Source organism: Salarias fasciatus (assembly GCF_902148845.1).
Source record: "Salarias fasciatus chromosome 7 unlocalized genomic scaffold, fSalaFa1.1 super_scaffold_4, whole genome shotgun sequence".
In the NCBI taxonomy this organism is placed as follows: Eukaryota; Metazoa; Chordata; class Actinopteri; order Blenniiformes; family Blenniidae; genus Salarias; species Salarias fasciatus.
In genome coordinates, this window is record NW_021941229.1 from 16,919,014 (window position 1) to 17,020,079 (window position 101,066).

Sequence of the window (101,066 nt, forward strand, 5' to 3'; positions counted from 1 at the left end):
AATGTTTGTAGAATTGTTTTTTTTTTTAATAATTTCTTTCATACAAATTTCATAGAAGGTCGTTTTCAATGATCCAAAAACTCAAGTGAAATGTTCCATTTGAAATAAAAGTTGAAATTTATTTATGAAAATGTTTTACTAAGATAGTTCTCTAAGATATCTAAATGGTCTTACAGACTAAATGTTATTGTAGTTGTCAGTTATGTAACAGTAAATGTTGCCATTCCATCACCCGTAAGATGGGCATTGTTTTGAAAAGATCCCTCTCTTCCTCATTGGGTCTCTCGCTCCCTCCACCGACTGAAATCTAATCCACATCTCATTGTCAAGCAGCGTCTTCAGTTGCTAACATGAGTTGAAGAGTCGTAACTCAGAAACCTCCTGATTATATAGACTCCCTCGTGATGGAGAGCAGAGAGCGCAGGGTGAATGTGAAATAGAGAGGGAAGCGTCTGGAACGGAACAAAATGCTGGATGTCATTCAGACGACAATGAAAGGAGCCCTGGTGAAGAAGCGGACCCTAATGATTCAAAAGCTCAAAGAAAGATAATGGCATCAGAAGTGGCAGTGCACCAGTGAAACCGGGAGATGATGAGATTGTGTTAGAAGTGTCTGTCTATCCTCTCCTCCACTTGCTCTGCCAGCAGTGAAGCTACAAAAGTTAAACTCGCCCTTAAACTCGCGTATAACTAAATCATTCTGAAACCATCATGTGAAGTCAAGCTTTTTATGTCGTAAATATCTGGCATGGGGGCGTCGGCGGTGGGTTTTTCCCCGCAGAGGCCGTGACTCAACGCTAAAGAAAATCCTGGGGATCTCAGCGGGCTTGTCTGTGCTGCACATCCACAGCAGATGGGTTTGTGTGACATGCTGTACTTGGATGATGCCATCATGGGGAAAGACGCTCCACCCATCAGAGGCGCCGTGTAGGCCTGCCGTTCCTGATGAGGTTTCACTATCTGTTGCTTCAACACTTTTTTTTTTTTTTTTTTTTTTAACCCTTTAATAAAATGTGTATTTGCATCACAAATAAGTAAATTGAAAGCATACTGTATTTTGAAACTCAAAGAATACATCCACTTTAGTGTGTTCAGGATGTTACATTGTTGTTTCTGCTTTCTCATTTATAGCATGTATTTCGATTTTGAAATGTCAAAATGAAGAATTTCTACAGTATTTGCATTTGTGAATGATTAGAGTCAGTACTACTTGTAAACTATAAAAAGTCTGTGAAAGTGATGAAAATGTTTTCAAAGTGCTGTTGGTCCTTCTTCACCACCACATAGTATTAGATAATACTGATGAGCACTGTAGCTGTTATTCATTCATTTATATAGGTTGGTTTCAAAGCAGCTGAAAGTGTCCAACAATGAACTTGTCATATAAATTGTTACTCAACTAATTTCTTTTTATTTGCATTCTGCATCCAGACACACTGGCTTTGCCTGGAATGGCTTGTGAAATCAGAAGAAGAGATCTGTAGTATTTTTGGAGATGTGGGGCTCCAGGTATGGTGGAGTCTCTGCTCAAAAACACCAATATAATTTTATTTCTAACATCTTAATACTTGTACAAAATAAGTAATCCCTCCCCTGTCACTTTATTGTATTCCATGTCACTGCATGTTTGTAACATTTGTGTTTAATTTCTGTACCAGCTTGTATTTTGCATTTTGGGTTAACGAAGTGGCAGATTTGTCCACAAAGCAATGGACTCTTATTATGAAAGTCTCCATGGTTCCTGATGAGGGTTTATTTTATTTTATTTTATTTTATTTTATTTTATTTTATTTTATTTTATTTTATTCACCCGGAGCTGCAGGGGACCAGTCTGCAGACATCACCTCATTAAATGTATTAGCAGAATATATTCACATTTGATGCATGTCACAGTGCCCGGGGTGCTCTGCAAACAAGTGGCCTGAAACTCTGAAGCGGAGTACAGTGAGTACAGTCCCGCTAAATGCTGGATCATATCTGCAACACCTTTAAGGGTGTGATTTCCACAAGATGCTCTACTAGTTTTCTCATATGACCAGTGGCACAAAATCTGATCGCACCGAGTTTACAATCTGTTTCGCCGCGTTGCCTTTTATTCTAACTCCTCAGTGGGAAACCGAGTCGCTGCCAGCCGAGCCGCAGGAAGCGCACATGCTGTATCAATTGATAGAAAGAACAACAACAACAAGAACAAAAATTTAAAAAAAGACGTCTTGATTAACATCCATTCGATCCGCTCCTATAATATTGGCTTTCTCCTGTCATGTGTGAAAGTGATGACAGAGTGGGAGAGAGGAGAAGAAGGAGGGGGGATATCATGAGCCACATTATGTAAATAAGGTGCAGGAGCATGTGCCAGTTAAACCGCAGTGCCGTGCGGAGGGAGATGAGGCGCAGGCTCTGGACGGCAGGCGCCGGGGCCGTCGGTAGATGGCGGTAACCCAAGAAACCTGATCCACCGGGCTCTCGGGCACTCCGTCTCAGTTTGCAGCACTCGCATTGAAGGCAGAGGAGCCGAACAGTTTGAAGGACATCAAAAAGAAACAGGAGCGCACACGGCGGGTCCTCTCGAGTTTTTGCGCGCAGCCCTCCCGAGCCGGAGACGCACCGCTTTGTCTCAGAGGAAGACGGGAAAACTCACAACACCATGGAAGACAAATCTAATTCGTTCTCCAGCAACAAGGAGGAGAAGGCGGATGGGAATAATGTTTTTCAGAGGCAAGACTCGATACAGAAAAATAACACGGGGAGCCAGAACATGAAGGACCATGGCAACTCAGTGGGCTTCAAGGGGGAGCGGGAAGAGGCCATGGTCGGTTTTGACGATCTGGAGGGGGCGTCCAGGCAATATGGTTTTATGCAGAGGCAATTTGGGGCCATGATGCAGCCCGGAGTCAATAAGTTCTCCTTGCGTATGTTCGGCAGTCAGAAAGCCGTGGAGAAAGAGCAAGAAAGGGTTCAAACGGCCGGATACTGGATCATTCACCCATATAGCGATTTTAGGTAAGGGCTGAAATAGACACCTGCTCAACACCCTCCTCCCTCCCTTTTCATCCACCCCTCTCGTCACCCCGGGGTCTGCGAGCTATACCCTACACTTTCACACATAACGCTCTGTCATCGGCGCACGCACGCACGCACGCACAGACACACACAGCCTGCCCCAAAGCGCATACGCTAATCTACCTCTGTATTTAGGCAATCAAGCTTTGGCCGGCTGAGGAGTCTCCTCTCTCTCTCAATCTCTCTCTCTCTCTCTCTCTCTCTCTCTCTCGAAACGTGCTCCGCCAGCGCGCGTCTCATTGCGGCATTTCTGTTATCATGTTAGAAAGGCGCGCATTAAGGCTAAAGGTGTGTGAGAGAGATGTCCTTGGAAAAAGGATGGTGAATGTCATGATTTGGAGACACACACGGACGTACACACACACACTCTCTCTCTCTCTCTCTCTCTCTCTCTCTCTCACACACACACACGCACACACCAGCCTCAGTCTTTCTGCCCAGCAGCACAGTGTCAGGTCCTCATTGCGACATATTCCGCTCGTGCAAGGGGGGCGACGGTACCTGGACACAACGTGACAATGCCATTGCACCATCACGGTTGTAAACATTTCGTTGTAGGCGGCGGGGAGGAGACGGGCCTGCGTGCAAAAAAAAAAAAAAAATGCACAGAATGCGGTAAAATCATGCAGGGAAGCGATAAAGGAGAAAATGGCCGTGTTTTGACTGGATTCGTGCAAACTGATCTTGTAGTATAATCACAGAGTTAAAGGCACTTTGATGAGCCAGAAATGTGAGGGATGCACTGTTTTTTTTTTTGAGGCAGTCCTGATGTGGAAATGTGAAGGAATGTGTGTTTCACATGAGCTGCAGAAGGTGCATGCCACCCTTCCTTTCCTGGTATCGACTAAATGATTAACTGTCTGATGATTATTGGCTTTTGTTTATTATCTTGCTCGTGAATCTCACAAGCTGCACATCTGGCAGCTTATTGCCCCAGCAGAGTGAGCCCCCCCCCTACAAAGTGAGACCCCTATGTTTTCTGGCAGGAGTTGTAGACAATAAGTCAGTTGGATTGGCTGCTTGTAATTTGGTCTGACACAGTGGTAAACAAATGAGTTCAGGTACGGGCAGGACTGGTCGCTCACCAGCAGCGTGTTTACAGTTCACCACCTAACCAATTAAGCATCTCATCTGGCCTCGTCTCTGCACCAGTGTCCCCTGGCACAGCTTGATGGTGACAATCATCCCTGTTTTCCGTTGTAGCTACATGTTACGTGCCAGGGCACGTTGCTCCCCCCCCCCCCCCCCCCCCACTGCCTCCATCACCGGAGCTGTCCATGGTGCTGAACTTAGTGCAGGCCTGAGGATGCAGCACTCCCATTTCTCCGGGCTTCCTCCTGCTGCTGATTTCAGAGCTGCGGGAGCCTGCAAGCTGATTTCTCAGCCAGAGAAGCTGGTTCACTGCAAGGCACAAGTCTCAACCTGTGAAGCTCTGCTTTGTCTGTATTGACTGCATGCATCTTTTCAAGGCTATACGAGACTGTATACTTATACACAGTGCATTCTGTGTATCTGTTTGAACCTATCCTAGTCTCACCCACACACAAAGAGAGAGACATATCTGCGTGATCATGTGCGCACGCAGATGTACAATGATGGTGGGCAAGGATTAGCACAACACAACAGTCAATGAGCTTAGCGGAGTCTGAAAACAATTATGTAAGAAGATTGACCCCTTCTAAAAGATGGCCAAAGGGGAGGACCTGGACAATTCAGTGAAATGCATACCCTTTTTTTTCCTGGTTATTAGATAATGTGGAAATGAAGTAGTTTTAATACCTTCATGCTGCACATTTAGTATATTTGATATACTTAGTAACCGAATAGATGCTCTGAGATTAAATATATTATGGAGGCTCCAGATAGGGAGTATACAGCATGTGTGCTTGCTCAAGCAGCACGGGGCCTTTTGTTTTTTGGAGTATTGCGAACATATTTCATTGTACAGATGAGTGGATGCCCCTTAAGGTTTATTTCTCCTGACATTTTGCAAAGGGTGCTTTTTTTTTCCCCCAGAAAAAAAGTTCTTGTCCTCTAGCTTCTGTTAAGACACGACCCTCCCATGCCATCAAGATTGCCTACTGGCTTGAATGTGCAGCTGTGAGGTTTTATATCCCGGGTCTTAAGCTAACTGTCATGCCGGTGCATTAATGATGGCGGATGCAACGCTACTGTCTTTAAATCCCCTTGTACTGTGGCTTAAAAGTAACTTTCTTCCTGTCCTGCTTCTATCACCTGCCACATGTACTTGTTACTCTGGATGTCTTCATCAGTAAAGATGTAATTGCTTTATTAAACATTTGCTTTCACGATAATTTCAGCAAAAGAGAAAGGCACAAACACATTGCATAGTCTTTTTAATGAAAAGTCTTACGTAAGTACAGTCTGTGAATGACACCACTATTCACACAAGCTCTATATTGCTTTGTGGGAGTGTTTGAAATTCAATATCCAACATATTCTTTGTACACAGTGGCTGCTTAAAGATTGATGGCAGGTTAGTAATATTCATTATTCATAGATTTTTAGAGAGGCCTCATCCATAGCCTCATACACCTCTGGTTATACAAAGAAGAGGCCTTTGTCATGGTCTAAAAGACTCTCAGTGATGTTTTCTGTCACAGTCTGTTTTGAAGAGGTTGTCTACAGAGGGTTGCCTTCTTAGTCATTTCAAAGCAACGCCTCATCATAGTTAAAATGCCATGTTGCTGTTCTTGCGCACCATAAAACTTTATTGTCATTTCAACGAGCCATCGATGCAGAAAATTATGGGCATTTCGGTTTCTAATAGTCTTTCTTGATCATTGACCATACTTAATTTCCCCACACTTTCAACATTCAGCTGCTCAGTATTGTAATACATTATTTCCTCGGTGACAGTTTAGAGAAAGAAATGTAATTATTGTTCTTTTCCTATCTTTTTTTTATGGGAACTACTGCTTCTTCAATATTCAAGGATGGTTTGAAACCATTCCACCCATTTTAACCAATCTGAATAAACTTTTGGTTTTCTATCAGTGCTCTTATAATTAACTTCACCTCTCACTGCCGGCGTTGACGTCTCCTTGTTTGACCTGCAGTGTATGTTTTCACATTGTTTACACCGTCGTGTCAACTCCTGTTGCCTGGTGTACCTGTTACGGTGCTCATTGGAGAGGGCCGAGTTGTGCTGAGTAAGATTGTGTGGGGTTTCCTCCGTTGCTTGGCAGGAGTGTTCTGGCATTGATTATGACGGATCACTTGTTGTAGGGAGAAAACCTACAAGGCAAAATGTGCTGGCTTGATTTGAAGCAAGATGGTTCCCACACTGATTCCCCAAACGCCACAGAGTTGTGAGAGGTCTGCAACTTGGCTTTTATTAGCTTTTATAGCTTTTAGCTCCTGCAGAAACATGCACTTTAGCCGAGGAAGTGTTTGCGGAGAACCTACTGGTATTTAATCAATGACATCAGCTTTTTGCCATGCTTGATTCCACATTTACAGACTGAAGCTCATCAGAGTATGAGGAATGTTGGCCCAGATCTCATATCATTTGAATTTGAATGCAGAACATAATCTGAGGGCGTACATGGGAGTGAACTTTATGTTTATGGCATTCTCAAGACACTGTTGATAGATTTGTTGATGCCAAAAAAAATTGAGTTTATAAGGTGACCAAATAAATTGCCAGTATTGAAGCTGCATTTTGTGATTTTCACTCCATCTATGGTTTAGCTCGGGCTCCATATATTCTGGTCTGTGATTGGCCTTAAACCAGAAAATCTTGTGTTGCATTCAAATTATAAATGGCGTACGAAGATTTCTTGTGCTCTTCAGTGTGGTCAGTACATTCGTTCTATCATATCCTTATATCATAAACATTTTGTGTTTTTGCATTTTGAACTCCCACTACCTTAACTTAATGTTTTATTCATGAGATAAGTGGGTGTCGTTTTGGTCATGTACAGTATAAATACCGCCTACATGAATAATGATAGAAATATGCTGGAGATGTGGGCTGTCAGATGTGGAAGCTCCTTCCGAGCACAGTTTCTTTTTGGCTGCATCAGTGTGCTTGGAAAACATTTGCATTGTGGAAAAAAAAACAAAACCAAAAAATCAAATCGAAAAGAAAAATAAACTGTTGTTTCTTTCAAGGTCTTTCCAGAAGGAAAAAAAATAGAGAAAAGTTTTAGCCTCCCCTTTCTAATAATTAGAAGAATGTTAACTAAAAACTGAGTTTTAGAAAGTTATTTGCATTTCACTGCAGCCTTATTTTTTTTATGCCATTCTTATTATTCTATTCAGAAATCCAATTTGCTGTAGTTCCTGGTCTCTTTAGGTTAGAATAAGTCTTTTCTGAATTTCTCGAGCAATTAGAGAGATTAGTCATAATGTATTCAAGTTCTTATTAAACATTTACATGTTAACAGGAGAGTTGGTGGAGCACACACACATTACTGTACACACCTTATAGCACGTGGAAAGGTCATCTCCAGTCAGTAATGCAGCTGAGGAAAGTGTGCTTGCAGAGTTGATTTTGGAGTTTTGTTGTATTAGCTGAGGTGAACTAAAAATGCTGCTGTTTGGCTCTGGTGCTCATTATCATTGTTGTGTAAGTATGCCTCCATTATGCGCGCTTGAAAGGGATGAAAGCATCACGAAACTCCCAAGTGCATCATGTGCTGTGCTTAAGCGTCCACTTCACAGGCCCCGGTTCAATGCCTGCAGGTGTAAAAATACCTTTGGTGAATATTACAAACAGCCTAGAAGATCGCCGTTTCGTTGAGGTGAGGACAATTATCGGACACATGATCTGTGGATATTTATAAAGCCAAGGCCTTGGCTTAATTTATTCAAACAGATCCATTACTGGGTAGCCGGTCTGCCAGCCAGACAGGCAGCCTGCCAGCCAGCCAGCCAGTCCATTTCCACCTTCAGACAACAACCACGGACGGGCAGCAAGGCGGAGCAGCGGCAGGCAGTCAGGCAGCAGCGATGGCGTCAGCGGAGAGTTTTTAGAATGAGATAGGATTCCTGAAAGCATCTATTTTCATTCATGGTTGCTCGGCCTTTGCTGGGGCCCAGGACACTTTGTTAGAAGGAGAGGAGTGCTGATGAATCACGTCTGGCTCTCTTCACCACTAAACAGGGGATTGGGACTTCAACATAGCCAGGATAGATAAGAATCTCTCTCTACATGGGCCTGATTGGGCATTAATTGACATCTTTAACTATTGGGCAAATCTGTTTTGAAATTTCTCAACAATTATTGGAAAGTTGCAATAAGAGTTATGACAGTCATGTCACCTAGAAGATAATTATTCTCCTTTCAACTGCATTATTGTCATGACATTGAAAATGTGTGGGTATGACAGACAAATCATGCATAAACATTGCTTAAATTCTTTTCCTGTCCGAGGTGAAATGAAAAAACTGACCATCTTCTGTACATCTATGTTGTGATCCTTCCAATCAAATATTTCCCGACGTTAAAGTGAAACAGCAAACCTGTTTAACTGAAGTCATCTAGCTGTCGTATTTTTTCACTTCCTGCTTTGCTGACTTGTGTGTGTTGCTCTGCAGGTTCTACTGGGACTTGATAATGCTCATCATGATGATGGGGAATCTAATCATCATTCCTGTGGGAATAACCTTCTTCTCAGAGCAGACTACCACCACCTGGCTGGTCTTCAATGTGGCTTCGGACACCATCTTCCTGGTGGACCTGGTCATGAACTTCAGAACGGGGATTGTCAATGAGGAGAGCTCCGAGATCATCCTCGATCCCAAGGTCATCAAGATGAATTACCTGAAGAGCTGGTTCGTCGTGGACTTCCTCTCCTCCATTCCAGTGGATTATATCTTTTTAATAGTGGAGAAAGGCTTTGACTCTGAGGTTTATAAAACAGCCCGTGCTCTGCGAATCGTCCGCTTCACCAAGATCCTCAGTCTTCTGCGCCTGTTGAGATTGTCCCGGCTCATCAGATACATACATCAGTGGGAGGAGGTGTGTATATGTTTTGTCTGTGCACATACGTCACCAGGAAAAAAAAAAAGTACTGATATAAGGCCATCCTGGAAGAGTTATGTCATATATTTTGTTGATTTATTTATTTATTTATTTTTTTCCAGTGCTGTGTGGTGACACTCACTCTGGCTTGGGTGCTTTTCCCAGCAGTGTGGTAACAACCTTGAAAGGTTATTGCACACATGTAATTGTGCCCGTATAAATCTAAATGGTGCCGTCAGTCACTGCTGGTCACAAACCTCAGCTGTGGATAACAAGTGGTGATATCAGTTTCAGCTCACTGATGGGTGAAATTAATTCCAAATCTGAAATCATAAGTAATTTCCTCAGTTTCCAGTGGTTTTCTATCAAGAGGTTTCATGCACTCAGGGCACAATATGTATAATGCAGTTTATTTTTCCATCAAGAGGACAAAAGTTTATGTTTACAACAAGAAAATTAGATTGGAGGCTAAATGTTAGAGGGCTTTTGTGGGTTGTGTGTAAATACCACAGTTATGCTCCGCTGGACCTCAGTGAGGCTGATAGATTATTACCTCCTACTGAGTCAGACTGTTTAACCGAGCTCAAGTGTTCTCCCTCCGCCGTTAATGACTTTGTTACACTGCCTGATCGAACGATTTTGCACGACTGAACCATTCCAGCTGCAGGACGCGTTCTGCATATCGCGGCCGACACGCTGACGCTGCTTCACTTCAGCTTTAAATGTAAACAGCTAAACAGGAACGCTGTCATTTTTAATGAACCCATTCGCTCTTATCCCAAATGTCCTTGCGCCGCAGCTCCCCGTCCCTCCCTCGCTGTTATCGCCGCTGTTATCCCTCGCTGTTTACTACTGACTGAAGCAAATTATGTTGGTGTCAGGACACAGCCTGAGCTCAGATTCTTCGGAGTGTACATCCTGTATGCTACAAACACCGTATTGACAGCAGCAGGAGAGAGAGAGAGAGAGGAAAAAAAAAAGGTAATGTGGCTCACATGTAGGTAACCAAGTGGGATCGTCAGTGTTATGCTGCAAACATAAGCTTATGTAAACATATCAATAGCAACAGTCATGAACAGTATTGAGTCAGAACTTGGTACAATTGAGCAGCTCGTCTGATTCCCAGCCCCCACGTCATGGATCAGTGAGCATTTATGGAGCAGGAAAAGATCATCTTTGCGCATATAAGTACCAATGACTTTCATAGTGTTTATGGTAGCTTGTTTATTGTGTTGGCAGTGAGAGAGTTCAACACGCTTTATATTATTCTCTCTGTATAATGTGGTATATGAAAAACAAAGGAATTATTCACATTATTCAAACCAGACTATGCCAAATAGACGTTTGGATTCGGATTTGGAGCTCTGTATATATGATTTTTTAACCGGTCTCATTATCTCGGTGTGTGAACTGGTATGCGTGGGTCGATAATGAAATTCAGACAGAGCGGTTCTGTTATATTGCTTTCTGGTTTCCAGTGCTTTGTGCCGCGTGAGGATGATACAGTCTGGGCCAAGTTAGACCCACAAGTATCCAACGCTGCAAAAGATAATGAAAATTTGCAGTCAGTATACAGGCAGGCGGTGCAGGCAGTGCAGGCTATGGGGATGTGTCATCCTGCTGGATGCAACCGCAGAGCTTACAGCCCTCAACTACTCTCAGTTCGTCTCTCTCACGTCATTCCTCTTTGCCACCAATCATCTCTCTGCTTATCAAACTCTGGCGCCTTTGTCCTCTTTGGTTCTGCCTCTCTCACCCCTCGTTCACGCTCGCGTTTTCTCACCCTCCCTCTCTCTCTCTCTCTCTCGCCATCTCGCTCGCCTTCGAGCAGTCTCTTCTTCCTTTAGATGTTGTTGTGTGCAGTGTCAGCATGGCTAAAAACACAGAATTGGCAGAATACAAATTGAATCTAGTTATTTTTAGTGTCGCCACATTAGATAGACACGCTGAATAATAAAACAACGGCGAATCAGACGCATCCACGGGAAATGTGAAAGGAAAAGAAAAGGCAGAGTGGAAAAATTCCAAGCTGTCGTAACATGTTAGGTGTAGGATGCAGGATTAGAGCTTTAATGGAGGGACAAATGCAGTCCCCTGCATCATAATGGGTCTCGAGCGCTGAACCGTCATTCCATCAGCCCAGGGACGGACGGAGTTAGTTACACAGGCAGTCACTTTCTCCAATAAGTCATCTTCCAGCCTGTGTGTGTCCATCCATCATTCCTTCATCTGTTGTGTGCTCCCTGCCCCCATCTTCACTTTCTCACCCTCTCTTCCCGCCATCTGTGAGGAAGAAGGACTGATTTCATCAGTACCGACTGAACAGTTCATACAGTTTGTTAACTAAAGGCTGAACATGATGCCCATATTCCTGCAAACTTCTCTTTTACCCTCACAGGACCGGAAAGTTTTGTGATTAAAAACTTAGATTTCCTTTGCTAAAGGTGCTGGTTCGCTACAGGAATCTATTAGAGCAGACCTGAGCATCGTGCGACTCGGGGCTACATGTGGTCAGTGACAGATTAGGACTCTAATGGAAATTAGTCTGCATGGCACATGGAACTGATTTGCTTTCATTTAGAAAGGTGAGGCCGTATTTTCATAGTACATGTTTCGCACGCAGCTTTGAGATTTGAATGATTATTAACCTGCAAAACCACACCGGGAAATACAAGGACTTGACCAATGATACTGTCATCGAGCGGAGCTTGCAGTTCGAGTCTCGTACAGGAGTCAGAGTTTTAATTTCTGCAAAATGTTTGGCCACCGTAGAGAACGAGCCCTTCTTTTTCTGGTTAGAGACTTAATTTAAAACCCTGCGCCTGTTCATTTTGAACATTTCTTCTCAAAAGTGAATAGTAAACAAACATGTCTTTAACAGTAATCTCCTTTTCTGCAGATTTGTCCTCCCTCTGCACCTCCCTTAAGCTCTCAACTGCCCCCCAGGGGGGAAGCCCACCTCCCCTCTTTGAGAGCTAATGTATTAGAGGCAGCGGTGCCAGGAAATGCGCAGGTGACTATGGTCAGAGTAAAACAGCTGAATCGCTTCAGTCTTACTTCCCACAGAGGAACTGACGCATCAAATTCAAGCAACTCACTTAATTGTCACTCAGTGGAAAGTAGACGGCTCCTTTTGCTTTTGCCAGTTAGTTAGGAAGAGATATCGTATGCAGCAAACACCCGTTTTCACGAGATTTATGGCATCAGGGGGAAATGTGTGGCATCGGGGTGTGTAGTGGAGGAAGTATGCACGCTGAAGTCCAGGCCTCACTGGATGTTTATGCTCCAGGATGACTCTGTTTGTTCGGGTGGTTATCTGCGAGTTTGTTAAATTGTTCATTCATGTGTTTGTTCATCCATAATTACAGCAATATGCAGTGCTTAGGGAAATTGCAGCATGCAGTGTGAAGGTCATGCAGCGAGGTAAATTGGGCCTGTATTCAAATATGACAATTTCAAGAAGCACAGACGAAACCGAGGCCCAGTTTTATATGTTCTGCGTCAGAACCTTGACTAAACTTTCACCTAATTTTTCATGTGACACAACTTCAAATTGTGCTTGTTGCACCAATTAATGTTTACGTGATCTTTAATGACTCAGTTGTGATAATTTTCATGTTTTTTTTTTAGTTTTCCAGTCACAGAAAATGGCTGTTAAAGCACAGAAAATGCTCGCCTCTGTCATGTTAATTCACACACCCTGTTCAGCAGCAGACAGGCACAGATAGCATCTCAGTGCTGAAGTGAGGCATTCAATCCTCTTTGTTCACTCATACTCTATTATGTGTAAAATCCCAAGTGTTTTTTTTTTTTTTTTTTTTTGTCCCATGTACCTTCAGTATAAAGCAGTATTTCCCAACCTGAGCTCCCGTCCAGCATTTGGGTTGACGATGATGTTTTTTGGCAGGTTAGAGACACAAAAAGTTGTCTTCAGCATTTCTTACAGGCTAACTGGGGACTCCAAGGAACAGAGGCTGATAACCAGGGAGATGAAAATGGTTCATTTGCAAACACTGTTTCATTTCCCCAAATGTAAAAGTTTCAGTTTTGGAATCGGAATGGAATCGAACTTTTCTGGCTCTCAGTTCTAGAAAACTGGTTTCCATCCAAATTGGTTGGTGACATTTTTGAGTCATGAATCCAGCTGCTGGCAACATTTTGTCCATTTTTGGATCTGTGAAATCTGTTGGCACCAAGTAAGCATTTTACTTTTGTAGTTTTATTGAAAAGTTTTGGGAGGCACCAGAGAGACGCTTTACACTTTGTTGTGAATAAGGAGTGATTTTCAGACTCAGCGGAGTATTTAGAAAAGGAAAATCGAGATTCTCCCTTCAGGTGTTGGTGTGAGCCACTGAGTGAAGTGGAAGGAGAGAGAATGACTTTAATTATATGTCAGTGTTGAGTTTATATGCTGCAATGAAGAAAAAAAAACACACATTAGGTGGGAGGTCAGAACATGACACCCTGTTTCCCCAGTGAAACACAGGCAAGAGCTGAGTATTTAACAATTCATAAAAATAATGAGAACAGTTTCAGGGGCATTTTCTGCACTTTCATATTTAATTTCAGACATTTTTAGATCTTTCAAGGGCATTTTTGCCCCCTTGCTCCTGTTCATTTCCGTCCCAGCTCCCCTTATGTTTCTCTTGTTATTTCATGCCCGCACAGATTTCGAGTTAATTATTCCAGTGACCTCAGAGTCGCAACACAATTCTTTCAACCTGTGCTTTTACTTTTGGGTGCTGAGGTTGTGGATCATAACAATAACCTGGAACATTCATCCACAGCATCAGTCAGGAAGGACTTCTGTTTAATGTATTTAGTGAGAATTTGCAGATGTTAGACTAAGGGTGGAAGCATTGTCAAACAGCTGTAGAAATTCCCCAGAGCTCTCAGTGCCACATCTGGCGCGTCACGGGGACCAGGCCTCTCGCCAGATCCCAGGCCGAGCAGGAGGGCTCAGGTTGGGCTTGTGGCAGCACACCAGCTCCCCCGGGGCGGCTCGACCCCTTCCTGAGGCCCGAGGCAGGGTTTGTCTTTTACTGCAGCAGAGGTCCAATCTGGATCACATAAATATAACGCATATACGAAATCCAATCCTGCATTTTAATGTCGCACATCAGTGTAAGTATTAGCAATAAAAAAACATGATTTCTGCTCAGGATTATTTGTCTGGTGTACATATTAACTGTTAAACCTGAGCAGAAGCCCCTTTTGTATATTTTTTTTTATATGTTTTTTTGTATTTTGTAAGATAATACTTTCACATGTTTATGTGTGTTTGCTGTAACAGCGCCAGCATGCTGTGTGACACACTGTAACCTCAGAAAGGCATAATGATTAGAATTAGTAAAATAAGTACTTGGTGATACATACAATGCGTTTTGACACCGATACCACTTGTGACACTAAACATGTTGCCTTAGCTCGTGTTTCAGAGGTGACTGAATTCTGATACAGCTGTAACCCAGTAATTATTTAGCAGAAACATACGACAGTCGCCAGACATGTGATAATATTACTAATTCCTCTCTGTTGCTCTTGTTTCGACCTCTTCCTCTTAATGTGATTATTTCTTCTTCTCTTTTTTTTTTTTCGTGCTCAGATACCCTCAACATCTGAAGTGACAAAAATATACAGTTTGTGCGTCATTGATGGATTTTTTTCTTTCTTTCTCTATTCTTTCATCCCCCCCCTCTTTCACTTTCTTGTGATGCATGTGAAAGGAGGCTCCTGGTGATGAAACTGTGTCATCATGTCATCTCCAGAGTTGAGCTCGCAGCTTAAAGACGCCCCGAAGCGTCCCTTTTTTTTCTGATTCCTCTGCCAATCATGTGTACAGAATGCGTTCCTGATTGGGCGGGGGCGGTAAGTTCCCTTAATCAGTGATGTTGATTTATTTTCTTATAACTAGCTTGCAGTGAGGAGTAAAGCCCTGTGCGTAGCAGGCACTTAGCAGCCGCTTGCAGGAAGTGGAGCTTTACCGAATGAGCAACTCCACTTTGTGTTGGAGTCACAGAGTTGTGGTGCAAGTGTGACAGAGTTGCACACTCAGGAAGAGAAAACGTCCTTTTTCCTGGCTGTTGTTAGTGAATGGCTTTATATGCAAACGCAGCTGACGCCGGCTCCGTGCTGCTCTGTCTGTTTAGCCGGCGTACCGTTCGAGTTACAGCTGACTGCAGAACATGATGCAAGTGATCGGTTTAATTAGAGGACGCCTGTAGGGATCTGTCCTCCTGAGCGAAGGTGCACGATTCACAGTCAAGTAAAATGATCTGAAAGGGGGAAATTGTGAGCCAACTGACCCGGGTATCCAGTTCACCAAGATGGTGACTTGTTACACTGAATAACCAGTCAAATATCTTTCTTTTTTGAACTTCAGCATGTCAAAAAACAAAATATGATCATCAATTTGCCTGTATTTTCACACATTTTTTTTTTTTAGATTTTTGTTGAATTAAGGTGCCAAATTAAAGCAACAGCTCATTTATATTGCCTGCATCTGTTGTTAACAAGTTCCTTTTTTTGTGACAAGTCTACAGTTCATAACTCAGCAGTTATCAGTGATCCGTGCATTGGTCACTGTTGAATAATTCTCACTATACTGAAACATTTTCGAAGAATATCCAGTTGTATTTTTAAAGTAAGGCCATGATCTGATGTGGAAACAGGCCTCGTCATGTGCCCTCCAACTTGCCACCTCAGCAGCAGATACTTTGGTGCCAAAGGGGATTAGCGGGCCTCTGTTTACAGAGGCTTTTGGACCTGGTTCACCTGTCCCAGAATAGGCTATGCCAAGTGCTCCATGCCTTAAGGCCACCGCCTCGGTCTCATGCAAGGACACAGGTGCGTAATCGCTCGCACACAGACACACACACAAACACGCAGGAGGTGTGCTGAATCATGAAGTGCTGAATCATGTGTGAGGTTGAAAGCGAGAGCAGAACGAAAGAGAGGAAACAAAGGGAGGGAGACAGTGTGGGCGTTTCAGTTTGCCATTTTGTCTGTGCGTCGCGTCGCAGAAACAGTAACTGTATGGGCAATTTATAAGTAATAGTTGTGGTTGTGTTGGCAAACTTTCGTCTTTTTATCACCTTAAGCATGAATAAATCTATAAAAGAAAACATACAATTCATTATTCACAGCGAGGAGCAAATGGCATTTATAGGAGGAGAGTTAAAGCGAGCCTGGCCTCATTACCATGTTCTCTCAAATGGCATTTAGTTGTAGGACACACATACAGTAGCGTGGAGCGGGAACGTGGAGAGCTGCAGGACTGTGTTCTGTGAAAGAGCCTCGCCGGAGCAGAGCCGCTGGTTGATGACTCCACACAACTGCTTCCTGCTATGTGATGCGATTTGATGTGGTGTGATGTGATGGGATGTGAGAGGCTGTGGATTGTTGTGGGACTGTGTCATGACTGTGTGTGTGTGTGTGTGTTTGCATCTACATAGTTCTTACCCTGTAGCCTCGAGGTGTTAAATTGCAGCTTGGCAGCCCAGCGGGGCATTTATATTACCAAAAATATAATCCCATGTCTCAGCAGGGAAATATTCAACCACTAGTATCATAAATGGGTTAACTGCTGCAAAGACAAATAATGAGAACATCCAGACGACTGTTGAGAATCCGAATCAGATATTTAGATGAATTAAGTAAGTTTGACTTCTGAGCTGGTGAGAGTTAAATCAGATTTCAATTCGCTGTTCCACAAAGCATCCACTGCAAAGCCTGAACAATAGGTTGTTTATTTTGAATGTCCCAAGAAGAAGAAGAAGGACGGGGTGCACTGCTTTTTCAGAGTGTGCAATTATTTACTTTCACTTCAGGGGATGTTGAGGACACTGAAAGGGACAACAAGACATTTGCACTATTCCAGATAAATTCTGTGCCTGCAGATGCGCATGTTATTTATCAAACTGTGGCAGCAGGCTGGAAGCCGCTCGTACATCATGAGTGGCAAAAAAAAAAGAGGAGACAGAAGTCAGGTTGACAGCGATGCTGCAATCACAGGAGGGTGAAGGTCTGGATGGGCGTTCCTTCACCCCCGAGGAGAGGCTGGAAATGTTGCAGCTGTGATAAACTTGATGCTCCGGTGATTGACCACCACTTTTTGTCATGTCCGCTCGGTGCGGTGATGCGAGGCTCTTTAGGGAGGCATCAATCACGCTGGTGCTGCTTACATTCTCGCTTGGTGCTCCGATCAAAACTTCCACTGAAGCTCTGTCACTCCCTGAGATCTTCGTAAAGTTACTTTCACACTGTCTCTATGTCAAAATCAATAAACAAATCTCTCTGTTGAATCTTATTATTATGTTTCTAAAACCTGCTTTATGACTCTGTGAGTTATTTATGGACTTTAGAGTTATGGACTCTGTGTTGAAACTAATTCAGCTACAACTCTGTTTGTTGCTGCAGAGCCACTGATTTATCGCCACTCGAGCATTTTGTTTACTTTTATGTCGTCAGTTGTAAATTCTCTTATGAATGAAATCACACTCAGGCTGCCTGTAGCTGTTTTGATTTTCTGGATTGCCAAAAAATGTGCGGCATTTATATTATGGGGTAATAACAGTAGTGTAAACAGCATTATAGTTTTTTCCTAAACTCATTTTAAGATTGTTCTTTGTGATTAGATGGTCGTACTGCAGGAGCCCTGAAGGGAGATGCAATAAATGGTTTATAGACTCAGAGGTCTTTTCCTCTGCTGTGTGGTAGTTTAGAATTTTTTAAATATTATTAAAAAAAAACTCTACAAGTTACGGTTATGAGAAGTACTGTCAGTAGCACCAGAATTCAAATGTAACAACAAAGCGAAGCTGCTGTGATCTTTGTGTTTGGCTTTAAATCTTGCACCTTGGATGATGTATTTACGACGTAAAAACAAATTAGCAAATGCAACAAGAATTAACGATGCGTGTGAATCCAAGCATTGTCTCGATAATACTGACTAATAACCACATTTAGATAAACATGGTGCAGATGTCACTAAAGCATGTGTGCAAGCAAATTTTTTTTTTCTTGCCCAGTGTTACTAAGCACTTGGCCACGGAACAGTGAATTCGCTGCTCCCTCCTCTTCACTTTTGCATTTTTCATCAGTCTTGAGGCTGCGCCGTGGTGCTCCTGCATGCTATGTTACATCTGGTTCAGCAAGTCGTTAAGCATCAGCTCATTTCTGGAAAACGGCCAGCAGATTAGCATTTCATATAAACAATCTCGATGTTGGCATTGTTTATTCTGATTCCAGTTTTTGATAACACAGCTTTGTGAAGTCATTTTTAGGTCTAAATCAGATTTGCCTCTTTGGATAAGGGTTCTATTGTTGGAGGATCTTACCAACGTTTGCATTGTTTTGGTTTTCTGTGATATCTACAGATTTAGGAGCCGCGCTATGTACAAAGAACTGCAGATCATTTGCGGTGAAGCAGACCTTTATTGTGTGGGAGTCACAGCGTGAGGGAGGTTAAAGAGACATTTCACCTGTTTTTATATGGAACAATCTGCCTGTTACAGGGCTGACGTTTCATGAGGAAGTGTGGCTCTTCCTGTTGAAGGCTCCGCCACTGTTGTGGTCATTTTGTTTTCAGTAAATAAAAGTTTAAATTGAGTAAACTTGGATTTGAGAGTGCATTGGCAGGCAACAACATATACACACTTAGTCACTTGAGTAGACTTTCCCTTTATGTGTTTTACTACTTTTTACTTTCTCTTCCACATATGAACACATATATTTATGCGCTATACTTTAAACAGGCTCGAAAAACAGTGAAATGATCGAAGCAGCAATCATTTATCTACAGTATAAAGCTGCAGAAGTTAGCAATGAATACCAACACTTCATGTTGTGTTTTGAAATGGAAAAGTTCTTCAAAAATCAAAATTTTGAATAATATATAGTTAGCTTATTGCATTTTCATTTTTTCTTTTCGGGTAGTGTGTAACTGTGCTACCTGTTGAGTCAGTTTAAACTGGTGCTTCCATTCTGATAGTGTTGGCAGTGACAGGGCTGCAGTGTGCTTCCATGGATACATGTGGATGTATAAAAGTGCATATGTGTTTCCTGATCACTATCATAATCACCAAACCTCTTTTCCTTGAGCCACGTCTGATTATTAGCATTGATTTTAGATCATCTAATGAATTTGTGTAATATTGTAAATGTGTCATATGTCATTCTTTTGGTGCTGCAGCTGCCAGTTCAACTTGTGCAAAACACGTCTCCCTCTGCTCATCTTCCTTTATTCACCTCCTCTCTCTCTCTCTCTCTCTCTCTCTCTCTCTCTCTCTCTCTCTCACATACTCTTGGCTCCACACAAGTAAGTGGAGTTGCATAAAACAGCCTAATGGACTCCTCCAGTCCAATTTTGTCAAGCAAACAAAAAATGAAGGACAATGCTTCCTCCCTCTCATGTTGTCTGTGCTCTTGTCCTCTCTGTTTTAAGGCACGGCGCTCTGACGATGAACATAATGTGCCTTGAATTGTATTCCTGCTCGGCTCACTAAGGGAAACTCACTCTTGGCCCACGGGGCGGAAAATCCCAGACTCCGCCGCCTGGAAGAGCAAGTTTCTCTCCTCGTTCCCCGCAGATTTAACCCATTTCCCCTTGCCAAGTCACTCAGTGCTCCTTCTGTTGCTAGTTGGTGTTGTTAACCGCTATAGAGAGTGTTAATTGCTTGACCATATGGTTTGTAGTAGAGAGTTAATTGTTGGACCCGTGATGTTAAAGCGGAGAGGAGTTTATAGCTTTAAACGCTCTGTGTCGGAGCTGAGCTCTATTTCCGTCTTTAATTCTATCAGTGCCAGGAGACAAATGTTTCCACAACACTGCAGAGTCACAGTTAATGTAAAATATTTCAGATGATCAGAATTCTTTCAGCAATTTAAATAGTAAAAAAACGTTTTTTTCCACATTGATGTGAAGCCATTGTTCACCTGTGAAGCAAACTTAAGCAGACTGACTGAACTGAAGCGATGCGAGATAGCTGGTGCTGCTGCTGCTGTCGTACGCTCTGCTATCGTGTGACTCGCGCACATCATTATACACACGCAGCTTAGGTTTCTGCGAGTCTGCCGTTAACAACACTGGCTTTGCAGGTCATTTCGTCTCCTACTGCCACTGGAAGCTGATGCATGACATTTAAAATGCTGGATCCTCCTCCACAGGGAGTACCTCTCTCTCTCTCGCTCACTGTTTTCCCCTCTATTACTGTCACTGTCAGTCTGTCTTGCAGTTCGGCCCTTCATTTGATGTAAGATGCACAGTAAATACAGAAAGATGCTGACAAAGAGAGGAAGGCACTGAAGAAAAGGAGAGAGAGGGCTGTACAGGAGACTGATTTTAAGCCCTGTAAGAAAACAAAAGAGAGGGATTTTTTTTTAATTGTATGTATGTATCTGTCATAGACGATAAAGAGAAGTAAATTTTATGCTACGCAGATGGCTGAATTTGATTTTTTTTTTTTTTTTCTTTTCTGTGACGTTTCATAGCTGTAAACGATACACGCCGTGCCCTCCAACCACTGCCATCTCCTGTTATTGAGCCTGGGGTATAACTGTTTCAGCAGCTCCACAGCAGTCAAACAAAATCTCCATCTGTGGCTCTGCGGCTTATTTTAAGCTTAATTTTTTTTTGTTTTCAAACTCATGTCATCGCCGGTTTACTTAACAGCGTTTCTTTCTCTGATTTTAATAACCCCTCCAGAGTTTGTTCTTTAACAAAAGCAGTCAGCAAAAGTGGCTTTGATCGTCTGTCCATCCCCGTGGGATATCCCCCCGCGTAGACGAGTTCCCCTCCGCTCGGTGCTCAGTACAGTAAGCAGACAGATGACAGATATCGTCTTGGGAGGGGGCTAAAGAGATAAGTGTGGAGATTAGGCTAATCTCAGTTATTTTTGTTGGCTGGGATGTTGGCGGTGGTTACTATGTGTTTGTGCGTGTGTGTGCGTGCGTGTGTGTGTGTGTGTATGTGTGTGGTGTGCAGGGGTTTGCACTGGGATCCGTCTAAAGGTGGACATTGTTCCTGGAGGACATCAGCTTGCATTTATTTCCATTCGTTGCTGAAATTTAGATGAATGGAGAAGAATCTCTGTTAAAATTTGAATTTCTGAGCAGAAGTTTTGTCTCAAAATAAATAAAACAGTTTGTAAAACTATCAATAATTTAATCCACACAAATTTTTCAAACTGAATTCATTGTAATTTTAATGGTGATTATTCTGGATAATGATGAAATAGCACTGAGCATGAAGCGTTGGGGGCCTCACGGTGGTGCGGTGGTGCAGTGGTTCAGCGCTCCCGCCTCACAGGGGGGCTCGTTATCCTGCGCTATAAAACCCACTGCAGCGATGGAAGACGTCCGTCCAGTCTTCGGATGTTGAATGGATGGGACCATAAAGGGCTCGACAGAAGATCCCTGAAATGGTTCAGCGATGATTAAAATTGTTGCAGCTAATGGTCTGTCAATCACCTAATTGAATAATTGACCGGTCACTGCAGGCCTAGCAGGGATCGACTGCCTCTGCACGTGGTACTTAACGATCCTGTGGTTATTTAGAGGAGCTTCCCCCATTTGTGGCAGACATTCTGTAATGATGCCTTGTGCTAATTAATTAATTAGTAACTACTGGAGCATTCAGGCTCCTTCATCTTTCACTTCCAGAGAGTTAATGTTGTGGTGGATGAATTTTAGTGAAGCGCCCTTCGTCCATCTGTCACCATGACAGCCACACTCATCTGCAGAAATCTGCTTGTTTACACGAATCTCCAAACAAGCATTTCAGTTCTCGAGTATGGTATAGTGTTCCACCACAATGTGTGCGTTATTATGGACGGCCACAGTGTTGATAGGATTACGTGGCTTATCAGCTGTGGTGGCGATGCTGCAGCGAACACAGGAAGAGGTGTACGAGACCAGATAATACGCTGTATTTCCACTATGACTCCAACAGCTGATTATAAAATCTTACAAACCTTTGTTGGTGTGAATGATGTGTTTTTCTACATTGTTAGCGACATCCGATTTTGAGTTTGAGCGTCAGAGGACACAGTGGATGAATCTGAAATCATACCACAGGGAAGGGTGTGTCTTGGCGGTCCGCTGGAGTAGGAAGGGTCCCATCTTGCTGATGTTTACTTGAGCACAGCAGGTCACCCTTTGCAATCCATTCAAATCCCTCCTGCTCTCACATGGGCACTAATCTTCCATGACTGCCTTCTTAGCGCGGCCACAACTCCGGCTAAAACACCCCCCCTCTTCTTGTTCTCTCCTCTGTCACATGTGCAAAAAACACATCTGCGCGTTTACTTTCTTTCTTTCTTCCATGTTGCTGCAATTAAGTTATTTGCTGAAGAAGCACAGTGTGTCTGTTTCTATGGGTAATTTTATGTAATGCCACATGTTCTCCATAAATATATAGGGGCAATACAAGACAGCACATCATAACAGGGTGAAAACAACAGTTATATAGTTTCGCTTTGTGAATTCTGATGCATGAAAGAGGTCACTTGTAGGTCAAAGCTGTGTTTTTGCTGCCCCAAGTGGCCAAAAACCCCAGTTAGTACAGGCTGCCTTCAACCACAAAGTTCGTGGTAATATTTAGAGATAATTCAAAGAATGTATAAAATGTGCTGTTTATACCAACTTCTGACAAATTTCATGTGCAATTTTTAAAATGTTAAATGATTTATATGATGTATTTGGATTTTCCTGCCAGTTTGTTGTTAGTTTTATGAGTGAATTTCAGCTTTTTTTTACAGAACAAGTGCTGATTAGATTTCCCAATTCGCGCTTGCAAAGTGTCCAAAAATTCCCATGGTGAAGTCGCTTTTTCATTGGGTGCTCTTGTGTTTTTCGATGCTCAGTCCACACCTGCCGAATTTATTTCCCAGCAGTTTTCTCGAAGCACTGCGCTACGCGTGCACAGGTGTCACTGTTTGGACTATAAGTACTGCTTGTGCTGGGAGAGTTGAGCGTACATGATTTATTAGGGCCGAGCTGATGTTATTTTGTTACCACTGCTCAGGTTACAGGTACAAATCAATAGAACATTCATCCATAAATACACTTACTTGTTCTCCTGGTGCACTCAGCCTTCCCCACACTGATAGGCTTTTATGAGCCTCTCAAGAAATTTCTGTTAAAAATATGCATAAATTAATGCCACACATTATAACTGCATGTATTAATCCCTAAAATAATGCCGCATGTGTGTGATTACATTAAAAAAGAAGGCTTAACACACTGTTTTGGTGAAAGTACATTCAAGCATTAACAGAAGGAGTCTAGGATTCTTATGTAACGTTTCAAATTGTGTCCAAAGCCAATGGGAGTACAGTATTCCCCAACAATCCACCAATGAAGCCCTTGCAAAAAAAAAAAAAAAAACCCATCATAAATGTGATCCCCGTGGCTGTGTGAGCCCCCCTGCCCCAAAGGATGCTGCCTCTGCCAATGCTGCTCTGAATAGTAGAGCGCAGATTAAGGCAGTGCAGAAGTGTTGAGGTTATCACGCTCGCAAGACCAAAATAGACGCAGAGCGGGTGAGACGGCGGGCAAAGCAGCGAGGCTCGCCGTACAGTTAGATGTGCTTAGTGCAAGAACAGGAGAATAATGCTGACGGACACAGAAGTGATGGGAAAAGGAGCAGATGAGCGGCGGGCGTTCTCGTGGGGAAGGGCTGCTTGGGAAGGAAAGGGTATTTTTTTTTCCACTCATGATTGACACGTTACCGAGGGACGGGTTTTCCAGTTAAGTGAATCCAGTGATTGGGAGTACAGTGGCGAGTGGCCCAGGGTTCCTCGCGCGTCCGTCAACACCACGGGCCGCAGCGCGTGTTTCGCCTCATCGTTTTTTTACACATCTGCATGTGACGTGTTCAAACCTTCAGCAGATTGTATTTGATGCTCAAGAATTTGCATCTGCTGAGGTCAGGAGGGCACATTCAAACATATGCAAATGAAATGTGCTCCAGGATTCGTATCAAAGCCGAAGCAGAGAAAGGAAGAAAGAAAAAAAAAAAACATTTGGAGCTTCACAGCAAAATAAATAGACAGATGCATTATTGGATATGCGAATGAATAAATGAATTAGATCAACTTTTGCAGGTTTTCTTGGTGATTTTTTTGTTATGATTGACTTTAGATTAAAGGTGATAGTGGGTCGCAGCGCAGGGTGGCTCTCGGTGTGTGTTTCACTCTCCGTTGGCCCACTTTCTCCACAATTCTGCTGTTTCCAGCTCATTTGTGTGTGAATCTGATTTATGTCACTTGCCGGAGAAAAAAAAAACACGAAACATATTTCACTTTGTGTGAGAAACTGTGCAGACTGGGGAGCGTGGCAGGATTCTGTGTGGGATAAGTCCGCGTGTTAGAAATGTTTTGTTTTTCTCACAGCTAAATCAATATCCGGAAGGACAACTGAGGATGCGATTGTGTTTTGTAATCTTTCGTCTATTGTCTACCCACCGATAGATCAGAGATAAGATGCAGTCGTGCGAAGTGATTGGGAATCATGTCTTAACTCAGTATCGAGGGTTTTCTACTGAATATGTTTACTTTATGTGCATTTCAGTGATACTGCTGTCATTCTTTACTTAAGCTGCATTTAAGTAGCAGCGGAGTGGATGAGTGCTGCTGCAACAATTACTTAATAAAAGCAGGATTAGCTTATCAAGGATCTGATTACTCTTCCTTGGAGAGCACGCTTTGCCGGGCACACACAGTACCAGCACTGACGAAATAATGCCCCCTTCTTTAAAGTGTTATTTTATTAATAGATCACTGCTTGTTTTCTGCCCGTTTAAAGATCCGATTGATCAGTACCTGCCTTTTAATTAAGTCTCTGGGTACAAATTACTGTTGGGCCTCATTACCTAAATGTGTTCGCTAAAGATTCAGCAGAGTTGTTAATGTGGACTGCATTGCCACAGTTTTTACACCACTCTGACATGACGGAGCGGGCTTGTTCTCTTCCTCTTCTTGTGGAGTCTCGTCTATTCTCGTCTGTATTATAAACAGATCTGCAGACTGATTAGCTTCTCAGAGCATACAGTTTGTTGCCCCAAGCTCCGAAATAATGCCAACTCCATTTATGTTTATTTATTGCTGAACTATACTTACATCAACATGATTACACAGTGCACAATATAGTCACATGAATTAGCATTACTTCCAGCGTGCTGCTCATCTTTGAAGGTGAGTATAGCTTTGGAAATAGAATTCCGCTTTGAGTGTTGCACATTTATGCTGCTTTACATTTTTTTTTTTTCTGGTAGACTGAATGTCTCGCAGCTAAAAAAACTTTATTGTCGGAGTTTAGTAAAAGGAAGACATCAGAGGAAAGCCCCAGACTTGCCCTGTCCCGGGGATTTCTCATTACATGATAATATGATTTTTCAAATCCAAGTTCAACTGTAATTTTGTGATTAAGGAAAACCAACAGAGATCCAAAAGGAGATTTACAAGACGATGTTAAGCAGGAGAATTCCAGATTTTCCTGGAAGCAGTTTTGTCATCCCTCAATGTAATAGCCAGTGGTGGATTTAATCCCCTCAAATTAGTCCCATGCTAATCCCCACTAACCTCAAACAGAGGTCACTCATGTCCAATTTGAAGATGCATAAAGAACACTTTGTAATTGCATGTTCGAGGCCCACAGCTTGATGATGAGTAATTCTCCTGCATGCTCTTTTTTTTTCTTTTTAATGCACATCCGATTCAAAATGTCAGCCTGAAGTATACATCAACCTGACAGTCTGCAGTCACGTAAAGCTCATGTGAAGTTCACATGAAACGCATGTCGGATCGCATGCATGATTTCCAGCGAGGCACACGGGCTTTCTATTATGTAAAATATTGAAAACAATAATTTGACTTCTGGTTGCTGTATTATAACTGCTTCTCTTCTAGGAATATCTTTGTTTATGTAATCATTTAATACCTGACAGGTTGTTTTTGTGTGTGTGTGTGTGTGTGTGTGTGTGTGTGTGTGTGTGTGGTGTGTGTGTGTGTGTGTGTGTGTGTGTGTGTGTGTGTGTGTGTGTGTGTGTGTGTGCTCAGTGATAGTTTTGAATGGATGCACAAATGTGAATATGCGGCTTGCTGCTGGGACGCGGCCAGCATCCGACTTTGTGCCGCTATCATATCACATCTTGGCTGTTTGTCTCTGCTGTATTAGTGGATTATGCTGACCTATGCCCCGGTCCACAGTCAAATTTAAGCTTGATGCACTTAATTCTGAGCTTATATTTTGCCGATGCCAGCTGAGAGCATTGGCAGCGCTTTTGGCTCTCTTTCAGGGCCACCTTGCCAGTGGTCTCGCAGTGTATGAAAAGTTTATAGTGGCCGTACATAAAGTCAGATCATTAAAGAGGACAGGGAATTGGTCTTTTGACTGGATAGTAGAAAAGAAGCTGATATTTCACAGAAAAGGTGCAGGATCAGACAAGCCAGGTCACGGTCACAAAATCAAATCAATACTGACACAGGAAGAGCTCAGTTCAGACCACAGTGCTGCACAAATAGTCTTGGATGACAGCACAGAAGTTAAGCTGGATGGATCCTGCAGCTTTGACCATGCGGAGAGGTGATCACATTGTGAGAGATTTGTTCAGTAAATCTGATGTGGAAAACATCTCCAACTCACTTCTAAAGTGCAGTAAATGAGACTCGTGCATCAAATCTATAAAAAAAAAAAGCTCCCGCCCGTCCATCTTTTGTTCCATTCATGCAGTTCAGGATCACAGGGGAGCCGAGTTAATCCCGGCTGACTGGTTGAAGGCAGATTACACAGCCTGCAGATCACCAGTCCATTACAGAGCAAACGCAGACAGAGGCAAACACATACACACTCACATTCACACCTGTGGGCAGTTTTCTAGTCACCAATAACCTGGAGTATCCTGCGAAAATGCATGGACGCCCAGGGAAAACATGCAAACTCCATAAAGAGGCCACATGAGGCTAGAGCGCTAAACGCTGTGTAATTGAGAGCATTTCTATCTTAAACAAGTGATGTGCGTTTTTTGAATGCTGCAACTTGTAAAGAAAAAAAAAAACAGAAACATGTTGAAGCAGTTGAATTGATCTACAGAAAATCAGCATTGACAAACTTATTAACATTTTCCAGCTCTGTAGCCCTGAGTGCGGAGCGCCTCTCATCGAACCCTGGCCGTAGCAAGAAGGCCGGCCGACTTAATAACTGGTCTGCAGTGCAAGATGCAATGACCTGATGACAGATGTAGTAGAAACAGGTACAGTTTAATCGTGTTTTTACATCTAGAACTGAATCTACTGAAAGAAGGCAGCCTGCTGTCTCCACATCAGTGATCAGAGCTCATCTATGATCCTAATATCCACATATTTGGATGTGAAATAATTTGACGTCTAGAAGCTTCTCTTCTGACAAAAACCCTGAACAATCTTCTGTTTGGATTCAATCTTCTTTCTGTGGTTTTATGTATCATTTGTTTGAGTCTTACTAGCTAATTATTAACATGAAAGGGTCAGACACACTTAATTACTGGATCTTGTGTAGTCAAGTACAAATGCACTGAGGTTCATGGTATCATGACTAATTAGAGATGTGACGATGAAAAATGTAAATCATGACATAATGATGATCACTGTCATGGTTGTCAGGGGATTTGTCACCATGTTCCAACACACACACATTTCCTTCATTGTTTTATTAGACACTGGCCCTTTAGTTACTTCAAACACACACACTCAAGCACGCACACACACACACACACACACACATTTTATTACATTAGTAATAAAATTAAGTGAAATTAAAAATTCAACAGGAAAACAAACACCAGCCTGAAGTAAAATAAGCCAGGAAAAGGTTGTAAAATAGTAAATGACGTTGAATAAAACAGCTGAATTTAAAACAACGGGAATGTAAAACATAAAAAGTGAAATAATAATGTAAAAACTCTTGTGCTATGTGCAGAAATGTTAGGTTTAACTGTATTTATTATAGATTTTTTAAGTAAACAAAATCCAGGTAAAATAGGAAGAAAACATAAATAGGATTAAGTAATATAGCTTCAATGCATGAATTATATTTTAGGTTTTGTTTCTCTTTCACAGTAGGTTTTGTTGTGCAGTAGGATTCTGTATCAAAGTGAGGGTTTTAGATTTAAACCAAAAGAAAGATGTCGGTTCTCATTTATTTGACCCCTTGACATGAAATCTTTTGTCCTTCTGCAAGACCAAAAGTCCTTGTAGAGTACATCATCTCTGTAGTGCTGGATTAGGGCAGACTCTGGCTGATACAGGAGGCTGTAAGTCTTTTATCGATATTTAAAGCTGTAGATCGCAGTTTTAACCATTAGACTGTACACCTCACTTTACAGTTTCGTCCTGATCTGTAAACAGAATCAGGAGATCTTGTTTTTTGTTGAATAATTTGTGCCGTACAGTGTTTATCCTGGATACCTGACCGCTGATCCACACCTGGAGCCTCATTCAGTCACTGCACTATTAATAAACCACTACCTTGGCGCTCCGAGCTGCCACTAGTAGACTTTTCAAAGCCGTGCTCCAGAAATCCAAACCCAAACAAACCCCACACACTGCGTTAATGACTTTCTACATCTTTTTGTATTTCGCCTCCCTGACTCAGCATGACCCAGAGGTCACAGAGACTTTACAGCAAACTAAAGCAGCTCCTGGATCTGCTACCTTTACTTCTACCACTTTGTCGGGTTGTGCTTAATGAAAGTGCAGCCAATCGATCGCACATTATTCATAATTCAGAGATGGGCTCAAAATGTTGCTTCCTGTTAGCAAGATCTCCAGGACTGTGTGCCTTTACTTACATTGCTATCTCCCTGCCTCTGTTGACCTTTGCCCTCTGTCTGTTGATCTGTCCTGTTATGTCATCAGGCTGCGACGAATGTAAATATACACTCGCGCATGTGAAGGGGAAAGTGAGCGTCGCGCCAAATTAAGAGTACAGATGCAGGCAGCCGGAGATACCGGGCGCTTTGAGAGCGCCGTCCTGTAAGCGAGTGGCTAATTTTAGCGTTTGAGGGCAGAGCGCTGTATCCCCCCGTGGATGAGACGAACCCCAGAGGGATCTGAGCATGAGCTCGGGCTCTTGTTCTCGCCTCTGTTCTGTGTGTGGACACTGTCCTTTGTGCAGGAAAAAAAAAAAAAAAAAAAAGGTTACAGGACAGTCACAATGGACCGGGGTGGGGAGAGGAGGATTCAAAGAGCTTTTAAAACACCTGGGGTTGGGTGGGAGTGTAACGTTGCATACAAATGGAAAGACTGACTCAGAAATGTGGCAGCGTGAAGCCCGTATTCCAGCTTGATTTTGATGAAATAAAACTGAAAAATCTGAAAATTATCAGTATATCCCAGAATTCAAAAGAACAGGAAGTTGAATAATCATAATAAATGCTCTCAATTTCCATTCTTCTCACATAAATTCTAGATTTTTAAAGGTAGCAGGTGTTATTTATTCAGTTTCCTGTTCTTTACCATTACAGAAACAAAGGTTGGTCTCTTGTTTTTTTTTCATTTTTCTTACTTTTTGTAAAAATCATATAATTATATTGGTGAACCAATTAAACTGCAATCACACTCACTGATGAGGATATCGGGTAATTTGCGATTAATGTAAAGTCGTTAACCTAAAATAGATAGTAATTACCTGAGGAATATAATATCTCAATTCAACAATCTGGGAAATGGGGCGGATTTATTATGCAAAACGGACCAATCACCAGTTGTGTTTTTCCACACTTTTTTTTTTTTTTTTTTTTTTTTTTTTTTAGAAGGAGGAATTGAGCTTCAGTGTGAGAGAGATTAAGGAATAAGCAACCTGGAAATAAGTAATGGGGTTCGCATGCTAATGAGAAGCGCTAAATTAGAGCCACGACCAACCAGGCGTGAGTCAATTCTCCTCGACCAGATCGGACGTAAATGAAACCGCCTCTCGCTGCGCATGTGCTTACTCACCCCCGCTGATGACTTTCTATTCTCAAACTTTCCTCTTCTGAATTAAAGAGCCACACCAGGTGTAACACTTGTCTGAGCACATGGTGCAGGAACACACACACACACACACACACACACACACACACACACACACACACACACACACCAGCTAATTATTCCAGAGGTCCGCCCTCCCTCTTCCTCATTCATCTCACTCGCTCTGTATTACCGACTCTGAGCTGCATGCGTGTTTCCTCCACTGGTCAGTTTGTTTTGGAAAGCAGCCATGTTGAATTATGCACAACTCAACATCTGTGAGTGCAGAGATGCACACACACACACACACACACACACACACACACACACACACACACACACACACACACACACACACACACACACACAACAGGCTCACCATGCCCTCAGCTTCAAAGGTGACTTTGTACTTTTGTGAGCGTTTTAAGTGTCTTTTTACTCTTTTTTTTTATGCCTTTTTTTGTTGTTGCTCTGAAATACCAGCACATTTGATATTGTAAATGTACTAAAGATGTAAATTCAGACCATTGTCTCGTTCAGTTAAAACCGAACTTGTACTTGGTGTGTTACCGGAGTCTGGGCGGACGTCGAGGAAGTCTAACTGAACTCTCCCTCTTTTTCTCCTTCTGTGTTTCTCTCCGGCAGATTTTCCATATGACCTATGACCTGGCTAGTGCTGTGGTAAGAATATTTAATTTGATAGGGATGATGCTGCTCCTGTGCCACTGGGATGGCTGTCTACAGTATCTGGTGCCTCTCCTCCAAGACTTCCCCCCTGACTGCTGGGTGTCCCTAAATGGTATGGTTGTAAGTATTGCTCTTTTTTTCTCCTTCCTTTGTTATTTTTGGAGTCGGGATTGTATATCTAATGCGGTCTTCCAGTTGAACGTTTGCTGAGCTCGACTTTCCGAGCTTGTCGTTACAAATGAGGAAACACTTGCTTGTCAAACTTCCCATTGAGCCCATGTGCGGTGTACAGTGATTAAAGTCGCAGATTTACCACTACAAGACATGGCTGGATCAGGAAACAATGGATTGTAAATCTCTGAAGTTTATTTCTATCCATGCAACTGTTAATTCTGGCTGATTTTTTCTTTTCTTTTGGTAGATTCAATCAGTTGTAACCAAATTGAAGAAGAGTATTTTCTTTCTCTCCGGTCGTTTCTCAAACATTTCTCACCGAGGTTCACCGACGGCGTCATAACGTTCGCTTTTATCCAGTCCTCCCCGCCACGGACATGACATCTGATAGGCGCCTTCCTTCCACCCGTGGTGGAGTCTCCCTCTTGTCCTCCTTCCATCAGCTGTGCATGAGACGAGCCGATGAATACGCCAGAGGATCATGTGTTCGCAGTGTTATTGTTGACCACGGAAAGACATGCGACGGCACTAGGAAACACTTAAGAATGCTTAAAAACTGAAGCGTGAAGTGTTTCCATCTGAGGCTGACAAGATGTGTATAGAGAGGATGCCCTGTTTGTAGTTTATGAGTGTGTCTGTTACTTATTTTAGCAATCTGATTTTGTGACAAGTTTTGTCCCAAAAAATTTTGACTTGCAGAGTTTGTTTCAAAGTAAAAGCTTGTCTGTAGCTAAACACAAAGAATCTATTTTTGCTGTCTATAACTGACATGTAAACATCCTGGACTTGTGTTGTCTGTTTTTTTTAAATCCAGAGATATTGCCTTAAATTTTATTTCAGTAAGTCGATAATTTTGATGTGAAATTCACAGAAGTAGGTGTTGTACTAAAGTGATCAAATTAAACTTGATATTACCATTGGAAGAAAACTACTCAAGGAAAAAACACTTTATTAGTGCTTTTTTTTTTCTTTTTCTACATGTGTAGAAATGGTTCCCACTTAATAAATGGCAGGACCTGCTGAAATACTGTAAATCAAGCTCAGTAAGAGTTTCCCCGCTGCCATCCAGTGTGAACCTCACTGTGACGCTGTGACAGCTCTCCTCTGTGAGCTATCATTAGAACACAATTAATGATCATGATGGGGAAAAAAATGCACTGAAATCTGAGTCTGTTGGGTAAAAGATGAGAGTGGGCTTGTTGGTGAGCTTCAGCGAGCTACACTGTAGCGTAAATACGCAGAGACTGTGAATTTATGTAGATTATTAATAAAACAGCGATGCTGTTTAAACTGCATGTTTTTAATTACCGCATTTAAAAGCACCGTGTGACAATTTTCTCTGCAGTTTTCACAAAAAATAGAAACAAATCCGACAGAAGCAGCTGCATAAAGTAAAGTTTGTTTTTTTTTTTTGTTAGATTTGCGTTTGCATGTTGATACCGAGGCCCACGTTAGTTGCTACAGTTCCAACTTCTCACAAATCATATTAACTAATCAGTCATAACATTGTTTACTATTATTATTACTTGTGAGTTTTCCTACCTGATCTCGGATAATAATGAAGGTATTTTATACCGTACTGTGAGAAAACCATGAAGACGGCTTCTGCTTGTTGTCCACTTCCCTCGACCTCCTCGGGTTTGATTTTTTTTTTTTTTCTTCCAAGCTATGTTTTACTGTATTTGTAATCCTTCCTTTCTTCTTCTTGATTCGGGGTCAAGCGGACTGCGGTCGCTCCTCTCGGAGTGATGTGATAGTGTGGAAGTGTGCACAAGCCTCCTGGGTCACGCTGATTGTAAATGCTCGCCTGTAGAAGTCTTCTGCCCGCGACGAACATCCCTGCGCTCCACATGCACACTGACTGCTCAGAGGCATCGGGCCCGAGGTGCAAATGTCAGCCTTCCTCAACATCACAACTTTGTATTCCACTCCCTATTTTTGCTGGGAGGCGATGAGTTGCCCAAGCGAGTTCGATACCAGCGAACATGTGTTATTCATCCAAACAGACATTATCCATCTCTGTTTGCAACACACAAATTTGCATCATTTAATTTCAGTTCAGTTCGTGCACAAAATTAGACAAACACAGAATTTTTTTTTAATGTTACTTTGATCACGATCTCATTCATATTTGAATGAAACTTAATTATGAACAGCTCGTTGCATTTGTACTGCGTGACGGCTGCTCTTGTTCACAGCGAATCGGAAACGTTTCCTTTTCTTGTATGCAAATCAATATGAAAGGGAAGTGGTGTAAAAGGTTAATTTGCAGCCCCCTGTGTGGCAGGATCATTTGCGCCGCAGAAAGCTTGAGCCACAGACTGCGAAGGGCCTGTGAAGCAAAGCAGACTGAAATGTGTGCTAGAGATGATGATAATTAATCTAAAACTCTTTCTCTTTGTTAGAATGAAACAGTTAAACAAATATCATCAATCAGGCCTCATTAAGCTATGTGATCCAACTATATTACATCATTTAGTTTATTTTACTATGAAGATAAATGTAAATTATGTGCAATCAAGATGTTAATTTGAAGCGGCACTTGTGTTATAATGTCACATGAATGAGAAGTCACGGTTTTGCATGGGATCAAATGTTCGATGGGGGGAAAAATGTCAACAAAGGTCATCTTCCTTGGGGCGTTCTTACTTTTTGATATCAGCCAACGGAGCCGTCTCCGAAAACGAGCAGACATTCAGAACAATGGGAGCGCATAATCATTACACGAATTTATTTCATGCAAATGTTCCCGTTGTTTTTGTGCTAATTTGTCTCTGTTTTTGTGATGACTCACGGCATTCATCAAACCGAAATATGCAGAGACTTGTTTTCACAAAATGCTCCATAATAGCTGTAAATCATGCGGCTTCTTAACGTCCTCCAGGAGACATATTGGAAGTAGGGGGAAAGAAAAATGTATAAGTGACTGAAAGCATACGGCAGTGTGGAGGATCGGTTCATGAGCGGAGAGCACAGTGTTACTGCCTGTGATGTGCTAGAATGAGCAATTCATGGAGTCGTCCCGGTGGATGGCTGCAGCGGCGGAGGCCTGTGCGCTCACTCCGGTCTGGCAAATCCAAAGTGATAAGCCCGGCCCACATGTGGGATCCCTCTTCTCACACCATCACAGTGCATTAACATTCATAAGCACACACAAAAACACACACACGCACAAAATCTTGATAAGATATCATTTCTTGGGCTTGCTGCAGTGTATAAATACATCGCGTGTCCGTCCGACGTTGCCTTCACATGTTGCGCCGGCGAGCCGCGTCCGCTTTAAATTTGGATTGCGCCACTTTTTTTTTTTTTTTTTTTTTGTTCTCCCGTTGTCTCTGTACTTTGTGTCTCCAGCTGTGAGGAGAAGAGTGAGGCCAACGAGGACTGCAGATACTGCTGAGTGGCGCAGTACAGGGTGTAGGGCCGTTATCTTCTTGACTAATGGCCTGAGAGTAGCTTCTTACTCTTTAGAGGCTGCATTTACTTAATCACCAGACGAGATAGTGCTGCTATCGCTGTGTTGGCTCAGGTTAGCGGGTGATGGGCCGCTGCGTTTGTCCACATGTACCACACGAGGACATGTGTTTAGGAAGCATGTGTGTTTTAACGAACGTGTGCTTGCTGTTCTCAGCCGGCCTCGCATCAGGAGAGAGACGACTGAGCCGTACCCTGCCGAGTATTTATGTCTCAGAGACGATTAGAGGCAGACAGATACTGTAGGTAGACACGCTCTATAACAGAAGAAGGAAAAAAAAAAAAAGAAGAAGTCCAGTCTCCCTTCAGCATCAGTCACCCTTCTTTGCTCCTTTTATCCCAGGACCACCCACTATATTTCCATCTATTTCATCCCAGCCCCCCTGAATGAGTCACTGCCAACAGCCGGGCTCAGACCGAAGTTTATGAATTAATCAGACCTTTTGTCTGTCCTTCTTCACATGGCACTTCCCTCAACAAGAATGCACGGCTGTCAGTAAAATGTAATCCTCTTGCGAACAGCTTTTTTTTCTCTATGGTTCTAGTTTGTCGTTTGGAGCCGAGTGGCCTTCCGGTGGTTAATTAAAACTATTGTGTGTTATTTTTATTTTTTTTTAAGGAACTGTGGTCTTGTCTGATAGTAGGACGGTTTAATCTCACCATCGTCAGTTTTCCTCGGTTGAAAAAAAAGGACACTTGGAAAAAAAGAGATTTACTGCAGAACCATACAGACACAAGATGACGTTTGTACTTAGTGCTTTAGTAATTTCAAGGACTGCAAAGGGATCAAGCTTTCAGTTACAGCTGTAACTTTCTGCTTTCTCTGTGAAAGGCTGAAAGATGTTCACGGCCAGGAGGAAAACAGAATAGAATGTTGCAGAGGCACAAGCCTGGATGTGGTAAACAACACAGAGCGAGCATAAATAACTGATCAGCCGGTGATGATAAGGATCTATTTTAATAATCAAATGACAGTTTTTTATTCTTTTTGTGTGTGATGCGAACTCAAGGTGATCTACATGTTCTCGGGGAGGTGGTTGTTTATCATCTGTTTCTGTGTTTTTGTTTGTTGAATCTATTTTTGATGACTACCTTTAATATTTTAAGGCATCGATTGGATTTTAGGGAAAGTATTAGCCCTGTTAATGCAGTTATGGTGCCATTTTTGCTCACAAGCCGGCACAAGCAGTATGTCATCTTTCAGAAATGTATTGTGCTGGCTACTACTATCACTTATCATCTGTTATATCTGTTACAGCATTTTATTTTCAGTAATTTCTTCCACCACAGACTATGCATCAAATCATCCATTTATGCTGCTTTGGCCAACTCAGGGTGAAGGAGGACTGCAGCAGATTCCAGTACAGATTCTGGATTGAATAGAACAATTTACAGTCACCAATTATTAGTTTCAGTTACATATTTTAGGAAGGAAGGAAACCACACACTTTTGTTTGCACAGCTGATGATTAAGAAATGAAAATGAACTATTGGTACCGTACTGAACTGCACTGCTGAAAAACCACCCAGAGAGAAGAGAAATAATCTTATGGGGAGAAAACTGCTAAAACCCGCATCCTTCTTCAGGATCACTGGAAGTGATAAGCAAAAATACCACATAGTGGAAGACCTCCTCCTGCCAGCTCTGAGTTTAGTGACCATGCATGCCTGCAAACCCCCAACTTCCTCACTTGTGTTCAAGCACTGCTGTGCCTTCTGTGCACTCCCAGGGAGAACAGCTTGTAGTTTGATTATGTAATTGGAAAAATGAATATTGTGCATCACATTTTTTTTTCCCCATGCAGGGACAGCTTGTCGGGTTTTAGAGATTTATATGACTGAGTAATTAAAGTCATCAGTTAATGTGGATGTTCTGCTCATTCAGTTACTTTCCTTCTAGATGTGGATATAAGCACACAAGGAGAGGATACACTGAAAAAAAGAGAAATTTAAAATGAGAAACCGCTTGTTGAACCAAAATTTTGAGCGTTGAAGACTGTGGAAGAAAATATAATTCACACATGCACAATCTCACATTTAATATATGCTGCAGTGAAACACAAGGAAAGCGAATGAATCATTGTGTATCTGAATACACATGAGAAATAAGTCAGATTTGGAGATTAGCTCCATGAGCACACTGGTGTTGTTGAGGGGTCAAGTGCTTTTATTTATTTTAGAGAGGTGCTTTGCATCCTGTTCGCCTCACAGTTCGTCAGTACCAACAACATCCAACGCCTCTGGGTGACTCTCAGCGCTGGTGAATCATCCGTAGCCTTCTCGGTCACATAACCAGTCACATCTTGTGTGAGGGAACTGTTTGAGACACGATTTTGTGACTAACACGTCAAAATGATGGAGAGTTGTTATCTGTACAGGCTCTCTCTCTCTCTCTCTCTCTCTCTCTCTCTCTCTCTCTCTCTCTCTCTCTCTCTCTCTCAAACACATGGCTCACTCAAATTAGACAAACTTTTAGAATTGCTGATATGTTCACAATAGTGCGGAATGGGATTTGTTTTAATGTGAATTGTGTGAGTTGGCTTTGCTCTGCTACAGAGCTGCTAAAAGATGAATATGCAGCCTCTGATGTGACTTGTTTTGCTGCATCCAGAGCTTAATTATATTTGGGGGGGGGAATAGCTGGATGAATTGAATGCATCTGCTGTGTTAGCCACATTTATTAAAATCTGGGGGGATTGCAAAGTTCACAAAAAAAACTACTCTGGAACTGGGAACTTTCTGGAGGAAGTGCGTCAATCCAGCAGTGACTCACTCTTCTCACGGAAAGCTTTTACGACATGTAGCAACCAAAACAACCAGGCAGTCTGGATGAGTTAAAGCTCTCAGCTCTGCTTTTTCTTCCACATTTCTGTTTTGTTTATTGGAGACTTCTGATAAAATGCACAAACATTATTACAGCAAAGCTAATTCATAAATGCTGGTTATATCCCCGTCGAATGAAGCTGCACTGAAAGTTTTGCAAATGATGATAGTTGTAGAAACAATTACAAACTGCAGAAATATTGTTCAAAGGAAATTAAGCTTCAGTTGCTGCTGCAGTTTTGTCCCCTGCTCACATATCCCACAGTAATCCTCCACAACAGGCTGTGTCTCTGGCATCCTTTGTGCTGCATAAAAGCCTTTCCTTCTATGTTGAACAAATACTATACGAGTCACAGAGATTTGAGAAAACAGCTGGAATTCTTTTAGAAAATCTGCTTTGCTTTGATGTAAATTTAATTCAGCACTAAGGTCCGTAATCCGAAAATCCAGGAATATGGATGGACACTTAAACAGATGGATTTTTTTCCTCTTCTTTCCCGATAGCTGTAGAAGACACAACTTGTGAGTTCGCCATCATTACATATTCCTACAAGTGTCGCTGCAGGATAAAGTCAGCGCCTCTTTGGGCTTGTCAGATTTGTATCTGCAGTTTTTTGCAAAATGTTCCCATGAATACATGAATAGATAGAATAGAAATCTGATAAATAATAACTGATAAATAATGGGAGCTTCACTGACTAGATGAGCTTTTCACCACATAAACAGCCTTATCTGTCTCTGTTAAATTCCAACTGCAAAATCAACCAATTAGTTTTTTGGGGGAAACTTCTTCAGTGAATTAATCCATTGGTAGATAACCACACAGAGAAGGTCGAAGGTCGTGCTCTGGCACCCACGGTGCAGGTTTTCTGGACTATGGGAGGGAACCAATGCACACACAGGCAGAACATGCAAACTCCTAACAGGCATTCGAACCAGGATCTTCTTCAGAATGGTTCTGTATCAATCAATCACCATATCTAAACTGTATAGATGCATTTACTGTAACACTTTGCACAGAGGGTTCAGTTTCTGACATTTTATTTGAAAATCTGCACCGAAGTCCCCCGCATGTTCTCAATATGAGCAAACATCAGATTATGAAATGACATCTGAACACCGCAGCACACTCTGATGCAGATCCCCGAGCCCTGTTTTGACCCACACGGCGATGCCCCGCAGGCATTTCCTCCTGGATCAGCTTATCTGTGTGCACCAAACACGTGCGAACGGCAAACAGCGAAAGGTGAAGTGAGTCACTCCAGTTTGTGTGATAACATCTGGCAAAAACTAGATTTCTCTGCTCCCTCGTGCTTTGAAAAAATGTCAACACAAACACTGCGTGGTGTTGCTCGGTAAACAGCCGCCCACCTCCTCAGCCGCACGCATGTGAAATGACATGTAAAGCTCCTGGATTCGCACATGGCATTTCATCATTTCAGTCGCCCGCAGTGGATGCTCGGTGTGTGAAAAGATAGAAAACAACAGCTGCGGGAATTCAGCGGCGGCTGCCTGATATTTCAGACGCCGTTTTTGGTAATGACTCCAGTAATGTTTACTGTAGAGTATGTCGGCTCTCTACGTTTCTCTTTTTAATCAAAACTCGGTATTCCTTCGAATTGGACTTCATTTGTTATTAAACTGGCAAGTGTAATAATCGCACATCTTCTAATCAAGTCTCTGGAACAAACAGCTAATCAGGATGGAGATGTGAATTGATGAGTCATCCAAGGCAAATGATTAGCTGTAAATTTACTCATTTAGTAAAATGCCAGCCGATGAACAACACGGAGTCGTGCAGAAGGGGGGGGGGGAACGGCATGACAAAACGAGTTACAGCGGACATGATGGGCTCTGGAATCACGTGGAACTACGCCCGCTGATGGAAACGACAGAGATTAACTGTATTTTCCAGAGGCTTTTATATGTCGTTCATTAGCTGTTCTGTTGTGGGTGCGAGGAGGAGCGCTTCGTCAGCGCTTCTCGTTTGCAGAGGGTGGAGCCACTGGAGGAGTCGGCATCTTGGCTGTGGAGATGAGGCTCGTACTGTGGAGCTGTCGCGTTTGTCTCCAGATCGGAGCTCTCTGGGTTTCACAGATGTAGACCCTCAATGGGCTCCCTCTGTTGCAGACTGCGGTTTTTACACATCCCCAGGGAAAAGACGCACATTTGACATATAGTGTATTAATGAGGAGTCTAAATCCTGCGGCTCCGACTCTCAGACACGACTACAGCTGAGACCAGTATAAGTCGCATTAAGACTTAGAAAATCTGAAATGCAACCAGAAAGCCATTCAAGCCTTTTGTACTGAGATGCTAAATGATTAAAAAAAATGTTTTTTACTTTACTGAAACCATGTAGTTTGAGAAAAATAATCAAAATTTGTAAGAAATTCTACATCAGTTATTAATTTGTGTGAGGCATTAGCTTTTTTTTGTAGTTTGGATAGATGAAGGACTAAAAAAAACTCAGAGGGAAGTGATTCTTAATGACATTTCTAATGGACCTTCCTTCAATAAAGTGTGAAAAAAAATTGCCTTAAAGCCAAGATATGGAATGAATTAATTAGGAATTTAACCTCTTATGAAGCACTTCGCATACTGGTGATGCTCAGACCTTTGGGCTGTGTCACTCCAAATGGATGCTACACTTTTTAAAGTACAAGGAAGAGAAACAACGGTTCAAATCCTCGGATTTCCAGCCCTCGCTTGCCTCGCTGTGAATATTTCAGAGCGTTTGAGATGCTGTGCCACAATAAGACAAGCACCCTGAGGTCAGTCTAAGAAAGATATACTGCCTGTTTGTCCCCTGAGGTTTTGTGTAGGATGTTTTCTTTTAGATCCAATATCAACCACGAGCAGGATGAACCCTGTAAATCTGCAGAAAGAATTCATAAATCTGACATGACCACAAGGGATCGTGAAAAAAAGTCCTTTAATGTATCGATGCCCCCTGGCACGTCTTGTCATAATCTATTTATGTTGCGTAATGCATCAGCTTTGCAAAAAGTATCGTGGAACATGATCTTTTTCAAAGGTGATCTGAAGTTTGCTGCTGTTCTAGATGCTTATTTCTCAGTCGCCGTTGACCGATCAGATTCTCTTCAAACAGCCCTGCTTGAATAATGAAGACTCAACATCAAAATGTCTGCTGCTAAATCCTGCTCGACACAAAACCGAGCATCCAAGCTTGAGATATTATTGGACAATTGAAATCACAGACCATGCACGATTAGAGTAACCTGGAACCTGGAATCGGTCACTTAGAGCCGTACCTCTGAGAGTCAGACGGCGCTGCGCTCTTCTCTCTGCACACTGCGATAAAAGACGTCCTGGGCTTGATGGGAAACCATGACTTCTGTAAACAATGCAAGTGTCTGGTTTTGTTGTTTTTTTTTTTTTGGTCCTTTTGAGAGCTGCTTTGGTCAACAGAGAAATGAATGGAGCTGGGCAGGTCCCGGCAGACGGAGAGCAGAGAGGGGGGGTAAAAAGGTAGAAGGCTCGGTCACTCAGTGAGGGCATTAGGGCTCTGAGGCATGAAGAGGACGCCGGCTGAATGTTTGGTTGAGGTTCAGCGATCCATCAAAGGAAAGCCTGGCCTCTCCATCCTGCCTGCTGGAGGAGAGCCTCTCCTCCACACCTTGCCTCGCAGTAACTCCCCCCCAACCCCTCTCTTCTGTCTCTCCCTCTCTTCCCCCCCCCCCCCCCCCCCCCCCCCCCCCCCCCCCCGTCCTCTCCGCAGAACGTTTCCTGGGGTAAGCAGTACTCTTACGCCCTCTTCAAAGCCATGAGCCACATGCTGTGCATCGGGTACGGCGCCAGGGCGCCCGTCAGCATGTCTGACCTGTGGATCACTATGCTGAGCATGATTGTCGGCGCCACGTGCTACGCTATGTTTGTGGGCCACGCTACGGCTCTAATCCAGTCGCTGGACTCCTCGCGCAGGCAGTACCAAGAAAAGGTAAGAATCTCAACGGTGGAAAATACAAGAATAAAGTTAAGTTTTTGTAATACAATTGGTGATCGTTTCACAAAAGGAAAATCCAAGGTATGACGTACAAATCATGGCTGTTTCAAAGTGAGTAATGCTAATTAGCAGTGGGATGGTTTTCATTTCAAGTTTTTCTTCTTTCTGACTGAACAAAGTCCTGCACACTGAAGGCAGCCTTAAATAAATTAGGTCCTCTCTCAGCGGCTGTGCGGACCTGTGGGTTGAGCTCTCACAGATCAGAATATCCGGAGCGATGAGTAGGAAAGAGGATTTTCTCTCTCGCTGGCCCCCCCTCCCTGAGGTTGAAGAGGTCTGTGTCATGACCAGCCACCTTATAGTCTGCTGCACGCTGCCAGTAAACATGTTTTATTCTTTCCTTGCATTTCAGTCACTATTACATCATTATATGTTTTTTTTTTTTTTTTTTTTTTTTTTTTTTCACATGATTATCCAGCATTTGAACCGAGCCACCATCTGTGATCCCGCTGAGGGGCCTGGGCAATTCCCAGAACACCCGGCTGTGACTGATGTGCTTTGCATTGGCACGCAAGAAGCCTAGTTTAACTCCCAAACTTTTGCCCGCGATCATGCGGCAGAATTCGATGTACACACACATTATAAAGCAGGAGATTAGAGTCCTCGGCGGTATATCTGGATCCTCCTCCGAACACGTTTGTGATTAAAACGAAGAGCTGACCTTTAACTTATGTGGTAACAAAAAAATGATGTAAGCGTGGACACGCAGATTTAAAAAGAGCACATATAGAGTGTTCTGATGTAAATGGCTGGTCAAATAAATAGTATTTCACATGATGCCGGGACAATGAGTCCAAGCCGATTACTGGGAATTATTAATGACTGTGTTATATTTACAACCTGAGCTCACCTCACAGCTTAAACATTTACCAGAATTTGCCATACTCGACTAAAGCTCAAACATGTATAAGTTACGCAACATTGTTTACATTTTTGAGGAAGGCTTTCATTTATTGCGTAACATATGAAAGCTATAACACTACAAACATGTGCAGTTATGTATCAGTATCATAACGCAGTGCAGACGCATCCCAAAATATTAGGGAGTGTAATTATAAAGTTGTTTTTTTCCCACTATTTAATTTGCACTGTAAAACATGTTTATATATCACACATAAAGTGAAATACTCCAAGCTTTGCTGTTAAACTTTTGCCATGTCAAAAAAGTACAGTATGTTAATATGTTGTTATTAGTGGTGGAATTCAATGAAAAATGCTTCCATTACTAGTAAATGCATTTAATCAAATGTCAGTATTTGTTACTGAAGAAGAGATTTTGAATTCAAATTGATTTAGCTGTAATATTAAAACCAGAAACGGACTTACATACAGTATGTTTCTACCACAAAATCTGTTTATGTTTTACTTTTATGAAAGTTTCAGTTCAGTGAGGAGGATTGAAACACGTTTTGAAAACAAATATCCAAATATCTTTGGTATATGGAGAGATGGTCACAGAGAAGAAGATAACATTCTACTTTTTATTTAGTTTTCTGAAAATTGTCCTGGTTTAATGATCAGAAACCAATATTTCTTAAATGCTCATGTGAAACAAATAGAAACAACAAATCCTCACAGTTGACAACCAGCGATTAAAATTATAATTCTGTGATTAATCAGTCAACAGTCAAATGTTTAAGCTCAACAGAAAATGATATAATGCAAGATAAAAAGTGACGAAAAGTGAATTGCAAAATCGTTAAGTTTATTCGGGGACATAGATACACACACATACGCACACACACACACACGCACACACACAAAAACAACACTACTTTGATGCACAAAGTACAAATGATTTATCCTGCACGGGGGAGGTTGTTGTCGTAATTCTTATCGGAGCAGAGTCACCTTGGCTATAACGGGACATGCTAAAATACCAGTTCATTAATTTACACCTTGTTTATGGAAGCATTTAGCTGTTTTCAATTTGCGTATGATGGCCTGACCTTGCCGGCTGCTTTCACGGTCAATCCCATGTCGAGACAACAGCCTTCGTGCTTTTGCTGCAGGACTGTTTTGCACAACACTTTAAACTTTTCATTGCGATTGTTGTGCATGGATTGCATATGTTTTGCACAAGTGCCACAGCCAGTCATTTTTATGCATTTTTATCCAGAAACACAAACGCAACTGTAATCACGTGATTGATCATAAACCGTCGCATGCCTAACAGGGTTCATGACAGCAGGTCGCCCACAGCGAACAAGAGCACCATTCGAAGTCGCTGTTTGAAATGGTGACATGCCTCTTTCCCAGTGTGTGATGTACATCTGCTCCACAGCAAATGTGCTTAATCTACATCCCATTTCATCCCCTCAACGTCCCTGCAGGCATTGAACTGACAGCTCTGAGGGCCGCGGATGCCATGTTCGTGGTAACGGAGCCCCAGTGTGCAGCCAAGCCGAGGCCGGGCCGACTTGCTGCATGGCTGTGCATATCAGTGGAGCAGGCTGCGGAGCAGCGGGGATGGCTTCAGGGTGCTGGGCCTCCAGTCATTTCATCTATCACTGCCACAGCTGGAAGGGGAGCAGAGCGGTGTGGATATGAGGCTACAATTATCTATGAGCAGAGGATGTTTTGACAAGGGGTTGATGAGGAAAAGGGAACTGAATTATATGATTGGAAAAAAAGAAGAAAAACTCGAACTTTGATCGACCATCATAGCATTTGGGAAGGCTCTGGTCTCCACTGTCAGTCTAATCTCCCCTTGAAATGCGTTGTTGATCAAAACACAGTGAAGAAGTTGCAGAGCCAGTTGAATTCATTATAAAATGGGATGAACTGACTGCTTCCCTCATGGGTTTAAACCTGGGGTCCCATGAATACATTGAGGCTTTGGTGCACTCAAGTGTAAAAGACTGTTTCTGCTTTTTTTTTTTTTTTCCCCGTATTTTTGATGTTTGCGTTACACAAGTTTCTGAATTTAAAGGAATGGCTTGAGACTTTGCACAATACGCTTTTTTGACAGACGATTAGGGGATTAGGCGACAGTCAGCAGCTGTTAGTTTAGTGCTGAAAACAGGGTGAAACAGCAAGCCTGGCTCGACCGTTTTAGCTCTCCATTTCTAAAATGATTCGTAGATGTAACTCCCCTCGTGTCCTGCTGACAGTTCTAATAATTTCCTTGCTTTTTCGTTTTTTCCATTACATTTCATACCATGCAAAAATGCTTATGAGATGGAAATACGATGCCATTTGAATCCACCGTCCTCTGGATGACACGTGTGTGTAAAATCAATTTCTGCTGCATCAAAATCCATTTGAGCCCATATGAAGAACGTAAATGTTTCCATCCTGTCACTCTAATTGTTATCCCTTTGTAAATCGCCCTTCTTATCTCAGGACGTTCTGATAAAATAGGAGTTTCATTAGATTACGCCAAGAATGTATACAGTAGGTAAACACATAATTCTATGGGAATATTTGATTTTGCAGACAAGGAAGTACTCCAGTGCCGAACTATATCAACTAAATGAACTAAATATGACATCGACAAGAGGAGAAGTGAGTTCATTTTGTGTCCACTCTGAGCCTTTTCTTATAAAGAGAAAAGGACAGAGAGAAAAACGCAGATGACGCTGCGCCAGTGATAAAAATTGCTCTATTAAAATCTACCTGAATTAGCCAATAAAAGTGCAAATGAAGGGTTGTGTTAAAATGAAAGTGAGTCATTGCATTGTTGTGACATTAAACTTGACATGAAATTTAGTCGGAGGCCACACAACGTCACTTGCTGCCCCACCTTCACGGCACCTGGGTTCAAAAGGCCTTGCGAGAAGCCACTGCGGGCACTCTTCAACTTCTACCGTGTGAACTCAAAATAAATCAATTTCCCGCAAACAAAACCCTCGGTCCCTTATCGCCCTCCCACAGCTGGGAGGGGAATCAATGAAGGAGCCATTGTGACTCCAGTGTCTTTTTCTCTCGCTGACAAATTCTCTTTTTGTGGGTCCGCTCGCACGGCGCTGGTCAAAGAGCCGGCCGCCGGGACCGGGCCGGCCCACCTCGCAGCTGCTGCTGCCGCTCACCCACTCGCTCTACTACGATTACCAGAGGCGGCGAGAGACTCGGCTTGTTTTCAGGTGTCAGAACAGAGAGCTGAATGGGAAGATTGTTTTCGCCACCCTGCCTGTGGAAACACTGAGAAAAAAAGAAAGAAACAGATCAAAGTAAAGCAAACATTTCTCTTCTTTCTGTAGTTCAGTGTGTTCGTCCTTCTTGGTTACTGGCTGCATCGCATGAAAATCTTCCATAAAGCGATGCCGGCTCAGTAAAAATATTCACCATCTGCCTAGGTTGCTGATGAGGACATAAAATATATTTTTTTCCTTTTTTATTATCACCTATTAAACATGAAACTTTCAGCGCTTACTTATAAACTGCTCCATTACAAAGCAATTCTGAATAACCTTAACACCACAATATTAGTTTTAGTTTGTTTTATAGAAAAAACCATGAACTTTAAAAATATAAAACAATTCAGGTATGTTGTCATAGATTTTTGCGACAGCCATTCGCTTTATTCATCGTTTTCAGCACTGCCTGACTCATGCAAGGTCATTTAGAAATAACTCAAAGCTTTCAAAATGCCCTTGATCTTTCCAATGAACTGTGTTATCGTTATAATTATCGTTAAATCATCAGTGCAGCCGATGTATGGTACATTATGTTTGGGTGGAACTTTATTTGGATTTCAAGACGCGATAACAGGCAATTAAAGTGGAAAAAGTCCACTAAAGTTGGACAATCTGTTTAAACTCAACTAGAATTTCTTCACACGTTCGACTCCTGTGCCTGGAGAGAAAGACGATCACAGTCACACTCGGGCATTTTAGAGTCACCAATTAACAAACCCATGTATTTGGATTGAGTACCAGTCTAAAGCCAAAACATGCCCAGAGATAACATGCAGCCTGCACCCAAAGGACCCCAAGCCCGGAATCACACTGTGTCTGAGGCTAAACTCTCCTCCACTTTGCGAGGTTAAAAATAATAATGATAATCCTTATTTATGTAGCGGCTCTCGTGGGCAAAGTGCAACTCAAAGTGCTTTCAAATAAAATGTGAAAGAAAATCATTAAAAGGTTATTTAAAGGTCAACATTAAAATGCTTATAGAAGATAAATCTGCAGTTCAAGATTAGGATGGTATTAAAACCTTAATGCTAAAACCAATGGCAAGAAAATTAGTCTTAAACCATTCTTAAAAATGCCTGAATTTTCTTCTGTCGTTTGTACCAAAAGACTCCAGCATTAAAGAAAAAAAAAAAAGCTGCTTCACCAAATCTCAAAAGGTCAAAGGTCTCCATCTAGTGTTTTGATGAGATGCCGGAGAACAGTACTTTATCATTCTACATATTGTAAATATCCTGGTGAAATTCTCGGGTTACTTCGTGACCGTCTAATTTCTCGTCGGTGTAAATGTGAGCGTGCCTGACTGTCCGCCTCTGCGTTCGGCCTGTGACGGACCGGCGGCCTGTACCCAGCTGTCGGCTGGGATCGGCTCCAGCCCTCCATGACCCTGGATTTGATAAAGTCGTAGGAGAAGGGAGAAAGGTCTTGATCTTTTGTAAAATGCTTTAAAATGACTGTGTAGCTATGAAAGCGAATCAGCTCCATCCCGGCACCACCGCTGGTTATATAAAGCACGGTAGAAGATGAATGAATCAATTATGTATTCATATTACTTAGTTTCTTCAATATAAAATGAGTACAACAAAATCCTACGGAGAAATTATGAAAATAATTACCACCTCAGTTACGCAGTCTGTTTGTTTTCATCGTCTATCTCTTCAGGTTATCAGGTATACCGTGCTCGTTCCTGTTAGATCATGGCTCGCTTGCCCATTAGGGCTTGGTTTCGTGCATGGGTGAGATAATCGGAACTGCTACCTTGGCCTGACATACCCCCGGGCCTTTACTTGTTCCTACTTTCCTTCACCACCTGCCTCCCTCGCTCTCCCTCTCCCTCGCGCGGAACCAGGACATGGCCCTGTGACTGTGCGAGAGCACGGCTTGTCCTCAATACCGACGCAGATACGCACTCTGCGCGGTTCTGCGCAGCTTTGCTGTTTTTCAAAGGTGTACTTGAAAACAGCACTTTTTTTTTTCTTTTTTTTTTTTTCCCTCTGCGCTCATTGTGGGATTGCTTGAAAGAACGGACACGTCCTCGCCTGAACTGATCCATCTGCTTTCTTTCGCCCCGTCTAGTACAAGCAAGTGGAGCAATACATGTCCTTCCACAAGCTTCCGGCGGACATGCGGCAGAAAATCCACGACTACTACGAACACCGCTACCAAGGCAAGATCTTCGATGAGGACAACATCCTGAGCGAACTCAACGACCCGCTCAAAGAGGTGAGACGGCTACTTTCTCTGGACCCGCACTTATTCAGAAGCTTTGTCTCAGGAACATAAACATATTCAGACTTCCCGTTTGAGGGCTTTGATGTTATTTTTAGAACAAGTGAAAAATAACATTAAAAAGTGCCTGACAGGTACGTGCCACGTAGTTTTTTAAAATTTTTTTTGAAGTATTTATTCCCTGAAGATAGGCAATGACTCTTCATTTGGCAACTCTGAGAGCGTAGCAGCTGAAACCGAGACACCAGCACCTGTCGACGCACCCCTCAAGGTCGAGCGAATGGATTCTCCTCAACGTCCTGAGCGAACTAGAGTCAGTGTTCAACAAGACGTGAAAATATTCAGCGTGAAAACATCTCCTGTGAATCACTTTGACCCGTGCTAAATACTGAAAGTGTAAAGGTACGCAACAACACAGCAAGTGTACCTTTTTCACGCGCCGTGCGAAGTTTGGCGTCAAGTAAGAGAGCAAGTTTTGAGTTCTTGGCTGACCTCCTGGTATCAGCGCATTACACGGGTAATTATGCTCAGTGATATTGAGAGTGCAGAGGAATAAAAAGCAAAGCAAGCGTAGAAAATCACGACCATCTCTCATGTAGCCCCATTAAGTCACCTTGCACGGCGGAGCGCCGCGGCGCACGGAGCCGCCGCGACGCTCCCACGCTCGCACAAAAGAAGGTACAGGGATTTAAAGCCGCTAAACTTATAAGACAGAAAATCCTACAGGCTTACTTCTGTGTGTACTGCGGGCAAAAGTTAGGAATCTGCAGCCAGACAGCGTCGCACCACTAGACCTCTTCCCGTGAGAGTGTCAGGTAAAAGCAAACTGAGTCACACTAGCACAAAAAAAAAGGGACACTAAAACAGATAAATGGCTTGAAGATGTGTCAGCAGTCTCTTCTTCCCAAAGAATAAGCAGGTTAAATCACAGAATCGGGTCACCTGAAGGGTTGAAAGAGTAAGGAACATGTCATCACAGTAACAGTAGTATAAAGAATGTAGCTGTGGGGAAAAATGTATTGTTTTTATAAAGAATATAAACCATGATATAATAACTTAAGATCAGCTAGCTATCCAGGGCCGATCTCGCTGGATAGAGCCGAGGTGGCGACCTGGTGGCGACTCGATTCTCCACGAAAATTTCTGAGGTCTTCTGTTCTTCCTAAATCCCTCCTTTAAAAACGAAGTCACTACGATTCTGCTTTCTGAAAGAACCTGCCTCCCCCAACCTCAATTTGTACAAGATTAGACTAAAAGCAACGGTACAGTATAAAAACCATAGTAAATTTCAGCCTAATCAATTAGCTACAGCTAAATGTGTCAGCGTGACACGACTAATGGTGCTCCCTCTGTTGTCGCAGAGGGGGCATATTTTATCCACTGTGGTTACTCTGCTGGCTGCTGCTGCAAAGTGGTCATAAGTTTTGTTTTTAGAGATAAAGCCAGGGGATTGAGAGCTTTTTTTGTCCTTCAGTCAGGAATCAGTTAATGCAGCTGTAAAGCTGACTAACGTCAGTAGGGGCCAGATGTATTTCGGGCAGACAGACTCACAGTGAGATACCTGAGTCAGGCTGATTGCCCCTGAGTGCCGGCTCCTTCTAAAACAGAAAAAGCTCACAGGTCAATTTGGGATCAGAATCAACTCCACTCCGCAGCTCTCAGACAAGCTAAGAATCCAAAATCAGCTAAAGTACTCTTAAAACTGATTTTGGTGTGTCATCTATCATGAGTCTTGCGTAAGTTTATCAAACAGACATGTAAGAATGTCAGCAGCCTGTGACATGAAAGTCCTGCTTTAGTAGATTAAACAAAGCTAAAATTAACTTTATTTTAAATGTCTACTGTGATGCCAAAATCGTGAAATTTATCTTCCCCGGAGCCCCCTGCAGGCTGCTCTTCCTCCCGATGCACTCCGTAGAAATCACCTTGTAGCCTTCCAGTGAATCTGAACCTGCTTCAGACAGGTAATCCATCACAATGAACCATTCGATGCCGTTATGCAGCTGTTTGGAGGGAGTGCTTAAAAAAAAAAACTTAACCTTTGTTGTTGCATTCAAGGACTCTGCAATGGCAAGCAATTGATTTGTAGTTGGTAAAAAGCATTTCATTAATCAGCTTCTGCGATAGATTTGTTTTTGGTACAAAGAACACAAGGAAACAAACACTTTGGAAAGGGAGTAACGGGTTGTTTCAGGAAAAATACTGCCGAACACACATGCATACACAATTAATGCTTTTTAATGGGACTCTTTTTTTTTGTTTGTTTAGGAGCAAGATTTTTAAAATATTTTTCTCTCATTTTTTTTCTTTAGTGCGTAACTAATTTCTCCTCCAACAGCAATGTTGAAATGCACAGCTTATTTCTGGGAGCCTGTTTCTGTCATGTGATATTCTTAGACAACGGCCTTTATCTGATCGTGACATTATCTTCATGCATGTATACGCATTTATCAGATTTCTTCAGTTTTATTCACATCGATGAAAAACGGAGCTGCAGAAGACAGAAGTGACTTATTCACAGCATGAGTGGAGCAGAAAGACAAATATAACATGCAGCAGTTAAAAGTTGATGAAGAGCTTCGCCTGGAGTGAAGAGGAGATAAATTTATTGTTTAAAGGATGTTAACAATAAAGCCATACGTGTCACTATCTTGACGGTCAGATGTTTGAGAAAAAAAAACATCGATGTTCGCTCTCCAAAACAAGAATCCACTACATGATTTCCAAAGAAGCCTCTGTTTTTACTGAAACAGTGCTTCACCCAGTGGACAAATTATAAACAACGTTTCCTTATGTTGAGATAAAAAGGAAAAAAAAACAAACTAGTTAATGTCGTCTGTGTCATTTACACGTTGCAAGGTCATCCGCAAACCGGATTTAACGTCCACAAGGGCCAAATGTTTGGCTCGAAACCGACTTTCAAATTGCAGTAACTCAGAACAGTATTGTTAGATACAGGCATTTGGCAGCGAGCGAGGTAAAATATGCAAACAGCGGCCTCTTTATGACCGAGTAGCCAGACAGCTCTATCTGTTCCCTCCCCTCCCCCTCTTCCTTTACCTCCGTCTCCCTGCCTCTTATTCTCTGCCAACAAATCTTTAAATAGGCATAGCCAAAGATTGTTTCCCCATGAGGAATCCTGGCTGGGCATGAAAACTGCTTACTACCTAATTCATTAGTTCTGGTGCATGATTAAGGTCAGAACCCCCCGTGGCATCGGTGACACCGGCATCTGAGGTTGAACTCTTTGCATCGCGTTTCATTGCGGCCTGCGCGCGTCACAGAGATTGCTTGTCTTTTTTTTAATGTCCCGTTGTCACTGGAGGAGAGCTATCCCTCATGCGGGGTCAAAAACACACCACCGCAAATGCCAAGTGCCCCCGCTCTCCATCTGCACAGCAACAGAGATGTGTGGGTAAACAGACAACAAGCTCCTAATCTCCTGCTGGGTCCGAGGGGACAGGATGAGACCGGAGAGATGGCCTGCAGCCGGCACCAGAGGGCAAACTCATCAGGATCCGACATGTCTGCCAAAAAGTTTCTTCTCAGGAGAGATGGGAAGTGCTTTAGAAGTATTAGGGATAAAGAAGCAATATGCATCCAATTCATAGGTTTATGTTGATGTTTTCTCCAAACTCACTGATGCTCATTTTTTCAGGTTTCAGGTGGAAATAAGTTCATTTTTTGTGATTTTTTTTTTTCTCCCCTTCAACAGGAAATCGTGAACTTCAACTGCCGTAAGCTTGTGGCGACCATGCCCCTGTTTGCCAACGCCGACCCCAACTTCGTGACGGGGATGCTGAGCAAGCTGAAGTTTGAGGTCTTTCAACCCAACGACTACATCATCAGAGAAGGCACCGTCGGGAAGAAGATGTACTTCATTCAGCATGGCGTCGCCAGCGTGATCACCAAGTTCAACAAGGAGATGAAGCTGACTGACGGATCCTACTTTGGGGGTAAGAACAACAGAACAGAGATTGGAAATTAAATTTGTTTAGTGTTGATTTACATCCTTTTATCGATTCAACATCAAAATAAAAGCATGAATTCCATATGTTCGTGCTGGCATGCTGCCACAAAAACATTCCTCACAGTCATGATCATACATTTATAAGGTAAGACGTGGGACTCGCCCAGGGCTTTGTGTTTGAAGCCGTTTGAAGTGAAGTTATTGTAAATGTAGACTCTCATTAACCAGTGTTGGACGTTAGTCAGCTTCTGCGGTTACATAACCACTCATCTGGTTGCTGGAGTGGGCCAAGGCGTGGATCAGGCATCCCTGAGGACACACAGAGGTCACCCTCTCCCCCGTCACACACAAATGCACATGCATGAACTCTTCTCTCCCTCCATACGTCCCCGCTGCGCTTGGCGCAGACTGAAAGCAGCAGCTATGGACGTTTCTTCTGAGTCACATCAGGAGCGATTCCCTCTCTCCCCGTCCTCTGCTGTGCTCTCGCTCTCTGTCTTCCGCTGCTGTTCTCGGCACAGGTCCCGTTCTCTTTCAGAAGCATTACGGGTATCATTAATTTTTAAAAAGTCAAATGTAATTTCATTGCACGTTGTTTACTCCCGCAAAAATCTGCAGGCAGACACCGTCGTGTCTGTGTGAAAGGAAAGCAAAGTTTCCTATTTTAGAGGTTCTTGCATATTTTATCTCCCGAGTTCATCCCCACTATGGATGGAGGCTGAGGAGTCTAAGAATACCTTCGCTTTGGTGTGTCTGTTGCATGCAGCTCATGTCTCACAGGCGAGCTGAGGAAGGCAGCGAATCCAAAAAGAAATGAGTCGTCTTTTTTTTTTTTTTTTTTTCCTGCCTGTTCAGGATCGCTGTCGTACATCCTCTCATCATGCCACTCCATTTGCAAAGCTATCTGCTTTAAATATCCACAGGAGGAAGGCATCCGAGGTTCAGTGTGGAGGGACTGCAGCAGTTGCACAGCGGCTGCACTTCCTGTTTGTTGAGACGTCCTCCGGGTTATTGCGACAGAGAGCAGGTTGAAACGTCAAACGTCTTTGTTCCCTCGACCAATGAGAAACTATACCAAAAGATTTAAGTTTGCAGAAAGAAGGAGATGACACTGGTTATTATATCCACTTTTTTTGCTTGACAGGTCAAAATAAAGAAAGGAATAGTTGATATTACCTCATAAAGATTTTCATCATTAATTTACCTCAATACTATATTTTTCACTCCATAATTTCATTGTATTTTCAGAGTAAATACCTTAAGATAGTTAAAAAAAAAAAATGTTTAGCATCCAGCTACATTCTGTATAGTTTTAGCTACAAAAGCATAAATTGCTAAAAAAAAAAAAAGTAATTTTTTTAGAATAGTAGTCTGTCTTAAACATAAATAAACAGGCAACATATATCTCGTATTGCTTGAAACGGATTCAGTCCGCTATTAAATTGTTTATCTATTTATCATGTAAGTGACCATATATGGTCATATCCATTTTTTCAGTCTCGTTTCTATAAAGCTCATCATTATAATTAAATAACAGCTACAATCGACATCGACCGTCTGAAAATGCTGTGAAGCATTTTTGCAGGACGTTGGTACCTTGTGTTCAGGATGAGATGCCCTGATAATGAGAGCTCATTTTGACATCCTGGAAGGATCGTCACAGTAATTGTTATTTTGCACATGGTCCCGACCTTGTGCATTGAAATGCATTAATATCCAAAGTTAGCTTTTTTTTCTTCAATCAATTGGAATCTCTTTCACAACCAGACGTGCAGCTCAGGTCAGCTGATTTGACTCAGAGAGGGAACCCCAACCGGGCTCGACGGAGAGAATATAGAGTTGATGACGTGTCGTATTAGTGCAAAAATACCTGGGGACTAAAAGAGAGGAGAGCAGTGGGTATGCACTTAATGCATTAAGAAGTTTCAGCAGCAGCTTAATCTGAAAACAGCATAACTAAGGTGTATAATGCAATTATATTTGAAAAATGTTTCAATTACTTGGGAAAAACTCTCAACGTTTAACCCTGAAGACTGACCCCTAGTGGCAATATTTATGAAGCTGGAAACGCTTCTCTAATGTGCGTCGGGATTTTAGATGGCCATCTTCAACTATTTAAGTATTACAGCTTGCTTCTGTTGGGCTTCCACGCTGTGCAGAGGTTTAGACAAAAAAACAGCACAGTCCACATTTATTTTGAAATAGAGAGAGGTCATGAGGGCATTTAGAAGTGGAAAAATATGGGGGAAGATTTCCAGTGAAACCATTTAATTAAATTCCGTAGAACTTGCATGAACAATACAGAACACACAGGACATGTTTTCATCAAAGGGACTGTTTAATCCTTTAATTACATGACGTGTGTGGGTGCTGTATTTGTCCAAAAAATAAAGGAAGCCCTGCTCGTTTGGCTGTGTTCTGCTGCTGCCCGCCACCTGCTGTTGCCTTCTGCCCCGCTGGTATTTTCACCAATTTGTACGGCATTAGTAGATGAGCCCTGAGTCGGGAGCAGCTGGCTGTGCCGGGCACCTCGCTCTTTCTCCTGTTTCCCGTATGATTCACGCTCGCCTCGCAACCAGGCCGACCCGTGCCTCGCATGGAGAATCAGTGAGGGGGACTGAGGCGGCAACGCAGAGCAGCGGAGAGGGGAACAATACCGAGCACTGCCACAGGAAACTATTTAGCATAGCAATGAACAGGACATCCAGGAGGACAGCGGGTCACAAAACACCTCCAGCCATGGTCAGCGGCGCACCTGCATGCTAACCAGGGATCGTAGTAATCAACCTTGGACCCGAGTGGAAAACATTACACGTCGGGATCTCACACTTCTGCAGCAAAGACACTAAAGCTGAGGGTCTTACGGGTCTATTGTAGGAGGACAGTGGCAATTCAGTGTCTTCTTAGTCCCACTTTTATAGGGAGTGCATAAGATGGGGGAACCTGGGGGAGACGGTTGCCGTGAGAGTACGTGTCACATGGAGTGATGGCAAATTATCCACAATGCCCCGGGGGTCGACTGTGATGCTTTGTGACAAGGCAACAGACACGTGTCAAAAAGCATCACAGGAGGTGTTAACAGGCCTCTGACTTCCACGCAACATCAAGACTCTCCAGGTGACAGGGATCATATTTCCAGAGAGTTTTTTAAAAAAAAAAACCTCTGTTCAAGCTTTTACATCAAACAAGTCCATGAAATATTAAATATTGTAAAGATATAGTTCACTTTCAAAATGTGAGGAGATATTTGACTATGTGAAAGCATCTATGAGGGGTAACTGAATTCTAACCAGTACTTCATTCTTTTTGTTATGATTCCTTCTTGAAATTTTAAGGGGAAAAAAAGTGTTCAGTCAGTCTTTGTGACTCTCACTGTAAAGTGGATGGCTGGAAAATAAAGTCCATGTTCTTTGACTGCCAGCAACCACAGAAAAGGTCACACAATCTTGAGGGATTCACTGATCCTCACCAGCATTTAGGCCTGGCGTTGTTATCAAGTCAACCGAAAGAAGATGGAGTATAGCTGAACATTCTGATGGACGTATGTACAGCCCGTATGTAAAGACAGTCTGAAAATTCTTTATTTTTCTCTCTCATGGGTGGTTTTCATGCACTGAAACAGTGATAAATAGTGTTGAGTGCAGCCTGGTGGATTGAATAGGGTGCAGCATTAATGAATACCTGATACTCCAGAAAAACTCAGTTCAATGGGTGTATATGAATAGGTTTTTGGCTACATGCCTGAATGGAAGTCTGCAGCGAGCATGGATTCAATGAATATTCATGCTTTATTCAGAAGCTGAATAAATACTGCATGATTATTTTTTTAAGCTCTTACAGGTTTTGAAAGAAGTGGCTGAAAATAGGGTGGAAAACATGACATAAGATAGTTTTTAAGGTGTGTTACATCAAATGACAAACTTCGATTAGCCCATGTTATTGAGAATACACTTGTTAACCCAGTTTTCTTGAAATGTCCAAAATGGTAATTCGGTTACTAGTGGGAGAGATTACAAAGAAAAACTTAATTAAAAGAGTTATAAGATTTGTGTACTTGTACTTGTGTTAATAATAATAAAAAAGAACAATTATTGTTCTCCTGGTGAAATTAAATTATGCCATTGTGTGGGTACGCCGAGGGCTTGATTGGCACTATGATGTTTGAGTTACTTTTTAGCAGAGCGCTCGTCATTTGCGTTGATTCCTTTCTGCCTCCCACTGGTAGAACAGGCAGTTCTTGTAAAATATTCACTCTTATGTTCATGTCACTGCAGACAAGATTTGGCATACATATTCCTCACAACCTCAAGTCCCAAGACTGTTTATGATCTGAGGAAAAATTCAAACTCCGATAGAGCAGAAATGGAGAGATTTTCACCCACAACGCTGATTGTTACAGTACCCCTGAGGATCTTTGCAGCATAACCATTCAGTCTGAGTCCAGATTTAATTCCAGGTCACGTGTTTATAACCATTCAGAAACACACGGTAACACTGAAGAACGGCCAAAAATAGAAAGTTGAAGTTATCTGAGACAAAGAAACAGTTCTGCAGCCACAAAGCAAAATCAATCCAGATGGACTGAATACATTAATCGTCAGGTTTTTTTCCTCTTTTCTGACGTGAATACAACAATATGAAACCATTTGTGGAGATGCGACAAATAACTTAATCATGTTTTGACTTTTTTGTGATGTATTGTTCCCACTGAATCGAAGAGGGAGCCCAAATTTTACTGTCAGCATGTGAACTGTTTTATGGTTCTGTGTGTATGTGTGTGTGTGTGTGTGTGTGTGTGTGTGTGTGTGTGTCGTATCTCTTTGAAATGGCGAATCTACCAACTCAGAATTTTACTCCCCGTTTAAACTGTACACCATCAATCCAAATTTAGCTCCATGACAGGGAGCAATTAGGGGGGGATCAGTTATTTTCAAGTCGCCCACTCAACCTTTCTGAGACCCGAGCCACTTGCTGTTCTGTCTCAAGTAACACGTTAACACGTTCACCTCTGCAACGCCGCCGCCTGTCATTGGAAACACAGCATGTTTTTATTAACACGGCTCAGCGTTCCCATCAGTCTCCTCTTCTCCCCGTCGTCGGTGAGGTTATATGTAACACTACATGGGTCTTTCTGTCGCTTCCTTCTTCGCTCGGTGTGTCTTCTCGTGTTGACAGAGGTACGGCTGGAAGGGAAGCTTTTTTTCCATTTTACCAGCACTAACACCTTATTCACACCCACAGTTTGAGAGTGTTGCTCGCACATCTCGCACGCTCTGTGCTCTATTTTCATGACGGCTCACGGCAGAGCCAAGAAAGATCACACCATAACAAGTTAACATTTAGCGATTTAACGAAGAAGGAAATTGCGCTTTAGACTGGACAGGAGTGCAGATGTGGGCGGAGGTTGAGCCGCTTCAGGAGATGAAAACGAAACGAGAAGAAACGGAGGAGGGATCAAACAATCAATGAACAGGGAGGCGATGTTTGGAGAGAATTGTACTTTTTTTCTGCCCGCGTTAGATCAGATGCCGCTGAATGTCAGATGTCTCATCACATCTCACCTCCCAGCCGCGCGTTTTCATTTTGTTGCTGCCAGCTGAATAAATGCGGGGAATCTGAGTTGGTGTTTGCATTGTTTTCCTACATCTGCTGACACGGGGCCGCTTCTGGACTGCAGAGAGAAATGTTTACCCTGTTGTCTTTTACTTCAGTAGCAGCATTGATACCAGGAGTTCTCCCTCTACACTGATACTAATAAGTGCAAACCTATTAGCGTTTACATTTTGATTTTTATTTGGACTATTTTGGGTGGATTTTTTGTTTTTAACTGTCAAACAGGCTTTAATGTTTGATGGTTTGAGGCTTACATTTTAAAGTTCCCAGTGTCCTGCATTTGCTTTAAAATGAGCATGTTTTTCAGCGTTGTGTCCGCACTCTTAATTATACAGATTCAACACGAACTAGAAAGAAGTTGCCTTCCATGTAATTATCAGATTTAAAGGGGCCTGCAGGGTTAATTTTGATGCATGCTTTATGCTATTATTCACTTCACTTCCTGTCATGTCAGAGGCAGGAGTGCCGCGACGCTTTGAAATCCCTGTTTAGTTATACGTTACATCGGAGAAGTAAGGCGTCGCGTTGATGCTGTTACGCCTGACAGCTTTTTTTTTTTTTTCTCTCTCTCTTTCTTTAAAGCACAACTGAGTCCTGTATTGTATGGGCTTATTAGAACCCTTTAGAGGATGATGAATTATCTTGGCATAATGCAAGTGACAGTCCTGCTGATGGGCCTCTCATTTTATTTACATTCACATTAGCCTCCTGTACTCAAGGTTCATCTATATGATAATATGTGCTGTAATTACTGGGATGATTTCCCCTATGACCCCCCCCCGCTCAGTCATTCTGCATTTTACTTCTGTTTGTTCATTTGTCGTTTTTTTTAAAAAAAACTCTATTTTCCTCTGTCTCTCTCTCTCTCTTGTCCACACAGAGATCTGTCTGCTCACCAAGGGCAGACGGACGGCGAGCGTGCGCGCAGACACCTACTGCCGGCTCTTCTCCCTCTCCGTCGACCACTTTAATGAGGTGCTAGAGGAGTACCCCATGATGCGGCGCGCCTTCGAAACCGTCGCCATCGACCGACTGGACCGCATCGGTAAGGCCTTCCTTACATCTGTCTGTCCTGTCCGATTGGTCGACTCTCTTGCCTGTCATTGTGCCTTGTCTTTTATCAGTATTTGTTGGCCTCCTTTCTTCATAAAAGCATTGTGTCTGCCATCTTGTGCTGCATGACCTGTATGCTATCTTCTTCTTCCTTTTATTGTTTTTTTTTTTTAAACGTTTGTCTCTTTGTCTTTAACAAAAAAAAAAAAAAAAAAAATCTTCTAGAAATTTGTGTTGTAACCAGCATTAATCCTTCTAAAGAACCAAAGTAGCGTTTTGTGGTTGGATTAACTGGAAGGCAGTGCATGCCGCTGTCCGGGAGGGAGTCAGGTCGCCCCCTCGTTGGCTTGGTGTTGACCCCCCCACTGGATGTCAGCGAGTGGATGGAAGCTAACCTCACATGCATGTGTGTCTGGCCCTCTTTCCACTCATCTGCACTCCTGGATATGAGCAGCACCCCGCAACGTATCAGAGTTCTCAAAATCACCCAGGCACAAACCCCTTTGAAACAAAAAAAAAATAAAAGAAACCCACTAAGTGACAGGGCCAGGTGACAGGAAAGCTTTTAAAATCCTCACGTGCTTAAGGTGCAGCTTTTCTGGCTAAGAGTCTGTGTAGTTTTTATTCAGCTTTTCCCCATGTCATCAATATTTACTTGTCTGATAAGGAAATGCTTGTTACATGAATTTAACAGTTTGTTGTTGATTTAGAAAAAAAAAAAAAAATCCAATCTGACTTGGCGCAGATTAAAAAGGGGCACATGTATGGAACACAAACAGGGCATCAATTGGCTCCTTTGACCCTATTCTTCCACATTCTCTCACTTCTCTGTGTGCACATGTTCTGTTTTAATACTTTTCTGTGACCGCTATTTACAAACAAGCTTTTTAAAAGAAAAAATGTAGAGTAACAGTCAGGAACGCCGTCTGTGCAGAGAATGAGGTTTCACAGTGTGACCCGGCCTCAAGTTGGGTCATATTATTAGTCGCTCCAAGATCATTTCGAATATTACAATGACATCTTTAATCTATGTCTATCTAACCAAATTAATTCAAAATATCTCAAGGGCAACTTTCTAAAGCTCATTAGATCTGTTACAATTTCTTATGTAACATTATAGGATTATTTGAGCTTGGCTTGAAATAATGCAATAATGTTTCTTCTTTTTTTTTTTAAGATGCATCATTTATTAAGTTCATTTTCCACAGGCACAAGGCTTACATAGATATTTATTTGATCAAGTGTAGCCTCTTCATATAATTAAATTTTTTATTTTTGCGTCGTGGGTATAAGCTCTCTTATCTGATTGGCTGTCGTCTATTGGCATTTCAACGATCTGTTTGAAAACGAAATGCCTTCCTTCCATGGTCTGTAACGCAGAAACAGAAAAGGCTACAATGACGTTTATCACGAAAATGGTCTTTCACAGGAAGAAAGAGATCTCATCTGGTTTTATACACAGTTATATCTATTAGTCATATTATTATCATTCAATACGACTGCTGCACTGACAACTCAAGCAGCTTCTTAATACTAATCTCACTTCATAAATATGAAGGCAGCTTCTTGTCTACTTGCTATTTATGCTTGTCAGTGGTTCAATTTATGGAAGAGGCCATGACATTTTGCTCGATAGTTTCCATATTATGCTAATAAGATAAGTATAACAAACTAAAGTTGAATTTGCATAATAACAATGAGCCAGTTTTGTGTCGTATCAGTGGCTCAGCTTGCAGTCTGTATCTACATTTCTGTCAGTTATTGTGCTTTTCTTTCTTTTTTTTTTTCCTTTTCTTTTTTGTCGTGGCTTTGTATTTGTGTATTAGTTTGCCTGAGACAGGCGCGTCAATATTTGCAAATTGCTTTGTAACCCAAATGTTGACTCAACGCTGAAACGCCGTAGTGTCCAAATCAATCAGGATCCAACAAGTGTGTGTTACCACTGAGACATTTTCTCCCCACAATTACGTTCCTATGCAGTTTTATCTCATGTGAAGGTGGAGGAGTGTTGTTGCTTCAAAGACTGAATCGGATCTTGTTCCAATAAATCAAGTCAGAAAAAATAGATTTGTCTCTTTTTCGTAGGAGTAAATGAAAGTTAGTCACAGTGCAGTTGATGTAAAAGACCCCATGAAATGATCGTTCTGCCTGCACTGACAGGCTTTCAAAACCCGATCTCACTTTGCTACGACAAGCTAAACTGCATCATTTCAATTTTCAGGATGTTCTAAACCTAAAATAACTTTTGTTTTTTGTTTTTTTCCTGGCGTAATACTGTCATGGTCGTCAGTGATGTCTCAAATCATTCTCGATATAGTTTCTGTGCCCCATCAAGTGCGACAAATGAGCATTCGCCACTCCAGTCTGGCCCTCACTGATGCTGGGATTCTGCTCCAGCAGCTTCTGTACCTCTTTGCTGGACTCGGGGAACGATATCCGAGTCGTTCGGTCAAGAATTCTCAGTTGTCTCACGCCACTTCTGCACGACATTTGTGTGTCTGCCTGACAGTTGCCACTGCAACCACAACTTGATCTTGCGAACGTGTGTCGTGCAACATGCATGTGAACACAAACTTTACAAGAACGTCACACAAGCTGGCAACAAGTCCTTCCCAAAATAACGCCGGGAGTTTGTGTGACATCCTTGCAACATTTGTGCCGTGTACCTGAAGTACCGATTCACTGTCATGAATGGGGAAAAAACAGCTTCTAACTCTTGTATTTTCCTGAATTTCTATGCCTCCAAATAGTTGTCGCAGCACAGTGACACAGCAGCTTTTCTAATGCTGCGTTGCATAGAAACACATCATGCAGGTTTGCGTTGTGTTTCCACTGCACCAGCAGCAGTCACTGGGGCTTCAGGAATCGTCTTGAAAAGACGGAAATGTGGGACTTTATGACTGAGACATTGTTTCATGGGGTCTTGAAGGAAGAAGAAATGATCTTTTTTCACTATTTTACAAAAAAAAGAAAAATTTGGCCATGTTTACATTTAAAAAAAAAAATCTACTATGAAATGAAACAAGACACAAACCCTCATCTCTCACCTTTATGTCTTCCTACATTGTGTATAGTCAGGGGTCTCGAACCCCGGTCCTGGAAAGCCCCCGTCCTGCACGTTTTATTCCCTTCCTGCTTCAACACACCTGAAGCTGGTGACCTTCTTCAGCTCCCAGAGAGGAGCATTCAGGTGTGACAAGCATAAAACCTGCAGGACAGGAGCTCTCCAGGACCAGGGGCGGGGGCTGCTGCTGTATTGTAAAATCATTAAGTATCTGTAATTCAGTTGCATATGAACGTAATTGTTTTGGTTTTTTTTTTTTCCTTTTTTAATTCTAACGGACGGGCTAGTACAGTAAATTAAAACAATCCGAACAGATTTAATATGTAATTTAGTCGTTTTGTTTCACTGTGCCCTTCACAACATACTATATGCCCTTTAACCTCGACAGTCCTGATCTGCATTGGCCCTTTTTATGAGAACTGTCAGCCGAGTTGGCTTCTCACTGTAACTAAGTCTCGCAAAAAAAAAAAAAAAAAAAGCTGCCCACTCCGATTGAGTGATTTACATTTGATCCGTCCTTTCAGGCTAACCATGAAGGGGGTTTTGTCTCATACGAGGGAAGATACTTTGTCATGATCCGTGCTGGTTGTATCGTTTTCTATATATTTATGAAATGCATTTGGTTACATGCTTGTCTTGCTATTAAAAAAAAAAAAAAAAAGGAAAGAAAAAAAAGTAACCATGCTTTGAAACCAATAACGTGTTGCACATTTGACATTATCTTTTATCTATCTAAAAATTATTTGACCAGGAGTCCGTCTTGAGACGAGCTCATCTCGTTTTCAAGAGTGTCCTGGCCGACGAGTAGGCATCAGGTAAACACTTTATTCCAATTCCAGTATTCGAACAGGGGCAAAGTGAGGCTTGCTAAATGGATCCGGTCTCAAATTCATCCTCCAAGAGTTTGACCTCTTGCTGAAGGTTACATTAACTGTTTTAAATCCTGCATCAGTGACACATACCTCAAGTCACCCACACAAGTCCCGGCAGATATTTTGATGGACGATAAATATATTGAAAAAAAAAAAAAAAAAAAATACGGAGACAATCAAGGAAACAAAGAGATCTCATTCAGTGTTACATGTCATCTTTATTTTCCAACAGATTTCTTTTCTCCTAATAATCGACTGGATTATGAACACATACTCAGTCTTATCGACGTGACATTTTTATTTAATCTTTGAATCCTCTGTTCAAAGTGTTTTCACAAATGAAATCATGTCTGCAGATTAGTAAAAGCCTTTACTAATGCAATGCCACATACCGTTTTTGTACCATGCCAAGGTTTCATTTCATTATTTATTCATGTTTTCACCAAAGAGAGGGTTTGTTTCTGATTGTCTTACTTGGAACAACAATCCTGTCTCATAATTTAAAAAAAAAAAAAAAAAAAAAAGTGTTGTATATGGGTATTAACACATCTTCAGTCATGACATTTGGCTTAAACTTTGATTAAGATTATTTGATTTTAAGACATAAAGAGCAAAGAAAAAAAATCCCACTGTAGTTATTGTATCACATTTCATCTTCTGTAATAATTTGCTAATCATATCTAAAAGGGATGCCTGTGTGAAACAGTCCAGTTTATTCTTACTTCAGGTTTTGAGTGAAGTCAGACTGAAGGACATGTAATGTCTCTGTGAAGCCATGACTGCATCTGAACTTGTCTCTCAAAAGTTGTGTGTTTTATTCTTTTTCTAACTGTAGTCTTCATTTTATGTATGATGTTTGTTACGTTGTCATGGTATAGTTTGTTTTTTTTTATGTTTCTGTCCATGTGGATTTTGCTTTCAGACAGTTTTGTAGTGATTGTGTTTCGATTTTGATAAGGAATGAAGATTCATCACACGTTTAGTCTTTGTAAAATCTTTTGTGTTTTATTTTCAAATTCACATATTTTGGTGGTCAAAGTGAATGTTTCTTACATTTTGTTTTGTATCATGTTTTTGTTGTTATTTCTGTTTTAAATACAGTACATTTTTTTTGCAGCTTTTGTATTCAAGTTTTAATTTAGATTTAATAACAGCATAATGTTCAAAACTCTGAAAGCTCGGTGCAAAGAAAAAAACAGCGCTGCTTATGTTGTTGATGATTAGAATAGTGAAAGCTGTATTAATTATTAACAGTCCACCCAGTTTGGCAGAACTTGAGTCTGTTCGTCTCTCAGTCTGTAATGAGTCAGGACTGCAGAGATTTGCTGTGTGAAAAACTAGAAAGTCAAGCTGCTTTCCAGTTGCCTCCAAATTTCATATAACTTCCTTGAAAAAAAAACAACAAAAAACTAAGTTATAGCTTTTTTGTGGTTCTACCTGTTTTCTGAGCAGAAACTTCCACATGTTTTCAAAAATAACCATAAAGTTATGTTTATGCCAGTGGCTCCCATACTGGGGCACTGATTGGGGCTCTCAAATATCTTGTTTTGAGTGTGCACATTGACCTCCGCAGCTCCTTCACTGAGTATCTGTCCTGGTAGCTTCTGCCGCTGCAGTCACAGCACAACTGTTGTAAAATTATGCATTTCTCAAAATAACTCTGATGCAAATGCACAGCTGACGTAGACTAATATATTCATTGATAAGCGTGCAAATGTAAGTAAGTGCTCCGAGTTGAAATATACAGTGACGTGCACACTACAGGCAGATCAGTGCTCCCTGCTGGGGCAATTTCCCTTTTAGAATTGACAAGTTCCTATGCATTGCTTAATGACTGTTGCCCTGAAATCTTTGTGTCTAAACTACTTTTTTGATGTATTTCAATGTTGTCTCAGACCCAACAGCCACTCTGACCCTGACCGGCTCAGTCTGAAAAGATAATCCGCATTTGTTATCCTTCCAATCTACAGAATTTAACCCTGTCACCTTTAAAAATGCAATGCGAGCAGCCTTGTAAGTTGCCGGTAGTCTCCTAGTCAGTGCGTGGTGTTTGTTTTAGCTCTTAACTACCCGACCCCGTAGTGAGTGTTCGAGTCAAAGCGAGCGAAACGCTGCACAAAAAAAACCCACTTCGATCCGCCTTCGGCCGCTACAGCGGCAAAAAGTCCCGTCTTACATAGCTGAACGCGCTTCTTACTGGCAGCCTTGAGAGCCGAGAGCCGTCCAGCAAACGCTGCTAAATGGTAAACTTGGTGGAGAAATCTTCTGCCCCTCAAGGACGGAGCTTAATGATTGATTGACTGCGGCTAAAGCCTTCGGCACGCTAAAAGTCCACTCTGTCTTCTTTACCGACGACGCTTCACAGCCTGTCGATGCACAAGGTCAACAGCAGTCGCAGGAAACGCATCCTTTAAGGACAATCGGACACAGTCATTCAAAGCAAACATGTTAAATAGATCTCTATTATTCCCATTATCGTCTGATGTGGTAATTCTTTCAACAAGAGACCAGTTTCGGGACATGTTTCAAGCCTTTAGCAGCGCTCAGCATTTTACCACAGTTTTTGCTCCCGAGCTCCCAAAGTCACACAAGTGGCTGGAGTTTAAAAAGCCATCTGTCAAGCCTTCATTATCACGGTCTATGAATTGTGACGAACTGGGAGAGTTTTCCTGTGGGCTCAAAATGCCCTTTATCACAGAAAACAAGAGTTCTTTTAGAAGAAAAAAAAAGCTTGTTTACTCTATTGGAAGAAATCTGTCTGGCTGTTATTGGAGATGGAAAAAGCTTAACAAGTATTTTAGAATTCCCAGAAAATGCTAGTATATTAAAAGAAAAAGGGGCATTCTGTGGTAAAATTTGGTGATATCTGTGTGTATGTGTACCACCTGTATCTAGTTATGCAAAGATATAGTAGTTTGCTGTATATACATATGTTTTTGTTCTACTTTGTGGAACAGAGACAGGTTATTCTAAATATCCTCGTGATGTGCTTTAGCTGATTTAAATCCATGGTGGCTTCAACCAATCTTGTAGATCTTAGAATTTTTTGTCTTTTGTTGTAAAAAAGAAATAATAATAAGAAAAAAAAATACTGTCCAGTACTGTGATGTGTGGGTTCAACTCATCAGTATTCCTCTGTGTTTCACCGTCCACGTCAGCACCTCTCATAGTCAACGCTATCACGTCACACTTTCACTAATCTTCGTCTCCTTATGTGCCCTTCACTCCTCTCAAACTGTATATCTCCCATAGTCATTCCCATTCAATGTCCTTCACACTTTTTATTCAGTATGACAGTTCTTAGTGGATATGAAAAGATGCAGCTTGTATCGTTGGAATTAAAGGAAAGTATTTAGAAATGTGTTAAAATGAGATATTTAAGAAGGGCGAGGAGCAAATGCGGTAAATTCTTGTTAAAATATACAAGCTGCATCTTTATTGTTTTAAATCCTGCCCTTTTTCCTGTGGTGTAACCAAAGTCTGCCATGGCTGTATGTGTTCACCTCTTCTGACTGCGCCCCAACAGGGAAGAAGAACTCATTGCTGCTGCAGAAGTTCCAGAAGGACCTGAACGCCGGCGTTTTCAACACGCAGGAGAACGAGATATTGAAGCAGATTATCCGCCAGGACAGGGAGATGGTGATGATGGTGGACCGCAAGCAGTCAGTCACCGGGATGAACTCAACTCCCATGTCAGGAAACTCAATCATTAACTCGCCCGCCCAGCCGCCCTTCTCCACTGCCTTTGGCACCAATCAGCTGCAGCAGTCCTCAGTTCCCATGACCTACAGTGCTTCGGCTATCGCCAACGCCTCCGCCGCCCGCATGCTGCCGGCGGCCGCCGCCGCCGCCGCCGCGGCCCAGGGGATGTACCCGGCCCCCAGCATGTCCCACGGCAACCTCAATTCCTCCTCGACCAACCCACAGACCCCGCTGCAGCAGCAGGGGGCGATCATGTCGCCCTGCTCCTTCACGGCCGCCATATGCAGCCCGCCCGTGCAAACCCCTTTAGCTAACCGGAGCTTCCAGTACGGCTCGCCCACGGCCTCCCAGCTGTCGCTCATCCAGCAGCCCATCGCCCAGCCGTCCCTACCCGCACAGCAGCAGCAGCAGCTCGCTCAGCAGCCCGCCGGGGCGGCTGCAGCTGCAGCCTCTGCATCGCAGCAGCCGCAGCAACAGCAGCAGCCGCAGTCGCAGCAGCAGCAGCAGCAGCAGCAGCAGCCATCGCCTCAGCAGCAGCAGCAGCAGCAGCAGGTCCCTTCGCCTCAGCGAGGAGACATCCACAAGAGCACGCAGGCCCTGCAGTCGGGCAGCTTGAGTAGAGATGTCCGACACCTATCGGCCTCCCAACCGTCACTGCCACACGACACGTCCCTGGGGCCCAGAGCGCACCCGGCCTCGGGAGACTCTCTGGCCTCCATCGTGCCGCCGACGGCAGCGGCGGCGATCCAGGGAATGGGTCTACAGAGCGGCCTCCGCACTACGGTGCCCCAGCGGGTCAATTTGTTCCGTCAGATGTCGTCGGGAGCCCTGCCCCCGGTGCGTTCGGCCGCGGCGGCCGCGGCCGCTGCGGCAGCGGTGGCGGCGGCGTCATCATCATCATCGTCCTCAGCTCAGCACAGGGAATCCCCCGGATCGAGGAGAGATTCTGTCCTGAGCAGTACAGAGACTGAACAAGACAAAATGCGTTTTGCATCAAATTTATGATCCCATTTTTATCTTTTCTTTTTTTTTAACTCAAATGTTTCACTTCATTTTTGAGAATGGAGATCAAACTAAAAGAGGTAAAAATGAGGAACTTCAGCATTTTTTTTTGTTTTGTTTCTCTATGATTATCTTCTAAAGTAACCTCATAGAAATCCTGTGTATATAAGCCCTTGTATTATATTTTAGACAATTTTGTCTCCCTAAACTTAAGAATGTATATTATACGGATTATACAGATACATCTCACATCTCTTTTCTTTGACGGACCATATATATATATATATATATATATATATGACTGAATGATACATTGATCATTGATACATGAGTGTGTGTGGGTGTGTGAGGTGTGTGTATGCATGTGACCACGTGTGTAAAAATCCACCTACAATATTGGCAATGGCAATTTAAAGCTGTAGTATAAACGAGTCTTCCTTTCTGAGAAATATAAAGAATTATATATAGTGTATGATGGATTTTTTTTTTATTTTAATTTTTTGTTCTTTCAATTTTTGTTTTGTTTTTTTAAAACTGGAATGCTTTATAAATTCTGATAATGACTTTTTTTTTGTTTTCTTTAGATTTTTTTTTTTTTTTTTTTTTTTTTTACCTGTGGAAGAGAAACATTATCTTCTCCTATTAAGCAGCTTTAGGCACCACTGTGGAGCAACAAATGCAAGCAACTCTGACCAATAATCTCAAAAAGCACACACTCATGGAAGCAATCTCACACACCAATTTACTGAAACCTCATTCCAGCAATCAAAACAATATAACTGTAACTAAGTATTATGTTGCTCTCTACAATGAAAATACAATCTGCTGAGTCACTATATCTCCACAGAGGCTCGCATACAAACCATGACAGTGTTATGGGTCCAAAGGGAATAGACAATACAAATGCTGCTTTCTTTGTTTATTTAAGGAAAATGAAGTGTGGAGACAGAGATGGATGGATGCTATTGTTCTTTTGTTTTATTTTGTTTTGGGTTTTTTTTCTATTTCTGGTTTCAGATGGCTGAGATGTTGCGTAATGTTGCTTAAAAATTCTGTGTATATTTATAATATTTATAAACTAAAGATTATCACCATTATGCAATAGACTGTGACATAAAGATTACCTATATGTGTGCTGTAAATAGTTTTGTAGATCTAGTATTTACAGATACTGTGTGGTGCATTCTCTATCATAACAATGTCTTACTTCTATCAGGAACCTGGATATCATCTATATGCGACAACGGTTAAGTGACAAATATATATGTTTCATAAGAGATAAACCTTAATGCAACGCAGAGAAATGTCTGATCGAAGGACATTTAGAATCCCCTGTCTTTTCTTTCTTTCTGTCTGCATACCTACAGTATACAAACAAACAGTATATAATTCAACAAATACTTTGATTTCAGTGTCATCTTTTTGAAACAAATGCATTTTTTTTTTTTTTTTTTATCACTTCATACCCCAAAAACAGTCTCATTTTTCGGATGATTTTCACAAAATGTATTGCCTGAAATCAGGCATTTATCACATTTGTTCATCATGCCTTTTTTCTAACTGAGCACATTTTGAAATCAACACACCCTTCAGCTGTTCTGTACGCTGTCATATCACAATGACTGTAGCTGACCTGCCTGGCACATCAGAACTCACTCTTTAGGTTGAAGGTATCCTGGCACTCGTGCGCGCAGCAGAACATTTTTCTGCAGAGAGTTTTGTGCCGCCGCCGCCGCCGCCGCCGCTGCTGCTGCTGCTGCAGGTGAGACGAGGAAACTGCTGGTTTGCATTAAGGTTTCTGTCTCATGTAAATCCATCGTTTGGGCTTAGGTACTCTAAACTGACATTGAGGCCGAGAGGTAAACGAAGACAGAATAACGTGACTCTATTTAAAATGAATGAAATTTTATATTGCAAAAAAAATAAATAAGATTTGATAACTCTGCTAAAATAAGCCAGCCTGTACACATGCAGGAGTCACAGTTTTCACGACACCAAATATCAGCGAGTTCAAAGTGTCTGAGCCCTGAAAGGTACCATTTTCTTTAAAGACGACGAGTCCTTCGCTGCAGATTGTGTCGATGGTGTACCAATACAGTCAACCCACCAATGTCATGGAAGCATGCGCTGTCACAAATACTGAAAAAGGAAAAAAAAAAAAAAAAAAAAAAAAAGATACTATCTCAAAAATGTTGACGTTAAATGTAATGTTAGATTATGTTTTGTTCATTGTCTGTCTGCCTAGATGTTATCTGTGTGTGAACAGAAGCATTGACTCTTCACATGGACATTCAGAAGTATTTGTGCCTAAACTATAGCCATGTTCCATCCTTTGTTACGAGTGTGAGCTGGGTGTGTACGGTGAGAGGGTGGGAGTGTGGGTGAGCGTGGGGGGGGGGGGCACTTCTGCACACAACTGCGCATTCATTCTTACTATACTCTATGTGTTCTATGTCTCAGTGTTTTTAGACAAGAAAGGAGTAAGCAATGGTGACGGCCAAATGTCTCAAGTTTAACCAATTGGTAATTTTACTTGCAACGTGAACTTCTAGAGGCAGGTTTTCATTTTCTAACACTCTCAGTCAAGCTATATAGAATATTTAATGAGGTTGTGTACAGTTTAAAAAAAAAAAAGAAGTGCAATCTTTAGACTTGCAGTAATATAACGCTCAATGAGACATTGTACAAATCTGGAGCACCTTTATACCTTTCTTTGTAGCTAGCCACTGATGCTTGGGTTGAATATTGATGTGTGGAAGGAAACTGGCCAAAGCAAAACATTCTAAGTCATTGTCTTTGTTTTAAATTGCACTTTCTGATTTACTACTACTAATAATAATAATAATTAAAAAAAAAAAAAAAGATATAGATTCTTTCAGCTAGGTTAGAAGTTGAATGAACTAGTAAGGGAGCAATATCTCCAAGACTCGGCGCTGCCCCGATCCTGTTTGAGGTTGTAAATGAGGGGGGAGATGTTCTATTTACAACGAGGAGCGCTTAATCGTGAATATGCCATAGTGTATAGGAACTAGTACACAGTCGAGATGGATAGCAGCACTGTTGGTTTGTGCTGTTTTTGATACTTGCCTTTGGAGGGAGAGCTTCCCAACTATGTGCTTTTTTCACTATACCAATCGCAACTAACATACTGGAATGGGCATTAATGATGATGTATAACACAAACTAATGAGCTTACATATTAGCAGTATAGAGACTCTCAACAAACCAGCACATATATTTGTATATTTCTTTTTTCTTTGTTTTTTTTTTTTTTTTCGGTTTCGTTTTGTTTCGTTGGTTTGGGGAAAAAAAGAGATGCAAAAAGAACTGATAATGCCCAGTGAAGACAAACCAAATGCTCGTTTGGTTTTCGAAGACTTACAGGTTTCATATGTTTACCGATGATGCGCGACGTGGAAAGAGGGGCAGAAGATGAGCCGATGAGCTGCTCGGTCCTCCTAAACTCCACTCACAAGGTCATTGTTCAGCTCATTCATGTAATCCAAGGCTTAGAGAAAACGAACTGTCAGTTGGTAACTTAATACGGATGAAAGAAAGGTAAATGTAAACTTTCTTACAACAATATGCAGACAAACAGTGTTTGTCAAAAAATCTTTTTGATTTTTTTTTTTTTGTTTATTTTGTTTGTAAATAATAAACCTTGAAAATATAGAAAATAAACGACATATTGTCATTTAAAACATGTGTTTGTGTGTTTAACTCATTTACAGTTTGTCCCAGTGATGGAGGAGGCCAGAGAGTATTCAGGAATAATGTTCATCAGCTTTAACAGGCAGGGAGGAAAGAATACAACCTGCTTTGTGGCCAGCAGGGATTTACTTTTGTTATCTACAAATCCACATTAAGAAATCATCCAAAAGACAGATTTAGGGGTATGAATATTTAAATATTCACAGCTTTTTAGGTTTAAGAACAAATGGATGTACATTAAAAGGAATAAGAAAACAGGTTAGATCAGGGATGATAATCTAATTTAAGTTCCACAAACAACATTCACCACAGATTGAGTCAATCTCAGTGAAATAAATACATTTGGGGGATTTTTGTTCATATTTTTTCCTCACGTGCAAGGAATGCATTTTGAAACACTACAATTTCCCAAAAAACTCTGATTATCTCAGGAAAAAATAAATTCAGTCTCAAGATAAAACCATTTCTTATAAGTTCTATTATGCAAAACCCAGTGAAAAGTACAAAAACCCTCAGAGACCTAAATTTGCTCTCACAGTACAGCTTTAGAATAGAACACAACCGAGTGCAATACAAAAGATGATACTTTATTCATCCCAGAGGGCATTTCCTTACACTGTTGCTCCACACAGAATAGAATATTAGCAGAATAGGATATTAAAATATGAAATTAGAAAGAAAATTATCTGAAGTAATTGAATAACATGTGCACAGCTGCCTCCACTGGTGTGTGAATGGATGGATGTGATTACCAGTGTAATGCTTTGGACCTTCCTGTAAAGGGCTTTGGTGTTCTTAATCCAGTTCAGTTTGTTGTCAGTCGGTACCCCCAGTTACTTATACTCCTCAGCGATCTTCACACTGCCCCCCCCCCAGAGGGAAACGGAAGTCTGTGGTGTCGAGAGTGAAGAGAAAGAGAGAGAGGACAGTCCCCTGAGGGACCCTGGGACTGCAGCCTGCCAGTCAGGCGGTCAGCAATCCATGACATGGGGGGGGGCATCCACCTGTATCGACATCAACTTCTCCCCCAGCAGAGCTGGTCTGATGGTGTTGGAGGAACTGGAGACGTCAAAGATCGTGACTCTCACAGTGCCGACCGGTCTGTCCAGGTGGGTGTAGATGCAGCTGAGTAGGAAGTTGATGGCGTCCTCTGCTTGGACTGGTTGGTGAACTGATGGGGGTCCAGGTGAGACTTGCTGGAAGATTTGCTCAGATCCACAAAAAAAAAAAAAAAGAAAAAAAGAAAAAAGAATCCCCTTCACACAGTAAAGCCTGTTTTCATGCTCATAGTATAAAATACAAGTGGAGCATGGCTCATATTGCAAAGCTGGTTTGCGATTACATTTTTGATAGGCAGCTCTCGGGGTTACAGCAAGGTGACGCTTCCTTCAGATGAGCCGCAACTCATTTATCACAGAAACACCACCTTAAATTATAAATGTGACATAAATGTGAGTTACTGTATTGAGTGGAAATCAATTTTCAGCATTTGTTTGCGGTACACGGACGAGGACAGAAAGTCAATGTCATTTTTGAGACACAATAAAAAAAAAAATTCTGCATTCGATCCACACAATTTAATAGCTTTGAAAATGCATCACAAAAGCTTTCAAAATGCAAAAGTGCTAGAAGGAAATGTGTCTAGTGTTTCCCCAAGATTTCAACCTATGATAGTTTCTGTTATGGAGACGACACATTATTCTACGACAACGACGTGTCTTCACTCTCTGACTAGTTTTAAAGGTGATTACATTAAAATACATATATTTATTGAATGAATACCTTCAGTTTTTAATATTAAAATGGTTTGAAATGTTGTAGTTTTCTCTAATGTCATATTGTACGGAGGACGTCTAACTCATATACTGATAGTAAAGGAAGTTTGTATATAGATGTATAAGAAGGGCATACTGTGTAATTTTCTTGTGCAGGGCACAAAGCACTATAAAGTACATTAAGGCCGAATAAAAAGGCATGTGTAATCCTAAGCTTTAATGTCTTCTCAGATATGCATCGGAGCCGTCGCTGCAGTTCTCCACGCCGCAGCGGCACGTCCACAGATCGGCTTGAGGGATAAAACCCGGAAGGTTTTTCTAAAACTCTGTTATTCAACAAGAACAAAGCAGATCCATTCATCTTCCATTCAGCTGGTGAAACGCTTCAACTTTGTTTTAATTATAAAGATACCCGGGCTTAATCGGATGAATGGCCTGATTAGCATGCTGGTAATGGAACCACAGTCAACATTATTGACCTGCAAAAAAAAAAATAAAAAAAAAATGGCTACACAGTCTTTACAGTGTATTCCTCTCAGAGTTTCTTGCTTTCTTAACTCAGACAAAGAAAAATAACATGCAGACTTAATCTCTCATCTCATCTCTCTGATATTATTACATAATCAGTTTACAGTCCAGGAGAGATGAGATAAGAAATTAAGTCTACATGATATTTTTGTCTGTCTGAGTTAAGTTTCTGCAGTTGCATGGATGTTGGCTGAACACCTGATCTTGAAAGAGAAAAAAATCGCCCGAACACGAGAACATGAATAAATGGCAACAAAGCAGCTGAAAAACCACATACAGCTATGTTGTTTTGCAAATGTTTATATTTTCTTTTCTACAATTTGCATCTGGCAGACAGTTTGGTATCTCTGTAGTTCTGAAAAAGCTTTGGTAAACACTCAGGTTTCCAGTGGTTCCTGCCAAAGGAAGTGTTGATTCTGCAATATTCCCCTAACTATTACCAGCAGTATATCAAGTCATAACATTTTTGATAACAACTGGTGATTCTAACATTAACCTAATGAGGGTTTCAGGGGATTCCCTGAATGTTGCATGATGAAGATGAAGTGGTCTAATTTCCCTGGGAGGAAGAGAAAGAGGAAGTGTCGGTAGGTCTCCCAGCAGTGTAAACCTGTAAGAATCAGCATTAACATGAACGAAGTGAAACCTGTCTGATAAATATGACTGAAACTGGTTTAGCGCCAGACCTTTAATCCTGATCATCTGTTCCATTCACTGTTTGGGATTATGCTCAATAGCATGAACTGGAGCAGTGAGATCCAACAGGTCAGGAACAGAAATGAGCCCTTCTGAACCCCCGATCATTATTAACTTTGAACAGAGCCGTCTCTGTGCTATGATGAGTTCTGATGATGAAGAGATCATTTAAGTGTACCCCACATACCACCAGTTCTTTAAAATCTACCTTCCTTACTGTTCTTAAAAAATGTTGAAAATATTTTAGGAGTCTGCTACTTTGTTTCTACTGCTTCCGTTTGATTAGTTTTTAACAATTCAGCTGGCTCTGCAGCCAATCAGTGGCTTACTTCCCTAAGTGCATTTGTAGGTCGACTTCCCGTCAATCCAGTCACCCCAGTATTCCCCTGTCGTTCCCTTCTCCTCTCCGTCAGGCGTGCATGTTGGCTGTCTGGATTAGTGGGAGTTATCTTCTTTGAAATAAGACTAGAATAAGGTTACCGGCTTATGCCTGACCCTACATGATCCAGCAGTATCTCAAGGTTAACTAATGCTTTCGCTTATATAATTCACATCTTATAAAGAAGTTCTCAATTATGTATCATATATTACAGATATATGCTCATTTGTATAGTTATTAATTTACAATATTAATTAAAATACACATTTCTGAGTATTATATTCACTCTGGTTAAATTAACTCAGACAGATTGAAATGTCTTTGCATTAATCCCTATCTGTGTGGTATTGTCGATTCAATATTACAATGGGAGAACACGTGCCTTAACCTTCATGTGGCCATGAAGTGACTGGAGACCTACCACTAAATATACACGTCCTTCAGACTGATGTTATCCTGCAGATTCAATTTATTTACGACTGCATATTAAAGTGTTTCATTTAACCTGCAGCACTGAGGTCAACTAAGCTAAATTATACCAAGGACAGTAAAGTACAATACTCACCAGACACAACAGGGGTTCATTGGTAACCAGCAGCCTTAGAGCTTACATTAGATGCTGAAATTGGTTGCAAAAATTGGATCGTCAAAACTAACCACAAATATCAACCTTGTAGGAAAGTCCACCTCTGCAGCAACGCTGCAGGTATGATCCGGAGCAGCCTGAAAGAACTTCATAACGAGAGGTCCCTGAAGAAAGCTTGTTCTTTCCTCGTTGAGCCGCGCTATCCACTTTTTAATTTAGGAGTTTAAGTTGCATCCCAGAGGCCACAGTTAATTTGGACTTACAGGCTCAAAAACCCTTGCTGCTATTAGAATATTAAAAAGTGCAAAATGAGCTTAACTGTGTTTGTTGTTTGGACTTTCGTCCTTGCGACTGTTGCTGCTGCCTGCAAAACACGATTCCCCTTGCAGACAAAACAACGCCATTGATTCTTGATTCCAGTTCCTGGAGTTATTTTGATGGTCATGTAACTAGACCTTCACACATCTCAAGGAAAAACAGCACCTTTTTTTTTTTTTTTTTTGTTTTCAGTTGTTTATTTCCATGAAGTCTGTGTTTTGAGTTCCCGAAAACATCTCAAGATGAGAGAAACAGTTCTGCCTCCATCAGCACAGTGAAAACACAAGCTTTGGCAAGTACTGGCGCACGCTCACTTCAGTTATCTTGTGATATGCTGCATTTCCCAAGTGAGTTAAATGTTTTTTTATCATTTTCATAGAAGCTTTCATTTTAAAGCTATATGGGTATCTTTTATTGCCCTTTTTGGCTTTTGTTCTCTTTCAGAATGTTTGTTTGCCGAAAGTGAAACAGTCCTATGTAACTCATTGCTTGGTTGACTGCCCATTCACCTCCTTTTTTGTTTGCCAACAAGTGTTTTTGATTTGAGTTTGTAGGCATTTTCCAATTATTTATTTGAAGTGTCGTCAAGCTTGGTTCTTTTGTTCAATTTTACATTTCGTGTGTTGTTTCATTCATGTGTTATGGTCACTTTTGAATTGAGCCATGCTAATTTTACTTAGTTTAGGAGGCTGTAACAGTAGCACAAGTAGATTAACAAGACTGAACATTCACTACGCTGTTGCATTGATGGAATGTATCCGTGCACATTACAGGAAACACACTGTCGACAACTGGCTCGGTTGTAAATTATGGCATTTTCAACAAATCTCATAGAGTTTACTCGACAGCAATCAGCAAAACATTATTGTCTGCACTTCTGACTAATTTTGGAAAATGAGAAAACATATTGTTTACAGCAAATCGTTCTCGTGTGAACTGGCTTATATGCGAGGCTTGCACTGGCAATGGATAAAATATTGTTGCTATCTGTCAGCTATCTACACTCATGTAATTTATCCCTCCATGTACACCACCACTCGTTAAATGGAAAATAAACCATCCTTATATGATTTGTTCCTGTGATTGCATTTTACAACATTTGCCTATATTTTTTACTCCTCCTCATTACTGCATGATATTTGAATTATTGACAGCATAAGTAAATAACCTCATGTGCTTTTTTTTTTAAAGCTGAAACCCGCCATCAGTCAACAAGGATGATGGCTCCGAGATGACATTCATTTTGCTTTTGTCTCACAATCACGTGTCTACTGTTTCTCTGCCATCTTGAATAACTTAATTTCACCTGGTGTGTGTATGTGTGGGTGTATGTGTGCGTGTACACACAGTGATGAGATGCACAGTGTCTTGGCCTGCTGGGTGTGAGCTTCCTGGGAGCCACGACAGGGGACAGTGATCAGGATGCAGGAGCTGCCCTCGCTGCTGTTTGGCCTCTTTCTGCACCGCTTTGTTTGCATCTGCACACCATATTTGCCTACACATGTCTCACACACACACACGAGTCAGTTTCTTCATTTCTATTTTATTTTGCTCTCTGGTGTGACCCATGATGAGAGTAAAACAACATAACACATGTGAAATAAGGTTCGCATGATTAGAATAAACATGTAAAAAGCAAAAAGTAACCCATGATCTGACCTGAAAGCTCATTACAAAGCTTTACTTACAAATACCAATTATTTTTCCATTAAGAGGTGCTATCTACAAGCAGTGGCCAAAGTCTCTATTCCAGTTCAGCATGTGAAAAGTCAATTCTCACCTAAAATTATCACGGTACAAGCTCCAGAGGTTTTTTTCTATTTAATTGTGAGGTTTTGACCCAGCAATCCAACATGTCCTGAGATAACTTCAGCAATGATTTGGCACCATGTAAATGAAACTGATAAAGAAAGATATTTACACTTAACGTGGGTGTATAAACACCTATTATGAGCACCATAACGTTATTGGATTATTCGATGTGCTGTGTAACAAAATAAAGACACGCTGGGAAAAAATGGCAAACCAATGAAAGAAAGAATCTGATTTCATTAAGAAATCCAATCCTAATGAAAAAAAGAATAACACAAGCTCAAACAGAAACACTACCTGTTTCGGGCTCACTAAAAACCACCAGATCTAGAACAAGTGTGCACTTAGAGCAGCCTTCTAGTCCAATGGCTACGACTTCAGTAATGCCAACTCAGCAAGGAAAGTGGCTGCTGGCGGTCCTGAAAGTTGCTGAATTACATTCTTAGATAATGTTCATGTGCATTTTATTGCAATATGTGCAGCAAGAGGGAGGAATGCAATCACTGGAGGGACAAAAATGGAGCAGAAACACCATTAAATGTTCAAAACTACTGACTGCAAGCCAGGGCGAGCAGATTTATGCATTTAATTTGCAGTGTGGATGCAGAGGGATGAATGCATCAACTGCAGCTTGCTGCATGCAGAGTCGTCAGAGTGTGCATCACCGACTGAGAAGAGCTTTACATCTGAGTCTACATAAATCTCCTACAACAACAAAACGATTTGTCAGTGGTTGAAAGAAAAAAAAAGTCTTTACGGGCGAAAGTGAAAGGAAATTTGATTAAAGGTCAACAGACTGTGGAAAACCTGCAGTGTATGAATCATAAAGGGCAGCTGCTCAGACCAAGGACCAAAAATCAAACATTTTAGCAAGCATGGATAAAACAAAAAACAAAAAAAAAATCAATCGAAGACATTAAAAGATGAAAGAACCATGAAGAACTAACAGAATCAACATTAAAGGATTTGATATTTCAAGACACTCTGTCTTGAATTGCTGCAAAAGGCCTCCCGCCCTCACTTCCTGTGGGCGGGGTTCCAAAGGTCATCCTTAGCCATGCAGGCTCCATGACAGGAGAAGCTAACTGTGTCAATGCAAAGGACTAAACCTCAGTAGATGCTGTTCTCCTGCTCCATACTCCAGCTACACTGATTACCAACCACCATAAAGAAAAGTATGAAAATGGAAAATATTTCAGGAGATTCAGAGCAACGGGAATACTCGGGGTAAGCGTGATCTCTTATGTAAATTATGTCAAATACTTGATGGCGATTTAAACTGATTAAGCCAGAATGAAGAAAAAGAAGAAATACTTGCATAATGTGAGCTTTGGGGACATTTTCAATCAGTATCTCAAAGTCAGTTAAAAAAAAAAAAACAACCACCAAATCTTAATATTAACAAAATTCCACTAAAGAAAATCATTTTTGAATAGTTGATTACAAGACTCTGTAATTTCACTTGGCTGAAAATTTGATTTTTATCAGCATCTTCCTGTGAACCTTCATAGAAATAAGAGAGCATGCAGCACTCCTCTCCACTCCTCCCACACACAAATAACACTGAAGACACAAGACATTTCCTCCTAGTAGGAGGTTGTTTTTTTTTTTTTTGTTTTTTTTTTCCCTCCTCATTGTTTTTTTCCTGTGTGGGACCCAGATGTGCTATGAGTCACTTTAACCTTTCCCGAGAACCCTGCTTTCACGTAGCGTTTAACCTCACATATGACTGCTGGGCGTCTGCGTCAACCTCATGGCAGAGGTTAGAGACCTCAGATGACACACACACACACACACACGCACACACGCACACACGCACACACATTCCTCTACCCTGAACAAATGCCTTCATATCTGCAGCTTGAGCAAAGACGGGATTATCAGACAAAGCGTTTGTAAAGGGACTCACTTCCCAAACAAAGGAATCAAAGAGACGTTGGACAGCATGAAGAAGATATGGGGTAAAAATTAAAGGTGATGTTATTGTATTTGCCACCTTGGTGCTTTATCTACCGGCCCTTCATCTTTTCTTCACCATTCAGTGGCCCATTGATGAACCGTCAGCAGATGGTGCCTGTCATCTCCTTCATGCAATTACACCTGCAGAATTTTTCCGCTCTGAAGAACATTCCTGCATCTTTATTCTCTTCTCTTGTCTTTTGGCCTCGAAATCTGCCGCTGACAACCGAGTCAGACAAGGTCATTCTGCTAGACTGTGTGTCTCCACGCTCCAGGACAACCTGAAAAACATTGTTTTTTGAAGCTACAAGCGCTCACCTTTTATTGAAGTGTGTCATGTTAAAAAAAAGCACCATATTCTCAAGTTTTTCCCCGTCTGTGTGGGTTTCCTCTGAGTACTCCTCTTTCCTCCCACGATCCAAAAACATGCATGTGAGGTGAATTTGAGACAGTAAATTCCCCCGAGGTGTGAATGTGAGTGTGTGTGTTTGTCTCTCTTTGTTTTTGCCCTGTGATGGACTGTGATGACCCGAGTGTTCAGTCATAAACTAACCTGACTGCATAATCATCTCATCGTCTTTTATCATATTTTGGGTTTTTATCTCAGTCATTCTATGCACATTTGATGTTTTTCCTTGAAAAGCTTCAGTGTAGCATTAACTTTCCAGTCACAGATGCTTGGCCTGAGGAGCGAAGTAACAACAAGTCACACATACGACACATGAGCAGTTTTTACATAATTGCCCCAAAACCGTAGCGTCATCTGCATTCATTCAAACAAGGTGAAGTGAAGTAGAGTAATATACTTCGACACAAATATATCAAATGCACAGTTATAGGACTGCTCAGAGCTCTTTAAAAATGAAGATGTCATGTATTGTCGGTGGTACAGTCGGTTATAATTACTGTCATTGTCTTTAGCGCAGACCTAATAGTATCAAACAGTTATATCACTCTATTGTGTTTGTTCTACCATAATCATTTTCTTACCAAATGAGTATCGCTGTCTCACCATAAGAAGACTGAAATGATCAGAAAGTCAGCAATCACAACTTGTTTTAAAACAACGGAAAAGATCATAATAGGAGGATATTCTAAAATGTATTTAAAAAAAACTTAGCTTTTGTCCTTTGAAAGACATTTTTCATCTTCGTTTGGCTGCACAGTCTTGACTCAAGCTCCACCTTCAGCCAAGTCTTGGCAGGGATTGATCGGTCTCGATGGATAAACAATATGTCTGGATTTTTATCGCTGTCCTTTGCTCCACTCAGAGCAATATTAAATGCGTAACACAAAGTACAGTTGAGTATATCATCCCATGAGGAGTTCCATATCTTTATTCTCTCATCCGAATCCCTCATACACTACATGGCTCATGCCTTTGATCCCCCCCCACATGTGCAGCGGGGGGTTTCTTAAGGGGACCCGATCAGCAGATTATCTTATAACTGCATCAAGGACAGTGTAGAATATCCCTTCACCGCATCCACTCTGCCACTCCAACGTTAATCTTTCTGAACAAGTCGGGATTACTGTCCTCCCAGAAATGCCAGAATACAATAGGAACAACCACAGAGTCAAAGGGGAACCTGATAAAGCAAAGGTTGAGGTCTCGCATGCAGCGGAAATCGCTGACAAACAAGCTTTGAGCACAAACAACTGCTACTGTATTCACAGTTTGTTCTGATTTGACCTGGTTGTAACTCCAGGTATTAATGTACAACACCTTATGAAAAATAAAATCCTTGCTCAAATAACATTCATGAACTAAATTCGATTTATTGGTCACAAAAATCACTTTAAAATAAAATGTTTCTTTTTGCATTTAATAACAAGTGACTCACCAGCATGATACAATATATGAAATAAAAACTTTAAAATCTGTACCTTTTAAAATGTCACATAAGTTTAGTTTTAAAGAATATGTTACACTCAGACAGATTTACTATGAAATATTATGTAATGAATCACATTTCCCATTGTAATCCTAAAAATGTGCATCCAACCAATTACAACATGTGCCTCAATTAACTTCGAGTCCCCGACGCCGCCGTGACGCGACACACAACACTCGCCTCTTTCCCCATCAGGATTTTCTCAGTAGTTTGTAATTTCGCAGTGTAATGAGGCTCCACTTAACTGTAGAGAGCTGTGTGTAATAATTAATTACTTCAAGTAATTAACTTCACTTGAGAACGATGGAGCAGCGTGAACATAGAAGGTTGCTGACCAATTGGAAAGATGAATGGTCATTCAGATTAAATAGACAAAGTGTTAATCAATTTATGCTGTGTGGATTATGTGGCCGTGATGGAGCGGCTGTTCCCTGGTGTTTTCCCGGTGGGAATGCATGCAGACCCACACAGGAATGTACGGACGAGTCGATTATCGCCACTCAATCGTTCATGAAAATTATTATGCACACGGATTTTGTGTCTGCATCTTTATTGCATTCCCAAAGAATAAACTGAGGCGTGCAGTGTTATTTTTTTCATTTCAAAAATATACTGAGTAATCAGAATTTCAAACATAGAAAAGCACAATAATCACGATTAATTCATATAAATTGCGCCATCAATAATTATACTGTGTCATAATATTCCTTTTTTAAACCCACATTAACAAGAGCTGTCAGATGATCACAATCATCTTGTCACAGTTCTGTTGGATTTTAAAATAGAACAAAACATAAACATTAAATATGTGCATACACACTGGAAAATATGCTAGTGCAGCATATATCATTCTTAAACCAAGAGCAGACTGCATTTTCCTGGCTTAAAAAAAAGCCTGAATACCTCGAATATTTAACTCTAATGCATCGACAGGAAATTCCACATGATTACATAATAGCACTGAATATCATGACATTGTCTGGCCTGTGCAGTCTGGCCACGAAGGGAAGAGCAGCCTGTTGTTTACCCCTTCGTCTTTTCTATCAGCGACCCGACGCACAATTATTAATAACTGCTGTCCGGTGTTGCTGGATTAGATCTGATCTGAGGAAATGACGTCGGCGTTGTGTCCGAGCATGAATGAGTTGAATCCGAGCTGACAATCTGTTACATGTGAGGGATTCCAATTTCACCACAATACACTAGCACAATAAATATTCATGGGTGTTTAGAAATAATATTCATTCATGTTTGTTTTTTTCCGACAATGCCAGGTTGTGAATTTGTTGAATAGTAAGATTTATGTGCCGCTGGAATTGTCGTGCAGGTTTGTCTTCAGAATATATTCCACTGAGAGGCTGTTGTTTGTTGAGCTCAAAGTGGAAAAAAAAATATGCAAAATATTGAAGATTTCTAAGATTAATCTACAAAGAACATTTTCTTCCTCAGAAGTATGCAGAGATTCATATTTTCATGCAGAAAGTGGTGCCATGAAAGGTGCTGCTGTGGAAAACTCAGCCTTTTTTTTTTTCTATCTTCTTTTTGCATTGTCTGGTCATTGTTGCCATGTCTGCAGGGACATTGAGTTTATAGATTTCGTTACGCAGTACGCTGAGATGGACTCCAATCCTGGTCATTCAGTTATTCATCACTAAAGTAAACTGTAATCTGGTCAGTTGGAGGGCAAATGGATGTCAGAGGTTTCCCCCGATGTAGAGTCCCGTCCCAATCCTAGACTCCCTGGACATGTGACACCTAAAGCCTCCTGCGTAACAGTAAATAATCCCGCCATCGTTAAAGCCAACCAGATTAACGCAAATCCCTTATGAATTGACTTTTTGTTGTAGTTTCCATAACCATATTAATGATAATATTATGATTCCCTCCTCGCTGTCTCCTCTGGGTTTCATCAGAACAAAGAATGCGGCCAGGCTGCAGAAGTGTTTCAGCTGTTACACACAGAGCACGGTCCGGCCGTTCACCCATTGATCCACAAAAAAAACTGTCTGAGGCTCAAATTGACTGATACGGTGTGCTCAGATGTACAAAATATGTATTTGTAATTTAGTGGATTGGGAACTGAATGACCTCTGCAGCCTGTTAAGTCTAAGCTGTGGGATCCCGAACCGTCTGTTAGACGACATAAGCTTTCATTTTTTTTTTTTTTTTTCCCCTCTCAGCTTAAAAAAAATAAAAAGTACGGACAGGATCTGATGTAATTCTATTATGCTTCTGCTACTGCTGCCAATTCCTGTGCTTTGAAAGTTGTATATGATACTTCTAATGTGATAAACAGTCTTATGACTAATGTTCCTATGATTATCGTTCAGTTTTTCATGAAGAGACACATTTTACCTCATAAGGTGAGGCAATACCGGAATTTTAAATGTATTTGAAAATTCACTGTTAAGTGACTGATAAGGACTTTGGAGTGGGATTAAACAAGTTTTCTTCTTGCCACACCCTTTGGAGCAGAATGAAAGAAATTGAATACTTGACTGGCATATTTCTGGTTGAAAGTGTTTATATTGATCAGTTCTGTGCAGGTCTTTTGTATTCTAAATAACATTTATTTGCTTGAAATAAATAAAGGAAATGAAAGAGGCAATGACTACTGGTGACAGAAATTAGATCAGAAACACTAAAAACATGAGAGGATCTACTGAGAATTAAACATGAATGCAACACAATAATGTAATATTTCATTAATCATTAAAGAGAAGTTCTCCGACTGTTTTCTGTTCCTGACGTCAAACTGCAGGTTGAGGTACAGACCTGCACTAATGCACAGGGAATAACGGTGCACATGCTCCATGCAAATACAATCAAGTTCCAGTCAGTGTGGGAGGAACACTGAGCTGTGTTCATTTGCAGAGCGCGAGTGATTTTAACATGCATGCTGATGCAAAGTACTTCACAGAGAGCCACCTTTCAAATCAAACATGAATATCATTTAGCTTCCTTCACCTGTAGTGACTCCCTGTCTTTTTTTTCCCTTTCTTTCTTTCTTCTTTAAAAAAAAAAGTGCATGTTTAACTGCTGTCCTCTACTTCTTAGGTCACCAGATTTTAATTTTCTCCAGTGTGGCTCACACATATTGTGCCATTTTCTCAGTCCCTTGCATCTTGCATGGCAGATGTCTGAAGCAATCATGATATAATCTGGCTGTGAGATAAGACCAGCACGAACCCCCCCCCCCCCAAAAATACAAAAACAAATGTTGTGTTTTCATTATTGACTTAAGTAAGCGAGAGTTGTGACCTAGTTTACATGCAAGCCCCAGATTCTCAATGTGTTTGTAGTGCGGTGCAGATTTGTCTCCTTTCTAAGTGAACTCTCACACAAGCAGTGTCCAGGGCAACGAGGGAAATCACACATTCTAAAGTTCTGTATTTCTGTGGAAATACTTTAAAGTGAAGCCAGAACCTCAGTGGAGCAAGAAAAACCCTTTTAACTTATCAAAACATAGGCATCATTGAACGAGATAAATGACTAACTGAGCCATTTGACCTGCAGTGGCCCTCATTTTTCAGGGACTGCCCTTCCTGCTGTGACAGACGCTTTGCGATAATCAAATGGTTTCATCACGGGTGAGTATTACATCACAGATTGGATGGACGTGTACAGATGTGGCGTAAAAGTAGCCAACCAGACACGTATCATCTGCCTGAAGTAATAATACCATGCGCACACTGAGTGGCCATGTGGCTGTTATGCAGTCTTTCAAACCGCATCAATAAAGTTGCGTCATTAATGGAGTTTGGAACAACGGGGGCGACCCAAAAGTGATTTGGCCAATACTTGGAGCCGGTTTGTGGACAGGAACTAGCGCACGGTCATTATCTTTAACTGGAAAATGGCAAGTGTGAATAAGTAGCTTTGTTTGAGCCGTCAGTTGTGTGCAAAGGGAAGAGCAGACAAATATTTGACACCGGATTGACAGCATTATATATATGTGTTCATTAAAGTTCAAATTGTGAGTTCTGATGTGGGTTTTGAGACACAGTTGAGACGAAAACGAAAAAAACGATACTGCTTCCGGCAAATTGTTCTTTTGCAGACAGGACCTAAAGATCTGAATTCTGAGGTCCAAGGCAAATGGAAATCATCTTCAATGCTACTTTATCCCGAGGTGCTGGAGTGGATCAGGTGAACAGTTCATCAGAGTGACAGTCACCCTTCACACTTTCTTACAATTTCTTTCTTTCTTTCTTAGAACTATCTTGGAATCAAATCCTTTCAAAATTTTTGACTGGAATTGTCCTCCTTTCACACTGAAGCTCCTTTAATAGAAATTTAGTGAGGTCTCACTTCTGAGTGTTGCCATCTAATTCACACCCTGTCCATTCATAAGCAGCCAAGCGTGCCCTGATGATTTACGTAGCTGACACGTGGCACCATTAATCACGTATTCGCTCATGGCTGCGGGTGACGATAAGACCAGTGGTTGAGGGTGAATGTGGGTGGGGATGAAAAAGCATTGTATTTTTTCCCCCCCCTCCTTTACAGTACATTTGTCACATTGAATCAGTCAATTTCCATAATAATGAGGCCATGTGATCTTCCATCCCCACCTCTTCCTCCCTCCTGTTTTAGGTGTGTGTGCGGGCGTGTGTGTGTGTGTGTGTGTGTGTGTCCGGATGCTGGTGGTGCTCAGATGTTGCTCTGGAAAGTTTCTTTGTCGTCCTGACATTGGAGGAGGGAAGCTATTTCTGGATCGGTGTTTGCTCTTGCCTCTGATGTAGCATCCCGGAGGTTTATTGACGGGTGGAGGGGTGGAGGGGGTGGGGGTGGGGGGGTTCAGACGGGCTACTTGACATACGCCACCGGCCAAACCTCACATGACCTGAGCCCAACTTGCACTGAGAAAATATCAAAGTCGAGTTATGAATGTCAATCTTTTTAAGTCATTGTGCTGCGGGAAGAAATGTCACTGACATCGCTTTCTTTGCAGTTAAAAAAAAAATGAATACAATGGAAACATCTATATCTTTATACTTTTCTTCAAATCTTCAGACTTTTGTGATTTCTTCTTAATCATTCTGAGAGAGCAAAACCAGAATGGTAGCTTCTACAGCGTGGCGTATTTAACAAGCACGACGTGATATAAAGAATTTTGTGAGTAAAATTTTATTTCCACGACTCTGAATTTACTGAGGATCCGGTGAAAATAGTTTTTGGCAGCTGGAACAATCAAAATATCCGGTGCTGCTTATTCAAAGTTTGCTGAAAGTGTACAGATTATTAGGTTTACTGGTGTTAATATGATCTGGAAGGAACAAGCCCTTCTATAGACAGGCAGAACCCCTGAGGGTCTCATGAATCCTTCTCTTCCCATAATGCTGAGGTCAGCAAGTCGTTTGTGTTACATTTTTCACTGAAATACGTGGAACCGCAGAGCCTGTTCTCTCTGCCAATACTGGCTTACTCAGCAAAGAGTCTTCTCTTGCGCTGTGTGCACAGCAGTAGCCGCCTCATTCTTGTCATTTTTTATTTACAAAGAACAGATGAATGTCGATTGAAACCGAAGCCGTCATGGTGAAGAATGGTGTTGATTAAAAAAAAAAAAAACATAAATGTTTATGATTTATATGCCCAAAGAAAAAGCATACAAGAGACAATTTTTTTAAGCAGGCACACTTCTTATCGCTGAAATTTTACGAATCTGCTAATCTATTTCAAGATCCTCTAATATTTGATGAAAACTGATTTTTATTCCAAATATCTCTAAAATTACTAAGGAGAAGTTTTTAACTTTTTTTTTTTAATTATTTGTTCATAGGACAAAATGATGGTGTTAAAGAGAAAACTTGTATTTTTCTACTTCATTATTACCTTAAAATCAAACATGGAATTCTTTACTTTGATTGTATGAAACAAGTAAAAATAAAATGCAGCAAACTTTTCAGGTCTCCTCTTTAAGTTTATCGGCCCTTCCATCTTCTGTACCACTTTATCATATCTTGCAGTGTTACATACCTACAGCAGAAACAATTACCACTAATGTGAATTGATTTATCTTTTTTAAAAACATTAAATATACTTTCATTCTTTGTAATCTCTTCCTCACACATTTTGCCCCTTTAACAAAATAAATGTCCTTTCCGGGCCTTTATTCAAGTCTCGAGGCAGGCAGTAACTTTGTCCAGATCCGTAAATGTTGGATTTCCTCTTGGCCATCATGTGCCTGCAGTCGGAGCTAATCCCTGATCACCTTTGACTCTTCTCATGCTTCTGCTTGTCGTGACTGAAGTGTCCTCGAGTGGAGATAAAGAGCAAGCGGCAGAGACCTCTTACATTTTCAGACCTTTGATGACACTTGAGACAATTTGTTATAGTTCTCGGAGCTCTGCGGGAGCACAGCATGGCTTTTCTTGTGGCGCAGTCAACCCCAAACCAGGAAATTTGCAGGTAAACAAAAAAAAAAAAAAAAACACTCTTTATTGTGAAGGTCAGGAATTTGTTGATTGAGCCTAACATGAGTGAAGAATTTGATTTTTTTCAATAGATTCACCCATATTCACATTAAAGCGAGTCCTACAGTTAGATTGTGCATCTCATGGGTTGAGGTGTCGGTGTGAATGCATCCTTGTTTTTGCAGGGGTTGCCATTGCAATTCATATCTAATTTGCCTGACAGATTTGCCTGTAGTCTTCATACAAACAGGCTCCAATTTAAACCCAAACATGTTCAACGCTCAAGACACCGCCTTCTGGCTGTCTTCTGCATTCATTATTTGAGGAATTTAAGTTTGCAGAGTTTAATACTGCCAATGACCTGTGCGAGATCTAACACCGATCTGAAAAGACCGTGGAGTTCGCAAAGCAGTGAAGCGAAAGGAAGAAAGAAGACAACAGAAATACTGATTCCTTTGAGTGAAGATTACATGAACGTGTGTGTGGATACAAACAAAACTACAAGGTTACCTCCCGGACACGGAGACAAAGAAGATTTAGATGACATGTATGAAACATTTGTTATAATGTTTTCACTGTCGAAGTTGAAATGGCCATTATTCCCCACCGGACCAACAATTGTTATTTAAGCAGTTTTGAACCGGTTTCATCGATGTTTAGAAACATGGTCCCACATGAGACCAACAACATGCACAACCCTCTACCAGGTGTATTGATTAATAACCATGTCAATGTGAAGGACGCGTGGGTCTGTGGAGGCAGTGATGCACTGCAGCGTTTGAACATGCACACAGCGTTTCACGTTTGGAATATTTGGGCCGTCATGGTCAAGACACAACCAACTGAACCCCCCCAAAGGGTGCTTATACATCTCATTACTATTCTAGAATGATGCTTAAATGGAATAAAATGCAGACACTGAGAACATTTTCCGTTGCACTGTAGGTCATGACAAAGTGAGAGAAACTCCCTGCGTCCCGAGCCGTCCATGCCATAAGTCAGTTTGTAATGTTTTTTCTGACCGGATGAAAGTCATTCATGCAATGCATTCTCCTTTTAGCAAATGATTTACTCCATCTCTCTCTCTCTCTCTCTCTCTCTCTCTCTCTCTCTCTCTCTCTCTCTCTCTCTCTCTCTCTCTCTCTCCCATTCTTAGCCTGTCTTTGCACAGTATGCTGCAGCCAGACTGCAGCTGAGATTAGCCATGCAATATGGAAGCAAATCGAGACTCAATTTAGTTTTGTTGGACTTGTCAATTTTTGTCGCTGTAATATTTGTTCAGTGCTTTTTACAATGCGGCGAGAGATTGAGAGGAACAGATTTCTCATCTTGCCATCTCTTTGCATAGGCCCCTCCTCTCTGTTTTTTCCCCTTGTTGCCTCTTTCTGTCATGTTCTGAATTTCAAGCTTGTCACCAGCGTCCTCTGTCTTTGAGACTTCCTCTCTGGTGATTGAATTAGCGGGATGACGTGCAGATACTCAAATCATTTCATATACTTAAAAAGTTAATAGTCCTCTAGTTGACCGACAATATTTATCCCCCAACTTTTCCACAACGTGCCATGCCACAGGTGACTGCTGGGAAAAATACTGCTTTATAACCAATTCAGGGTCTTTGGGGTGTTGGAGCTGATCACAGCTAACTATCTGCGAATACAGGGCACAAATACAGGGTATGCAAGGTCACTGCAAATTTTATACCTAAATATTTAACTTGCATTGACTTGATTTGAATTCAGTTACACCGCATGTCGTTAATATTTCTCTTTCTTAACCACAGGATCAATAACTAAAACTTCAGTGTTTTGTTTTTTGTGTTTTTTCTATGTGGTTTGAGTTGTCACACTTTATTTGTTGCAGCCCTAAAGGGCTCGATAGGATATGAACCATTGGAAAGCCTGACAGTCATTCACCTTTGCATTCACAACCAGTTTACTTCATCTCTGGTCAAAAATTCTCAATTGCAAATGCCAAAGATCTGATGTTGTGCCTGAGAATTGGTGTGTACCTCAGAGCAAGTATTGTTGTACATTCATACAACGGGCAACATTGGTGCAACATTTTCCAAGCAATTCTTGGATTTTTCTCAAATTTTGTGTCTCTAACTAGTGAATTTTTACAGAGAAAGAGTGAGATTGGGGACGTAGGGGAGAAATTCAATGCCAGTCTGATGTTTACTTCAGTTCATTTCCATTTTTTCTTATGTTATCACCTGAATTATTTCTATCCTATACAGAAAAAAAAAAGCAAGTTATCCCTCTGAAAAAAACATAAATAAAAAATGATAAACCAGCAGCCGTGAGTGTCGGTGTTATGCAATCACACTGTGTGTGTGCGTGTGTGACTGACGAATGACTGGTCAAAATAACGGAGAGGAAGCAAACTGGCCAAGACTCCTGTGACCAGGATGCATGAGTCTTTTCCATATTGATGCGGTATTTACCGTCACCGCCTCCAGAAAGTTACTGTTTTAATGCATTATTAAAAAGGCTCGCAGGCTTCAAGTGCTCTGAACAGTATGGAGACAATGAGAAGATATTTCATGCTTCAGCAGCATTCAGGAAACACAAAATGTTCACTGCCCCTTGTTAACGTTTAAGAGTAGGCAATCAGTGGAGGGGAGGGATAGCCGCTGTGTAAAAGACTTACTGGTGCTGTTCAGTATACGACTGTGCATGAAGAACTATGAGCGGAGTGTTGAAAAAGTATTTTTGAAAGAAACAGATTAATAAACTGTTAACAAGAAGAAGTAACAACCTAACAGCTGAGATAAACTACCAACATATATGTTATTTCTCACCCTACTGAAAATGCAAATGGTTGAAATGAAATTGAATCTGCCTTCTGGGTATCGAATGCTTCCGTAGCTTGTGCAGAACAGTGAATGAGCACAGTTGCATGAGACGTCAGCTTTAGCGTGCGACAGAAAAGGGATTGACGGTAATTGTATGGAATCCAGAGGGCTTGTGCACTGGCAGTGTACAGTAGATTCAGGTCAATTTGCATCCGGCTATCTTTGGTCTAACTCCATTAAGACTGCCTTTAGTTATAATGACTCATCTGTACAGAGAGTCTATTCACTGACCAGAAGTTGCCCTAACAATGAGCATTTAAGATGACTTTTACATAAATGGCATTTGTTCATGTGCTTTGGACCCTGGTGACTTCTTAATGCATGTTACATGTGATGTTTTTTTTTTTTTTTCCTTTTCCTGCATACAAAGTTCAGTCCACAAATTAAATATAATCAGGTGCAATCTGTTTTGTAATCTAAAGTCAGACTGTTTTGATGAAGGTAAGCTGTAAGAGTGCTTTATGAGTAATGAGATTCCAATCAGATGATTGGAAAATATGTTTTTTTTTTCTCTGCCAGCAGAGAACATGGCTAAACATGGTGAACATCTTGTATTTCAGTTATTTCAGTAGGATGCAGTGCAATTATAGCCAGTATACATTTTCATAATACATACATGATGGCATCTAATGGCTTTGCTGATCCCATGCCTTTACCTTTAACCCCACGAGAAGATCATTTTTAAACTCATCCAGTGAAGTATCTCAACATCCACTTGATGGATTTTATATTTGAGCAACATACATTATGCCTGAGCGATATATCGTAATGACTATAGTCAATCTGATGAATAATCTCCTTTTTCCCTTTTTTTTTCTGAAGCATAAAAATAGCCAGTGGGAGATATTTTCTTTTTCTTTTTTTTTTTCCTGCAACAATTTCCAGAACAGTTTTACACAAAATGATTTAAACTTGTAAAGACAGCATGAAGCTCTGAGTCAGGGAACCTCTTTGACACTGCAAGAGGGAAGGCAGCCAGTAACCTTCGATGCTCTGGCACATTGTTTCTCTTTGTCTCTCTTATTTTTGATTTCATCGTGCACATTGCTGTTGAGGGCACTGCACTTTTTCCTCAAGGTAAAACCGCTTGTCTACTGACTGTCTTTTACAGGAATTGGCAATGCCACAAAACAGTTAAGAGAGTTTAGACTTTCCAAGATTTTGTTGGGGCATGTTATTCACACAAATGTAAGAGCTCAGAATATAATTAAGACACTGAGGTTTTCATGGTTTTGTCAATTGGAACTACAGTATCAGTGCATTTAATGCTGTACATAGATGGTCGTACACAGAGTGGGTAAAGTTTAGGCATTAATGAGGGAAATTTGCATCCAATAGCAGTGAGACCACTATGGCAGCTGAGAGGCCTGACCTACTGTCTGTAAATGCTTAGTACAATGATGCGTTTGATCAAAACTGTGGATTCAGTAGTGGTGGGAATAATAATGGGAATAAGCCATTCGAACACTAGGGTTTGCGTTGCTTCTTCTTCAATCGCCCACACTTAAAGATACCTGTTTACCGACCAAAATGACACGTTTCTCCCATTTAATTTTCAGTGAACTGATGTAACTTAAGCTGAACTTGCTGACTGAATCAGTCATGAGATTGACCCACACACTGCCCAGATTTAAGTAAATATTATCAACACATCCTGAATAACAGACAGTAATGCATTGCTTAGTTTTCCATGTAGCTATTTATTTTCTAGCTGAGTCATTAACTCCGCTACTCAGTAGTGAACAGTAAAGGTATTTAAGTACTAATTTAAAACACTGACAATCAATTACATGCTTACTTGAAATGTTATCAAGACATGTACTGTTTTATTTTATTGCAAATGGCAGTCGCATCCTCCTCAATTTCCCTGCCTGAATCCAGGGAACATTTTCGTCCCTCAAGATGGTGACACAGCTGGACAGAGACGGACGCATTTTCAGACACAAAGCAATTTTAGAGTTGTGTCCACCACCTACACAGGCAGCATGACTTTCTGTTTACTTCGTTACCAACTGTTGCCATCGTCCTGACATTTCAAACTCATGACTAACCAATCACTGACATTTCCTGAGCGCAAATCAATCAAAACAGGGAAAGTGCGTGGGGTTCTGGCTGGCTGTGCTCCGTGATTGACAGCGCGGGCCATCTCACATGAAAAACAATTAGCTGGCACAATCGGCAGATAACCTCTGTGACAGGTTGGTCAGGCAGGGAATCTGTGATCCGTTACGAGCTGTAGGACTCAACACTGTTATATAGGTCAGATGAGGAAGACTGCACGTAGAGTTGCCAACCGTTCCTTGAAAAACGGAATCGTTCCGTATTTGGGTGTAAAAGTGTGCGTTCCGTATTGAGCTGAAAAGGAACGCACTTTGTTCCGTATTTTTGTGAGAGGCAAAACGTGAGCAATGGAACTTGCGCTTTTCTTTGAAAACTTACGGTAAATTGTTCACCGGCTCTCTGACGTTCTGTGACCAATGAGCTGACAAACATGGCTTGACAACACAGAATCACTCTTATCTCATTGGTCAAAAAAAGACCGTTCCTCGGAGGCTACGGCAGCTCATTGGCCAATAGTCAGTTTGGTCACAGAGCGCACGGGAAGAAGTAAATCAAAACATTAAAGCAGCGCAGCATGGCTTCCAGAGACATGTAAGTTTGTGCCGTTTACATATCGGATATATCATGTTCAGTTCATTGATTTGTGTCTGCTGCTGCAGACTGTGGAGTGTTTTCAGTTTAGAAACGGAACCTTGTTGGTTTTTCTGTTCAGAAGGTTTTTCAGTTTTGATTTTGCACTTTTTAAATTGAAAATAAAATAAAAATAACTTGTTAAAATCCAGAAGAGACAGCAGCTGTTTGATGTTATTTTGCACATTTAGCAATAAATATAGAATAGAATAGGAATAGAAGACTTCATTAATCTCACAGTGGAGACATTTGCAGGTGTATAGGCTCATAGAACCCACAGCAGGGTGCAAAAGTAATGAATGGTGCAATAATTAACAAGTTACAGTGAAAATCATACTAGGATTGATAATAGAAGCTAAAGACAATGAAGATTTAACTGTATGTACAACCTGAATCTTAAAAATGTAACAGGATATATACGTATATATGTATATATATATATGTATATATATACAATATATACAATACAATATGCAATATATGATGCAATATATACCTATACAGTATGATATAATATGTACAATATGCTTTAGCAGAGTGAATGGATGATAAAGTGTCGCTGAATTTCTTAAAGCGGGGGTGCAGGATATTATAATGTCCAGGATTATTGCTCATATTCTACACAGTAGAACTGTACAGTCTGACAGCGGTGGGGATGAGAGACCTGTGGTAGCTCCTTCCTGCTCTGAGGGTCTCAGTCGCCGCTGAAGGAGCTGCTGAGCTGCTGAGCTGCTCTACCGTCCGGTGCAGCGGCTGAGAGCTGCTGTCCATGATGATGATGATACTTGAATGATAACTGTCTCACTGTAGGCCTCAAATACAAACAGACCAAACTGATCATGAGTTATTGCAGTCTTGCTACTGTAGGTGTGATGCAGTAGCCTAATGTGTTTTTATAGTCTGTAATAGGTATAACTGTGGCAAAATGCTGTTAGATATGTTAGATATATTGACCCCCCAAAAACCCAGTTTCTTTCAGCTGCCCGCAAGAGGTGTTCCTTATTTCAATCTCTGGGAGTTGGCAACCCTAACTGCACAGGAGTGAGAAGTTAAAAAAAAAATAATAAAACACCTGATGAGGAAAATTGTGATTCAGTCAATGCTGCAGCGAGCCAAGTCTGTCAAAAGGCTTTGCCAGTAATTATATTGTGTGTGGTGTGTAAGTGTTGTTGGATTTTCTCCTAGCTGTAGCTCCTTGCATACCTCTTTTTGCGAGCTACCTCATCTAAAAGCCTAAAAAGCCATGCACTATTTTAAATGCAAATGGAGTTTAGCACTTAGAATACGAGGAGGAATGTTAAGCTGCTCTTATATTTGTACTTGTAGCCAGAAAAGAAGTTGGCTAGCATCCATATAGCCATTAGCTTCTGTCTGAAGTACAGTATATGGGCCGGTAGACAAAAAAAAAAAGAGAGATATCACCCTGCCCCCAACATCAGGGAACATTGAGACAGATCACCTGAAACACTGCATAGATTAAAAGGCCTGCTAATGCTAACGGTTAATTAAAACCCTACACAGTCTATCTTAGTTAACTGGGATGTCACTTCTGTTTTTTGGAGGAGATTGATCATTTTATTACTAAAGAGCAATTTCAGACATATGAAGGAAATTTAGAAAAATAAGAAAACAATCCATGTAACACAGTGCAACCGGTGAAAATGTAAATGGTTGAATATAAAATCTATATATAAAATACTAAGAGCCACATTCTCAGTCTACAGAAAATAGAAGAGGCCAATGATTCCCTGTTAATGCTATTTCTGGTACTGGGCATAAAATAGACATGGCAGACAGACAGGGAGAGAACCCATCCAGAGGCAATATCCTTTTTGTTTGCAGTTTGCCAGGAATGATTATTGTAGCAGTGCAGAAAACTGCATCCAGGTCAGTCTGAGGTCGTCCACCAGTCCACGTATTGTGTGCACAAGAAAGCACCTGAAGCTACTCTTCACGTCACAGCTGTTGATATAAAAATCCCAATGATTGTCTTCCATACGTTCATCCTCAGGGAGGTGTGGCGCTGAAACCGTGGGTGAAGTCGGGCTGCGAACTGAACAGCTCCCCAGTCCATCCTAAGCATCGCCATTGAAAATTCATATACCCCATGACAGTAACGAAGAAACGAATGGCTTTGATAATAGCCGCTTTACTGTTTGGTGTGCTGATGCATGTTCCCACAAGTGGGCCATAAATCCACAGATATCCAGGCCCAATGCTTCAGAACTAATTTAAGAGATGATGAACCTCATTAGCAGACGTGTGCTTGGTCTCACTCCCGCGGTCCTCAGGCTGCAAAATATTAAATTACACTTGCTTACAGGAAATGATGAAAGATTTTAATACCTCTTTATTTTCCAATTTTTTTTAAGGAATCAATGGATAGGTTATTAATTATGCCTGAAAAAGTAATAGTATACCGTATTTAAGTTTCAGAGATGTTTGTCCTTCTTGAATTAGTTATCATGAATGACTTCCACTTGCCAAATTTTCTCTCTCAGTAATCTATATGTAACAAGTTGGAACTAAAGTTAATCAGAAATAGTTTTCATCAGTCAGTTCCGTTCTGTACACATTGACATTATCTTAATGGCTAATATGCTTTACATACAATATGCAGCTTTACCCAGCTGGGATGAGTCACACATTAGGCGATGTAAGAGTCATGCTGAATCTGTTATGGAGAAGACCCAAACACACACACAGGGAAAACATACAAACATTGTGGAGAAGTATATAGTTTTTAGGGATGCACCAGTACAATTTTTTCAAAGGAAAAGTACGAGAACTAACCTTTAGCTACTTGCCGATACTGAGTAGCGTCCAGAGCATCCTCCTGGATCCAGAGGAGTTAAACTATTAAGCGACTTCGGGTTAACTCTGCTGGTCACTTGAGTCACTGGTGACTAAGTTGTTGCTGTTGTACGAACTAACTTTCACTTCTCCTCTTGTTAATTTGGCAGAACACAATTTACGGTTTGTCTGACGTCTGTCGTCATTAACAAAGAGTCTCCAAACCACGGCCATTACTCGTGCTCTTTTACATACCTGGCAATGTTGTTGACGCATTGCGTCACGTAGTTCTCACCGAGTTGTTTCGAGTACTCTGTCCAGCACCTGATATCGTTATCGCTGCATCAATAATATTTTTCTATAGCTGATGTAGGTGGCAATCTGGCAGTGCAACTTGAATAATATGTTTAATTGAAATATTTTTGTGTGTTTGTGTATGTAGATGTGTATTTTTAGGGATTACTGGAGATAGTGAAAAAGGAACTTTTTGGTAATTGTGGTCCTCAGCACAGATTTCAGACCATTTTTATTTTGATGATTAAACGAAGTGGTATTTACTTATGAGTGTAGATAAGAGGTTAAAAAGTGAAGACTAACTCTTCATATATTTTATTGTATGACTGGAAGTCATACAATAAACCATACAATGTACAACTTCATGTTAATTGTGACCTAATATTTTTTTTCTGTAGCTTTCAGATCTATTAAAAATTTCAGTGCATTGCTTTAAATGTTGAATCATTAAGAACGGCCTGCTTCTTATTCCAATTGCTCTCGCATGGATTGATGCAGTCCAACCATCTGCTCACTGACTCTGCTCTCCGGTGCATCCAGACCAAGAAATATGCAGCACACTCTTCTTGTCTGAAGAAATTAGACCATCCATCTGATCTAGGACCTGACAACAATCCCATCAGTCACCTCACTGAAGGTTAGACAAATCTGTAATGCCCACTTCTCGCTCAACTTATTCTTTCTTGTCTTGACACCTAATACACACACACAAACACACACACATTACTTTGGAATAGAGGGCGCCGGAAGAAGTCCAATATTTTTCTTTATCAAAGAGCATCTTGATCTAATAGAAGGATAAAGATGCAGGATTAAGTGAAGGAGGGAGGACAGACTGGGCTGCGCATGTCAGTGTGTGCATGTGTGTCTGTTGCTGCTGTAAAAATGAGCCAGGAGATCCAGAGGAGGGGGGGGGGCGGCGGCATAATGGTAGGGAGGGGCGGTGAAATGTGGCCAATTCAAGGACGCTGCACTGAGGTTATATTTATTGATTGCAGCTACATTTAGGGGACATGTGCAGCGACATGTACTGTATTAGAAGTAAATTCAAATCTCTCTGTAATGCCTGCTGTTGTTGCTTCATGTATAGTAATCAACGGTTTGGAAGTGCGTTAAATCGGCTTAGTCCAGATTTGGATTGTTTCACAGTGAATCTGTAAAATTGAACTTGTAAGACTTTCACAAATCTAAATAAATGTGTGTTGGTTTTTTTTGGGTTTTTTTTCAGCATCGTGGGTTAGTAATTTGTGAGGTGTTGTTGAATTCCTGCACCACTGGCGGAGGATGACCATCATGGTCCTTTTGCAGTGCAATTTTTGTTTCTTTTTCTTTTAGGAAGGGTGGGTGGAGCAGATTGTTCCAGTGTGGATGGGCATGTTTACAGCTGAATTGAAAGACTTCCTTGCACAGCACTTCCCATTGTACCTTATGTGACTCACCAGTGAACAGCTGCTGCAGGTGAAAAAAGAAGGGAAGGGATAGCGGGAGTCACTGTGACGTGTGGAGAGGGGAACTGTTCTCACTGAGACGACAGGAAGGAAAATCTGCATTAACCTGCTGCCAGGACAGTGGACAATACACTGGAGGTAGTGCTGTGTCCACTCTGTCAGATTGAGTACTTCTTATCTTTGTTATTAATTCCCAATTACTTTAGTTTTTCAGTTATTTTTTAAAAAATACTTTGATTTGCAGATGATGCCACCATCTTTTGCTCAGATTTACAGGAACTACTATAAGAACAAGACCTACAGAAACGGCTAAATAGAGAATTGGTTTGACAGGAATAAATTGTTGAATTTAAACAAAACTAAGCTGTTTCTGTTTGGGGATTGCCAAGGGAATATTACTTCAATAATACAGAATGTTGGCAGATAGATTGACATTGTAAGAACTTATGAAACCAAATTTCACCTGGAAATCTCAAATTAAACAGGTACAAAATGAGCTGTCTCGAAAAATTTCAATAAAACAAGTGAAACACTGCTTGGAACACATTTCCCCACATTCTGTACTGTTCCCTCATGTCACAATATTTAAATTTCTGTGCAGAGATTTGGGGCAAAAGCTACAAATGCTCACACAATTCACTGTCGACACTGCAAAAAAGAGCTATAAGGATCGTCCACAACCCCACCTACTCATAAATCCACTGGTCTTACAGTCAAAAGCATTCAAATGCACTGATTTGGTTCTTTTTCAAACAGCACATAGCATTTCAAAAGCATCAAATAAGTAACTCCCAGGAAGCGTCCCAAAACTGTATATTAAAAGAAAGGGCTGTTCTAAATTAAGGAGGAAACTGAATTTTAACAATGTGCATACAGACAACGCTTTTTTCTTTCACTTAATATATACAACAGATAATAACACTGCCACACACGCATGAAAGGATATTTATTGTTCTTTTTTTTCATGTGTTTCTTCCACTGAAAGCACATTGAGGGAAGATATTTGTCTCCGCAGCCATGATCTGAAGACAGCAACTCTCACAGCCGCCATTCATTGCAGTTCCTTCCTCAGCATGTGAAGCACTTTGCAACTGTTTTCTGAGTGCTTCATTAGAACAGAAATGCACATAAGAGCATCCTTCTCTTGGCCTCCCCACCACCCGGTCTCATAAAGCCCAAGCACCCGTACATGCTCCCAAAAAAATAATTTCACCACACCACTGGTCTATTCCTGTCTTTGATTTTCCAGTCAACACAGCAGCGTGTTCCCTTTATTTTTACCCTTTCATCCATTATTATTTTGTCTTTTGGTGAGCTATGAATCAGACTTTGTGTGCTCTTTGATTGCATCACTGCACTGCTCTATTTTTTTGTTTCAGTGTCTGTAGAAATGAAATAGAAAAACAAATGACGGCATTTTGTCGGGGCAGAATGGTTCAATTGAAACACAGAACAGCTACACACCGTGAAGCTTTCCCCGAATGGAACCCGGCCGTCGGAGTAAATCGGCTGTTTGAAAATTGAGCTACTACATATCTCAGAATACATTCAAAATGTGACCTGCAATTTTAAACAATACCTTACTATTACTGTTATTCTTGGTTATTCTACGAAACACATATAAAAAAAAAGGACCTGACAGTGTAGAAAGAGTTTGGTGCTGGAAAAATCCAAAGTACTGCAGCAGTGCCTGCAATGAAAACTGAAGCGCTGTGATAATGTATATTGACGTTTCACTGACAAGGTGTCTTTTTTTATTCTGTGCTGAGCAGTTTGTGTAAAAAGCTTGTGGGAGGCGGAGTGACCTTGAGGCAACAGACAGCCCTCTGAAGAGAGAGAGAGAGAGAGAGAGAGAGAGACACAGGTTTGATTCTCGCAACCATGAAAGGTCCACGTCATCAGCATTTCAGCCCCTCTGAGAGCTCGGGTGGGGTTGGGGTGGGGGGGTCGTTCGGTCAGTTTAAGTAAGGTTTTAGTCCCTGATGCGAAGCGGGCTCGCAGGAGCACATGAGTGCGTTTCTGTGATGCAGGCTGTTAATATTTCTAGTGTGCTCAAACTTGCCGTGGCGCTCTCCCAGTCTGTCTGGGCATGTGCAGAGAAGCACTGCAGTGCTGCACTGTGAGAAGAGAGAGAGAGAAAGACAGAGAGAGAGAGAGAGGAGTTTTGACAGCGGGGCGCTCGTTCCCTGCAACACTCCTGTATGTGAGAGAGCATTTAGAGTATAATAAGCTCTGTTTTGTGTCCAGTGCACTGCTGTGGACCCCGTAATAAAGTGTTCATTAGGCATGAAAAAGGTTAATGTCAATGTCATCAAACTCAGTCATCACACATGCCCCATGGCCACTGTGTTAGAATGTGTTTCTTTTTAAGGTTTGCTCTTTTCAAACAACCTGAACATTTTGTGGAGCACAAAATCAATTCATCTCCGCTCCTTTCGGTAAAAACAGTCCGTCTCGCAGAGATCTCGAGGACAGCTTCTTAATCAAGAGAAGCAACCAAGACCACTCACAGACACTTTAGTTTCTCTACTGACCTTTTGTTTGTTCAGCACAAAAAAAGGCCAAAACAAAACAAAAAAGTCTCTGCCAACTGCAGCTTTTCTCCCGTGCTTGTTTTCTTACCTGATTCAATTTGGAGGCTATTTGTGATCTTGTAGATTCTCTCTGCGTCCAGGCAATAAAGACTGAATGGGAGTTTTGTTGGCGTGGCCCCCAAAAAGGTAAAGAAAGATTTGATTCAAGCAGTCGACATAGATCAGGGAACACCCGGCTCAGATCTACTGACTCAGGAGAGAGGGGGGTCACTGAGGGGCTTCACGCAACTATGTCAACAATAATGGCAAAGAAACTTACTTACCCATGAATTCACACATTGTAAATAGTTTTTTCTCTTAAAGTACTATTTCTTAGTGAAGAAACTATGATGTAGAATAGTGAAAAAGGCATAAAAGTAATAATGATGATTAAAATAAATGCTTCTCCTGTTGTTCTATGCAGTTTTCTAGAAATTGATGACACAGCCGAGGAGTCACAGATGATTATTTCATATCTCTAAGGAAGATGATGTGAGGTTATTAGCCCCGTAGCTTTGATTCAGTATCTGCCCGCAGCATTAATTGCCTACTTGTGCTGTGGCAGGCATGATCTTTCTCTGCCTCTCGTGCTGCTGAGGCATCAAAACAGGTGGGACATAAATGGCACAGCATGTGCACCTCAGAGTCGTGACGCACCCTGGTATTTCTAAAAGCTGTCATCCATTTTGTGGGCAATGATGACGATAGTGGCGAAAGAGAGGGGTGGGAGGGGGGCGGAATGTCTGGGCTGAAAGGGCCATCAAGTGGTTGGAAAGTGAACTGCAGCATTGGGTGGAGGGAGGCTGAGGGATGAAGCCGGCAGACCAGTGAAACGCTGCTTTCCCCTCAGCTGAAATGGTCATGCATGAGCAGCCTCTTTCACAGAAGGCTCAAGGTGTCGTTTTCTGCTAAACGATACTAGAAGAGCTACAATTCCCAGTCTCCTATCCAGGAAAAAAAAAACTTTCTTGTAATATAAAATATCTTATTAGGTCGGTCTTGAATAGAAACGCAGACTAATGCGGTGTCACGGAGGGCCTGAATGAAGTTAAATCATCACTGAGTGACCTGGCTGATCGTGGCTGTAAGCGACACGGCGCTGCTCCTGTTTCACTGGGATATCCTTTACAGACTCTGCCGTGCTCCTCCTTGTAACGCCACACTGCATTCCTGAGAAACTGAAGACCTCTCCGGCTCCACAGGTGCAATTAAACAACTGTTTGCGCTCGAGTCGGCCCGCCGCCAGAGCGAGGTCACGCTCGGGTCAAGGTCATCCACAGCTGAAGTCGGCAGAGTATTGTTTCTCTTCGACCTCTAGATTAAATTGACCCCCAAAAAATAGCAAGAAGGAGAAGTCAGGTTGGGTTAGCAGAGCATCACGGTCACACCTTAGGCCGATGTGCTTAACCCTTTAATGGGGACGTACAATAATATATATCTTTTATTTATTCTAAACTGTGATGCTGCAAT

The 101,066-nt window shown here is 41.5% G+C and overlaps 1 protein-coding gene across 1 annotated transcript; it reads left to right on the top strand.

The window, feature by feature from the left end:
• Positions 1–2,382: 2,382 nt before the first annotated feature.
• hcn1 (hyperpolarization activated cyclic nucleotide-gated potassium channel 1) lies at positions 2,383–67,422 on the top strand. The gene is made up of 8 exons (XM_030085463.1): positions 2,383–3,003; positions 8,629–9,052; positions 30,688–30,849; positions 40,943–41,161; positions 47,440–47,586; positions 51,308–51,548; positions 58,056–58,220; positions 65,691–67,422. The coding sequence occupies exons 1-8, from the start codon at positions 2,648–2,650 to the stop codon at positions 66,869–66,871; spliced, it is 2,895 nt and encodes a 964-aa protein (XP_029941323.1). The 5' UTR covers positions 2,383–2,647; the 3' UTR covers positions 66,872–67,422.
• The last annotated feature ends 33,644 nt before the right edge of the window (positions 67,423–101,066 follow it).

Excerpts from the sequence above, each read along its gene's own strand:
- hcn1 (XM_030085463.1), top strand. The coding sequence starts at position 2,648 with ATGGAAGACAAATCTAATTCGTTCTCCAGCAACAAGGAGGAGAAGGCG. Across the intron at positions 3,004-8,628 it reads CACCCATATAGCGATTTTAG|GTTCTACTGGGACTTGATAA; the intron begins GTAAGGGCTGAA and ends GTTGCTCTGCAG. Across the intron at positions 9,053-30,687 it reads ACATACATCAGTGGGAGGAG|ATTTTCCATATGACCTATGA; the intron begins GTGTGTATATGT and ends TCTCTCCGGCAG.